Source organism: Eschrichtius robustus, chromosome 17 (genome assembly GCF_028021215.1).
Source record: "Eschrichtius robustus isolate mEscRob2 chromosome 17, mEscRob2.pri, whole genome shotgun sequence".
In the NCBI taxonomy this organism is placed as follows: domain Eukaryota; kingdom Metazoa; phylum Chordata; class Mammalia; order Artiodactyla; family Eschrichtiidae; genus Eschrichtius; species Eschrichtius robustus.
In genome coordinates this window covers 44,878,029-45,022,207 of record NC_090840.1, presented here as the reverse complement: position 1 = coordinate 45,022,207, position 144,179 = coordinate 44,878,029, and the positions used below count along the sequence as shown (strand labels likewise).

Below are 144,179 nucleotides of genomic sequence, written 5' to 3'. Positions count from 1 at the left end.
TGCTTTCACACAGTTTAAAGCCAGAAACCTACTGTTTGTACCTACTTGCCCAGCTTCATACCTCCCTTCTTTCATTCAACAAATATTTATCAAGCACTTACTTTTTGCCATTGTGCCAGGCACTGGATATGGCAGTGAATAAGTAAAGTGTGCTCTCAATATATGTCACAGTGTCCAATGTTGAGTTGAAGCATTTCCACTGGGCTATTAGTAGCAACATTTTAGAAAGAGCTTAAAAACCAGGCTCCAGTGAATGAGTGAGGATACTGTCTTGCATTTAAATAGAAGAGAACTCTGCACTATTTAAGGATTTCACATGCAATATTCCAATTGTTACTCAAATCTATTTAAAAGGGTAGGGGAAGTATTATCTTCATTTTACAGATGGGGCAAGTGAGATTTGGGTAGGTTAAATGATTCCTTCAATTCACACAGCTAGTACGCAGCTAAGTCGGCTTGGGTACCCCGCTGTTACCTCTAATTGGTTGCTTTTCTATTACCCCTTTCTGAGACAGGAAGGTCTGACTTCTTAGGGGGCAGCTGCCTCTACCTATGTGTAAACAATAAGGCAACAGAGAACTGTTAGGTTTGCTCTTTTTTTTGTTTTTAATAAATTTATTTATTTATTTTTGGCTGCATCGGGTCTTCATTGCTGCACACGGGCTTTCTCCAGTTTCGGCAAGTGGGGGCTACTCTTTGTTGTGGTGCACGAGCTTCTCATTGTGGTGGCTTCTCTTGTTGAGGAGCATGGGGTCTAGGCAGGTGGGCTTCAGTAGTTGTGGCACGCGAGCTCAGTAGTTGCGGCTTACGGGCTGTAAAGCGCAGGCAAAGTAGCTGTGGCACACAGGCTTAGCTGTTACGCGGCATATGGGATGTTCCCGGACCAGGGCTCGAACCAGTGTTCCCTGCATTGGCAGGCGGATTCTTAACCACTGTGCCACCAGGGAAGTCCCTACGTTTGCTCTTTTTTAATTTTTAATAAATCACCACTGTGCTTATTATCAATTTTATAAACAGGCAGCAGTCATGAAGCCAAGTAATGAATGCAGCAGATGGTAACATTGTGAAAATATGTTTCTGCGAGACTTGTAAGTGCACAGTTAATGAGAACAGAAATCAAATCTGTAGACTGTTAGTCTCTAGGAAAGTGCACAGTTCCTGACCCAAAGTTCTCTCCTGGAGATCTTTCTTGTTTACCTTAGTCATCAGCTTCTGTGTGAATGACTTCTAAAATCAATTCAACAAATGTTATGGGAGTGACAAAATGCCTGGTGCACTGAGAATATAAACAAGAATGAGGCCCATCCCAGCTTTCAGAGCCCCAGGTTTACATTAGGGAAGCAAATAATTAAAATACAATGTGAATACATGCTATAATGGGCAAGTGATATAATGATATGGAAATTTCCTTAATAAACAAAATTAGGAAAAAATTACTTATGTGTAGGAAACAATTACTTATACTTAAGAATAATTCTGCATCTGAAATCTTAAACCTCAGACAACCTCCAAGCTTTCCAACTTCCTTAATGAAAATAACATTTTTATTGATCAGCTATTATGTACTGGACATTATGCTAATTGCTTTACAGGTAGTGTATCTCATTTAATCCTCACAACCCTATGATTATTTTTCACTTTACAGAGGAATCTGAGGCTCAGAGAGGTTAGGTGACTTGTTCAAGGCCCCACAGCTGCTAAGGGAATAGTCAGTTTAGGCTCCCAAGCGCATCCTCTTAATCAAGACCATATAGGGCCTCTTTTCCTCCTAAGGCAACTAACTGTTCTTTGATCTTACTGAGGCCTTGGCCTCCTTTTTCTCCCCATTCTCCTGGCCATCACCCTTCCTCCCTTTACTCTCTATCCTCTAGGCCCACCAAACCACACAGGTACCCCACCAGTGTATGATCTGGCACCTCCTTTGTACACATTGTTCCCACTGCCTGGATGAACCAAATCACAAAGCTACCAAACCCACTGGAAAGCTGGCAGAGTGAAAGATAAAAGGAACCATAACAGTAGAGTATATTTGAAAAGTTAATATGTCACTCTCCTAATACTGAAAAATTTAAATTACAGAACTGGAAAATTCATGGTAGACTTTCATGTGAAAAGATATTACTGGTAGAACATGGGGAACACACTCTCCGCAAGTGTAGTTGTGAGATTCACAGAATTGTATCCTGTATTATAGGACAAAGATACAGTTAATATCTCAAGATAATATTTCTATATAGGACATTCTTAGACAATGACAAAACAAAATTTAAATATGTTTTTAGTGCAGTGTTTTTTCAAATCAATACATTCATACATGTATGTGTAATGTGTGTGTGCATATGTATATATACATATAGTCTCTTAAATAAGACCTAAGTAATAAAGCAAATCCAGATGAAAATATCAGTTTTCTTAAGAACAAAAATAAAAATGTAAGGTATAATACATATCAGATATTGTTAAGTCAGTATTTAGAAGAAAATCTCTTTGCTCTTAAATAATTTTTTTAAATATTCATAAAAAAATTTTTTAAGAAAGAAACTAATGATGAATTAAGTCTCTGCTAAAGATGATAAAAAGAAACAAAGTATCTGTTTCATTTACAACCCAGTTCAGCCATACCTTAACATTTTGACATATTTCATATAAAATTCGGGATTTGAAAAATTAGTTTTGTTAATTTTTAAAAGAACTATATTGGCTTGCTTATCAATTCTATTTTTTGCCTTTATGTAATTGATGACAAACAGTATGGCTTGGAAAAAAATTATTGAAACCACTAGCTTAATTAATAAAATAAAAGGAAAATTCAAATTAACAAAATCACGGACAGAAAAAAGTGGTATAACTCAGACATATGTTTTAATGACAGAAATGTTATTTTAAGCCACAAGCTTATAAAATGTGCTAAAGAAATGGAAGAGGATACTGCCTATGATAGTATAAGGTTAGCAAACTCAAGGTGGCCAAAGAGACTCCATGAAGATCTACACAGCACAGAAAGCAGCAGGCACTTACCAGATGATTAGTAGAACAACAACAGACAAGCCACCATTTCATGCACTGTTCCTGGGAGTGTTAAGTAGTAGAACTTTTCTGGAGTAACATTTAGAAATATCAAGATTTTTTGGGGGGGGGAGCAAATATTTGAACCTGCAATTATACTTTAAATATTTACTAAATGTTTGAATATGAATGTTCCAAGGAGAGAAAGATTGTTCATCACAAATATTTTTTAATGATAATTCAAAGGATTTTTAAAATTGAAGTATAGTTGATTTACAATAGTATCATAGATTGTTTTTTTTTAAATTAATTTATTTATTTTTGGCTGTGTTGGGTCTTCGTTTCTGTGCGAGGGCTTTCTCTAGTTGTAGCAAGCGGGGACCACTCTTCATCGCGATGCGCGGGCCTCTCACTGTCGCGGCCTCTCTTGTTGCGGAGCACAGGCTCCAGACGCGCAGGCTCAGTAATTGTGGCTCACGGGCCTAGTCGCTCCGTGGCATGTGGGATCTTCCCAGACCAGGGCTCGAGCCCGTGTCCCCTGCATTGGCAGGCAGATTCTCAACGACTGCGCCACCAGGGAAGCCCCATAGATTGTTTTTAAGAGTAAAAATTTTGGAAATTTGATGTGGTATAAAAACAGTATAATTTTCTATGTATTGACATAAGTGATGGGCAAAATCTATTGATAGAAGGAAAAAACGCAGATTACAAAGGTATATATATATAATCCAATTTGAAATTTTTCTAAAGACTGGGAGGATGAAGTGTATGAAACTGCAATAGTGTTTATCTCTAATGAATAAGATTTGAAGATTTCTCTTTTACTTAAAACATTTCTAATTGATTTTTTTACAGTGACTAAAATTGGTAAAATCAGTGAAGATATTTGGGAAAAAATGGTCACTTGTCTCAAAAGACTCTGAGAAGACTTCTCCAAACTTTTAAAAACTGTACAAACCCCATATTACATTACATATGTTAAATTACATTACAGTTTTAAAAAAGATGGGGGCTGGGAGTTCCCTGGTTGCCTAATGGTTAGGCTTCTGTGAGTTCACTGCCGTGACCTGGGTTCAATCCCTGGTGGGGACATGAGATCCTGCAAGCCGTGTCGGGCGGCCAGAAAAAAAAGATGGGGGCATGTTTTACAATTTTACTTATTTTATGAGATTAATGTGTTATTTTTTATTAAGGTATGATTGATAAATAAAAGTTGCATATATTTAAGGTGTACAACATGATGTCTTGATACACATATATACCAGGCAGACCTTGGAGATCTTGTGGATTCAGTTCCAGATCACCACAATAAAGTGAATATCGCAATATTCAAGTAGACTTTTATTAGGGCAAGCATTTCTATAACCCTAAATATCTCATTAAAACAAACAGAAGAGCATCTTTGTTAAAGTATCTTTATTAAACAGTGATCCAAAATGAAGTAAAAATTAGTAAAGTTAACTGTAAATGAAGATATAAACCAGTGAATCATCAATGATTTTTTAATACCAGGACCTAATAACATTATTTTCCAAGTAAGTAATTATGTATTTTTTTCCCCAAAGTATGGTACCTCTTTTTTTTTTTTTAATTATTTCTTTCTTTATTTTTGGCTGTGTTGGGTCTTCATTGCTAAGCGTGGGCTTTCTCTAGTTGCGGCGAGCGGGGGTACTCTTCGTTGCGGTGCCTTCTCTTGTTGCAGAGCATGGGCTCTAGGCGCGCGGGCTCCAGAGCACAGGCTCAGTAGTTGTGGCGCGCGGGCTTAGTTGCTCTGCGGCATGTGGGATCTTCCCAGACCAGGGATCGAACTCACGTCTCCCGCATTGTCAGGCGGACTCCTAACCACTGCGCCACCAGGGAAGTCCCCCAAGTAAGTAATTATTAATGTGAAAACCATAATTAATACAGACAAAACATAATTTTTTTTGGTTTCCCAGTGCATGTAGAAGTTATGTTTGCACTCTCCTGTGGTCTATTATGTATGCAATAGCATAATGTCTAAAAAAACAATGTGCATACCTTAATTTAAAAAATACTTTATTGCAGTGGTTAGGACTCTGTGCTTTTACTGCTAAGGGCCTAGGGGTCAATCCCTGGTCAGGGAAATAAGATCCCGCAAGCCACCCAGCCAAAAAAAAAAAACTTTATTACTAAAAATGCTAGCCATCATCTGAGCCTTCAGCAAGTCATAGTAATAACATCAAAGATCACTGATCACAGATCACCATAACAAAAATAATAATAATGAAAAAGTTTGAAATATTGTGAGAATTACCAGAATGTGACACAGAGGCAAATATTGTGAGAATTACCAGAAGTGAGCAAATGCTGTTGGAAAAATAATGCAGATAGACTTGCTTGATGCAAGGTTTCCACAAACCTTCAATTTGTAAAATACACAATATCTGCCAGTTGCAATAGTTGAACAAGGTATGTCTGTACATTGTGAAATGATACCACAATCAAATTTTTTAAATTGGAGTATAATTGCTTTACAGTATTGTGTTAGTTTCCGCTGTACAGTGCAGTGAATCAGCTATATGTATACCTATATTTCCTCCCTCTTGGACCTCCCTCCCACCCCCACCCCCCATCCCACCCATCTAGATCGTCACAGAGCACCAAGCTGAGCTTCCTATGCTTTATAGCTTGTTCCCACTAGCTATCTATTTTACGCATGGTAGTGTATATATGTCCATCCTAATCTCCCTATTAGTCCCACCCTCCCCTTCCCACCCTGTGTCCACATGTCTGTTCTCTATGTCTATGTCTCTATTCCTGCCCTGCAAATAGGTTCATCTGTACCATTTTTCTAGATTCCACATATATGCATTAATATACAATATTTTTCTCTTTCTGGCTTACTTCATTCTGTATGACAGACTCCAGGTCCACCCACATCTCTACAAATGACCCAATTTTGTTCTTTCTATGGCTGAGTAATATTCCATTGTATATATGTACCACATCTTCTTTATCCATTCATCTATCATTGGACATTTATGTTATTTCCATGTCCTGGCTGTTGTAAATAGTGCTGCAATTAACACTGGGGCACATGTGTCCTTTTGAATTATGGTTTTCTCAGGGGCACATGTGTCCTTTTGAATTATGGTTTTCTCAGGGTATATGCCCAGTAGTGGGATTGCTGGGTCATATGGTAGTTCTATTTTTAGTTTTTTACAGAACCTCCATACTGTTCTCCACAGTGGCTGTATCAATTTACATTCCCACCAACAGTGCAGAAAGGTTCCCTTTTCTCCACACCCTCTCCAGCATTTATTGTTTGTAGATTTTTTGATGATGGCCATTCTGACCAGTGTGAGGTAATACGTCGTTGTAATTTTTTATTTATAAATTTATTTATTTATTTATTTTTGGCTGTGTTGGGTCTTCGTTGCTGTGCGTGGACTTCCTCTCGTTGCGGCGATCGGGGGCCACTCTTTGTTGCGGTGCATGGGCTTCTCATTGCGGTGGCTTCTCTTATTGCACTGGCTTCTCTTGTTGTGGAGCATGGGCTCTAGGTTCACAGGCTTCAGTAGCTGTGGCTCGAAGGCTCTAGAGCGCAGGCTCAGTAGTGGCGCACAGGCTTAGTTGCTCCGCGGCATATGGGATCTTCCCAGACCAGGGCTCGAACCCATGTCTCCTGCATTGGCAGGCAGATTCTTAACCACTGCGTCACCAGGGAAGCACCCTCGTAATTTTGATTTACATTTCTCTAATAATTAGTGATGTTGAGCATCTTTTCATGTGTCTCTTGTCCATCTATATGTCTTCTTTGGTGAAATGTCTACTTAGGTCTTCCACCGATTTTTGGATTGGGTTGTTTGTTTTTTTGATATTGAGCTGCATGAGCTGTTTGTATATTTTGAAGATTAATCCTTAGTCTGTTGCTTCATTTGCAAATATTTTCTCCCATTCTGAGGGTTGTCTTTTCGTCTTGTTTATGGTGTCCTTTGCTGTGCAAAAGCTTTGAAGTTTCATTAGATCCCATTTGTTTATTTTTGTTTTTATTTCCATTACTCTAGGAGATGGGTCAAAAGAGATCTTGCTGTGATTTATGTCAAAGAGTGTTTTTCCTGTTTTCCTCTAAGAGTTTTATAGTGTCTGGCCTTACATTTAGGTCTTTAATCCATTTTGAGTTTATTTTTGTGTGTGGTGTTAGGGAGTGTTCTAATTTCATTCTTTTACATGTAGCTGTCCAGTTTTCCCAGCACCACTTATTGAAGAGGCTGTCTTTTCTCCATTGTATGTTCTTGCCTCCTTTGTCATAAATTAGGTGAGCATATGTGTGTGGGTTTGTCTCTGGGCTTTCTATCCTGTACCATTGATCTATATTGCTGTTTTTGTGCCAGTACCATACTGTCTTGATTACTGTAGCTTTGTAGTATAGTTTGAAGTCAGGGGAGCCTGATTCTTCCAGCTCCATTTTTCGTTCTCAAGATTGCTTTGGCTCTTCGGGGTCTTTTGTGTTTCCATACAAATTGTGAATTTTTTTGTTCTAATTCTGTGAAGAATGCCATTGGTAATTTGATAGGTGTTGCACTGAAGCTGTAGATTGCTTTGGGTAGTATAGTCATTTTCACAATATTGATTCTTCCAGTCCAAGAACATGGTATGTTTCTCCATCTGTTTATGTCATCTTTGATTTCTTTCATCAGTGTCTTATAGTTTTCAGAGTACAGGTTTTGTGTCCTTAGGTAGGTTTATTACTAAGTATTTTATTCTTTTTGTTACAATGGTAAATGGGACTGTTTCCTTAATTTCTCTTTCTGATTTTTCGTTGTTAGTGTATAGGAATGCAAGAGATTTCTGTGCACTAATTTTGTATCCTGCAAACTTACCAAATTCATTGATTAGTTCTAGTAGTTTTCTGGTGGCATCTTTAGGATTTTCTATGTACAGTATCATGTCATCTGAAAACAGTGACAGTTTTACTTCTTCTCTGTCAATTTGGATTCCTTTTATTTCTTTTTCTTTTCTGATTGCCATGGCTAGGACTTCCAATACTGTGTTGAATAAGAGTGGTGAGAGTGGTCATCCTTCTCTGTTCCTGATCTTAGAGGAAATGCTTTCAGTTTTTCATCATTGAGAATGATGTTTGCTGTGGCCTTTATTATGTTGAGGTAGGTTCCCTCTGTGCCCATTTTCTGGAGAGTTTTTATCATAAATGGGTGTTGAATTTTGTCAAAAGCTTTTTCTGCATCTATTGAGATGATCATATGGTTTTAATTCCTTAATTTGTTAATATGGTGTATCACATTGATTGATTTGCATATATTGAAGAATCCTTGCATCCCTGGGATAAATCCCACTTGATCATGGTGTATGATCCTTTTAATGTGTTGTTAGATTCTGTTTGCTAGTATTTTGTTGAGGATTTCTCCGTCTGTGTTCATCAGTGATATTGGTCTGTAATTTTCTTTTTTTGTAGTATCTTTGTCTGGTTTTGGTATCAGGGTGATGGTGGCCTCCTAGAACGAATTCGGGAGTGTTCCTCCCTCTACAAGTTTTTGGAAGAGTTTGAGAAGGATAGGTGTTAGTTCTTCTCTAAATGTTTGATAGAATTCACCTGTGAAGCCATCTGGTCCTGGACTTCTGTTTGTTGGAAGATTTTTAATTACAGTTTCAATTTCATTACTTGTGATTGGCCTGTTTATATTTTTTCTGGTCTGTGTATATTTTCTAATTCTTCCTGGTTCAGTCTTGGAAAATTGTACCTTTCCAAGAATTTGTCCATTTCTTCAAGGTTGTCCATTTTATTGGCATATAGTTGTTTGTCTCTTATAATCCTTTGTATTTCTGTGGTGTCAGTTGTGATTTTTCCTTTTTCATTTCTAATTTTATTGATTTGTGTCCTCTCCTTTTTTTGCTTGATGAGTCTGGCTAAAGGTTTATCAATTTTGTTTATCTCCTCAAAGAACCAACTTTTAGTTTTATTGATCTTTGCTATTGTTTTCTTCATTTCTATTTCATTTCTTTCTGTTCTGATCTTTATGATTTCTTTCCTTCTACTGACTTTGGGTTTCTTTGTTCTTCTTTCTCTAGTTGCTTTAGGTGTAAGTTTAAATTGTTTATCTGAGATTTTTCTTGTTTCTTGAGGTGAAATTGAATTGCTATAAACTTCCCTCTTGGAACTGCTTTTGCTGTTTCCCATAGGTTTTGGGTGGTCGTGTTTTCATTGTCATTTGTTTCTATGTATTTTTTAATTTCCTCTTTGACTTCTTCAGTGATCACTTGGTTATTTGGCAGCACACTGTTTAGCCTCCATGTATTAGTGTTTTCTATAGTTTTTTTCCCCCTGTAATTGATTTCTAATCTCATAGCATTGTGGTCAGAAAAGATGATTGATACAATTTCAATTTTCTTAAATTTTCCGAGGCTTGATTTGTGACCCAAGATGTGATCTATCCCAGAGAATGTTCTGTGTGTACTTGAGAAGAAAGTGTATTCTGCCACTTTCAGGTGGAATGTCCTATAAATATCAATTAAACCTATCTTGTCTATTGTGTCATTTAAAGCTTGTGTTTCCTTATTTATTTTCTGTTTGGATGATCTGTCCATTGGTGTAAGTGGGGTGTTAAAGTCCCCTGCTATTATTGTGTTACTGTTGATTTCCCCTTTTATGGCTGTTAGCATTTGCTTTATATATTGAGGTGTTCCTATGTTGGATGCATAAACATTTGTAATTGTTATATCTTCTTTTTGGATTGATCCCTTGATCATTATGTAGTGTCCTTCTTTATCTCTTGTAACAGTCTTTATTTTAAAGTCTATTTTATCTGATATGATTATTGCTACTCCAGCTTTCTTTTGATTTCCATTTGCATGGAATATCATTTTCCATCCCTTCACTTTCCGTCTGTATGTGTCCCTAGGTCTGAAGTGGTTCTCTTGTAGATAGCATATATATGGGTCTTGTTTTTGCATCCATTCACCCAGTCTGTGTCTTTTGGTTGGAGCATTTAATCCATTTACATTTAGGTAGTTATCGATATGTATGTTCCTATGACCATTTTCTTAATTGTTTTGGGTTTGTTATCGTAGGTCTTTTCCTTCTCTTGTGTTTCCTGCCTAGAGAAGTTCCTTTAGCATTTGTTGTAAAGCTGGTTTGATGGTGCTGAATTCTCTTAGCTTTTGCTTGTCTGTAAAGCTTTTGATTTCTCTGTCAAATCTGAATGAGATCCTTGCCGGGTAGAGTAATCTAGGTTGTAGGTTTTTCTCTTTCATCGCTTTAAGTATATCCTGCCACTCCTTTCTGGCCTGCAGAGTTTTGCTGAAAAATCAGCTGATAACCTTATGGGGATCCCCTTGTATGTTATTTTTTGCTTTTCCCTTGCTGCTTTTAATATTTTTTCTTTGAATTTAATTGTTGTTAGTTTGATTAGTATGTGTCTTGGTGTGTTTCTCCTAGGGTTTATCCTGTATGGGACTCTCTGCACTTCCTGGACTCGGGTGGCTATTTCCTTTCCCATGTTAGGGAATTTTTTGACTATAATCTCTTTGAATATTTTCTCAGACCCTTTCTTTTCCTCTTCTTCCTCTGGGACCCCTATAATTCGAATGTTGGTGCATTTAGTGTTGCCCCAGAGGTCTCTGAGATTGTCTTCAATTCTTTTCTTTCTTTTGACTTTTTCTGCTCCTTGGCAGTTATTTCCACCATTATGTCTTCTAGCTCACTTATTCGTTCTTCTGCCTCAGTTATTCTCTTATTGATTCCTTGTGTGTTTTCCATTTCAGTTATTGTGTTTTTCATCTCTGTTTGTTTGTTCTTTAGTTCTTCTAGATCTTTGTTAAACATTTCTTGTATTTTCTCAATCCATGCCTCCATTCTATTTCCGGGATTCTGGATCATCTTTACTGTCATTACTCTGAATTCTTTTTCAGGTGGGTTGCCTATTTCCACTTCATTCATTTAGTCTTGTAGGGTTTTGCCTTGCTCCTTCATCTGTGACATATTTTTTTGTTGTCTCATTGCTTTTTTTTGTTTGTTTGTTTGTTTTTGATGGGTGGAATTGTTTTCCTGTCTTACTGATTGTTTGGCCTGAGGCTTCCAGTACCGGAGTTTTTAGGCTGTTGGATGGAGCTGGGTCTTGGTGCCGAGATGAGGACCTCCAGGAGACCTCACTCCAGTGAATGTTTCCTGGGGTCTGAGGTTCTCTGATAGTCCAGTGGTTTGGACTCAGAGCTCCCACCACAGGAGCTCAGACCCGACCCCCGGCTCATGAACCAAGATCCTGCAAGCCGCATGGGGTGGCAAAAAGAAAAAAAAGAAAAAAAAAAGGAGCAGAATAATAATAAAAAGTAAAAAATAAAATCAAATATGAATAAAATAATAAAAAGTAAAAAATAAAATAAAATATGTTAGAAGAAATAAAAATATAGATGAAACAACAACTGTAAGGTAAAACAGAACCACCACAGCAAGAAAAAAATTTTTAAAAAAAAGCTGGAAAAGGCCTTGGCTGTGGTGGGAGGGGCTTAGTCAGGGGCGAGGTTTAGCGGGGGTGGGGGGGCTATCCTTAGGATCCACAGGGCTGGAAAAGGCCCTGGGGTGTTGGGGGCGGGGCTTAGGCTCAGTGCCACAGAGGGGCCCAGGAGTGCCTCTGGCTCCAGAGGGCGGAGGACCAGGTCCAGGGTCCCAGCAGGCTCCCTGGGCCTGAGTGGGCTGGGGAAGTGCTAGGCGCATTGCCCCCGATCCTCCAATCCTGGAGGGTCCCTCTCCATTGGCCCCTCCTCTTCTTCCCCCCACTCCCTCCTACACCCCTAGGACCAACGCAGCTGGGGAGGGCCCTGGAAGGCGGAAGACCTGGCCGGGGAGCCCAGCAGGCTCCTGGGACCTGAGTGGGCAGGGGAAACTAGTCGCGTCTCCCCTGATCCTCCAATCCCAGAGGGCCCCTCCCCATCCACCTCTCCTCTTCTTCCCCCCTTTCCCTCCCTCCTATGCCCCTAGGACCCAGGAGGCTGGAGGGGGCCTCAGAAGGGGGAGGACCCCGCCCAGGAGCCCAGCAGGCTTCCCAGGGCCGACTGGGTGGGGGAAACGCTAGCCGCACTCCCCCCAATCCACTGAGCCCCGGAGGGTCCCTCCAGGTGTGGGAACCCCTCCCCTTGTCACAGCCGCCCCTCAGGGGAGCCAGTCCTGTCCAGCCTCCACTTCTCCTCCTCCCACTCCCCCCCATGTCCTACCTGGTCGCTCAGGGGTTCCTCCTGTCTCCTTGTGCATCGAGGCCCCCCTCCAGCATCCTGTAGGTGCCCTAGTTGTGGGGAGACTCAAACTCTGCGTCCTCCCACTCCGCCATCCTGACACCACAATCAAATTAACATATCCATCACCTCACATGTTACCACCATGCTTGGATATGCATGGGAGTGGGACTGGGGGTGGTAAGAACAATTTGAGATCTAGTCTCTTAGCAAATTTCAAGTATAAATTATTAACTATAGTCACCATGCTGTAAATTAGGTTTCAAGAACTTACATATCTTGTAAATGAAAGTTTGTACCCTTTGAGTAACATGAGGTTAATGTGATTTTGATTGTAAAAACCTGACAAGAATAATAACCAGAAAGAAAAAACTTACATGTCGATCCTGTTTTTAATGTGGGTACAACGCAACTCTTTTACAAGAGTCAAGCCTCCCCACCCTGTCTAAGCAGGCTTGTACCACAGGCATCTCACAAGTCAAAGAGCCCTGGCGCTTAATGAGTGAAAATAAATCAGATCATTATCTCAACAGTCTCTCAGAAGACAGGCAATAACAGTCACCATTTGAAAACTTAAGCATGATGTGGCTAATTTTTTAACATGAAATGTGTTATATTTTTTAACATGAAATGTGTCTATATAAAATGTGGCAAAACATTAAGATATGACAAATGTGGGTGAGGATATTCATTATATAATATCATTAATTTTCCTGTACGCTTGAAATATTTCATAATACAAAGTTTAGGGACTTCCCTGGTGGTCCAGTGCTTAGGACTCCACGTGCCCAATGCAGGGGTCCTGGGTTCGATCCCTGGTCAGGGAACTAGATCCCGTGTGCTGCAACTAAGACCCAGCACAGCCAAATAAATAAATATTAAAAACAAAAACAAAAGCTTTCACCTACTTTAAAAAAAAAAGTTTAGGTGATTATAAATACATAAACATATTTTTAAACTATATTTTCAAATCTTCCCTCTCATTAAGAAAACCTTTTCTTGGATGCTCCTCTAGATAAAGCCTTTATTCTTTCCTGCTCTTCAGCCACTGCCTGAAAAAACTTAGTATCTTTCTCCTCTCCCTTTCCTCTGTGCCTCTTTCAACATAGCAATAATCTTCTAGCTTTAGGTCCCCACAATTTGCTGAAGCTTACTCTGGCAAAGGTCACCAACGGGAAGTTGCTAAATCCCACGGCTGCTGCTCTGTCCTTTCCTATATGGCACTTAGTCCCTTCATTTGATACATCGCTTCCTTTTGCTTGGCTGCTTTTTTTCTTATTTATTTATTTATTTATTTATTTATTTATTTTTGGCTGTGTTGGGTCTTTGTTGCTGCATGCAGGCTTTCTCTAGCTGCGGCGAGCGGGGGCTACTCTTCGTTGCGGTGCGCGGGCTTCTCATCGCGGTGGCTTCTCTTTTTGTGGAGCACCGACTCTAGGCATGTGGGTTTCAGTAGTTGCAGCACGTGGGCTCAGTAATTGTGGCTCGTGGGCTCTAGAGCACAGGCTCAGTAGTTGTGGCGCACGGACTTAGTTGCTCCGCGGCATGTGGGATCTTCCTAGACCAGGGCTCGAACCTCTGTCCCCTGCATTGGCAGGCAGATTCTTAACCACTGCACCACCAGGGAAGCCCTGCTTGGCTTTTAAGGGGAACAGTCTATCCTGGTCTTCCTCCTACCTCTCCAGCAGGGCCTTCTCGGTGGCCTTTGCAGGTTTCTCATCCTCTGAACACCTGTTTCCCTCCACCTTCTTTCTCTCCCTCATTGCCATGGCTCCAGCTCCACTCCCAAGTCTCAGGGCCTCAGGGCAAACATCTCTTCCCAGTGCAGGGACTGGGCTTCAACCCCAATTCTATTACCCACCTTAGACAATTTATTTAGCTTATTGATTAATTCTTTGTCTCATCTGAAAATGAAGTACCTCTCCAAAAGACTTGAGAAATAAGGTTTGTGAAGCACTGATCACAGTATCTATTTTGATCAGTAAATGTTAGCTACTTGATACCTCCACTCAGCTGTTCCAAACACATGAATACAACTGCATGTGTCCCCAGCTAAACTCGTTATTTTCTCTACCTGTAAACCCACTCCTCTTTCTAAACTCTCTTCTGGGAGTTAGGATCCTGCATCATGCTAGACCCTTCTTCTTCCATGTCACCCCTCATACTCAGTGTATCACAAGGCCTACAGATTCTCGTTCCTTAAAATCTCATGCCCAGCACCTCCGCTCCCTGGCTGCCTCTTCTTGCCTTGTTCAGACCCTCTGAACAGAACACTGGATCCAGGGTTGCCCTCTTAAATCCATCCTCCACCCCTTCCAGTGACCTCGCTAAACCTCTACTCAGACAAGGTCAGCCCGTGTCTAGACCCTACACTGCTGCTGAGTTAACAAGGAAACTGAACAGAGCGAAGGACCCTGCCTGGTGGTAGCTCGATAGCTTCTAACTCAGCTATCTATCTCCCCAATGAAAGGCTTTTTTATTAGCTCTAGATAGTTCCATCTAATAGTAATTCAATTTGTGATTAACTTCACACTCCCTATCAAAGTCTTTTAAATTGCAGAGGGAGGGATCATAGAGTAAACCCAGGATGCTTTTCTGTGCAGAGTTTGAGTGCCATTGTATGTGACTCCCTGAGTGGGGCCATTGAAGAACAGCTGTGCAGAGGGCAGGAGGTTTTTGTCTAGCAAGGTGTAAAGAATTTGTAAGAACGTTTCCTTTCCTGATGGGACTACCTGTTGTAAATATATTAGGACTTAGGGCAAAGGTGCCCCTTCTGCCAATTACCAGGTTAGATGTTGGACGCCCACTCGATGCCACCCACAGATCCCAGGCACTTATAACCACATCTCCCAACAACTCTGAACAACCTCACTCAACAGGTGAGGAAACCCAGGCTTAGAACCTTGTTCTGCTTCTGGAAGCAAATGCTTTGTGAATCTCTGGAGACCTAACCATGATTCCTGGGTGTGGGATTTTAAAACAAGTGCTTTTCCACCTTTCAACCCCCTCCCCACTTCCTTTAGGCTAGCTGTTCTCAGCGTGCGGTCCTCAGACCAGCAACATCACCATCACCTTGGGAATTTGTTAGAAATGCAAGTTCTCAGGCTCCACCCTTGGCATGGCTGGAGGATAGAGAGGGAAGGAAGGAAGGATGATAGCTGAGAGACTGGGAGAAACAAGAGGCCAAGGCCTGCAGTTCTCAGTACGATCAAGGAACAGTTGCATTAGGGGGAAAAGAGGGCCTACAGGGTCTTGATTAAGAAGATGCGCTTGGGAGTCCAAACTGGCTCTGTCCACTGAGCAGCTGTGGGGCCTTGAACAAGTCACCTAACCTCTCAGAGACTCAGGGACTCAGATTCCTCTTTCCCTTTTCTTTTTTTTTTTTTTTGGCCGCACCGAGCTGCGGCATGCAGAATCTTAGCTCCCTGCCCAAGGATTGAACCCACGCCGCCCCCCACAGTGGAAGCACGGAGTCTTAACCACTGGACCGCTAGGGAAGTCCCTCAGATTCCTCATGTGTAAAATGAAAAATAATCATAGGGTTTTTGTAAGGATTAAATGAGATGCACTACCTGTAAAGGAGTTAGTATAATGTCCGCACAAGATAGCTAGTCAATACAACCTCACAAAATAGCTAGTCAATCAAAATGTTATTTTCATTAAGGAAGCTGGAAAACTTGGAGGTTGTCTGAAAGATTTAAGATTTCAGATGTAGAATCTGGGGATGGGGCCCAGTAAATTGTGTTACAACACACCCTCCAGGTGATCCTGAAGCATGCTCTGAAGTCTTGAGAACCATGGGAGAATCACCTGGAGAGTCTGTAAAACTCCCAAACCCAGACTGTGCCGCAGACCTATTAAGCCAGAATCTCTGTGTGTGGAGCCAGCCCAGGCCTCGGTGTTTCCAGAGCTCCCCAGGTGATTCTGATGTGCAGCCAAGCCTGAGAACCCCTGCTTAAGCTCATGCTGATATAATTTAATAGCCATCATTTATTAAGCGTTTATAATGTGTCAAGCATTGAGCTTCTCATTACACTTATATATAATTCTCACAACAACTCTAGGACTTTAGTATTAGTATTCCCTCTTTAAAGAAATGAATGATGAGGCTTAATATAGTTTTGCATCTTGCCCACAGGCACCAAGTTAGCAGAGTCAGGATTCAAATTCAGGATTTTCTGATTCAAAATCTGGGCCACAGCTCCCTGCCCACTGCCAGATAATGCGGCATTCCTAGAGCTATCATTAGTGTATGAGCAAGTATGATCAGTGGCAAGGTGAGAAGTGACTTCAGAGTAGGTGGTGGCTCGGCAGCTGCTAAAAAGGACCTAAAAAGAAGTATCCAGCTCTCCCCGAGGAAGAGCTCAGGCTTAGGACTCAGACAAACCCAGTTTCAGTGCTGGCTCTGCCCAAGGTCCTACTTTGTGACTTGACCTCCCTGAGTGTCAGTTTCTTCTCCAATAAAATGGAGATATTTTTATTTTGTAGAACTGCTGTGAAGAATAAATGAGGTAACACTCATGAAAGTGCCTGGCACAGACTAAGAGCACAATAAACGTTTGTGTATCCCGCCCCCAATGAGCAATTTCTCCTCCACTTTGCTCCTAACCTGTGAGGGCCTAGGGGTTGGGGTTTGCTGTTGCTATGGGAATCAGCCTGGGGAATAGCCATTTCTCTTTCTTCAGTGTTTTCCACTAGTTGACTCTATTTCTGTTTTCTATTCTTCACTCAGTCCCTAAGGAGAGCCAATTCTTCCTTCTCTCTGCCACTGTTTGAATCACCCCACCCAAATTTTGCCTAGATGCATGAAATGAATCACCTCCCTTTTCTAGTTCGACAGTCATTCTGCACAGGTCAGATCCCTCCTCCTCTCCTGATGACCCACCCCCTTTCTGTGGTCCAATGCCTACAGGTCTTGCCGGCCATTAAGGCCTAAGTGTAATTACAGCGTTTGCCTGCACAGCCCTGGGTTGATGGCACATGGTTTGATCATAGCTTACTGGCTCTAGGAACACCCAGCCTCCGGGAAAGGCTCCAAATGAAGTGACCTTCTAATTTCACCTGCATCTGCCAGCCTTTTTGCAGCATTTCACCACTCCTGGCCAGAAAGGCTTGTTTCTTGAGACTCAGACAAAACTTAGAGACTTTGGAGAGGGAGTTCTGAGTGCATCCCTTTTGTTCTGTAGGTGAGGAAGCAAACTGCTCTAGGTCAAGTGGCCAGTTAGTGGTGTGGCCCAGGTGGTAACTCAGGTTTTCTTCCCCACAATGAAGCACACCTGTGTCAGGGAGCTGTTGCACAGTGGAGACCGCTCGGGACTGGAGCTGCAGTCCTGAGCTCATGGCAAGAACTGTACCAGCCTTCAACCACTCTCTTGTGATTTTTTTGGTTAATATTTTTAAATTGTGTATTAATTAAAATGTGGTCTTAGTAGAAAAATGTAGCAAAAAAAAAGAAAAAGAAAAATCAAGAGAAAGAGACAGACAAGAAGTTGCAGTGGGGAGAGGGGAGAGAAAAGCAACTAAATTTATGTGACAAGAAGAGAAGAGAAATAAAAGGGCAAATAAAATCTAAGGCATGGAACAGGCGAGCATTCTGCTCCAGCCTGTTGGTCAGACTGACCCTCAGCTTCTGGGTCTGTCACACAGATAATCACTTAGAAAGCAGCACCTTTCCCACCACCTACCCCGATTGCCGCACCCCACAGATCTAAGGCTGTATTACTATCCTCTCCTTTCTACCCTTACCACTGTCCCCTATCCATAGCTGAGCCCCCAAAGTCAGGGAAAACTCAGGATATATGTGTTGGAATAGCTAGCTCAGAAAAATTAGAATGTTGCAATGCTCGGTGTAAAATCTAACTTCTCCTGGCTCCTGGGAATTCCCTGGCAGTCCAGTGGTTAGGACTCGGCGCTTTCACAGCTGTGGCCCAGGTTCAATCCCTGGTCAGGGGACTAAGATCCTGCGAGGCGGAACCAAAACCATACTTTCAAAAAAAAAAAAAATCTAAGTTCTTCTGGATCTCAATGTAGGAAACACTCTGGGAGTTTATTTTATTTTTTTAATTAATTAATTAATTTATTTATGGCTGTGTTGGGTCTTCGTTTCTGTGCGAGGGCTTTTCTCTAGTTGCGGCAAGCGGGGGCCCCTCTTCATCGCGGTGCGCGGGCCTCTCACTATCGCGGCCTCTCTTGTTGAGGAGCACAGGCTCCAGACGCGCAGGCTCAGTAGTTGTGGCTCACGGGCCTAGTTGCTCCGCGGCATGTGGGATCTTCCCAGACCAGGGCTCGAACCCGTGTCCCCTGCATTGGCAGGCAGATTCTCAACCACTGCGCCACCAGGGAAGCCCTATTTTTTTTCTATTAAATTAATTTTTAAATTGAAGCATAGTTGATTTACAGTTTTGTGTTTGTTTCAAGTGTACAGCAAAGTGATTCCATTATACATATGTATGTTTATATCTATATTCTTTTAAAAAATTCTTATACATATGTATGTTTATATCTATATTCTTTTAAAAAATTCTTTTCCATTATAGTTTATTACAAGATATTGAATATAGTTCCCTGTGCTACACAGTAAATCCTTGTTGTTGAGTTTAATTATTTAGGGAAACTATTTCCTTGCCTGATTTAACAATCCCTTCCATGGTCAAATTTGGATATACCCCATCTCTAACTCACTCACTCCAAGGGCATTGAGTCAAACTAGGGATTCCAAGAGCAAGGCCATATCTCACTTCGTTACACTTGGGGAAGGTAAATAATGCACAGACAAGAGCCAGGAGCCAGGGACACACCCTGACTCATTTCTTTTTTTTAATTGAAGTTTTTATTGGGATACTTACAGATTCATATGCGGTTGTTAGAAATTAAACAGAAATACAGTGTACCCTTTACCTAGTTTCTCCCAATGGTAATATTTTGTAAAACCAAAGTGCAATATCATAACCAGGAGGTTGACATTGAAATAATCTATTATTCAGAATTCTCCAGTTTTACTCGTATTCATTTGTGTGTGTGTGTGTATTTAGATCTATGCACTTTTATCACACGTGCAGGTTCAGGTATCCACCACCTCAGTTTAGATGCTGACCAGGTCCATCATCACAAAGATCCCTTGTGTTGCTTTATTACAGCCACACCCACCCCCTCCTGCCCTACCTCCTTCCACCATACCTAACCCCTGGCAACCACTAGTGTGTTTCTAAATGTTCATCATTTCAAACATTTTATATAAACGGAATCATAGAGTATGTAGGCTTTGGGGCTGGCTTTTTTCACTCAGCATAATTACCTGGAGAGTCATCCAACCTGTTGGATGTATCAATAGTTTGTTCCTTGTCATTGCTGAGTTCATTCACTTTTTCACTCTGTGATTGTGAAAAAGTCCCTTAGAAGTTTGTACTTTTCTACCTAAAGGCCCCCAGAAACTGTCTTAACCCTTCTACGCCTCCATTTATTCATCTGTTTTTTCTTTTAAATGGTGGGGGGGTTGTAAAGAGCGTAGTTTCTCCCAGGATTGGTATGAAGATCAGACGAAGTAACAGACATAGTGATGCACTGGGAACTGTGAAGTGATGCACATAGACGTTATAACGGCCTCTTTGAGGGAAGCTCCTACTCTGAATTTTGTTTTTACTGCTTCTTCCAGACATATCAAATTACTCCCGTTTTGGGATTTTCTTCCAGCCGGCTGAACTCAAGGGGGTCAGGAATTGAACTTTCAGGCCTTCCTCCCTTGAGGAAATTGCTTACTTGAGCAGAGACAAGGAGAGAAAAGTGGTGATAGTGGGGTGGCGGGGTGGCGGGGGGGACACACAATGGGGGAGGAGGGAGAGAGAGAGGGAGAGAGAGATTTAGAGAAGAAAAGGGAGAGAGAGAGCATGAATAGATTTCAGGGCTCTTTTTAACAATTCTCAAACCTGTTCTGATGGCAATTTGCATAACACTGTCAAAACTGCTAAAAACAACGCCACTATTAAGTACAAAAGACAGTTTCAATGGCAGAAAAAAAATACCTCTAATTCTATGTATGCAGTATAAAATCACAGTCGTGAGCAGACATATCCATGAAAAAGAGCAGGATGCCTAAGCATGGTTACCTGTTTCTGAGTTTTTCTGTGAATATTCATTTTGTGTTTTGCTAAAGTTCATCAAAAGAAAAGTGACAGCAAGCTCTAAATGCAGAAGAAATATTTAGGGGAGATAAGCAAAATTTGAAAGTTCTACCATAATGTTTATAGGTTAATAAACCTTTTTTTTCTTCAAACCAGGAGAAAGTGTTTATCCTGTTTTGGTGGGAATATTCCTGCCTCGATCACCTTCTACTCTAATCAGCTAAATCATTCTAATCAGCTAAATCAGAATTACCCGAGGAGCTTTTAAAACAATATAGGTTCAATTAGTGAAAACTAAGTTCAAAAGTAACGATGATAAAAATAATAATTTACAAATATATTCCAATTCCCACTCCTACTAAGTCAGTAGATCTGGGAGGGGACCAGGAAACTTGTGTATATATTCTTAAGCTCCACGGGTGATTCTGACATTCAGCCAGGTTGGGAACCTCTTCTGTTTGGGATTTGCCTTCAGTGCCCCCAGTAGACTTTTTTCTGACAGTTCTGGGTATTCCTCTCTCCAGGAAGCTCTGTCCTCAAAAAGTTTTCCTTTTATCACAACCTTGTTTCCAGTGGATTTTCAACCTCGTCACTCCCTGGAACTACCCTTTTCAAGGTCATCATCACTTCTTTCTCATCTTGCTCAACAGCTCGGCAGCGTTAGACACGGCGGCACACCCTTTGGGCTTGAAACACATCCAACTCTTGATTTCCACATGTTGGGCTGTCCTACCTCTTAGATTCTTCCTTCTCAGCTCATTTGCTGTCCACCTCCCGGGCCTCATTCCTCCAGGTCCCGTGCCTGGAGCTCTGGCTGGGCTCCCTTTTCTGCCCCATCTGCACTCTTTTGCTAGGTGATCCCATTTAAGCAGATGGCTTTAAATGCCATCCAAACGCTAGCACCTCTACTCTCCATATGCTAATGGCATGTACAGTTCCACCCCGACCTTCCTCCAGAGCTGCCTACTTGACATCTCCATTGGATATCTGTTAGGCATCTCAAAATCAGCATGTCCAAAATAGAGCCCTGATCCCCCCAACCTACACCACCACTGACTGGTTCTGCAGCCTTCCTCCTTTCGTTTAACAGCACCATCACCATGCAGTTGTTCAAGCTAAACATCTAGCCATCATCCGTGCTTCTGCTGACCTCCCTCATTCACTTAGAAAATAGTCAATACCCCTCTACCCATCTCCATCCCTCGGCTTCTTCTCTAGTTCAGCCACCATCATCTCTCACTGAAATTATTGCACTTGGTCCCTAATTGGTCTCTCTGCTTCCATTCTGCCCTCCTTAGAGTTGATGTCTCACTGAGCACTATTAGAAATGTAAATGAGGCTAGACCACTCTTCCGTTTATGACTCTCCAATGACTTTTCATTGCAAGTAGAATAAAATCCAACCCCTTATTTTGGAGCTTACAAAGTCTGAACCCTTGAACTGCTGTCCCCTCTTGCCTAGAAGGTTCTTCCCACAGATCTTTGCATTGTAGACTCCTTGGTACTCCTCAGACATCACCCTTGAGACTTTTCTGAGCACCTTAACTGAAGATTCTCCCAACCTGCCTAGTCTTTCTCTTTCTCAGTATCTGATTCATTTTCTTCTTTGCCATTTCATGGTGTGAAATTTTTATGTATGTATCTGTTTACTTGTTTATTGCTGGTACAGCCCCACTAGAATGCAAGCTCTAGCCCCACAAAGCAGATGCTCAATTAACATTTGTCTAATAAATCAGTCATTAGCACAATAGTACAGATGACTGACAAGTACTCCAAGTATTCCATTTTGGGGGGGCATTGCATTTTTACCTGGGATCAAAGCTTTAAGATCAAGAAGAAGCAAGCTAGGGACTTCCCTGGGGGTGCAGTGGTTAAGAATCCGCCTGCAAATGCAGGGGACACGGGTTTGAGCCCTGGTCCGGGAAGATCCCACATGCTTCAGAGCAACTAAGCCTGTGCACCACAACTACTGAGCCTGCGCTCTAGAGCCCACGAGCCACAACTACTGAGCCCGTGTGCCGCAAGTACTGAAGCCCGCACGCCTAGAGCCCACACTCCACAACAAGAGTAGCCCCAGCAATGAGAAGCCCACGCACTGAAACGAAGAATAGCCCCTGCTCTCTGCAGCAACAAAGAGAAAGCCCTCGTGCAGCAACAAAGACCCAATGCAGCCAAAAATAAATAAATAAATTTATTATAAAAAAAAAAGAAGAAGCAAGCTAGTGAGATTTCAATCATCAATTTACTGACCGAGGAGAATTTCTTCACCACTGTCCTGAAAAATCCTACCTCGATTTTCACAGAGGCCACCCCCATTTTCTCTCTGTACTTGCTTCTGGATTCCTTCTAACTTTCCTGGGAGGTTTCCTCTGAAAACTGTTCCTCTAGTTTTCCCCCACCCCCAATATATGTTTAAGTGTCCAGGCTTACGGATTCTTGCTTGCAGTAGCTACACCTTGGTACCCCTGTCAGAGGCAATGCCAGGTTCTGGAGGTTGGTTGGGCCCTTCTCACCCTGCATCTCAGTAGTTTTCAGCAGCCTACTGCCACCTCAGCATTATGCTCCTGGTCCGTCCACACCCTCGTTCCAACCTACCAGCTCTGCTGAGCCTATGTTTCCTGTGCCTTTCCTGGCCTGTAACTTTTCTTGCTTTTTCACTGGCTAGATGCCTAATTCGGCCTCCAGCCTCTCCGTATCTGGAAACATTCCACCATTACTGCTGCTGCAATTCTGCCCCCTAGCAGCTGAAACTGAAAACACTCATTTCTGACAGCAATGACAACACTCCCTCTTTCTAAACTCCCTCCATCATCAGCTTCCGTTCCCAGAAGGACCCAGGCAGTGGAGAATCTCTCAACTCAGGGGGTTCAGGAGAACTGGCTTTCTCTGTGGGGTGGTGAAGGCCAAGGTATTTCTGTATTCAGTTACACTCTCCCCCTCAACACCTCGATGGTATGGTTCCTTTTTTCTCCATGTCCCTTATTCATGATACAGGTGGCAGTTACTCCCAGGGCTAGAATGAGAATTTGGTATCCCTTCAAATAACAGATATTTTGCAAATGTTCAACATTTATTTAGTGAGGGTGGAGAGAAACTAGTTTTCTATTAATAAAAATGACTCGGACTAAAGGATTTATAACATGTACTTTTCCAAACTTCCTGGGAAGAATAGTTTTTTGCCCTCCTGAGATAACTACTATTCTGACTTCTATTACCGTAGATTAGATTTGCCTGTTGTTGAACTTCATATAAATGGAATCAGACAATATGTGATTTTTTTTTTTTTTTTTTTTTTTTTTGGTCTGGCTTCTTTCACTCGTCACATTTTTGAGATTTACCCATGCTGTTGCATGGAATAGTTCTTTTTATTGCTGAATGCTATTCCGTTGTATGGATATAACAGATTTGTTTATCCACTCCCCTAATTTTTTTTTTCCACCGTGCCACATGGCACACGGGATCTTAGTTTTCCAACCAGGGATCAAACCCGTGCCCCCTGCAGTGGAAGCATGGAGTCCTAACCACTGGACCACCAGGGAATTCCTCCATTCCCCTATTGATGGACATTTAGACTGTTTCCAGATCTCTTCAGGCTGTTATGAATAAAGCTACTCTGAACATTTGTATACAACTCTTTTCATGGATGTATGTTTTAATTTCTTTGGGGAAGTTACTAAGAAGCAGAATTTCTGGGTCATAGGGCATATATATAAGTTTATTAGAAACTGCCAGTTTTCCAAAGTAGATGTGTCATGTTACATTTTGGGAGACATATAAAACCACTTAAATTTTTTTTTTTTAAATGGCAGTGCCACACTTTTTTTTTAAAATTAATTAATTAATTTATTTTTGACTGCATTGGGTCTTCGTTGCTGCACGTGGGCTTTCTCTAGTTGCAGCGAGCGGGGGCTACTCTTTGTTGTGGCGTGCGGGCTTCTCATTGCAGTGACTTCTCTTGTTGTGGAGCACGGGCTCTAGGCACGAGGGCTTCAGTAGTTGTGGCCCGTGGGCTCAGTAGTTGTGGCTCACAGGCTCAGTAGTTGTGGCTCATGGGCTCTAGAGCACAGGTTCAGTAGTTGTGGTGCACGGGCTTCGTTGCTTCGAAGCATGTGGGATCTTCCTGGACTAGGGCTCAAACCCGTGTCCCCTGCATTGGCAGGTGGATTCTTAACCACTGCGCCACCAAGGAAGCCCCTAAAACCATTTAAAATTTAGATAATATAATCACTTGCCCTCAGTAACTAGCCCTACACTATGCTTTATTCAGTATAATAATTTCATTTTTGTGACCACTAGACTCCAGGAAACTGTCAACTGGAAATCTTGGGGCTGGAGCCTCCTTTTTTAGTTGTATCATACAAATCATACATTCAGGTCACAAAATTAATCACCCAAGATCAGTCAAATAAACCTCAATAATAAAAAGATTCATCAATTCTAACAAGGCATGGCTTTTCATTTCTCTAAAAAAATACTGTTTATTTGTTATCAGTTCTGTGAGGATTCAGGCGGAAAAGCAAGTTAACTGGTACAATATTTCAAATTTATTCTAGTGATGTGTTTAGTTCTCCTTACAAATCATTGCTTGGAAAATTCAGGGTATATAGATGTCTTTCTGTTATTATCATTATTGTTTTAGGCGAAGGGAATGGAAACATCTTTACTGCACCATCTAAAACCTAAAATCGTCTGTAAAATCTAGTTATATCAAATATTTTAAAAAGCAAAAAATAATATGTATTTTAATAAATTGTTACAAGGCAAACACCCTGTAACCACCCAGAAGACACCTGGCCAGTCACTCCAGAAGCAATTCCTGTGCCAATCCCAGACACAAATCCTCCCCCTCTCCACAAAGAATAACCACCGTCCTGACTTCTATGTTCATTGTTACCTTCTTTTATTTGCAGTTTTATCCAACTATGAATCCCTAAACATTGCAGTTATGTGTTTGTTTTTTTTTGTTTTTTGTGAAATATGTCTTTTAGGTCTCTATAGACTCGCCTTTTTACTCTTTTTTCCCCTTGCAATTTATTTGTTGAAGAAATTGGATCATTTGTCCTAGAGGTTTCCCAGAGTCATGATTTTGTTGACTGCAACCCTATAAAACAGTTTATTTATCATTATACCCTGTCTGTCCTCTGTACTTCCCCCAAATTGATGGTTGAATCTAGAGGCTTTATCAGATTCAGGCTTGATTGGGGGGTATGGGGGGAGACTCCTTTGTAGGTAGTGTTGTCTTGTTTCTCAAGAAGCACATGGTGTCCAGGTGGCTCTTTTTGCGTTGCTAGCAGCCACTGAGGCTCAATTCATCAGGGGATGCAAAATGATGATATCGCAGTTTAAGCATCCCTGCCACGCGCATTTCTAAAAAATATTTATTTATTTATTTATTTGGTTGTGCCAGTCTTAGTTGCAACAAGCGGGTTCCTTAGTTGAGGCATGCATGTGGGATCTAGTTCCCTGACCAGGGGTGGAACCTGGGCCTCCTGCATTGGGAGCACAGAGCCTTAACCACTGTGCCACCAGAGAAGTCCCTCCACATGTAGTTTTGAAATGCTTCTATAAGGAGAAACTTCTCTTCATCAGTAATTTGGCTATCTGGTGGTATATTCATGGGAAAGGAAGATAATTCTTGAGTCTTTCGCTTTATTTAACCGTTTTCAAAATAAAGAGTTGGTTCCCAATCATCCTCCCAAGATGACTGAACTTTTCTTTTTTTTAAAGTTTTTTTTTGATGTGGACTGTTTTTAAAGTCTTTATTGAATTTGTTACAGTATTGCTTTTTTTTTTTTAACATCTTTATTGGAGTATAATTGCTTTACAATGGTGTGTTAGTTTCTGCTTTATAACAAAGTGAATCAGCTATACATATACATATATCCCCATATCTCTTCCCTCTTATTGCTTCTGTTTTATGTTTTGTTTTTTTGGCCACGAGGCATGTGGGATCTTAGCTCTCTGACGAGGGATCGAACCCACAACCCCTGCATTGGAAGGCAAAGTCTTAACCACTGGACTGCCAGGGAAGTCCCCTGAACTTTTATTATTTTATAAATTGATTATTTTAAAATTATTTTATTATTATTTATAATATATTAAAATATAACATATTTTATATTATTTTATAACATTTATTATATTATTATTAACTTATTATTATTTTTTTATTATTATGAAACACATGGATTTAAACATATTGTTATCTTTATTGATACTCAAACTGCCCCAGCTCCCAAGTCCTTGTAACATACTATCAGTTTTTTTATTTTTTATTTTTTTATTTTTGGCTGTGTTGGGTCTTCGTCTCTGTGCGAGGGCTTTCTCTAGTTGTGGCAAGCAGGGGCCACTCTTCATCGCGGTGCGCAGGCCTCTCACTATCGTGGCCTCTCCTGTTGCAGAGCACAAGCTCCAGACGTGCAGGCTCAGCAGTTTATCAGTTTTTGACAGATCTTTTTTTCTCTCTGGTATGATATGATTTTCTAGGTTCATCTTACACATTTACTACCTTAGTCCTGGAATCAGCTTTTTCTCTCGAGAAGCATTTTCAAGACCACATTTGAGTATTAGAGTTGTTAATTGCTTTTGAGTTTGTCATTATTTCTTTTCTGTTTTTTATCTCTTTCTTTCTTCCTTTCATTCTTTTTGATAAAATACTTCATGAGTCATACGGTATTTTCAATTCTAATTCAGGACTACGAGATTTTTATATAACCTTCTATATTACAACTGTGCCTTATTTTCGCCTCACCAAAAATCCTGGTTCTCAAGGACACTGGAGATAATAGAACTAGAATATCATTCTCTTGGCTTTATTTCTCTTCTTAATTAAAAAAAAAATTGAAGTATGATTGACATATAGTAAAACTCACCCATTTTAGGTGTACAATTTGATGAGTTTTGACAGATGCATGTCGATGTGTAGCCATGACTACGATCAAGATATAGAACATTGACACCTCAAACTTGATGTTAGCAGGGACTATAAAAGGGCATACATAGTGGAAGGTGTGGTTCTCTAGGGCCATATTTGGAGACTTGCTACATATCAAGCTTCCATCTGGGGCCCTCCTTCTTTCCTTCTCATTCCACATACTCTCCCAGGTAATTTCATCTACTTCCACGTCTTTAATTACTGGTTCATGATGACTCACATCCATGTATCCTGAACTCTAGACCTGACATGCAATCATAGCCTCCTGAACGTGCCACATCATCTTTTCCTAAATCTGCTCCTCCCCTGCGTGCCTTATCTTAGTTGTTACCAATTACCCAGTGATTTATCCTTTATCTTAGACCATACTATTCTCCCTCAGCTCTCCTTCAATTCCCACAGCAAATAGGTTTCAAGTCTGTCAAATACCTTTTGAAATATCTCTAGACTCAATCCTTCCCACTATAATTTTTGGACTTGAACCCTTGCCATCTCTCACCTAAATAACCTTTGTGTTTGTGTACTCTTTCTTCTTCCAGGCTAATACCTCCCTCCTCTCCATCCCACCCCTCCTACTCACACTTCACACTTCTTCCTTCTTCCCATCTCTTACCTTCTTTTAGTTTATTCTCAATACTCTGCAGAGTTATATTTCTAAATATAAATCCTGTCATATAATTCTACTGCCTACAATTTCTTGAATGATTTGTCACTGTTTATAGGATAAAATGCAAACATTTCTGCATCCTATACAAGGTCTTTTTCACATTCTAAAATATACTTGTAGTTTCCCCAAATAAGCCATGATTTTTCCTTCCTGCATAAAGTTCTCTTTTCTTGGTATGTCCTTCCACAATTCCCTATCCATAAATTCCTTCCTCTCCTTCAGCAGATAGAGTAAGAGCTTCCTTTTCTGTGTAGTCTATCTTGATTTTCCCAGACAGACGTAGGGTTGCTCTCCTTATGCTCTCATTATATCTTTTACATAACTCAAGTATGTTTCTTTTTTTTTTTAATTTTTTTTTTTCTGGCTGTGTTGGGTCTTTGTTGCTGCATGTGGGCTTTCTCTAGTTGCGGTGAGTGGGGGCTACTCTTCGTTGCAGTGCGTGGGCTTTTCACTGCAGTGGCTTCTCTTTGCTGGGGAGCACGGGCTCTAGGTGCATGGGCTTCAGTAGTTGCAGCACGCGGGCTCAGTAGTTTTGGCTCACGGGCTCTAGAGCACAGGCTCAGTAGTTGTGGCATGTGGACTTAGTTGCTCCGTGGCATGTGGGATCTTCCCAGACCTGGGATCGAACCCGTGTCCCCTGCATTAGCAGGCAGATTCTTAACCACTGCGCCACCAGGGAAGTCCCAGTTATGTTTCTTTATATAATCCTCACTACGACCCCAACCCCATTCTGGAAAATATGCTTCTTCAGAATAAGAACCACCACTTTTTTAGTTGTATATTCTCATTGCTAACATAGGGACTGGCTGTATCTGTTAAGAGTCTTCTGCTATTAACAATGGAAGCCTGACTCTAATTAACCTAAACCAAAGGGAATTTACAGGAGGGATATCAGTTCATAGAAGGGAAGGATGGAGAGCCAGATTTGGAAGTAGGAAGGGTCCAGGGCTGTTCTTAAGAAATAGGAAACAGAAGTGGACAGAACAGTCTTGTAGCTGGAGCAAACTGGATGAACTCCAACCATTTTCTGTCTCTTTGGCTGGGCAAAGTTCAAGAAAGGAATATCCAATTGTCCTAGCTATGCCCATCCCTAGCCATGAAAGCAGGGCCCCTGATGAAGTACCATATAACTGATGAACTGGGATGAGGCAATTTCTTGAAAGGAAATAAGATGATTTTGGGAAGAGAAAACGGATACCTGGTAGCTAAAAGAACAACAAACATTCATTATACTAGCACATAGTAAGCACTCAATAAATATTTTTATATGAATCAATGACTGAATACTTGAAAATTTTATTTCCTGTCCTATTAAACAGCCATTCCCTGGATGCCTCAAATAACCTCTCACTTCCCCTTCTCACATTTGCAGGGGCTGCCACCTCCATTGGGATAGTCCTTTCTCTTCTCTTCTGCCTGGAAATGTGTTTGTTCCTCCAAGATTCACCTTAAATGAAACAACCTCTTGGAAACTTTCCAAATCCCTTCTCTATTGTGTGCTCTTATAGTCTACTCTCTTCCCCTGTCATATGCTTCATTGATTATGATTCTTTACACGTCAAGCTCCCCTAGAGTTGATTCATGTTGCTTTGTAGCAAAATTATTCTTACTGATACACCAAGACAGAAACATTTCCTGCTCTCCTACATCTTACATACTAGAATATAGTATCAAAATTCAACTTCCAGTGTTGTGGGTTTGGCCACTGAACTCCCATTTTTAACAGTTTGGTCATCGAACCACCAATTTTAAAATTTTCTATGGGAAATCTTGTGCTGAGCTCCTGAAACTTAACAAACTATAGAAACATGATATTGTAAATGTGGCCCATCTGTTTATTGGATTGTGATGGATCCATGGAAGAATAAAGCCTGGTTCCTGGATAGTTTTTATTCCTATCTTCAGGAATTCACAGGTAGAGTCTATTGGGAGAGACAGATGTTTAAATAACTAATTATATCAGAAGGCAAAACGTACATTCACAAACAGGCCACACAGCTCTCGTGAAATCTTTAAAAAAAAGTCACTTCTTTTAAGGACCAAGAATAATGTTTTACCTCATTTCTGTCTCTCATGATGTCTGCTAGTGTGCTGTCCACAAAAGAGGCTCAGTAAACAGTGTGTGATTGTTTCTCTGATATAGAGGAATTGAATGACAGTATAAAAAAGGAACCTCAGCAGAAATTAAGAAAAAGAAGATAAGTTGTAAATAAATATGTTCTTGAAATGACATGTAGTAAAATAGACAAGATAATGCCTACTTGGCACCTTAAAAGGTCAGCCTGAGATTCCTGTTTATGCCTTATGTGTCATTTTAAGTATAAACAAGATTGTCTCACTGCTGACTCACGAGGAAATTTTGTTTTACTAAATCACTTATATTATGTCCCAAAGCACAGTAGGTTTTCCCTGAAGGTCTCCAAAGATGTCCAGTTAGTTGTGCCTAGAAATGAAATTAGTTTGGGAGAGTAGCATAATAGATAAGGTCCCATTTAGAATTTTTCTATTTTTCATTTAGTTTTTTCTTTTTCTATGACAAACGTTTCAAGAGAATATTTAAAATATTTTTCAGGAAGAATATTTTTCACAAGTGTTGTTTTTAATTTTAAGATTTTTTTAAAAAATCTCTTTTCAGATCACCAAGTTGCAGTGTGAAATGGAGGAAACAAGTCATTAGGAATAGGAGTCAATTATTGCAACCAAAAATATTATATATACTTTAAAATGTTTTACTCAAGGCTTAGAGATTAATCCTTTACAGTTGAAATGGAAGGCTTTCATTAAAACCAAACAGTTCTAGAAAAAAATAAGTAAAAAATTGAAAACATCTTTTAAAATATAAACTATGTTGTCAATCTTCAAAATGCTTTTGTGGGACAGGATGGTGTGAGACATGCAGGTTTGGTAATTACCTGATTGCACACACCCAGACATCTATTCTTAAAAACTGGTGAAAGGAGTCTCACTGCAGATGCCTGAATAATTTTGTGATTATGTAATGCCCAGGTTAATTTCAGAAATCACTTAATTTCTGAAATTACGAAATTTAATTGGGGTGGGGATTAAAGAAGTAACCAAAAAGGATCAAAATATAAAAGGGTCATGTCCAGATATGTTTTTTTGACACTCAAATCAGAAGCTTTGATTTTTACCCTTTTCTTTTTCCAACCTGCCAAACTGGCTTTTCTGGAGGCAGGCTTGATCCAGATGAGTGGCAGTTGGTAATATTTCTGTCTGGGTAAAATCTCCTTTAAATTTTTGGTCTCTTACTCCCTCCCCTTAACTCTTTAATCTTTCTCCTTTTTTCTTCTTTTATCTCTTTGTCGTGTGCTTTTTGTTTTTTTTAACATCTTTATTGGAGGATAATTGCTTTACAATGTTGTGTTAGTTTCTGCTTTATAACAAAGTGAATCAGCTATACATATACATACATCCCCATATCTCCTCCCTTTTGCATCTCCCTCCCACCCTTCCTATCCCACCTCCCTAGGTGGACACAGAGCACCGAGCTGATCTCCCTGTGCTGAGCTGATCTCCCTGTGCTATGCATCTGCTTCCCACTAGCTGCCCATTTTACATTTGGTAGTGTATATATATGTCCATGCCACTCTCTCACTTCGTCCCTGCTTACCCTTCCCCCTCCCTGTGTCCTCAAGTCCATTCTCTATGTCTGCATCTTTATTTCTGTCCTGCCCCTAGGTTCTTCAGAACCATTTTTTTTTTAGATTCCATGTATATGTGTTAGCATACGGTATTTGTTTTTCTCTTTCTGACTTACCTCACTCTGTATGACAGTTTCTAGGTCCATCCACCTCACTACAAATAACTCAATTTCATTTCTTTATATGGCTGAATAATATTCCATTGTATATATGTGCCACATCTTCTTTATCCATTCATCTGTTGATGGACACTTAGGTTGCTTCCATGTCCTGGCTATTGTAAATAGAGCTGCAATGAACATTGTTGTACATAACTCTTTTTGAATTATGGTTTTCTCAGGGTATATGCCCAGTAGTGGGATTGCTGGGTCATATGTTAACTCTAATTTTAGTTATTTGAGGAACCTCCATACTGTTCTCCATAGTGGCTGTATCAATTCACATTCCTACTAACAGTGCAAGAGGGTTCCCTTTTCTCCACACCCTCTCCAGCATTTATTGTTTGTAGATTTTTTAGATTTTTTTGGCCATTCTGACTGCTGTGAGGTGATACCACACAGTAGTTTTGATTCGCATTTCTCTACTGATTAGTGATGTTGAGCATCCTTTCATGTGTTTGTTGGCAATCTGTGTATCTTCTTTGGAGAAATGTCTGTTTAGGTCTTCTGCCTATTTTTGGATTGGGTTGTTTGTTTTTTTGATATTGAGCTGCATGAGCTGCTTGTATATTTTGGAGATTATTCCTTTGTCAGTTGCTTTGTTTGCAAATATTTTCACCCATTCTAAGGGTTGTCTTTTCGTCTTGTTTATGGTTTCCTTTGCTGTGCAAAAGCTTTGAAGTTGCACTAGGTCCCATTTGTTTATTTTTCTTTTTATTTCCATTTCTCTAGGAGCTGGGTCAAAAAGGATCTCGCTGTGATTTATGTCATGGAGTATTCTGCCTATGTTTTCCTCTAAGAGTTTTATAGTGTCTGGCCTTACATATAGGTCTTTAATCCACTTTGAGTTTATTTTTGTGTATGGTGTTAGGGAGTGTTCTAATTTCATTCTTTTACATGTAACTGTCCAGTTTTCTCAGCACCACTTATTGAAGAGGCTGTCTTTTCTCCGCTGTATATTCTTGCCTCCTTTATCAAAGATAAGGTGACCATATGTGCGTGGGTTTATCTCTGGGCTTTCTATCCTGTTCCGCTGATCTATATTGCTGTTTTTGTGCCAGTACCATACTGTCTTGATTACTGTAGCTTTGTAGTATAGTCTGAAGTCAGGGAGCCTGATTCCTCCAGCTCCATTTTTCGTTCTCAAGATTGCTTTGGCTATTCGGGGTCTTTTGTGTTTCCATACAAACTGTGAAATTTTTTGTTCTAGTTCTGTGAAAAATGCCATTGGTAGATTGATAGGGGTTGCATTGAATCTGTAGATTGCTTTGGGTAGTATAGTCATTTTCACAATATTGATTCTTCCAATCCGAGAACATGGTATATCTCTCCGTCTGTTTGTATCATCTTTAATTTCTTTCATCAGTGTCTTATAGTTTTCTGCATACAGGTCTTTTGTCTCCTTAGGTAGGTTTATTCCTAGATATTTTATTCTTTTTGTTGCAGTGGTAAATAGGAGTGTTTCCTTAATTTCTCTTTCAGATTTTCCATCATTATTGTATAGGAATGCAAGAGATTTCTGTGCATTAATTTTGTGTCCTGCTACTTTACCAAATTCATTGATTAGCTCTAGTAGTTTTCTGGTAGCATCTTTAGGATTCTCTATGTATAGTATCATGTCATCTGCAAACAGTGACAGCTTTACTTCTTCTTTTCCAATTTGGATTTATTTTATTTCTTTTTCTTCTGTGACTGCTGTGGCTAAAACTTCCTAAACTATGTTGAATAATAGTGGTGAGAGTGGGCAACCTTGTCTTGTTCCTGATCTTAGTGGAAATGGTTTCAGTTTTTCACCACTGAGAACGATGTTGGCTGTGGGTTTGTCATATATGGCCTTTATTATGTTGAGGTAAGTTCCCCCTATGCCTACTTTGTGGAGAGTTTTTATCATAAATGGGTGTTGAATTTAGTCAGAAGCTTTTTCTGCATCTATTGAGATGATCATATGGTTTTTCTCCTTCAATTTTTAAATATGGTGTATCACATTGATTGATTTGCATATACTGAAGAATCCTTGCATTCCTGGGATAAACCCCACTTGATCATGGTGTATGGTCCTTTTAATGTCCTGTTGGATTCTGTTTGCTAGTATTTTGTTGAGGATTTTTGCATCTATGTTCATCAGTGATATTGGCCTGTAGTTTCCTTTTTTTGTGGCATCTTTGTCTGCTTTCGGTATCAGGGTGATGGTGGCCTCGTAGAATGAGTTTGGGGCTGTTCCTCTCTCTGCTATATTTTGGAAGAGTTTGAGAAGGATAGGTGTTAGCTCTTCTCTCAATGTTTGATAGAATTCACCTGTGAATGCATCTGGTCCTGGGCTTTTGTTTGTTGGAAGATTTTTAATCACAGTTTCAATTTCAGTGCTTGTGATTGGTCTGTTTATATTTTCTATTTCTTCTTGGTTCAGTCTTGGAAGGTTGTGCTTTTCTAAGAATTTGTCCATTTCTTCCAGGTTGTCCATTTTATTGGCATACAGTTGCTTGTAGTAGTCTCTTAGGATGCTTTGTATTTCTGCAGTGTCAGTTGCTACTTCTCCTTTTTCATTTTTAACTCTATTGATTTGGGTCTTCTCCCTTTTTTTCTTGATAAGTCTGGCTAATGGTTTATCAATTTTGTTTATCTTCTCAAAGAACCAGCTTTTAGTTTTATTGATCTTTGCTATCATTTCCTTCATTTCTTTTTCATTTGTTTCTGATCTGACCTTTATGAATTCTTTCCTTCTGCTAACTTCGGGGGTTTTTTGTTCTTATTTCTCTAATTGCTTTAGGTGTAAGGTTAGGTTGTTTATTTGAGATGCTTCTTGTTTCTTGAGGTAGGATTGTATTGCTATAAACTCCCCTCTTAGAACTGCTTTTGCTGCATCCCATAGGTTTTAGATCGTCATGTTTTCATTGTCATTTGTTTCTAGGTATTTTTTGATTTCCTCTTTGATTTCTCCAGTGATCTCTTGCTTATTTAGTAGTGTATTGCTTAGCCTCCATGTGTTTGTATTTTTTACAGATTCTTTCCTGTAACTGATATCTGGTCTCATAGCGCTGTTGTCAGAAAAGATACTTCATATGATTTCATTTTTCTTAATTTTACCAAGGCTTGATTTGTGACCCAAGATATGATCTATCCTGGAGAATGTTCCTTGAGGACTTGAGAAGAAAGTGTAATCTGCTGTTTTTGGGTGGAATGTCTTATAAATATCAATTAAGTCCATCTTGTTTAATATATCATTTAAAGCTTGTGTTGCCTTATTTGTTTTCATTTTGGATGATTTGTCCATTGGTGAAAGTGGGGTGTTAAAGTCCCCTACTAGGATTGTGTTACTGTCGATTTCCCCTTTTGTGGCTGTTAGCATTTGCCTTATGTATTGAGGTGATCCAATGTTGGTTGCATAAATATTTACAATTGCTATATCTTCTTCTTGGATTGATTGCTTGATCATTATGTAGTGTCCTTCTTTGTCACTTGTAGTAGTCTTTATTTTAAAGTTTATTTTGTCTGATATGAGAATTGCTACTCCAGCTTTCTTTTGATTTCCATTTGCATGGAATATCTTTTTCCATCCCCTCACTTTCAGTCTGTATGTGTCCCTAGGTCTGAAGTGGGTCTCTTGTAGACAGCATATGTACAGGTCTTGTTTTTGTATCCATTCAGCCAGTCTATGTCTTTCGCTTGGAGCATTTAATCCATTTACATTTAAGGTAGTTATCGTTATGTATGTTCCTATTACCATTTTCTTAATTGTTTTGGGTTTGTTATTGTAGGTCTTTTCCTTCTCTTGTGTTTCCTGCCTAGATAAGTTCGTTTAGCATTTGTTGTAAAGCTGGTTTTGTGGTGCCGAATTCTCTTAACTTTTGCTTGTCTGTAAAGGTTTTAATTTCTCCGTCAAATATGAATGAGATCCTTGCTGGGTACAATAATCTTGGTTGTAGGTTTTTCCTTTTCATCACTTTAAATATGTCCTGCCACTCCCTTCTGTGTTGCAGAGTTTCTGCTTAAAGATCAGCTGTTAACCTTATGGGGATTCCTTTGTATGTTAATTGTTGCTTTTCCCTTGCTGCTTTTAATATTTTTTCTTAGTATTTAATTTTTGATAGTTTGATTAATATGTGTCTTGGCATGTTTCTTCTTGGATTTATCCTGTATGGGACTCTCTACACTTCCTGGAGTTGACTGACTATTTCCTTACCCATATTAGGGAAGTTTTCAACTATAATCTCTTCAAATATTTTCTCAGTCCCTTTTTTGTTTGTCTTCTTCTTCTGGGACCCCTATAATTCGAATGTTGGTGCGTTTTATGTTGTCCCAGATGTCTCTGAGACTGTCCTCAATTCTTTTCATTCTTTTTTCTTTATTCTGCTCTGCGGTAGTTCTTTCCACTATTTTATCTTCCAGGTCACTTATCTGTTCTTCTGCCTCAGTTATTCTGCTATTGATTCCTTCTAGAGAATTTTTAATTTCATTTATCGTGTTGTTCATCATTGTTTGTTTGCTCTTTAGTTCTTCTAGGTCTTTTTTAAACGTTTCTTATATTTTCTCCATTCTATTTCCAAGATTTTGGATATCTTTACTATCATTACTCTGAATTCTTTTTCAGGTAGACTGCCTATTTTCTCTTCATCTGTTTGGTCTGGTGGGTTTTTACCTTGCTCCTTCATTTGCTGTGTATTTCTCTGTCTTCTCATTTTGCTTAACTTACTGTGTTTGGGGTCTCCATTTCACAGGTTGCATGTTCGTAGTTCCCGTTGTTTTTGGTGTCTGCTCCCAGTGGGTAAGGTTGGTTCAGTGGGTTGTGTAGGCTTCCTGGTGGAGGAGACTAGTGCCTGTGTTCTGGTGGATGAGGCTGGATCTTGCCTTTCTGGTGGGCAGGTCTGCAACCAGTGGTGTGTTTTGGGGTGTCTGTGACCTTATTATGATTTTAGGCAGCTTCTCTGCTAATGGGTGGGTTTGTGTTCCTGTCTTTCTAGTTATTTGGCCTAGGGTGTCCAGCACTGTAGATTGCTGGTTGTTGAGTGGAGCTGGGTCTTAGCGTTGAGATGGAGATCTCTGGGCGAGCTTTCTCCGTTTGATATTACATGGAGCCCAGAGGTCTCTGGTGGACCAGTGTCCTGAACTTGGCTCTCCCACCTCAGAGGCTCAGGCCTGACACCCGGCCAGAGCACCAAGATGCTGTCAGCCACACGGCTCAGAAGAAAAGGGAGAAAAAGAAAGAAAGAAAAAATAAGTAAATAAAATACAACAAAATAAAATAATTAAAGTAGAGAAAAATTATTTTAAAAAATTAATAAGAAAATGAAAGAGAAAGAAAGAAGAGAGCAAGCAAACCAAAAAACAAATCCACCAATGATAAAAGCGCTAAAAATTATACTAAAAAACAAACAAAGAAACAAAAAAAGCAAAGTGGACAGTCAGAACCCTAGGACAAATGGCAAAAGCAAAGCTATACAGACATAATCACACAAAGAAGCATACACATACATGCTCACAAAAAGAGAAAAAGGAAAAAATATATATATATGAAATTAAAAAAGAAAGAGAGCAAGCAAATCAGTAAACAAACCTACCAATGATAATAAGCTCTAAATACTAAACTAAGATAAACATAAAACCAGAACCAAGTTAGATGCAGAAAGCAAACTCCAAGTCTACAGTTGCTCCCAAAGTCCACCTCCTCAATTTGGGATGATTCGTTGTCTAGTCAGGTATTCCACAGATGCAGGTACATCAAGTTGATTGTGGAGATTTAATCTGCTGCTCCTCAGGCTGCTGGGAGAGATTTCCCCTTCTCTTCTTTGTTCGCACAGCTCCTGGGGTTCAGCTTTGGATTTGGCCCCGCCTCTGCGTATAGGTCGCCTGAGGGCATCTGTTCCCCACCCAGACAGAAGATGGTTAAAGGAGTGGCTGATTAGGGGGCTCTGGCTCACTCAGGCTGGGGGGAGGGAGGGGTACGGATGCGGGGCGAGCCTGTGGCGCAGAGGCCAGCTTGACGTTGCACCAGCCTGAGGCGCGCTGTGTGTTCTCCCGGGGAAGTTGTCCCTGGATCATGGGACCCTGGCAGTGGCGGGCTGCACAGGGTCCTGGGAGGGGAAGTGTGGATAGTGTCCTGTGCTTGCACACAGGCTTCTTGGTGGCTGTAGCAGCAGCCTTAGCATTTCATGCCTGTCTCAGGGGTCCATGCTGATAGCAGCGGCTTGTGCCCATCTCTGGAGCTCTTTTAGGCGGTGCTCCTAATCCCCTCTCCTCCCGCACCCCAAAGCAATGGTCTCTTGCCTCTTAGGCAGGTCCAGACATTTTCCTGGACTCTGTCCCAGCTAGCTGTGGCACACTAGCCCCCTTCAGGCTGTGTTCATGCAGCCAACCCCAGTCCTCTCCCTGGGGTCTGACCTCCGAAGCCCGAGCCTCAGCTCCCAGCCCCCACCCGTCCCAGCGGGTGAGCAGACAAGCTTCTCGGGCTGGTGAGTGCTGGTCGGCTCTGATCCTCTGTGTGGGAATCTCTCTGCTTTGCCTTCTGCACCCCTGTTGCTGCGCTCTCCTCAGTGGCTCTCAAGCTTCCCCTTCATGCACTCCCATCCCTGCCAGTGAAGGGGCTTCCTAGTGTGTGGAAACTTTTCCTCCTTTACAGCTCCCTCCCAGAAGTGCAGGTCCCATCCCTATTCGTTTGTCTCTGTTTTTCCTTTTTTCTTTTGCCCTACCCAGGTACATGGGGAGTTTCTTGCCTTTGGGGAAGTCTGAGGCCTTCTGCCAGCATTCAGTAGGTGTTCTGTAGGTATTGTTCCACATGTAGATGTAGTTTTGATGTATATGTGGGGAGGCAGGTGATCTCCACGTCTTACTTCTCCACCATCTTGAAAGCGCCCCCTGCTGTGTGCTTTTGGCTTTGCTTGGTTTCCTCTGGGCTCTGGTTGCCTCTCCAGTATTTCCCACAGAAGCCCTCCTGCCCCCTCTAGTCCTGCTTTCTGGTGGCAATCTAGTCCTGTGCCTGTTTTCTGACACACTGTCCTGGAGATGGGACAGTAAACAACAAACTTTGCTTTTCAACTGTCCTGGGTCAATTATTAATTATTGTGGCAAATCTTAACAAACAAGTATAATTGTTTGTTGGTAGTATGCTTGCTAAGAATACACATGACATATAAAATGTGGGTGGTTCTCACACTCAGTGGGATAACTATGATAAAACAAAGCAAAACAAAAACAGAAAATAGCAAGTGTTGGCAAAGGTATGGAGAAATTGGAACCCTTCCTTGTGCACTTCTTGTGGGAATGTGAAATGGTGCAGCCTCTGAGGAAAACAGCTTGGCTGTTTTCCTGAAAAAGTTAAACATAGAATTACCCTATGACCCAGTAATTCTACTCCTAGAATTATTGTTATTGTATACTCCAAAGAATTAAAAGCAGGGACTTGAACAGATACTTGTACCCCAGTGTTCATAGTAACATTATTCACAATGGCCAAAAGGTGGAAACAACTCAAATGTCCCTCGACTGATGAACAGATAAACAAAATGTGGTGTATACATACAATGAAATATTATTCAGTCATAAAAAGGAATGAAATTCTGACACATGCTACAACATAGATAAACCTTGAAAACATTTGCTAAAGTGAAACAAGCTAGACACAAAAGGACAAATATTGTATGATTCCACTTACATGAAGTACCTAAAGTAGTTAAATTCATGGAGACAGAAAGTAAAAAAGGGGCTGCCAGGGGCTGGGGGTAAGGAGATATGAAGAGTTAGTGTTTAATGGGTAGAGAGTTTCAGTTTGGGATGATGAAAAAGTTCTGGAAATGGATAGTGGTTTTGACTACACAACACTGCTAATGTACTTACCTGATGTCACTGAATTGTATACTTAAAAATGATTACAATGGTAAATTTTATGTTATGTAAAAGACTAGTACTTTTTCCCAATGAGAGCCATCTTTGGGCTTTCTGACCCAGCTGTGGATCTGCTCTGACTCGTAGGACCTAGAGGAGATTGAATCTGTCTTCTCCAACCTCTGCCTGGAGTCAAATTACTGTCATTAAGTGGAGCACTTCCTAGAAAGCACTATTTAATAAGAATCAGAACTTTGGAAAAAGCCCAGAGCTGTGCATGATAACTGGCCTTGATATGGGACCTCTCTAGAGTTATATTGGAGAACATTAAATTGAAAAAAACCCAAAAAACAAAACCTCTCTCATTACCAAAATAACACCTACTTATTATAGAAAATTTTAAAAATAATGGTAACCAGGAAAAAAAAATCACCTATAATCCCATCTTCCAAAGAGAGATAACTGTAACATGTACTATACATATATCTTTTCAATTACTTGTATTTCATCTATATTATACATATAAAACTGTTTTACAATCTCCTTTTTTAAAAAATTTGACAATTAAAAAATATCTTTTGATGGGAAACATTTAGATAAAATATTTAACGGTTATTTAAATTTGTTCTATCTATTGTTTTTTTTAACTTTAAAATAAACTTTTATTTTGGAATAATTTTAGATTTACAGAAAATTTGCAAAGTACAGAGAGTTCCTGTATACCCTTCATCCAGCTTCCATCTTCCGTAACCTTGACACATTTTTAAAAATAAATTTATTTATTTATTTATTTTTGGCTGCGTTGGGTCTTTGTTACCATGTGCGGGCTTCCTCTAGTTGTGGTGAGCAGGGACTACTCTTCCTTGCCGTGTGAGGGCTTCTCACTGCGGTGGCTTCTCTTGTTGCGGAGCACGGGCTCTAGGTGCATGGGCTTCAGTAGTCGTGGCACGCGGGCTCAATAGTTGTGGCTGGAGGACTCTAGAGCGCAGGTTCAGTAGCTGTGGCGCAAGGACTTAGTTGCTCCGAAGCATGTGGGATCTTCCTGGACCAGGGCTCGAACATGTGTCCCCTGCATTGGCAGGCAGATTCTTAACCACTGCACTACCAGGGAGGTCCCGACACATTTTAAGAAATACTTATTTATTTATTTATTTATTTGGCTGCGCCGGGTCTTAGTTGCTGCACGCAGGAACTTTGTTGCCGCGTGCGGGATCTTTAGTGGCAGCATGTGGGATCTTTTAGTTTCCGCATGTGGGATCTAGTTCCTGGACCAGTGACTGAACCCAGACCCCCTGCGCTGGGAGCATGGAGTCTTAATCCCTGGACCACCATGGAAGTCCCACCTTGACATATTTGTCAGAAATAATGAATTCATCTTGGTGAATCCATATCACCTTTTCTCAGGTCTGACCATGAATCAAACTCATCTCTACAACTTTTTAAAAATTTAGATATCTGAGCCCAATTGCCCCATCTATTGAACCTAAATTTAAGAAGGCAGTGCCAATCATTTTTTGTTTGTTTGTTTGAGTCCATGTGTGATTGGAGCATTAGGAGAGAATCCAGAAGACATGGTTAAAATAATTCAATAATTCACTAAATTGAATTGACTCTATCAGTTTTTTGATAAATTTGAGCACATTCCTTTTAGTAAATTCATCCATAGAGATATAAATAGAGGCACTTTTTCATGAAATCTATTAGATGATCATTATAAAATGACCTGTCACCTCTGCATCTCTACTTCTCCCTGCTTGAATAATTCCTGCTGCCTGTCAGTGATCAAATGACTGCAATATTGTCCAGAACTTCTTTACATGAGATTATGCTCCCAGTTCCTCTTCTGTGAAGTGGCAGGGAGCACTCAGAATACATTGCACTTGTCATTTTATAGTTTAGTGCTGCTTCTAGCATGGCTAAGGCACTGTTACCCTTTCAGTATCCAGGGCCCCTTCCTTTTTTTTTCAGCCACTTTTGAGAGCTCTATCTGAAGTGTAAAAGATGCACACATCTGTGTGAAAAGCTGAGTTCGCTTTGATTTTCTGCTACATGATCTACTGGGGCATGTCTGCACGCAGTAATGGTTAGAATTTGGATCCTCATGACCTCACTTTTGCTTACAAAGCTCACTTTGTCACATGCGCCCCTTAACCATTTTGGTGGAGCAGTAAATAAATAGGAAAGGCTCCCAGGAATTATATTATATTAGGAAAACAGGGCTGAGCTGCTTTATGCAAGTTGCTTCCCTAATTTATGTACATGTTTGGGTTGGAACAAGTCAAAGGCAAAGATTACAGCTAAAGAAAAATACTGCAGAAGCTCTGGAGATAAAAGAGCTTCAACAGTTTTGTCTCCCCCTGGTGGCCATATGGAGTCAGTACAGCAACTTGCAGAATTAAACTCTGCCTTCCCTCCCTGTACTGTGTTGAAGTTCCTTAAAATAGACATTCCTACCAAAGAGTTCTTCATGACAAGAGACAATAGAGATTTTTAAAGCTTCTGTTTTTGAGTTCAAGAATTCTGTCCTAAAGTGGGAATAATGTCAGCTACAAGGATATATTGTACAACACAGGGAATATAGCCAATATTTTATAATAACTATAAACAGAGTATAACTTTTAAAAATTGTGAATCACTATATTGCACACCTATAACTTATCTAATACTGTACATCAAGCATACTTCAATTTAAAAAAGTTAAAAAAGTGGGAATAATATCAATACCTTAATTTGAAAACAGAAAGGACAATAATAAAAGACAAATTAGAGGTTCCAGTGAATAAAACATAGTTAAGAGTAGGGGCATTTAGGAACAATGACAGTATTAATCAAACATGAAATATGAAGCAAGACGGAAACAGCAGTTCTGGAAGAAAAAAAGCTACTACGACATTTTCAAATATTCAACAGATAGGTAAAACTGTACCTTTTTTATTCAGTTAAAGTGTATCTGTTTAACAGTGTCAGTGTGTGTAACAGATTCGTGGGCAGAGAACATACTAGTTGCTCTTTTAAAATAAAAGAAATACCTACTTGTCTAGAATGTTATATCCCTCTGAACTAATGCACAAGTCCAATTTCTCCCTCCTACACAGAAAAACAGACTGTTGAAAGACTCTGGCCAAACTCAAGTGCTGCAGCGTGGCAATCTGGACAGGTGAAGAATGAGAGCAAAGGTTATTTTCTAACAGCTTTCTTTGCTAGATGGCTCTAGTCAAAGGGTGTGGCTTGGGCTGTGGCCAGGTGGGGACAGAAGTTGGCCATAGGTGAATACAGTCTCACCATGGTAAGTCCTCTGTGGGGAAATGTCAGCTTTATTCAGAGAATCTGTACCTCAAGGAAGAAATCTGGGGCTGCCACAGCCTTCTCTCTCAGCACTGTCAGTGTTGGTTGCATGAAAGCATTTAGTTCGGCCTCAGAGCTTTCCCACACAGAGGCCCCTCGCTGGTAACATCTTTCCCCACTCTTCACAGCACTGGCTCCCAATCCTTCAAGCCTCAGCTTGTTACCCTCTTACACACGACTTCCCTGACCATCACACCTGCTCTCTATCAGGACCCTGTTTGTTCCCTTGCTAGCACTCTTCTTACTTTTTTATTGTATTTCTTGGTTTGCTTACTTGGTTAGTGCCTCTCTTCCTCCATAGACTTTGACCTCCACTAGGGCAGGGTCTGCATCCATTTCCATCAACATTTGTCTAGCACAACACATAACTCATAGTAAAAACTTTATAAATATATGTTGAATGATTGGACAAATTTAACATTGGCTAAAGAGAGGAATATAGGTTTTTATCTCCTGTGCTGACTCAGACCTATTGCTATGAAGTGCTTGTGTTAGGAATCTGAGACCAAGTCTGTACTCAGTAAGAATTGAAAGATTGATCATTAATGGTGGGCTGAATAATGGCTCCTCAAAAATGTCTACAGCTGAATCCCCAGAACCTGTGAATATGTTACCTGAAATGGCAAAATGGAGTTTGCAGATGTGATTAAGTTAAGGATTTAGAGATGGAAAGATTATTCTGGATTATCTAGGGGGGCTTCATGTAATCACTGGGAGGAGAAGAAGATATGCCAATAGAAGCAGAGGTCAGTAAAAGAGAGAGTAGAAGATGCTATGCTGCTGGCTTTGAAGATGGATGAAGGTAATTCCTACAGCCAAGGAAAGGAAAAGGCAATCAAACAGATTTTCCCTTAGAGTTTCCAGAAGGAATGCAGCCCTGATGACCAATGTTAGACCTGTTACTTCTAGAGCTATAAGGTAATAAATTTGTGATGCTTTAAAGCACTGAGTTTGTGGCAGTTTGTTATACCAGATACAGGAAATTAATACACTCAGCATTGTCACAATATTTTCACAATATTCCTGAATAACTTACAATAAGCTTTCATGAGCAGGTACAAGCTGACTCCAACATACCACTACAGCTAAGAATGACCAGTAACTTGGGACTTCCCTGGTGGTCCAGTGGTTAAGAATCCACCTGCCAATACAGGGGACAATGGCAGGGCCCCCTTTAGGTTTCCATATTGGGCAGTGAAGCCCTACATCTTGTTGGTCTTGAGATTGCTTCCAAATAGGAAGGATATTTAGAAGCTGGCCAACCAAAACAAACAAATGTCCACTACAGAATTTGTCCATTTCTCCTTTGAAATAGTGGTCACATTATATTTATTAAATATATTTATATTTATTTTATGTGTGTCTATTTCTCCACTAAACCATCAATTCCTTGTGGACAGTGACCTTATCTTTTCACCTCTATCTTCATAGCTCCTAGCATACTGGTTGGCACAAGATCTATATAAAAGAATATTTATTCAATTTCATAACTGTGGAAAATGTCCATATTTTGTTCTTTGTATGTCCCTCATATTTTCCCCTAGTTATTAGTTAAAATTAATTAAATAGTATCAGACCTAAACCTCTGCCATTTGCCCTTTAACATTTTGTAGGTGTCTATCCCTCGAATAAAACTTTAATATTACTTAAAAAAAAGAATATTTATTCAACAGATCACTTAACGGATATAAACTATACTCTTATTTGACAGTATGTTATATTACCTGCTCAGTGGAGTTTTAGATGTAGCTCTTCTTCTAAGCTAAAATATATTTATATATTTTAAATATGCATATACTTTCTTTTTTTATTTTTATTTTTATTTATTTATTTTTGGCTGTGTTTTGTCTTCGTTGCTGTGCGTGGGCTTTCTCTAGTTGCGGTGAGCGGGGGCTACTCTTCTTTGCGTTGCGCGGGCTTCTCATTGTGGTGGCTTCTCTTGTTGCAGAGCACGGGCTCTAGGCACGCGGGCTCAGTAGTTGTGGCGCACGGGCTTAGTTGCTCCGCGGCATGTGGGATCTTCCCGGGCCAGGGCTCGAACCCGTGTCCCCTGCATTGGCAGGCGGATTCTTAACCACTGCGACACCAGGGAAGCCCCCATATACTTTCAATTTTTAAATACTTTGACTCACAAGAAGTTGCAAAAACAGTACTACTGAGAGTTCCTATATGCATTCACCCAACTTCTCCCAATGATAATCAGTGTAACATTTTACATCCGTGGTTGAATATTTCTTGACCCTGCTGTCTCTTTAGTCACTTCTCATGTTGCCAACTGATGTGAATGCAGGGAACTCACGCTAGTAATCCGTGTTTCCTCCACCATTTATTCCCATCTTCTAATTTCCTCCTTTTTCTTTCTCTCTGCCTCTTTCTGTTTGCTTTCTATGGTTATTCTCTTTAATGCCTCCCCTTTCATTCTTCTTGTACTCACTTTAAACTATATTTAAAATGTCTTAATTCCAAAGATACTTGAGGCGTAATAAAATATGCATTAGTGTGTGTGTGTGTGTGTGCACAGGAGTTTGTCTCATGTGTCCCTCTTCTCCCTGGAGTCCATCTACCAAGTCCACAGCCATCTCCAGTCTGGGCACTCTAAGGCCCCAAAAGTTCTTCCTCTGTTTGCCATGGATTAAATATCCTCCTTGATTACAGCCACATCTTCAGCAACTCCTGTCAGAGCAAGGTGGAGTTCACTACATGGGGCAGTGTATTAGTCTGCTTGGGTGTCATAACAAAATACCATAGTTGATTGTCTTAAACAACAGAAATTCATTTCTCATAGAGAACTTACTCTTGAAATGAGTGCATATAGCTGATTCCATGTGTGGCAGGAGACAACTGTTTAACTGGAAATTCTCCCAATTCACTCCTGTCTGGGAAGCCCAAGATTAAGGTGCCCGCCAATTCGGTCTTGGTGAGAGCTCTCTTCCTGGCTTGCAGATGGATGTCTTGATATGTCCTCACATGGTCCTTCCTCGGTTTGTGCCTGCAGAGGCGGGGGGTGGGGGGAGAGAGAGAGAGAAAGTATCTTCCTCTTTTATTTCTTTTTTTTTGGCCATGCCATGTGGCTTGCAGGATCTCAGTTTCCCAACCTGGGATTGAACCCAGGCTCAGGCAGTGAAATCGCCAAGTCTTAACCACCGGACCGTCAGGGAATTCCCCGCGTCTTCCTCTTCTAATAAGGCCACCAATCCTATTAAATCAGGACTCCCACCCTTATGACCTCATTTAATCTTAATTAGCTCCTAAAAGCCCTAGCTCCAAATACAATTACATTGGGAGTTAAGGCTTCAACATACAAATTTGTGGGGGGGACACATAGTTCAGCCCATAGCAGGCAGAGTATGAGCTGGATAGTTGTGTGCTGTGCACTCCAGGGATTGTGTAGATCACATTCTCTAGCTGTATTTACTCTTTATTTCCCAACTGTTGTTCTTAAATCTTTGGTAAAGACTTTGTAGTGAATAGCAAACTTAACAACAGAGCAAACAAGTTGAAATTATGTAGGGGGTGCATTGTCTGTATTTTTAAAGCCAAAAATAAACTTTGGCTGGAGTTTTGTTATCACCATGTGCTAGTAACTCTAAACAATGTAAGCAATAACACGCTCCTCTAAAAAATCTTTTGTTGCTCTGAATTCTAAAGACTTGCTGCAGTTACTGATGAGAGTTTTAATAGCTTCAAACTGACACATTACTATTAGTTATCTTTTAATAAACATGGTATTCTACATGGAAGTGAATTGGGAGAACTCCCAGTTAAACAGTTGGTTCCTGTCATGCATACACTCAACTATATGAATTCATTTCAACAGTAAGTTCATGGGAATTCCCTGGCAGTCCAGTGGTTAGGACTCGGCTCTTCCACTGCCACAACCCTGGTATCCCACAAGCCCCTCGATGTGACCAAAGGAAAAAAAAAGAGTAAGTTCATAAAGGATCAGCATGATCTGAGCTCACTCTGAGCTTAGTTCGTGTCTCCACCCCTTGTGTTATTAGATATTTTGTGCTTAAAAAATAGATTAAAATAAATAATGATAGCACAGTAATTGTATGGATAAACAGAATTTGAATGACTTCATTTCTGCCATTCACTGTGACCCCTTGAACTTGTTATCTGTGTTTAACATTTAAAACAGTAAAACAGAGTGTAAACTGCAAGTTGTGATATTTTGGCTTGGTAATGCAAGTTTTAGTTCACATATAAAATATTTTGCCAAGTTTGAATAATATCTTTATAATTGAAATGTAGTATTCTTTTGGACTTCCCTGGTGGTCCAGTGGTTAAGGCTTCGCACACCCACTGCAGGGGGCGTGGGTTTGATCCCTGGTTGGTGAACTAAGATCCCAGGCCCCCCATGATGCAAAGCCAAAAAAAAAAAAAAAGTAGTATTCTTTTAAAATTGTTGTTTGGGACTTCCCTGGTGATGCAGTGGTTAAGAATCTGCCTGCCAATGCAGGGGACATGGGTTGGATCCCTGGTCCGGGAAGATCCCACATGCTGCGGACCAACTAAGCCCATGTGCTGCAACTACTGAAGCCCGCCTGGCTACAGCCCATGCTCCGCAACAAGAGAAGCCACCACAATGAGAAGCCCATGCACCGCAACGAAGAGTAGCCCCCACTTGCCGCAACTAGAGAAAGCCCGCGTGCAGCAACAGACCCAAAGCTGTCAAAAAAAAAAAATACTATCTATATTTAAAAAAAATAAAAATAAAAATAAGATTATTGTTTGTTTTAAACCTAGAAAAAGAATCAAGGAAACACAAAGTTGTATCAGTGGTACAATTTAGTATAGTTGTCTAAATTGTATCTTTTGCAGGTGGTTTGATTTTTTTAAAATGTATTTATTAGTTACTGGACAATTATTTACAAAAATATTATTGTATCAGGATGTAACCAAAGGGTTAAAATTAAAACTGGTAGGTAGAGCCTGAACCAAGATGGCGGAGTAGAAGGACGTGCTTTTACTCCCTCTTGTGAGAACACCAGAATCACAACTACCTGCTGGACAATCATCGACAGGAAGACACTGGAACTCACCAAAAAGGATACCCCACATCCAAAAACGAAGGAGAAGCCACAGTGAGACAGTAGGAAGGGCGCAATCATAGCAAAATCAAATCGCATAACTGCTGGGTGGGTGACTCACAGACTGGAGAACACTTATACCACAGAAGTCCACCCACTGGAGTGAAGGTTCTGAGCGCCACATCAGGCTTCCCAACCTGGGGGTCCGGCAACGGGAGGAGGAATTCCTAGAGAATCAGACTTTGAAGGCTAGTGGGATTTGATTGCAGGACTTCGACAGGACTGGGGGAAACAGAGACTCCACTCTTGGAGGGCACAAACAAAGTAGTGTGTGCATTGGGACCCAATGGGAAGGAGCAGTGAACCCAGGGGAGACTGTACCAGACCTACCTGCTAGTGTTGGAGGGTCTCCTGCAGAGGTGGGGGTGGCTGTGGCTCACCGTGGGGACAAGGACACTGGCAGCAGAAGTTCTGGGAAGTACTCCTTGCCATGAGCCCTCCCAGAGTCTGCCATTAGCCCCACCAAAGAGCCCAGGTAGGCTGCACTGTTGGGTTGCCTCAGGCCACACAACCAACAGGGAGGGAACCCAGCCCCACACATCAGCAGTCAAGTGGATTAAAGTTTTACTGAGCTCTGCCCACCAGAGCAGCACCCAGCTCTACCCACCACCAGTCCCTCCCATCAGGAAACCTGCACAAGCCTCTTAGATAGCCTCATCCACCAGAGAGCAGACAGCAGAAGCAAGAAGAACTACAATCCTGCAGCCTGTGGAACAAAAACCACATTCACTGAAAGATAGACAAGACGAAAAGGCAGAGGGCTATATACCAGATGAAGGAACAAGATAAAACCCCAGAAAAACAACTAAATGAAGTGGAGATATGCAACCTTCCAGAAAAAGAATTCAGAATAATGATAGTGAAGATGATCCAGGACCTCGGAAAAACAATGGAGGCAAAGATCGAGAAGATGCAAGAAATGTTTAACAAATACTTAGAAGAATTAAAAAACAAACAAACAATGATGACCAATACAATAACTGAAATGAAAACTACACTAGAAGGAATCAATAGCAGAATAACTGAGGCAGAAGAATGGATAAGTAACCTGGAAGACAGAATGGTGGAATTCACTGCTGCAGAACAGACTAAAGAAAAAAACAATGAAAAGAAATGAAGGCAGCCTAAGAGACCTCTGGGACAACATTAAACACAACAACATTCGCATTATAGGGGTCCCAGAAGGAGAAGAGAGAGAGAAAGGACCAGAGAAAATATTTGAAGAGATTATAGTCGAAAAGTTCCCTAACATGGGAAAGGAAATAGCCACCCAAGTTCAGGAAGCACAGTGAGTCCCATACAGGATAAACCCAAGGACAAACAAGCCAAGACACATAGTAATCAAATTGGCAAAAATTAAAGACAAAGAAAAATTATTGAAAGCAGCAAGGGAAAAACGATAAATAACGTACAAGGGAACTCCCATAAGGTTAACAGCTGATTTCTCAGCAGAAACTCTACAGGCCAAGGGAGTGGCATGATATACTTAAAGTGATGAAAGGGAAGAACCTACAACCAAGATTACTCTACCCAGCAAGGATCTCATTTAGATTTGATGGAGAAATCAAAAGCTTTACAGACAAGCAAAAGCTAAGAGAATTCAGCACCACCAAACCAGCTCTACAACAAATGCTAAAGGAACTTCTCTAAGTGGCGAACACAAGAGAAGAAAAGGACCTACAAAATCAAACCCAAAACAATTAAGAAAATGGTCATAGGAACATACATATTGATAATTACCTTAAACGTGAATGGATTAAATGCTCCAACCAAAAGACACAGGCTTGCTGAATGGATACAAAAACAAGACCCATCTATATGCTGTCTACAAGAGACCCACTTCAGACCTAGTGACACGTACAGACTGAAAGTGAGGGGATAGAAAAAGATATTCCATGCAAATGGAAATCAAAAGAAAGCTGGAGTAGCTATACTCATATCAGATAAAATAGACTTTAAAATAAAGAATGTTACAAGAGACAAGGAAGGACACTACATAATGATCAAGGGATCAATCCAAGAAGAAGATATAACAATTATAAATATATATGCACCCAACATAGGAGCACCTCAATACATAAGGCAACTGCTAACAGCTTTAAAACAGGAAATCGACAGTAACACAATAATAGTGGGGGACTTTAACACCTCACTTACACCAACGGACAGATCATCCAAAATGAAAATAAATAAGGAAACAGAAGCTTTAAATGACACAATAGACCAGATAGATTTAATTGATATTTATAGGACATTCCATCCAAAAGCAGCAGATTACACTTTCTTCTCAAGTGCACATGGAACATTCTCCAGGATAGATCACATCTTGGGTCACAAATGAAGCCTCAGTAAATTTAAGAAAATTGAGATGATATCAAGCATCTTTTCTGATCACAACGCTAGGAGATTAGAAATGAATTACAGGGGAAAAAACGTAAAAACCACAAACACATGGAGGCTAAACACTACGTTACTAAATAACCAAGAGCTCACTGAAGAAATCAAAGAGGAAATCAAAAAATACCTAGAGACAAATGACAATGAAAACACGACAATTCAAAACCTATGGGATGCAGCAAAAGCACTTCTAAGAGGGAAGTTTATAGCTATACAAGCCTACCTCAAGAAACAAGAAAAATCTCAAATAAATAATCTAACCTTACACCTAAAGGAACTAGAGAAGAAGAACAAACAAAACCCAAAGTTAGCAGAAGGAAAGAAATCATAAAGATCAGAGCAGAAATAAATGAAATAGAAACAAAGAAAACAATAGCAAAGATCAATAAAACTAAAAGCTGGTTCTTTGAGAAGATAAACAAAATTGATAAACCATTAGCCAGACTCATCAAGAAAAAGAGGGAGAGGACTCAAATCAATAAAATTAGAAATGAAAAAGGAGAAGTTACAACAGACACTGCAGAAATAAAAAGCATCCTAAGAGACTACTACAAACAACTTTATGCCAATAAAACGGACAACCTGGAAGAAATGGACAAATTCTTAGAAAGGTATAACCTTCCAAGACTGAACCAGGAAGAAATAGAAAATATGAAGAGACCAATCACAAGTAATGAAATTGAAACTGTGATTAAAAATCTTCCAACAAACAAAAGTCCAGGACTAGATGGCTTCACAGGTAAATTCTATCAAACATTTAGAGAAGAGCTAACACCCATCCTTCTCAAACTGTTCCAAAAAATTGCAGAGGAAGGAACACTCCCAAACTCATTCTATGAGGCCACCATCACCCTGATACCAAAACCAGACAAAGATACTACAAAAAAAGAAAATTACAGACCAATATCACTGATGAATATAGATGCAAAAATCCTCAACAAAATACTAGCAAACAGAATCCAGCAACACATTAAAAGGATCATACACCATGATCAAGTGGGATTTATCCCAGGGATGCAAGGATTCTTCAATATATGCAAATCAATCAATGTGATACACCATATTAACAAATTGAAGAATAAAAACCATATGATCATCTCAATAGACGCAGAAAAAGCTTTTGACAAAATTCAACACCCATTTATGATAAAAACTCTCCAGAAAGTGGGCATAGAGGGAGCCTACCTCAACATAATAAAGGCCATATATGACAAACCCACAGCAAACATCATTCTCAATGGTGAAAAACTGAAAGCATTTCCTCTAAGATCAGGAACAAGACAAGGATGTCCACTCTCACCACTATTATTTGACATAGTTTTGGAACTCCTAGCCTTGGCAATCAGAGAAGAAAAAGAAATAAAAGGAATATAAATTGGAAAAGAAGAAGTAAAGCTGTCACTGTTTGCAGATGACATGATACTATACATAGAGAATCCTAAAGATGCTACCAGAAAACTACTAGAGCTAATCAATGAATTTGGTAAAGTAGCAGGACACAAAATTAATGCACAGAAATCTCTTGCATCCCTATACACTAATGATGAAAAATCTGAAAGAGAAATTAAGGAAACACTCCCATTTACCATTGCAACAAAAAGAATGAAATACCTAGGAATAAACCTACCTAAGGAGACAAAAGACCTGTATGCAGAAAACTATAAGACACTGATGAAAGAAATTAAAGATGATACCAACAGATGGAGAGATATACCATGTTCTTGGATTGGAAGAATCAATATTGTGAAAATGACTCTACTACCCAAAGCAATCTACAGATTCAATGCAATCCCTATCAAATTACCAATGGCATTTTTTATGGAACTAGAACAAAAAATCTTAAAATTTGTATGGAGACACAAAAGACCCCAGATAGCCAATGCAGTCTTCTGGGAAAAACATGGAGCTGGAGATATCAGATTCCCTGACTTCAGACTATACTACTAAGTTACAGTAATCAAGACAATATGGTACTGGCACAAAAACAGAAACATAGATCAATGGAACAAGATAGAAAGCCCAGAGGTAAACCCATGCACCTATGGTCAACTAATCTATGACAAAGGAGGCAAGGATATACAATGGAGAAAAGACAGTCTCTTCAATAAGTGGTGCTGGGAAAACTGGACAGCTACATGTAAAAGAATGAAATTAGAACACTCCCTAACACCATACACAAAAATAAACTCAAAATGGATTAAAGACCTAAATGTAAGACCAGACACTATAAAACTCTTAGAGGAAAACATAGGAAGAACACTCTGACATAAATCACAGCAAGATCCTTTTTGATCCACCTCCTAGAGTAATGGAAATAAAAAGAAAAATAAACAAATGGGACCTCATGAAACTTAAAAGCTTTTGCACAGCAAAGGAAACCATAAACAAGACGAAAAGACTACCCTCAGAATGGGAGAAAATATTTGCAAACGAATCAACTGACAAAGGATTAATGTCCAAAATATATAAACAGCTCATGCAGCTCAATATTAAAGAAACAAACAACCTAATCCAAAACTGGGCAGAAGACCTAAATAGACATTTCTCCAAAGAAGACATACAGATGGCCAAGAAACACATGGAAAGCTAGTCAACATCACTAATTATTAGAGAAATGCAAATTGAAACTACAATGAGCTATCACCTCACACCAGTTAGAATGGGCATCATCAGAAAATCTACAAACAACAAATGCTGGAGAGGGTGTGGAGAAAAGGGAACCCTCTTGCACTGTTGGTGGGAATGTAAACTGATAACAGCCACTGTGGAGAACAGTATGGAGGTTCCTTAAAAAACTAAAAATAGAATTACCATATGATCCAGCAATCCCACTACTGGGCATATACCCAGAGAAAACCACAATTCAAAAAGACACATGCACCCCAATGTTCATTGCAGCACTATTTACAATAACCAGGTCATGGAAGCAACCTAAATGCCCATTGACAGACGAATGGATAAAGAAGGTGTGGTACATATATACAATGGAATATTACTCAGCCATAAAAAAGAACGAAATTGAGTCATTTGTTGAGACGTGGATGGATCTAGAGACTGTCATACAGAGAGAAGTAAGTGAGAAAGAGAAAAACAAATATCATATATTACCACGTATATGTGGAACCTAGAAAAATGGTACAGGTGAATTGGTTTGCAGGGCAGAAATTGAGACACAGATGTAGAGAACAAACGTATGGACACCAAGCAGGGAAAGCCGCGGGGGGGTGGTCGTGGTGGTGTGATGAATTGGGCAATTGGGATTGACATGTATACACTTATGTGTATAAAATTGATGACTAATAAGAGCCTGCTGTATAAAAAAAAAATAGAAAAAACCTGTTTAGTAGGTTTATAGACCTGTGTGCAATTAAAAAAAAAAAAACAAACACTACTGTTACCTTGGGGAAAAAAAAAACCGGTAGGTACTTTATTACTATTATTACGTTATTATTTAATTAATTATTATTATTATTTTTTAACTGACAGACACACACATATAAAGTTCAGTAGAAGAAATTTTTCATTGTCTCTATTTCTCTTCTGGTCATTGCTGTCATTCATTTAATTTCTTTCTTTTTTCTTTTTCCTTTTTTACTTACAGTAAATGCAGCAGTAAATCAGCAGTTGAATTCCATTGCAATTGTTATGTTGGAAGAGGAAGAAAGGGGGAAAAAGTCAAATGCTTTCTTAGTAGAAACACACACACACACACACACACACCCAAAAAAAAAAAAAAAACTGAGCAGAAGAAAGAAAATGAAGAGCTGGGAAATAAACACTGAGATTCCTCAAGCCCAACAGAGCTCACCGGAAAGCAGAAGAGCTGGTAGGGAGCAGAAGGAAGGCAGCAGGGCTTCCCTGGTGGCGTAGTGGTTAATAATGTGCCTGCCAATGCAAGGGACATGGGTTCGAGCCCTGGCCTGGGAAGATCCTACATGCCGTGGAACAACTAAGCCCGTGCGCTACAACTACTGAGCCTGAGCTCTAGAGCCCGTGAGCCACAACTACTGAAGCCTGCGCGCCTAGAGCCCATGCTCCACAACAAGAGAAGCCACGACAATGAGAAGCCCGTGCACCGCAACGAAGAGTAGCCGCCACTCACCACAACTAAAGAAAGCTAGTGCACAGCAACGAAGACCCAACACAGCCAAAAATAAATAAATTTATAAAAAAAAAAAAAAAAGAAAAAGAAGGAAGGCAGCAGATAGGTCCAGAAGCTAAGGCCAATCCTGTTCCTAAGGGGGGTGGGGGAGGGGACGAGAAGCCTGGAGAAATGGTTTCCCAGTCCCAAGGCAATGAAACATCTTTGCTCCTGCTCCACGGAGAAAGCAGCACAGAGAAAAACTTCATTTTTACGAAATTTGAGAGCTATCCTAGTTCTTCCACTTGTAAGGATGCACTCTGGGTGCCAGGAAAGGAAGGGGGAAATGTATGTGTGTTTCAGGGCCACGGGCACTAAGGCTGCCCCTGGAAAGGAAAGGAATTGAAGGCCTAAGTGGGGGAACCTAAGCTGGGTCCTTCAGAAGTTCAGGTTTATGGCTTGCTCAGCTGCTCTGGGACAGAAGGCAGTCTGTAGGCCAAGAAGGCAGAAAAGTTCCATCCTAAGTCACTGTGGTCCCTCCTATCTACTTCCCACAATTTTCTCAAAACTCTGGGCTGGAACAAAAGGAGTTGAGAGTTCTCTTTTGCCTTGATGGCTTCCCAAAGACATCCTAAAATACCTGATGAGGGATGTGAAGAGAGGCTAGAGATTTAGAAATCTCTAAATCTGCTGCTGTGAGACAGCTGTTGGGGACCTTCAGTGCCAGTTGTTCCCTGCCCACAGGAACACGTGTTATGATATAAGGGGCCACAAGTAAGCTTCTGTGGTGCTACCCGCAGTGGTACAAGGATTAAACCACTGGTTGCATGGTGGGTGGGTTTAGGCGTAAGCCTGGAGGGACCAAACTAAAATTACTAACAAAGGAGGAAAGAAATAGGGCTCATGGGAGGTGGGGGACAGAACAGACTGTACAGTGGAACTGAAGATCATACCTATTTACAGGGAAGTAGAAAAAGCTTGGTAATCAGTGGATCAAACTGAATGTGAACCCTGGGAAAGGATAGGAAACCCCTCCCTCTTGCCTGACTCCTCTTCATTCCCCTACTGTGGTCTACACTATCCTGAGATCCCTCTCCAGTTGCTCAGTTAATTCCCCAGGAAAGGCAAACCTCTACCCAAGAGCTGGGTTGGCAAGAATATAGGTGAAGTAAGAATCAGAATTAGAGGAAGCTGACAGTGGAGACTGGGTTGGAGTAGCTGCCGCCCGTACTGTTTTCTACAGCCCCTCCCCAAACCTCAAATACACCTTGGATTCCATTTAATTAAAAAGGTAAGAAGGCAGGTAAATCAATCAGAACCCTCATAAAACAACTATCACAACTGAACTACCATTAAAGAACAAAGTGCAGGGGGATTTAGTGACTGGGGCTAAGGCCATCTGCAGGCCAGAGGGGAAAAAATGCTTATGTATAAATCAGAGTATGGGTATCAGAAACTTGTCCCTCCTCCAATTAGATCACAGCAGCACCCAAGATTCAGGCAACCAGTGAAGATTCTTTGGAGGACTCTGGGGTCCAGAGTCTCCCCCACTATGGGGGAAAAGCTATCTAAGAGGTTGGGTGAGGGGAAACTAGGTCTTGGAAGAGATCCAGAGGCACAGATGACACTGCATCTCCACCTCTTCCACCTCTGCCCAGTTACTAACAACATGACTCCCACCTGGTGCCCAAGATTTTTCTTCCCATTCTCGCCTCTACTTAGAAACACCCTCCACATGGCCAGCTCATGAATACTGCAGTGTTTTCAAAGATGAGAAACTCCAACCAAATAAAAACAAAAACTCCCTCTTGCTCTGAGCTTTACCTTCCGCCAGGGCCTTTAATGTCATTGAACAGAAAACCTCCTTCCTCAGTTCCTGGGTTCACCACCTTCTCCATCCTGGGGAGAGGAGGAAAAGGGGATGCAGATTGACCAAAAGCAGGATGGGAAGGGGCAGGAGACAAAAAGTGTTTTCTGAAAAAATGGGGAGGAGGAGGAAAGATAAGTAGGTCACTGTCTTGTACCTATAATGCAAAGTAAAGAAAGTTTGTTTTAGAGGGTGAGTCTTGGGGGATCTGACCCCCACGCCCCGGGGTAGGGGCTGGAGGCCAGTGGTAACAGCTGCCTGATGTTGGTTGCTAGAGTGGTAAAAAGTGCCATGATGGAGCTGTTAGGAGGCAGCCCTTGGGAGCCAGGGCTTAGTGTGCTTCTACCGTGGGGGCTGTGTGCTGAGCGGTGGGGATGGAGGTTATTTCTTAGTTCTCATGCTAGCTCTACACTTGTTTGCTGCTAGCCACCTGCTCAGTTGCTACAACACTGGCTCTTATTCTGCTGGGACTGTTCTTGGAGATCCATACCCAGGCTTTGGCCCGAGGCGCCCCCAGATTCTAGGGTTCATTCTGGCAGCTTCTTAGCTGTTGCCAGGAAGGAATAATTCACGTTCGTAGCTGTCTTGGCTGAAGTCTCCATAAACAATAAGCTGTTTTCATCTTCATACACCTGGGCCTCTCCATATTCTACCCTGTGCTTGCTGCCTGGGTCAGCTTTGGTCCCTGACAGGGCAATAACCATGCTAGGACTGGCCTGTCACTGTAGTTCCTTTATTCATAGTCCAGTGAAATATAAAGACAAACGTATGGAGTGGCACTCAGTAATTCAGGACAGATTTGTCATTTGTGGGTTTTATATGCTGGTAAGATAAAAATTTCAGTCTTAGGGAATTCCCTGGCCGTACAGTGGTTAGGACACAACACTTTCACTGCTGGGGCCCAGGTTCAATCCCTGGTTGGGGAATTAAGATCCTGCAAGCTGTGTGATGCGACCAAAATCAAAAAATAAAACAAACAAAAAATATACATATATATATTTCAGCCTTAATAACCTTCTCAATTTTAAGACCATTTGTATAGAGATAAATATTCTGTGAACTTTTCTGGCCAAAATAGCCTGTTATCCTGGTGAAGACACAGCCATATCAGAAAAAAAAAAAAAAAAGTAATAATTTAATTTTTAAAAAGTCATGTTCTGGTTTTACTTGTAAATCAAAAAGAAAAAAGATTAGGACATGTTAATACATGTTTTGGAAGATATAGCTACTTTCATTCAGTTTGATAAGTCACTAAAAAATTCTTTAAAATTTGTAGTTTTAATCTTTCTTTGGATTTTCTGGGTTATTTAAAAACAATTGGTGAATTTTTTAATTAACCAGAATTAATTATAGTTATTATACAAATTTATGCTTATGACACAAATGATAGTGACTGAGATGTATGCTGAGAGATTGTGTGCTTAAAAAAAAACTAAATGAATTAAATAATCAAAATTTTAGTATCTGAAACTGTTCACTAACTGATAAATAAGCCAGTATTTTTCAAGCCTTTATATGTGTTCAAAATGTCAAATAGGTGGCAGGACTTTCTAGGCGTGTTAAACTTGTGATTGAAGTTATAAAATATTGTTAAAGGTGTTTTGTTTACAGTTATAAAATGCTTTAGAATGTTGTTATGGTTATTAAGTGTAGAAGGTTGGTTGTGTGTACAGTTATAAAATGTTGTAGAAGGTTGTTTTGCTGACTATATCGTTATTGGAAATAGTCTACTTTAAAAATACTCGAGGTTATTATATTAGACAAAACTCTTTTTGTTGCAAGTCATAGCAACTCAGTTTGATAGCCATTGACCTTCTTAGTTTCATGTGCTTGCAGCTTCTCTGCATCATAGGAGTGGGTAGTCATGGGAAGGGCTGTGGCTCTCCCAGGTTGAGTTGTGGACTCAGCTCTGAAGCAGTCACTGTTGCCATGTGGACAGGTTAATCCAAAGGTATCCTTTAGGGCATGGGGTTCAATGATTGCACTCCCACCTGGACCATAAAGAGTGAGGAATGGGTGGTTCCCAAAGGAAGGCATATTGGGCAGATAAGTCACATCTGTCCACTCAGGTTTCCTTTCAAAATGATTCTTATCTGTGAACAGCCTTGTGGGGCCTAAGTTTGGATTGTCTTCATTTGGGAAATGACAATACTGCTGGATTTACTCATTATTTTTATGAAATCATAAAAAGAATAAAGTTGTAATTTGCATCGTTATGGATCTCAGGGTTTGCGGTGAAACTGAGGAGACTTTCTTACAGGATAACATTTATGTTTGGTAGGAAAGGTATCTCCAAAATTAATTATGTTCATTATCTTATTATTTAGAAATAGCATATCTGACTTTTTATTTTTTATTTATTTTATTTTTGGCTGTGTCGGGTCTTAGTTGCGGCACGCAGGATCTTCACTGTGGCACGTGGGATCTTTCGTTGTGGCACTCGGGCTCAGTAGTTGTGGTGCATGGGCTCCAGAGCACGTGCACTCTGTAGTTGCGGCATGTGGGCTCTCTAACTGTGGCTCGTGTGCTCAGTAGTTGCAGCACATGGGCTAAGTTGCCCCATGGCATGTGGGATCTTAGTTGTCTGACCAGGGATCGAACCTGCATCCCCTGCATTGGAAGGCAGATTCTTAACCATTGGACCACCAGGGAAGTCCCTTAACAGAAGAAAACCATAGTGAATTTATATAATGCTCCACTGTTTAAAAATTCTTCTCTAGAGTTTGGTAGGTTGTGTTAGTTTGTATAAAAACTTACTTGCAAAATTTAATTTCATTTAGCAAATGTAAAATTTAAAACTTAAGATGATCAATTCAGTTGTATTTTATTCAATAAACAATAGTTGAGGGTAGACTACAGGCCAGGGACTGTGCTGAAAGCTGGGAGTACAAAGATGAACCAGGGCACAGGGCAGAGCCAGGGCACAGTTTTTGCCATCAAGGAGCCAATTGTGAGAGGGAAGAAACATACACATAATTTTAATATAATATGCAGGGTGCCATGTTAGAAGATTGCCCAGACATAGGGGAGAACTTAGAGTACCCAGCACATTCAGGAAAGGCTTCATGGAGGAAATGAGCTGAACCTTGAAGAAAGAACAAAATTGAGCTGGAAGAAGACGCTGAGAAAGGCAAGCCTGGCAGAGGCTCAGGCCCCGAGCAACGGCTCAGAGGTGTAAATTAATGTGGCACATGCGCAGAAAGCTCAAGGAGCTGGATACAGTTAGAACATAAATGTCAAGGTGAAGAGTGACAGGAGACAGAGAGAGGAGTGTCTTGACATTCTTGGCTATGATGCTAGAGAACTTGCGCTTAATGCAGGTTAGAGTTACATTTCAGATGGGCTACTGTGCTGCAGTGTAGCCGAAGGCTTAAAGAGGGGTAAGCCTGGAGGGAGGGAGTCTAGTCAAAATACTAACGTGACAGTCCGGTGAAAAGATGACGAGGGATTGAACTGGGTGAGACAAAAAATATTTTTTATTCATCTTCGAATCTCTAGTGCCTGGTATAATTCTTGGTACATGGAATGAACTCAAATAATATTTACAAGTTTAGCTACATTTATTTTTTCTCTTCTGCATTCCAATGAAATCTCCACCTTTTGGCTTTAGAACCACATTTCTAGTGACTATCATAATACAAACTGGAGTTCTAGAAGCTAACTCTACAAATACATCATGCAATATACAGCAAGAATATATATGCTGCTGAAGAAAATCTGCTTAACATGACCATAATTCATTCCACAAACATCACACTTCCCTTTGCTTTTCCTGGACCACAGGGTTGTGGATAAGAATATAGATTTAGAAGGATTGTTTAAATGATCATTGCAATAAAAAAAACTAAAGCCAAATGGCCTATCGACTAAGCAATGATTTGTGCAGAAATAAGCAAATCTGCAGCTGTGTTGCCTATAAAATACCATATACCTTGCTGGGCACTTGATTGATTTGTTGGAATATGTTTTAAAAAGTCTCTGAAACCAGAGTTTAGTCTGAAATTGGGCATTTCATATAAATATATTACCGAAGACTGAGGTGTCAAGATGAGGAGAACTAAACAAAGCTAGTGGGTGAGGGCAGGAAAGGAGTAAAGAATCCTATGAGGCCCCAAGCAGGTTAGATTATTAACCACTGGGAATCTGACACCATTCAAGCCCTTCACTGGATATCAAAGGGAATTTCATCTGTGCCCACATTTCTTTTACTTTTTGATAAAGAATCATAGTTTTCACATTTCTTTTACATTACTCACTTTTGGACTTTTTTTCTCCAATGCCCTCTAAATCCGTGAGATATTTTGGGAGAAAATTTACTAATGGTAATGGCATATTTAGCATCTACCTTTTTTTTAATAAAGGGAACATTCTCACAAGATATTTTACCAAGACATGTGTGAGATCTCTTCACTTTGTGAAATAGGGATGGGAGTGGAACAAGGACAGTTTTTTTTTTTTTTTTTTTAACATCTTTATTGGAGTATAACACACACAATGGTGTGTTAATTTCTGCTTTATAACAAAGTGAATCAGTTACACATATACATATGTTCCCATATCTCTTCCCTCTTGCGTCTCCCTCCCTCCCACCCTCCCTATCCCACCCCTCTAGGTGGTCACAAAGCACTGAACTGATCTCCCTGTGCTATGCGGCTGCTTCCCACTAGCTATCTATTTTACGTTTGGTAGTGTATATATGTCCATGCCACTGTCTCACTTTGTCACAGCTTAGCATTCCCCCTCCCCATATCCTCAAGTCCATTCTCTAGTAGGTCTGTGTCTTTATTCCTGTCTTGCCCCTAGGTTCTTCATGACAATTAAGGACAGTTTTTAACAGGGAACATTTTCTGGGAATATTGGAAAGTCTGGGTGTCATTTTCTTGTAAAGCTCTTGTGATTTTAGAGTCTACAATTTACCCTGTGACAGTGTCCTTAAAAGTTTGCCATTCCCAGAGATACCTATTTAATACTGTTTCATTTCTTTCTAACCACGGTGTCACAAACGAGATAGTAAAGATTAAGCATGGCAATTATTGGCAGACAAAAGGCTCGTGAAATTGTTGCACAATAATCTCATATTGCTAAAAAAATTGTGAAACAGCATTAAATCTTCTGGTTGCAAAACCACTCCTGGCTCTGTAATTTCTGTAATTGTTGGTTTGTTTTTATAGATTTATTTATTTATTTATTTTTGGCTGCGTTGGGTCTTCGTTTCTGCGTGCGGGCTTTCTCTAGTTGTGGTGAGCGGGGGCTGCTCTTCATTGTGGTGCGTGGGCTTCGCATTGCAGTGCTTGTTGCAGAGCACGGGCTCTAGGTGCACAGGCTTCAGTAGTTGTGGCACACGGGCTCAGTAGTTGTGGCTCGCAGGCTCTAGAGCACAGGCTCAGTAGTTGTGGCGCACGGGCTTAGTTGCTCCGTGGCCTGTGGGATCTTCCCGGACCAGGGCTCGAACCCGTGTCCCCTGCATTGGCAGACGGATTCTTAACCGCTGCACCACCAGGGAAGCCCTCTGTAATTGTTGAGTTGGTGACTAAGTAGAAAGAAGTTGCTGCCACCAAAGACAGAGCCGAGTCTGAAGACGTCAGACTTCTGCAATGACACAGTCTTTTTCAAAACATGTTCCATTGTTCCATGGCTGTTATTAGGTGTTGCTCAAAAAGAGGTTCCTTCAGTCAAAGAAGCTTGTGAAACAGTTGACTAAACAAAGTTCATCGGCCTCTCCGCCAAAGCATTTCTCAAAGCCTTCGCTAAACTAGTGAGCAAAGGGAACCTCTAAGAGGGGGTTACAGTATATGTTATTTGCCAGCTTTGTTTGATCAGAGGACTTTTTCTTTGAGGAGCATCCCACTGGACTAATATTAAGTATAACTGAGTTTGGGCTTTAGACCATAAACGTGAGGTGGATTTTAAAATGTAGCTTTAAGATAGTTTATGTCGTTGACTTTTGTCAGTTGCCTTCCCAGCAGTATTCTCATCCTCTCCTTTCCTCCAATCCTCAGTTTCCTTTTTGGAATCCCAAGGTTCTGGGAAGACTGATTCTATCCTGAACCCAGGGATGAAACATGACCTAGGCTAAGCCTGGGAGTGTTCCGTCCAATAGGCTACAGTGCTTGGTTGGGGGTAGGCAGTTGACAGAACCAGTCCAATCAGAATTTTTCCTGAAAATGCTGATGGGAGAACTGTGTTGGCTTCCTCCTGCTGGATGTGAGAAAGCAAGCTATCCCAGGAACTTTACAGAAAAGGCAGTGTACAAACAGCAAGAAACTGGTCCTCAGGGTTAGGCTTGGAGTTAGCCCTACCTTTGGGCATTTTGTATGTAAATTCCCTTTACTGTTAAACCAATTGAGTTTGGTTTTCTATTATTTGCGACAAAATTCCTGCTTCCTGGTAGAGTTTGCTTACTGTAGTAAGACATATACTATAAGGGGTTACCACTTCTTTTAAGAAACCAAATATTGATTTAACCATAAAAAAATTTACTCCTTTGTCCCTCCAGTTGAATTTGAGTCTCACTTTCCTTTGTGATCTGTAATTGTTTACTGTTGCTATGACAAGGATGTTCCAAAAAAAGTGTATTGTTCCCATTTTTACACTCCTACACAAGTGTAATCAAAACCTCCTGCTCTAATTTCATCAAATCAGCATTTCTAGAACCCACTATGTACCAGGCTAAAAGGGTTCAAAGATATGACAGTTCTTGACTTTCAAGAAACTCACAGCCTAAGATAGTTTCCCAAACTTTACAAATAATTTTACTTGAAATTGTGGGAAATAAACGTAGAAACTAGAAGCATTATAAACAGTCTGTTTTACAAAGAAGTTTCCACATTTAGCACAGGTAATCTCTTCCCATTCTGCTTGCCCTTTTGAGATATTTTCAATCTAGCTCCAAAGAGTTGGCCCAAAGTAGACTGTCTGGGTCCCTCACCTCCTGGCTCTCCCTTTTCTCTCCATGGAAGAAGCCATCTTCATTTAATACCCAGAAGTAGCTTCCTAGGCATCTTGGTTTTATTTATTTTATTACTTTATTTTTTGAGGTAAAATTCAAATAACATAAAATTAATCATTTTAAAGTGAACAATTCAGTGACTTTTAGTTCATTTACAATGTTGTACAACCACTACATTTTCATCACCTCAAAACATTTTCATCATCCCCTACCTAGTTCCAAAACATTTTCATCACACCTCAAAAAACTCTGTACCTGGGAATTCCCTGGTGGTCCAGTGGTTAGGACCCCTCTCTTCCACTGCAGGAGTCACAGGTTCGATCCCTGTTCGGGGAACCAAGATCCCACAAGCCAAGTGGTGTGGCCAAAAAAAGCAAAAAATCCGGAAAACACTCTGTACCCATTAAGCGGTCATTCCCCCTTCTCCCCTACCCTCAGTCCTTGGCAACTACCAGTCTGCTTTCTAACTCTGTGGATTTATCTACTCTGGATAGTTAATATAAATGGAATCATGTGAGGTCTTTTGTATGTGGCTTCTTTCACTTAGCATAATGTTGTCAGGATTCATTCATGTTGTGGCATGTAGTAGTACTTCATTCCTTTTTATGGCTGAGTCATATTCCCTTGTATATATATACCATAATTTTTTTTTTGGCCATGCTGCGCAGCTTGCGGGATCTCAGTTCCCTGACCAGGGATTGAACCCAGGCCACTGCAGTGAAAACGCAGAATCCTAACCACTAGACCACCAGGGAACTCCCCATAATTTGTTTATCAATACATCAATTGATAGATATTTGGATTGTTTCCACTTTTGAGCTATTGTAAACAGGGCTGCTATGATCATGTGTACACAAGTATTTGTGTCTCTGTTTTCATTTCTTTGGGTATATACCTAGGAGTGGAATTTCTGGGTCATATGGCAATTCAGTGTTTAACTTTTCGAGGAATTGCCAAACTGTTTTCCACAGCAGATGCACCATTTTATATTCTTACCAGCAACATATAAAGGTTCTAATTTCTCCACATCCTCACTTCATCTTACACTTATTTTTGTTTTTTTGATTATAGACATATTATTGAGTACAAAGTGGTATTTCGTTGTCGTTTTATTTGCATTTCTTAAGGATCAGTGATGTTGAGTATGTTTTCATGTGCCTGTTGACCATTTGCAGATCTCCAAAGAAATGCCTTTGAAGTCTTTTGCTCACATTTTAATTGAACTGTTTGTTTTATGTTGTTGTTGTTGAGCTTTAAAAGTTCTTTACATATTCTGGATAGTAGACGCATATCAGATATATGATTTGCAAATTACTTTCTCCCATTCTGTAGGCTGCCCTTTCACTTTCTTGATGGTGTCCTTTGGTTTCTAGGCATTTGACCCTTCATTCAGCAAAACCACATTAACTGTTTATCTTGGACTGCCCTCTTTGCTTCAAGCTTCTGACTGAAAAACAGACTTCTTTCTTCAGTATCTGACATCAGAAATGACCTCACCCTTCCTGGGAGACCTGCAAGAATGTAGCTTCATCCCTATAGTCTGATACTATCTTAATATAAGAAAGCACAATAATCATTCACATAAGAGGGAATTGCACATATATGGTAACAGAGAGGTACTTTTGTTTCTTGCAGACATCCTCAGGGAATAGCCATAGGGGGTTGCGGGAAACTATTGACCTGGAATTCTGTCACCTTAAAGCTAGAAATCTTGAAAACTGTAGTGGGTCATGAGGTGATATTGTATTAATATAAGTTTCTAACACTTGGTGAAGGGTTTAGATAAGGGAAGTTAGAGAAAAATTGGTCATTGTGGACCTAGCCCTGCCTGGGGAATATGGTGTGCTAACCGACTGACAACAATGTTATTACACCTGTTAAGATGTTTCAGTTCCAAATAACAGAAAACCTATCTCAGAAGGACTTAAACAAAAGGGATACCATAGTGTCTTATAAAACAAGAAGTCTGGAAGAATAGCTGTACCAAGGATCATTAATTCAGGGACTTAAGCCTATCATCAAGAGCCCAGGTTCTGTCTTTATGCTCTGCTCCCCTCAGAGTATTGTGTAGTCTGCTCATGGTTGCAAGATGGTTACTGAAACTCCAGCAGCTCCAGGCATCACTCCACATTAAAAACTGGAGTTAGAAAAGGAACTGTTTCATTCTTGGGTCTCTCTCTTTTTAAAAATTGTGGCAAAATATATATAACATAAAATTCACCATCTTAACCACTTTTTTGAAGTACACTCACATTTTGTGCAACCATCATTACCATTCATCTCCAGAACTTTTTCATCTTGCAAAACTGAAACTCTGTACCCATTAAACAGTAACTCCTCGCTCCCCACTCCCCCGAGTCCCTGGCAACCACCATTCTACTTTCTGTCTCTTCTTTTTTACACTATCCATCCTAATGAATGTGAGGTGATATCTCATTGTGATTTCAATTTGCATTTCTGTGATGATTAGTGGTATTGAGCATCTTTTCATGTGCTTATTGGCCATATTGTCTTTGGAGAAATGTCTAAAGCCCTTTCCGCATTTTTTGGTTTTGTTTTGCTTTTTAAAAATATTTTTAAAATTGAGATATAGCTGCTGTACAACATTATATAAGTTTCAGGAGGCTTCCCTGGTGGCACAGTGGTTAAGAACCCGCCTGCCAATGCAGGGGACACGGATTCAAGCCCTGGTCCAGGAGGATCCCACATGTGGCGGAGCAACTAAGCCCGTGCACCACAACTACTGAGCCTGCGCTCTAGAGCCCACGAGCCACAGCTACTGAAGCCCGCGCGCCTGCAACCCATGCTCTGAAACAAGAGAAGCCACCGCAATAAGTCTGCACTCCGCAACAAAGAGTAGCCCCCGCTCGCCGCAACTGGAGAAAGCCCATGCGCAGCAACAAAGACCCAACACAGCATAAATAAATAGATAAATAAATAAATAAATAAATAAATAAATAAATAAATAAATTTAACAACAACAACAAAAAAGTTTCAGGTATACAACATAGTTATAATTTTTACAGGCTATATTCCATTTAGTTATTATAAAATATTGGCTATATTCCCTGTACTGTACAATATATCCTTGTAGCTTATTTATTTTATACATAGTAGTTTGGACTTCTTGATCCCCTACTCCTATATTGCCCTTCCCCTCTTCCCACTGGTAACCAGTAGATTATTCTCCTATATGTGTGTCCTTTTTGTTGTTGTTATACTCACTAGTTTGTTTTATTTTTATTTTTTTATATAAATTTATTTATTTATTTATTTATTTGTTTATTTAATTTTGGCTGCGTTAGGTCTTCGTTGCTGCGCGCGGGCTTTCTCTAGTTGTGGCGAGCGGGGGCTACTCTTCGTTAGGGTGCGCGGGCTTCTCATTGTCGTGGCTTCTCTTGTTGCGGAGCACGGAGTCTAGGTGCGCAGGCTTCAGTACCTGTGGCATGTGGGCTCAGTAGCTGTGGCTTGCGGGCTCTAGAGCTCAGACTCAGTAGTGGTGGCGCACGGACTTAGTTGCTCCGTGGCATGTGGGATCTTCCCGGACTAGGGCTCGAACCTGTGTCCCTTGCATTGGCAGGCAGATTCTTAATCACTGCGCCACCACGGAAGCCCTGTTTTATTTTTTAGATTCCACGTATAAGTGATATCATATCTCTATCTGACTTATTTCACTAAGCATAATACCCTTCAAGTCCATCCATGTTGTTGCAAATGGCAAAATTTCATTCTTTGTTATGGTTGAGTAGTAGTCCATTGTATACATATATGTCACATTCTTCTTTATCCATTAATCTGTTGATGGACACTTAAGTTGCTTCCACATCTTGGCTATTTTAGGTAATGCTGCTACGAAGATTGGGGTGCATATATCTTTTTGAATTAGTGTTTTCATTTTCTTCGGATGTATATCCAAGAGTGGAATTGCTGGATCATATGGTAGTTCTATTTTTAGTTTTTTGAGGCACCTCCAGGCTGTTTTCCACAGTGGCTGCACCAATTTACATTTCCACCAACAGTGTATGAGGGTTCCCTTTTCTCCACATCCCCACCAACATTTGTTACCTGTAGTCTTTTTTGTTCTAATTTATTTTATTTTAAATGATTTTTTATTACATAATTCTTTTTTCTTTTTTGGCCATGCCATGTGGCATGTGGGATCTTAGTTCCCTGGCCAGGGATGGAACCCATGCCCCCTGCAGTGGAAGCGCAGAGTCTTAACCACTGGATCACCATTGTGGTCTTTTTGATGATAGCCATTCTGACAGGTATGAAGTGTTATCTCATTGTGGTTTTAATTTGCATTTCTCTGATAATTAACAACGTTGAGCATCTTTTTTTTTTTTAATTTTAATTTTATTATTTATTTATTTATGGCTGTGTTGGGTCTTCGTTGTTGCAGGCGTGCTTTCTTTAGTTGCGGTGAGCGGGGGCTACTCTTTGTTGTGGTGTGAGGCTTCTTATTGTCGTGGCTTCTCTTGTTGTGGAGCATGGGCTCTAGGCATGAGGGCTTCAGTAGTTGTGGCTCGCGGGCTCTAGAGCACAGACTCAGTAGTTGTGGTGCACGGGCTTAGTTGCTCCACAGCACGTGGGATCTTCCCAGACCAGGGCTCAAACTCTTGTCCCCTGAATTGGCAGGCGGATTCTTAACCACTGTGCCACCAGGGAAGCCCTGCCTATTTTTAAATTGTGGTTTTGGTGTTGTTGTTGTTGTTCTTGAATTATATGTAGTTCCTTATATATTCTGGATATTAACTCCCTATCGGACATATTGATACACAGAAATTTTAAATTTTGACAGTCCAATTTATCTGGTTTTTTTCTTTTGTTGCTTCTGCTTTGGTGTTTTATCCTAGAAATTCTTGCCAAATTCAACATCATGAAGCTTTCCCCCCATGTTTTCTTCTAGGAGTTTTATAATTTTAGATTTAAGATCTAAGAAAGCCCACTTAGTCAACTTCCCCGAATGTCTCATTGGCCTAAGTGGAACCACATGCTTCTCCCTAAATCAATCACTAGCGTGAAGAATGTAGTAGCCAAAGAAAAAAAAAAAGAATGTAGTAGCCATGAAAAGAAATTAGGCCAAACAAGATTCGTTCTCTCAGTCTAGAACTGATGCCAGCTTTCCTAAAATTCATGGTTTTAGGGGAATGAGGAATGTGTATCCTAAACAAATTAGAATTCTCAGCATAAGAAGAAGCAATCATGGGAATTCCCTGGCGGTCCAGTGGTTAGGACTCTGTGATTCCACTGCAGGGGGCATGGGTTCGATCCCTGATTGGGGAACTAAGATCTCAAAAGCCACACAGCATGATCAAAAAAAAAGAGAAGAAGCAATCATCTATTTCTACTACAGTTGTCATCTCCCTTATTAGATATATCCCAACAGAGGGAAAGGGCATTTGGAGCTAGCTCATTCATACTGGGCTTTGGAGTTTCCTGAGTCCATTAATCACTCCTACAACTGTGATTCCATAAGGTCTATCACAGTGAGTTAACATATGTTCTGGATTTTCAATGAAAATTAAAAAATCGAAATTTGTTTGTAAGTTTATTTGTGTGATTTATTTTTAACTTAAATTAAAAAATTTTTTTTTAATTTATTTTTTTGGCTGCGTTGGGTCTTCGTTGCTGCGCGAGGGCTTTCTCTAGTTGCGGCAAGCGGGGGCTACTCTTTGTTGTGGTGCGTGGGCTTCTCATTGTGGTGGCTTCTCTTGTTGCGGAGCACAGGCTCTAGGCGCGCGGGCTTCAGTAGTTGCAGCACGCGGGCTCTGTAGTTGTGGCTCTCGGGCTCTAGAGCACAGGCTCGGTAGTTGTGGTGCATGGGCTTAGTTGCTCCATGACATGTGGGGTTGAACCCGTGTCCCCTGCATTGGCAGGCAGATTCTTAACCACTGGACCACCAGGGAAGTCTCCTGTGAGTGTGATTAAAATGGCTCTATTCTGATCACTCCTGAGGAAACCAGTTAACAAGAGTTTCTAATCCTATGGGGTCAAAGACAAACTCCTAATTGCAGATAAGTACCTAGACAGTGATCATGCTAAGATGCTGCACCTCACCATGACTCTTGCCTCAGTCAGTCAGCCACACCTATTTACATTCTTATGGATTCATGGCTAATATTCTGACACAGATTCAGAATACATGGTCTCATTTGGGAATATCAAATAATGAAAAGATGAAAATATTCCATAAATTAGTAAGAATAAAAATATAAAGCAATACACATAATCTCTCACCACTCCCAGGAGTGGTTAGGTAGAAGAAAGAAATGAATACTTATAGAATACGTAATATTTGTTAGGCACCCATATGGGATTTTAGTAATTCACCACGGAGAATGGTGGATTAGAATATAATAATAATTTTTTAAAATGTTATGTGTATTTTGGGACTTCCCTGGTGGTCCAGTGGTAAAGAATCTGCGTTACAATGCAGGGGACGAGGGTTCCATCCCTGGTAGGGGAACTAAGATCCCACATGCCTCGGGGCAACTAAGTCCGCGTGCCACAACTACTGAGCTCATGTGCCTCAAAGAGAGAGCCCACGTGCAGCAACAAGAGAGCCCCCGTGCCCTGTAGCCCTCGCGCCACAACTAGAGAGAGAAAACCCGCATGCCACAACTAGAGAGAAAGCTGAGCACTGCAACGAAAGATCCCACGTGCCTCAACAACCTGACGCAGCCAAAAAAAGTTATGTGTATTTTAACACAATAAAAAAAAGAAAAGAAAATGATATTCATAGTCAAATAACTCTGACCCTTGGTATATTGCTTTCTAGTTTTTTTATATGCATGAATTCTTAAAATTTTATTTTGTTTTATATACAATAGTTGCAACCATAACACGCATTTTTCCAAATAAAATATTTTTCACATGTAATTCTAAGTTATTTATGAATATCATTTTGATGGCTGTAAAATATTTTGTTTTATGATTATAGCACTGTTTACAATTACTATTTTATTGAACATTTACATTATTTCCAATTTCTTTTTATTATAAATGATGCAATACAAATTTTGTAAATGAAGCTATTTCACCGTTTTGTGATTGCTTTCTTAAGTTTCCAAAATGAAAAGTATTGGATCAAAGGGCATGACTATTTTAAGGATACGTGTATGGATCCAGCATTATCAACACTAACATATCAATATTCATTTAAATGTAGTATCCCTCTACTAGATTTTAAAACATATTACTACAACATGGCGAAAATAAAAATGTTACGGTATTGAACAAAAATTAAAAAATAATCAATTTGTAGAACAAAACTGATGCCTGGTACAAAAAAGAGTATCTTTACCTTTCAACATGTTTTTTCTCCATTCTTTCTTTCAATAACCTTGTAAAAGCAACCAGAAAAGCTTCACCATTTCAAATCTTAGAAGTGAGGAAACTGTAAACCTAAGTAAATCCTAAACACAACATTGTAAATCAACTATACTCCAATAAAAATTAATTTAAAAAAAAACAACTAAGGAAATCCTACAACCACTCAGTAATAGGGGTAAAATTAAAATGGGATAAGATACCAAGCTTGATCAGCCATTAGCAGGTTCCCAGGGTCTCTTGATCTGGTAGTGATACAGCAATTAGAGCATACAATAAAGAATAGAAACCCTTATACCATCTAGCTGCTTGACATTTCGATGACTGTATAACGTTAACCGTGACTTAAGTTTGTAGATTTGCAATTAGGAGATTATAGTCACTTCTCCTCTGCCAGCAGGTGGCAGTAGATATTGTAACAGCTCCTTGGAGTCCAAAATGTAAAATCTTTGCCTGAGATTTAAATTTTCCACATGGCTTTTTAAATTTAAGTAATAACAATAATAAACTTTATTAAAACAGCTGAATTTATTAACTCATTGTTTTGTACCATCTTTATTTCTGTCGTTAGTACTGACTAGAATTTTAGTGTCGAATAATCAGTAAATATTGAGTTCCATGCATTTATGCTACTCATTAAAGACCATTATTTTAACAAATTTTTATAATTTCTTTTTTTATATTTATTTATTTATTTATTTTTTGGCTGTGTCGGGTCCTAGTTGAGGCACGCGGGATTTTTGTCGCAGTGTGAGGCTCTTCCTTACGGTGCGCAGGCTCCAGACCTCATGGGCTCTGTAGTTGTGGCACGTGGGCTTAGTTACCCCGTAACATATGGCATCTTAGTTCCCTGACCAGGGATCAAACCCCCGTCCCCTGCATTGCAAGATCAATTCTTAACCACTGGACCACCATGGAAGTCCCTATAACTTATTTCTTTTTAATGTTTCTTCTCATTCGTTTCCTTTCCATATCCACTGCAAACAATCCAAATCCAGACTTTTAACCCCCTCACATGAATTATTTTAAGAATTTTCTTAATGACCATTTTGCTTCTAGTCTTTTATTTCAATTCATTGTAAACATCCCAGGAAGAGTAATCTTCCCGACACATTATTATATAATTTCATTCTTCTTTCAGAAAGATCAAGGCTCAACCTCAACTCCTCAGTTCACTCCCAGTTTACAAAACAAATTCCAATGTGGAATTCATGGCAATCCTCCATTGGACCTCAACTGACCTCTCCCATCTTTAGCTCCTACATTCAAACTCATCTACTCACTAATCACACTGGTCTTTCTGCCTCCACTCAATTTGTTAAACCAACCAGAAACTCTCTCCCCTCCTCTTTGGCCATCTCAATTTTATCTATTCTTCAGAAACCATATAGCTCAAATTCCATTTCCATAAAGACTTAGCTGACCATCCCAATTCTCATTTATTTAACAACTCATTCAACTATATATAGAGGGTATATATATATATATATATATATATATATATATATATATATATGTGTGTGTATATATGTATATACATGGTACTAATTGTGTTCAGGTACTATAGGCAAGGAAATACAACCACAAAAATTGTGTAGTTCCTTCCTTCAAGGGGTTTGCAGTTTCTAAAAGGAAGTTTAATTACAATGCAGGAATAAGTGATGTAATAAAGTGTACAGTAAGAGCATTTAGGAGCCCCCTGCTTTTAGTGGGTGTGGTGGTCAGACAAATTTCCCCAAGTTCTAAAAAATGAATAGGGAGTTAGCTGGCAAAGAAGGGGCATGGGCATTTCAAACAGAGGAAAAGAGCATGATTAGAAGCATAAGAAAACATTTATAACCTGAGGACCAAAACCAAAACAAAACGAAACCACTCGAGCATTCTAAACACTTAAGTAGTTTTAAATGCTCACTCTCAAATTCTGTACTTAAGCTAGGAAATCAGTCGGCCAAATCTGTATTTTAAAAGATCCCTCAGGGGACTTCCCTGGCGGTCCAGTGCTTAAGACTTCGCCTTCCAATACAGGGGGTGCAGGTTCGTTCCCTGTTCGGGGAGCTAAGATCCCACATGCCTAGGGGGCCAAAAAACCAAAACATAAAAAAAAAGAAGCAATATTGTAACAAATTCAATAAAGACTTTAAAAATAGTCCACATCAAAAAAAAGTCTTAAAAAAAATAAATAAAAGATCCCTCAGGTGTCATTCTGGAGGATGCATTGGAGGAGAGCAAGACCAGTCAGAAGGCTGCTGCAGTACAATGGACAAAGGCAGAGGAGCTCAGCTCAGGGAGGGCAGTAAGGATGGAGAGGAGGGGCCACGTGTGAATGTCATTATGGAGGTGAGATGCTCAGGACTGACTGGATGGGACCTGAATGACTGCCAGGTCTCTGGCTTAAGCAAGTGAATGAAGAGTGGTGGAATAAGTGGATGGTGGTCTAAGGATCCCCATTTTATGGGATGGGGGGAACTGAAGATCACTGAGACTAAGTAACTCTCCCAAGATCACACAGCGAATGAGTGTCACAGCCCAGAGCACAGCTAATTCTGTTTGCTCCACCAGATCCACTTCCTGTCCTTCTCTGCCCTGCTCCATGACCTGGTTGGCTGTACACTGTATCACCTGGGCCTTTCTGCCGTCTGGCTTCTAATTGGGTTTGGCCCCAGGGAGAAACAGAGGTCAGAGTGTGGGAGGAAGGAGAGACTGAGGAATGCATTTTCCCTAGCTCTCTCCTGAAGCGAGGTAAAGCTGAAGTTTTATCAGAGGTTGAATTCCTCCAGACCAGTGTTTCTCAAACTATCAGTGGTGAATGATTGTTTTTAAAAATTACCACCCACTCGGTGGTTAAGAATCTGGCTGCCAATACAGGGAACACGGGTTCAAGCCCTGGTCTGAGAAGATCCCACATGCCACAGAGCAACTAAGCCCGTGCGCCACAACTACTGACCCTGTGCTCTAGAGCCCGCGAGCCACAACTACTGAGCCCGCGCACCACAACTACTGAAGCCTGTGCGCTTAGAGCCTGTGCTCGGCAACAAGAGAAGCCACCGGATTGAGAAGCCCACGCACCACAACAAAGAGTAGTCCTCACTCGCTGCAACTAGAGAAAGCCTGAGCACAACAACGAAGACCCAACACAGCCAAATAAATAAATAAAATAAAATAAAATAGACAGGATCCCAGAGTGTTATGCCTTTATGAGGTTGGAAAAGAGTTGTAAAATAGCTAGGGTCATTGAATCTTTCTGAACAACTGGCACTAATGGGTGTGCTTATTTCGAGATAGTTTGTGTAGATAATAGTTTACAATCTCTGCTTCTCAAATCTTTAGGTAATCTCCAGACTACGTTCTGAAGAATGATGTGGAAGTTTCACAGCAAGCCCTTGGCTTGTAGGGAATTATCATAATAAAGTCTCATGGAGAAAGGGGACAGCTGTTACTTTTAATCAGTGTGCTCAGAGACAGAGGAAAATGAAGGCCCTTTGTGTTCCCACTGGTGGATGGGTGTTGTGCAGTTGGCAGTTTGCCAGACTCCCAACTCAGTTGTTCTTGATGTACTTGCTCTCTGGAGAGGCTGAAATGCTTGGCAGTTCACTCCAACCCTCCTCCCGCTCTGTGTACTGATGTGCATGTCAGTCACCTTGGAAAAGAGCTCATCTGTTACCAAACGAATGCAACATGGACTTATTGTGGGCTGCTTAGCTCTCTCCCACCACTTCTGCCTTTTTGTCACGTTGACCCTGGCAAGTGTTCAGATTTGCATAAGTTGCTTTTCACATTAGAGGCAATTCTTGTTTTTCTTCAAATGGCTCTTTTCACTGCAGGGTGGTGAAAATCAAAGAAGGAAAGACACTGCAGCTGGTAAAACAGCAATAGCTACTATGGGCTGTTTACAGAGCACTGTTACGGGGGAGTTTCTAATCTGATGAGCAAAAGAGACAGAAATGAAAGAAAAAGAATAGTACAATCCAAGCATTTGATATATAAAACATGCATAATACATAATTCTGTATCTGATTTGAAATAGTGAAAAAGAAATCAATTCATTCAATAAATATTTTTGAGTATTTAGCGTGTGCCAGGAACAGGGTATTATCACTACTTTGGAAGCAGCTCATAGGCTAGAAGGGGGACACTAACCTATGAAGAAATGGCAAAAGCTAGTTGGGCACTAGACCTTAATCTGTTGAATATACTCCAAAGTACAGATAAAAAAATATCAAATCTGAGGAGTCAGGGAGCCGTGTGGTACAGGAAGTATATATACATCACATTTTGTTTATCCATTTATTCATGGATGGATATTTGGCTTCTTTCCACCTTTTGGCCATTGTGAATAGTGCTGCTATGAGCATTCATATACAAGTATTTGAGTACTTTTTTCAGTTCTTTTGGTATATGCCTAGCAGTGGTAATATGGTAATTCTATGTCATATGGTAATTCTATACTTTTTTTCAGAAACTGCCAAACTGCTTTCCACAGTGACTGTACCAGTATACATTCCTAATGTACAAGGGTTCCAATTTCTTTACATCCTCACCAACTCTGATTTAAAAACAAAAAACAAAAAACCTGTAGCCATTCTAATGGGTGTGAAGTATCTTACTGTGGTTTTGAGTCGTCTTTCCCTAATGACTTAAGACGTTGAGCATCTTTTCATGTATGTATTGGTCATTTGAACTTCTTTGGAGAAATGTCTATTCAAGTTCTCTGCCCATTTTTTCATTGGGTGGTTTGTCTTTTCGTTGTTGAGTTGTAGAGTTTGTTATATATTCTGGAGAATAGACCATTATTATACATATAATATGCAAATATTTTCTCACATTTTATAGATTGTCTTTTCAGTCTCTTGATAGTGTCATTTGATGCACAAAAGTTTTTAATTTTGATTAAGTCCAATTTATTTTTCTTCTGCTCAAGTTTTTTGTGTCCTAAGAACCCATTGTCAAATCCCAGGAAATATAGATTTACCGATATGTTTTCTTCTAAGACTTCTATGGTTTTAGTTTTTATATTCAGGTTCTTGGTCCACTTTGAGTTCATTTTTGTATACGGTATGAGTTAAGGGTCCAATTTCACTTTTTTTCATATAGACATCCAGTTATCCCAGCACCATTTGTTGCAGAGATTATTCTTTCCTCCATTGAATGGCCTTGGCACCCTTGTTGAAAATCAATTTACCATATATGTAAAGGTTTATTTCTGACTCATTTAAAAAACTTTATTGAAGTATAGCTGATTTACAATGTTGTGTTAATTTCTGCTGCACAGCAAAGCGACTCAGTTATATATACTTATATTCTTTTTCATATTCTTTTCCATTATGGTTGGTCACAGGATATTGAATATAGTTCCTCGTGCTATACAGTAGGACCTTGTTGTTTATCCACACTATATATAAAGGTTTGGGAATTCCCTCGTGGTCCAGTGGTTAGGACTCTGCAATCTCACTGCCGATGGCCTGGGTTCAATCCCTTGTTGGGGAACTAAGATCCCACAAGCTGCGTGGCGTGGCCAAAAAAAAGTGCATTAATTAAAAAAATTAAAAAATACAAGTTTGCCTCTGCTAATCTCAAACTCCCAATCCTTTCCTCCCCTACCTCCCCCTTGGCAACCACAAGTCTTTTCTCTATAAGTGAGTCTGTTTTTGTTTTGTAGATATGTTGATTTGTGTCGTATTTTAGATTCCACATATAAGTGATATCATATGATATTTTTCTCTTTCTGACTTACCTCACTTAGTATGATAATCTCTAAGTCCATCCATGTTGCTGCAAATGGCATAATTTCATTCTTTTTTCATGGCTGAGTAATATTCCATTGTATATATGTACCACATCTTCTTTATCCATTCATTGGTCGATGGACATTCAGGTTGTTTCCATGTCTTGGCTATTGTAAATAGTGCTGCTATGAACATAGGGGTGAATGTATCTTTTTGCATTATAGTTTTGTCTGGGTATATGCCCAGGAGTGGGATTGCTGGATCATATGGCAACTCTATTTTTAGCTTTTTGAGGAACCTCCATACTGTTTTCTATAGCGGCTGCACCAATTTACATTCCCACAAACAGTGTAAGAGGGTTCCCTTATCTCCACACCCGCTCCAACGTTTGTTATTTGTAGACTTTTTAATCATGGCCATTCTGACCAGTGTGAGGTGGTACCTCATTGTAGTTTTGATTTGCATTTCTTTAATAATTAGTGATGTTGAGAATCTTTTTATTTCCGACTCACTTCTATTCTGTTGGTCTATATGTTTATCCTTATGCCATTACCACAGCTTTAGTTACTGTAGTTTTGTAGTAAGTTTTGAAATAAGGAAGTGTGTATCCTCCAAATTTGTCCTTTTTTTCAAGATTGTTTTGGCTATTTGTGGCCCCTTGCCCATATGAATTTGAGGGGCAAATTTTCCATTTCAGGAAAAAAATAAAGGCTGTTAGACTTTTGATAGGGATTGCATTGAATTTGTAGATTGCTTTGGATAATGTTGTCATCTTAACAATATTAAGTCTTCCAATTCATGAACATGGAATGTCTTTCCATTTATTTAAGACTTCTTTAATTTTTTCAGCAATATTTTGTAGTTTTCAGTGTATAAGCTATTCACCTCATTGGTTAAACTCATTCTGTCATTCTTTAGGTATTTCATTCTTTTGGATACTATTGTAACTGTACGTAGGTTTTTGAAAGCCATATTGAGGGAGTCATATTCAAAGTAGAGGAAACCATGTAAGCAAGGGCACAGAGATGTGAAATACCTCTGGATTAAGGGAGCCATCTCTAAATGGGAATCGCTGAATCATCAGAGTGGGAAGAGGTGAAAGAGTGAGCAAGGAGAAGTGAATTTGGGGCTCTACACACTGTGAGAGGTGATGGATAGCCAATCAGGGATTCTGAGCTCTCCCAGAAGTCTGGCTAATACATCTCTCTTTTTTGACCTCCTCTACATCTTTCTGCCCTCTCAATCATAGCTGATGATCGCACAGAGACAATAGAAACCATCAAAAAGGAACTCCCTTATTTCCACATAATAAATCATTACTCCCACCTGCTGTGTACCCATGGACTCCTTCTTGCCACTGGTTACTAGGCAGCCGGTGTTCTAGCAAAGGTCACTTTCTACTTGTCTACCAGATACCATCCCTCCCTCCACTCAATACATTGCTTCTTGAAATATCCCCCCTCTTTCTTCATCATCACTGTTTCTCCATTGCTTTATTCCCAGCAGTCTACATGCTCTATTACCCTCCATCTTAAAAATACTCTTTGATTCCATTTCCCCTCCAACGATTACCTCATTTCTTTTCTTTTTTTTAAACATCTTTATTGGAGCATAATTGTTTTACAATGGTGTGTTAGTTTCTGCTTTATAACAAAGTGAATCAGTTATACATATACATATGTCCCCATATCTCTTCCCTCTTGCATCTCCCCCCCTCCCACCCTCCCTCTCCCACCCCTTTAGGTGGTCACAAAGCACCGAGCTGATCTCCCTGTGCTATGTGGCTGCTTCCCACTAGCTATCTATTTTATGTTTGGTAGTGTATATATGTCCATGCCACTGTCTCACTTTGTCCCAGCTTACCCTTCCCCCTCCCCGTATCTCAAGTCCATTCTCTAGTAGGTCTGTGTCTTTATTCCCTCTTGCCCCTGGGTTCTTCATGACCATTTTTCTTTTTTTTTTTTTTAGATTCCATATATATGTGTTAGCATATGGTATTTGTTTTTCTCTTTCTGACTTACTTCACTCTGTATGACAGACTCTAGGTCCATCCACCTCACTACAAATAACTCAATTTCATTTCTTTTTATGGCTGAGTAATATTCCATTGTATATATGTACCACATCTTCTTTATCCATTCATCTGTGGATGGACACTTAGGTTGCTGCCATGTCATGGCTATTGTAAATAGAGCTGCAATGAACATTTTGGTACATGACTCTTTTTGACTTATGGTTTTCTCAGGGTATATGCTCAGTAGTGGGATTGCTGGGTCATATGGTAGTTCTATTTTTAGTTTTTTAAGGAACCTCCATACTATTCTCCATAGTGGCTGTATCAATTTACATTCCCACCAACTGTACAAGAGGGTTCCCTTTTCTCCACACCCTCTCCAGCATTTATTGTTTGTAGATTTTTTTTTTTTTTGAGAATGATGTTCATTTTAATAACAAGTATTTTGAACACAAATATAAACAATCCTGGGTAGGATCTGCTTTACATTTCTAGTTCCTTCTCACTAAGGAACAGTCTATATCTCTACCACTCACATGAAGGGAATCCCTTCCACTCACTCTTTTCTTCCCCCTCTGTGTTGGCTGTTCTTAGCTCACACTGCTCTGTGCTGGGTTCCTTTTCTTGTGTCAAAATACTTACTATCATTTTCACATTACTTTCAGTCTTTACTAAAAGACCCCATGTTTACGTTAAGGACTCCCTGTTATTTGGTTTGAAGACTAGTGCACTGTACCACTCCCAGGTAACAGCACATGGAAAAGCAGTAACCAAGGGCTGTTACTGTTTAACTATCACTTGCTGTTTTATGGACAATGCTTTGCTGGTCTTCTCCCAAGCAACCAACCCAAAGATCAGCAATCTATAGCCAGCAGGCAAAATCCAGCCAACAGCCTGTTTTTGTAGGATGCCAGTAACTAGGGATGATTTTTACAGGAAAACATTTTGTTTGTAGATTTTTTGATGATGGCCATTCTGACCGGTGTGAGATGATATCTCATTGTAGTGTTGTTTTTTTAAAAAATTATTAGCACCTTTAATTAATTAATTAATTAATTAATTAATTAATTATTTGGCTGTGTTGGGTCTTCGTTTCTGTGCGAGGGCTTCCTCTAGTTGCGGCAAGCGGGGGCCACTCTTCATCGCGGTGTGCGGGCCTCTCACTATTGTGGCCTCTCTTGTTGCGGAGCACAGGCTCCAGACGCGCAGGCTCAGTAGTTGTGGCTCATGGGCCTAGTTGCTCCACGGCATGTGGGATCTTCCCAGACCAGGGCTCGAACCCGTGTCCCCTGCATTAGCAGGCAGATTCTCAACCACTGCGCCACCAGGGAAGCCCCCTCATTGTAGTTTTGATTTGCATTTCTCTAATGATTAATGATGTTGAGCATTCTTTCAACACTCCCTAACACCATACACAAAAATAAACTCAAAATGGATTAAAGACCTAACTGTAAGGCCAGACACTATAAAACTCTTAGGGGAAAACATAGGCAGAACACTCTATGACATAAATCACAGCAAGATCCTTTTTGACCCACCTCCTAGAGAAATGGAAATAAAAACAAAAACAAACAAATGGGACCTAATGAAACTTCAAAGCTTTTGCACAGCAAAGGAAACCATAAACAAGATGAGAAGACAACCCTCAGAATGGGAGAAAATATTTGCAAATGAAGCAACTGACAAAGGATTAATCTCCAAAATTTACAAGCAGCTCATGCAGCTCAATATCAAAAAAACAAACAACCCAGTCCAAAAATGGGCAGAAGACCTAAATAGACATTTCTCCAAAGAAGATATACAGATTGCCAACAAACACATGAAAGAATACCTCATTTCTTTGTTCTATGCAACAAAAGTTCTCGAAAGAGTTGTTTATACACGTTTTTTATACTCAATTCTTATTCATCTTAAAAAGTTTTATTTTTTATTAGGTAATACATGTACATGGAAATAAATTCTATTTCTGTACCTTAGCCATCAAGCTCCCATCACTGGAGGCAAAAATAACAATCAGTTTCTTGCACAATTATTTCAGAGATAGATAGTCTATAAATTCAAATACACACATGGTATGTATGTGCAACACAAAGAGTGAAGCCCAATGTAATATATGGACTTTAATTAATAATAATGTATCAATACTGGCTCATCAATTGTAATAAATGTACCATCCTGGGAAATCCCTGGCAGTCCAGTGGTTAGGAATTGGCACTTTCACTGCTGTGGCAGCCCGGGTCCAACCCCTGGTTGGAAAACTAAGAGCGGCGCAGTGCGGCCAAAAAATAAATAAATAAATAGATAAAATAAATGTACCCCCCTAAATAACGCAAAATAATAATAATAGGGGAATCCTTGATAGAAAAAAGGGGATATATAGATAGGAACTCTGTACTATCTGCTCAATTTCCCATAAAACTAAAGCTGCTCTAAAAAATAGTTTATTATTACTATTATTAGGCCAAGCCTCTTGCGGGATCTTAGTTTCCCCACCAGGGATTGAACCCGCACCCTCGTCAGTGAAAGCCTGGAGTCCTAACCACTGGACTGCCAGGGAATTCCCCCAATATTATTATTTTTTTAAATCTACCTCACACTACTCTTAGGTCAAAAAGAAAATCAAAGATAAGAAAATCAGACTATGTAAAAAAATACCAATAATAAACGCACTACATGGTATACTAGTTTCAGTTAAAGCAGAGTTTACGGAAGAGTTGGTAGACATAAATATACAGTAATAAATAAGAATATAAGTAACTTAAGTATCACCATAGAAATTAAAGAACAGCATATAAGCCTAGAGAGCAGAAAGAAGGAATTAGCAAATTCAAAAGCAGAAACTAAAGAATCAGAAAACAGAAAAATGATAAAAGTAATAAATATAAATGCAAGAAGTGGTTCTTTGAAAAAAACAAATAGCAAAAGAGATAAACACCTAATAGAGGAAAGTGGATGGGAGATTTACTTTAAAAATTAAAAATTAATTTATTATTAAATATTTCAGACATACCAAAAGGTACAAACAATAATGTTAGGCACACCTGTGAAACAACCACCAACCTAAAAAATAAAACATTACCAAAGCATTTGAAGCCCATGTGCACTTCTCAATTACATCTCCCTCTGGTTCACCACTATCTTGAAATTTCAGTGTTTATCATTCCAGTGCATTTCTTTTTAATTTTATAACATATATGTTCCTAAAAATTTGTTATTTTATATCTTTTGAACTATTTAAATGCTATATACTCTTCAATGTGTGAAGAATAAGTGTTTGCTTAACCATTTGTTAGATTATCCATGTTAGTAGATATAGCACTGGTTCATTCTTTCTACATGTTTTATACTAGTGCATTGCATAAATATACCAGAGTTTACTGATTATTTCTTATTAATGACAATTAAGTTTACAGCTTTTTAAAACTATAAAGTGTTGCCATGAATATTCTTGTATCTGTAGGTATTTCTTTGGGCACATGTGCAAGAATTTTCCTAGAAGTGGGGTAGGCATATGTAATTTTACTAGATAATTCCTAATTGCTCTCCCAAGCACTTGTGCCAATGTAGACTACGAAATAATTCCAATTGCTGCAATGTTCATCAACAGGGAGCCAGGGAGGCTTACTTTTCACTCGACATTTTAACTCTTCATGGCATTTCACGTTTTACAATTTTTTGAATTTTATTTAAATAAATTTTCACAATAAGCCTGTGGATTAGGTATTATTATTGACAATGCACCGTTTCCAGATGAGGAAACAAAAAATCTCTTCGTTTTGAGACAGTTTCCTTTCTTTTTTTAAAAAAAAGTCTTACTTTCCAACCTCGCTGACTGCACCTTTTTCCTGCCAGCCCTGTAAAGGTTGCTTTTTGGCCGGTTCACTGGGCTGGGAGTCCTGAGTTGGCTGCGTTCCCCACCCCTCCTCCGCCTCTCCTAAGCCTGCTCCACACTCCGCGCCCCCCCCCCCCCCGCCCGCGGCTGTCGTGGCTCTAAAACGCGGTAGAACGACGCGGTTTGAACCACTGGAGACGCCGTAGTCCCTCCCCTTCTTCCTCTTCCCCTCTCGGCGCTCTGAGGGCGCCCTCCGCCGCGCTGGAGAAGGCTGGGCCGGCGACTTCCGGAGGCGCGACGCGTCGCGATAGGTTCAGGCGTGCGGCGCCAGCGCTCTGGTCAACGGAAGTACCGCCGTCTCTCCCTCTCCTGAGCCGCTGTCGCCGAGCTTGGAGGGCTGCCCCGGAAGTCCTCCCCTTTCCCCGGCCCGCGGCAAACATGGCGGTGGACTCGGCGATGGAGCTGCTATTTTTAGACACTTTTAAACACCCGAGCGCTGAGGTAAGCTTTCGCGACTTGATTCCGACCCTTTTTCTCGAACTGGGGACTCTCACAAAAAATCGTTAGGCGTGTCTCGACTGTTCCTCGTGCCGATTGCTGCTTTAATTCCTCACACACACCCTCCCTTCTCCTAGGTTGGGTGTGGGCGCCGCGTCTGGGGGGGTGGGTGGCGGTTGCCACCCCCAACCCCCTACATTTCCCTGCAGTAGTTTCGGCCCCGCGTCGTCTTTGGTTGAGTTGGCTGCTCTACTTGCTTTGGTCCCCCACCCACCTCCCCAACCCCCTGGGTCCGCTTTGGGCCTTGAAAAGGATCATGGTTCTCAGGTTTACCTCAGGTGATGTTTTGGAAGTGGTCTCGGACACCTTGTGTTTGACAGTAGTGTTAGTGACCGAGCGGGTCACGTTGGCTTCCTGGTTCCCAAATCCTTTTCCGAGGTCTCTTTTCTAACGGGAGTTATGCCACCCAGATGTGACACTGATTCGGTTTAGGATTGCGGTGTTCTCCAGTTTGTCCTGAAACTTTAATAGAACTTATCTCTTGGAAAGATTTCACACGTTAGGACAAGAAGAACTTACACAGAACGTCCTTTGTGTGCAGCATACTTGTGAAGAGGAGAGAATTGTAGTCAAACTGTAAAGGACAATTGTGTTGTCGTTTTGAGGGGCGAGAGTGGGCTGTTGTAGAGTAATCGTTCTGTATGAACTTGAGCGCCCCTGAATGCATGACTGTTTCTGCCATATGTAAATTGAATAGTCAACCGGCCAAGAACGTACAGCAATGAAGTTCATAGAGAAATTCAAAGAAACCCCAGAGCTCACATTTCTCTTTCAGTGTAAACTTAATTTAGAGAACTTTTTGTTGTTGATGTTTAAATTTGGCTGCGCCGGGTCCGGGATCTTGTTTGCCGCGTGCGGGGTCCTTTTTTAGTTGCGGCATGCGGGATCTAGTTCCCTGACCAGGGATCGAACCCGGGCCCCCCGCATTGGGAGCGCGGAGCCTCAACCACTGTACCACCAGGGAAGTCCTCTAGAGAACTTTTTTTAAAAAATTGAGGTATAGTTGATTTACAATATTAGTTTCAAGTGTACAACATGGTGATTCACAATTTTTATAGATTATACTCCATTTAAAGTTATTATAAAATATTGGTTGCATTCCCTGTGCTGTACAATATATCCTTGTAGCTTATTTGTTCTATACATACAGTAGTTTGTACCTTAAGAGAGAACTTTTCTGTCTTCAAAGGTAGGGATGGTAGTGGGTAGCAGTTGTACTTTGGTACTTGTTAAATAAAAAGTTTGACAACCTTGGTCTTCTGATTATTTTAACAAATGGTTTATAGGTGTATAAAAATCAAATATTTGGAAACTTTAGCGTATCTTACTAACAGTGAATTACCTTGTGGTCTCTCATTTCATGTGGGTCAATTAGCTCTGTTTGTTCAGTGACCATACTTTTCTGACTGCAGTTCCAGCTAGGCTTTAGAAAACTCACAGTGGAGGCAGTAGTTGGATAAGAACAAACCTATCATGCGTACAGAAATAGAGAACAGTTAAAAATGAAAAAAAAGCATATGATGAATTAGTTTAGTAGTTTACTAGATCAGGAAAGTTAGCATTGATTCACTTACCATATATTTAGAAATCTAGTATTCATTCATTCTTAAGCAAGCATTGAGGACTATGGAGAGGATAGGACCGGTAGTAAATACCTTCTGGCATTGATGGAGGAAGGCTTAGTAGAGATCATATTTGAACTGAGTCTTGAAGTAGGAGTAGGGGTTTTTTGGGGATATGGAAGATTGGGATGTTTGTTCTCAAGGAGTTTATAACTAGTATTGGACATGAGGTCCGCAAAATTATGATTCAAGTTAGATTATGATGAGTGCATAGAGACAGAGTAGAAATTTCTTGAGGTTTGTCTCCTTTATTTCCAAAAAGCTTATGAGTGTCTGATATATTAGGACCCCAGTCAATATTTATTTAGCTCCCTTTGGTGGTACAAAAAAAGGCTACGTGATTTCAGAGGAGGGACAGATCACTTTTCATTTGAGAGTATCAGGGAAGACTTCATCAAGGAAGGTGGCATATGAACTTGGTCTTTGGTGGAAGAGAATATGTTCCACAGTTATATATAGGAAAGGAGGGCATTCTCCTGGAGTAGTCAGTCCTTTGGAAGGGTATGCTGAAGTAGTAGTGTGAAGTGGCACCTGATAGGCAGTTTGAAGCCAAATCACAGAGTTCCTTAAATGGTCAGCAAAGGCGTATGGGCTTTATTTTGTAAGAAATAAGTAGTTTTTGAGCAGGCAAATGCTATGATTAGTAAAATTAAGGTAGGTTAGTACACCAGTACATTGGTACATCAGTAATGCCTAAAATGGTTCAGAATAATTAGAGGTGGCAAATTGAGAAGAAAAGGTGAGACATAATGAAAACTTGAGTTAGCAGATGGGCAGTAATCATTGATAGCATTTATTTTTTAATTTTTTATTTTTTTTTAATTTTTAAAAAATGTTTTGGCTGCGTTGGGTCTTCGTTGCTGTGCGTGGGCTTTCTCTGGTTGTGGCGAGCGGGGGCTACTCTTCGTTGTGGTGCGCGGGCCTCTCATTGCAGTGGCTTCTCTTGTTGCGGAGCACGGGCTCTAAGTGCGCGGGCTTCAGTAGTTGTGGCTTGCGGGCTCTAGAGCGCAGGCTCAGTAGTTGTGGCGCATGGGCTTCGTTGCTCCGCGGCATGTGGGATCTTCCCGGGCCAGGGCTTGAACCCGTGCCCCCCGCATTGGCAGGCAGATTCTTAACCACTGCGCCACCAGGGAAGCCCAATAGCATTTATTGAATGCTTATTTTGTGCAAGACGCAGTGCTTTGGTAATTTAAATACATTATCTCTAATTCATGAATCAATTTTGAAAGATAGTTATCCCCATTTGATAGATAAGGAACTGAGCATGAGAAGTTAGGTGACTTTCCTAAAGTGGCATAGCTGAATTAAGACATACCAATGCACATTTCCTGGCTCTAAACCTGTGCAGTGCTGTGTCCCAGTGGGATTAAGGAGGAGGGAATAGGTACAATATAAATTCTGGTTGTAGAATTGACAGGATGGCAACTGATTGTGTGAGAGTAGTTAAAAATGATAGAATTCTAGTTATAGAGAACTGATGGAACTAGAGAACTAGTGGGGCCATTGTTAGTCATAGAAGAGTCTGGAAGTGGGTTTGAAGTGGCTTTGATGGGAACAAGATATTTTAGTTTTTGATTTGTTTAGTCAGACACCAGATAGGTTCTCACAGTAGGAAGTTGGGAATCTGTTTAACAATTATTTATGAAAAACACTTTTGAAGGTGAGGCATAGCTCTAGGAGGGGCAATACAGGTAGCAAAAAAACCCAAAATTTACTGCACTTGCTTTCAAAGGAATTTGTAACCTGGTAGGGAAGACAGGCATTTATTCAAGTTTCACAAGGGGAATATGTAAAGGGGTTTGAGTAGTGCTAAATGAATTACAAATTGTGTTGTGGTTTGTATGCCACTTTTAAAAAAATAAAAAATATGTTATTTTAGTAAATTTTAATTTTATTATAGAATAATTAGAATTTACAGAAAAGCAAAGGCTTTCATAGTTCCATCTTTCGTAGTCTCATCTATCATTAACAACTTTCTTAAATTTTTCACAAGTCCTCTAGTAATTAAAAAAATATATATATACATACACACGTACACTTAAATGTATACACCAACCACACACGTTAAGGTACTGATGACTATAATACTGTTTTCTGGTTTCTCTTCTCACCTAACAATGTGTTGTGCATCTTTATAAATGAAGAAGTACACCTGTACAACATTTTAAAAGTAAGCTTCATTTTCAAACATTCTCTCTCTTTTTTGACTAGGTAACACACGTATGAGGTACCAATTCAAAAGTGTGTACAGTAAAAAGTAAATCTTTTATCCCTGTCCCAAGCCATCCTGTTTTCTTCCCAAGATATTCTGTATAATATCTTTTTTATTGGTTGTGTAATAGTTCTTTAAGTGGTAATGCTATTATTTATATATTAAATTCTCATACATTTAGGCTTCTGACTTTTTACAGTGATATGATATTCTTGAGGCTAAATTGTTTTGTATGTCTTTAATTAGTCCTTTATTACTTTCCAGAGTGAAATTGCCGGCTTAAAATTCAGTCTTACGAGGGTGATTGATGTTAGAAAGTCCTACTTCATTTTAGAGTTTAGGAAGCCAATTTGGAACTCATGCAAACAGCAGTGATAATGGAAGTGGCAGGCATAGATGACATAGCCTTAGTTTACCCTTAGGAGAGGATAGGGAAGAGAAGATAGTTGCAGGAATAGGAAAGTAAGGAGAGACAGCTATAATGTGACCTTTAAACACACAATGACTTCTTCCTTAGATAGATGTGGCTGAGTCATGGAACCTGACCAATCTGTCCTTCACTTTACAGGTACCTCTCTAATCATAAACCTTCCATTCCATGGTTTCCCACTGTCAACCTGTCTTCCTAGGTTTAGGTACTCTAGATATTTTAAGCCCCTGCTTCATTGTAATATTTTTAACTTTGAGAACACAATTCAGTCAGCTCTTATTAAGCACCTGTTAAAAGTCTTTCAGGCTTCCCTGGTGGCGCAGTGGTTAAGAATCCGCCTGCCAATGCAGGGGACACGGGTTCGAGCCCTGCTCCGGGAAGATCCCACATGCCGGCAGGGCAACTAAGCCCATGTGCCACAACTACTGAGCCTGCGCTCTAGAGCCCGTGAGCCACAACTACTGAAGCCCGCGCGCCTAGAACCCGTGCTCTGCAACAAAGAGAAGCCACCACAGTGAGAAGCCCGTGCACCACAATGAAGAGGAGCCCCTGCTTGCTGCAACTAGAGAAAGCCCACGTGCAGCAAGGAAGACCCAACGCAGCCAAAAATAAATAAATAAGTAGATAGATAGATAAATAAATAAATAATTAAAAAAAGTTAAAAAAGTCTTTCATTCATTAAATGAATATGCTCAGCACTATGAATATAACAGTAAACTGAGACTTGGTTCTTGTCTTCTTGAAATACCACTCCAACAGGAGAGTTAAAAGAAGCAATTAGAATTTAGTTTGATAAGCACTCATCTAGACTTGATCTGACTTAGCTTTTAAGAGAAAGTTGACATCTGAAAGGAGTTGGGAGAGGAGCGTGGAAGGGTTCTAAGCAGAGACAGTAGCATGAGTGACGGCATAAAGATGAGGAAAACCAGGGTATGTTGGGGCTATAAATTTGGAGTGGTGAGAAGAGACCATACTTGTTTATAAGAGCAAGGAATTTGGCCTAGTGTCTAGAACTAGAGGAGTGACAGCGGAAGTGGAGGGAAATGCACAGATCTGAGAGCTGTTTAGAGGTTTAATCAATAGGACTTGATGTTTGGGTGAAGGAATTATTTAGGTGAGAGAGAATGAGAAAGAATCCAAGGATGATAATGTTTTCTCTCTTGGCCATTGTCTGGATCGTGGTGCCATCACTGATGTAGGACAGTTTAGTTTTGGACTTGTTGAGTTTTTGGTGCCAGAGGGACATTCAAATGGAGATGTCTAGTTGACAGTTGGATATAGTGGTCTGGGGCTCAGGAGAGAGGTCCTAAATGGCAATACAAATTTTTGGAGTTGACTTCTGGCAGTGAATGAAAAACTTATTTCTTGTAATTCTATTGATTGTGTTTAGCTACTCTGCCCTATTTTCCTCCCACATTTTGCCCTCTAGGCTTGGTGAACTATGCTTGTAATTTCTTGAACCTTCCAAGTTCTTGTTTGCATTCCTTTTGCACATGCTTCTCCCTTTGCCTAGAAAGCTCTTTCTCCCTCTGTTCCACTGATTCTTGTTTTCCTTAAACACTTACTTAGATCAGGTGCTACTTCTTTTGGGAAGCCTTCCCTGACACTCTTCTTTTCTCCCCACAAATATTTGCCCACAGTCTGATTTAGGTAAGTACGCTTTTGAATTTTCATAGTTTCCTGTGTGAGTCTGTATCATAGCAATTTATCTATTCATCTGCTACAGTAGATTGTACCTTAATGGCAGGGATTATGTTTTGTCTTTATATTCTCAGGACCTAGCATACCTTGGAACATTATAGACATTTAGTAAGTGTTTCAAAATAAATGTTGAATAAAAGTGGTAGCAACTAATATAAAAACTCTTCTACTTACAAACAAAATAGATTTTGAAAGGCTATTTGTAAAACCTCAAGTTCATTTTTTTAGGTCCACAGTGACTACACCCTAACTACTACTAATACCATTCATTAATTAGCAGGGGGCAGGGTGGAAGGAGGTTAGAATAAATAAAGTTTTGTTGTAAGTTTCCTTTGTAAATATTAATGAGAATTTTTAACCATATAAGCAAAGGAGCTTCTGTATAGTAGACTTTTTAAGTAGAGGAGTTCTTTACAGGACGGAAACAGAACCAAAGTTTGAGGCAGAATGCTTATTTCTTTTATATAAATCTACTGTAATATTTATTGAATACCTATAGTATGTTTGTAATAATTAGGATACAATTTCAGCTGCTTTCATAAAGTCAGGATAACAGTGGGTTAGATAAAATAGGGTTTTCTCTTTCAATCTGGTTTTAAGTATTCTAGGGCTAATGTGACAGCTCTGCATTGTCAGAGACAGGTTCCTCTCCCATTCTTAGGGAATTGCCTGCATTGTCCAAGACAGCTTACCATAACATGTGTTCTAGAAAGGCAGCAGAGTATAGAAGAAGAGGTGGCAGGAGTTTCTGAAGTCTGAATCTTCCCTTTAAGGACATGACCCAGAGTTGCCTACATCATTTCCATTTACATCCCATTGATCAGAATCTAGCAATCACATGTTCACACTGGCTTCCCAGGATATGGGAAATTCAGTTTTTAGTTTACTTTTGCCCAACTCAAACTTCTCTAGAAGAAGAGTTGTATTGGAAAACAAACAGCAATCAGCCACACTTTGCATTCATCCTGTTTCTTTTATATCTTTGAGAGTATAAAGTACACTTGAATAGTTAACATTATGTTAAGATTTCTATACCTATATATTTAATTATATTTAATCTCTGAGCTTAAAATGCAAAATTGGAAAGTCATCCTCTGTCACATTTTAGGAAAGACTCATTTGACTAGTCTTTTGGTCTGTTGATAGGCACAGTATTCTTTGCAGCTTCAAGAGGCACTTAGGACTCAGTCTTTCTAGATGCAAATAATATGAACCATTCTTATTCTAAACTTTGACCACTAGGTAATGATGTTTAGCTGAACTGCTAGGAAAAGTTGATATAAAACAGTCGTCCAAAAACAATGTAAAAAATTTCTTTTAAAATTATTGATCGCAAGAACTACATTTGTCTGATCTTGTATCAAATGATACATAGAAATAAATGTACACTAAATTTATGCTATCCATTTATGTTATTATAATAAATTCTTAGTTTGTGGATTTTTTTTCCTTTTTTAAATTTGAGAGGGTTTACCTTAACTGTTCGGTGCCTAAATGGCTTCCCTTGATCTCTTGATATTAGTACGTAAGTTTGGTAAATTAAGCTAATTTAAGTAGAGAGTCACAATCTCTCATCTATAATTCAGAAATTCAAAAATGGCAGAAAAGTCTGCCCTAAATACATCTGGCCACATGCTCTGATTTGAACTGATATGATGCTAGTTATAATCTTTATTTAGTATGACTGTTTATACATGTTGCTGCAGAAGTATTAATGTTTTGGTTACAAGGTACTGCCCCAGAAGCCACTGGGGGTGTTAAGTAATATGTAGTGTTTGTATCATTTGCTTTCTAAAAATCTGAAAAGTCAGGATTCTGTTTTGTCTTTGGCTGGCGCTGCCTGGTGTGCGGGATCTTAATGCCCTGACCAGGGATCAAGCCCGTGCCCCTTGCAGTGGAAGCGCGTAGTACTCATCACTGGACCACCAAGGAATTCCAAAAGTCAGGATTCTGAACGGTGTCTGGCTCCAGAGGTTTCCAGTAAAGGATTGTAGGTCTATATTGGCCTAAGCAAAACATCAGCAGGGAAGCAGATGCAGGAAATGTTGTTATACAAATGGAGAAATTTAACTAGGTACATTTGATTGTCAGATATTTTTAAGAGTGATTTTTAATACCATTATAAATAATGTAATAGCACTGTTTCAATGATGTGGTGTTTATTTTAAAATTATTTGTGGCATTCTGAATGAAACAAATTGAAGTGAATAAATTTTGAATAGACAAAGTGTTTTGCTTACAGTATATTCCTCTCCCCCTTTTTCTTAAAGCAAAGTTCTCATATAGACGTGGTTCGTTTTCCATGTGTGGTTTATATCAATGAAGTCCGAGTCATACCCCCAGGAGTAAGAGCCCATAGCAGCTTGCCTGACAGTAGAGCATATGGGTAAGTCAGTTTTCTTTTTTAAAAGTACTTTTGACTAAAGTTGATCTAGAAACATACTCTTAAATGCAAAAATTTAAGGTAATATTTTGTAAGTAGAAAACAAAAAACCTAAAACTTTATTCAGTTATGGTTATGCTATGTTGCATTGTAATTGACTTTAGGTTTTCTGTATAATCCATATATTATTATAAACTTGAAAAGAGTCATTATTTGACCTGAGTACTAGATTAAGTTTTTCTTTCTTCATTTCTTTTTTTTTAATTGGTGGAAATAGGTTTATGTTTTCCAAACCATTCTAGGGTGGCACAGTATAGTAGAAGAAGTATTTTTAACGTGACTTTTTCCTTGAAAGTAAATAAAAATGAGTCTGAATATTTAGAAATATATCTTTTATTATGTTGCTACATTTTTTATTATATTATTTTATAGTATCAGTTTTCATGACTTATTGGTGATCTCCTTAGCCTGATATGTGTGTCTTTTTATAAATATGTAGCTTCACATTAGCCATTAGTTGTACTGAGCACGTAGTTATTTGAGCATCATTTCTCTTTCTTAGGCTCTTTGTGAAATAAACCAAATGTAAGACATGGTTCCTGATGTAGAGTTGTTTTTTTTTTTTTTTTTTAATCTTTTTTTAATTTTTATTTTTTGGCCATGCAGTACGGCTTGTGGGATCTTAGTTTCCTGACCAGGGATTGAACCTGGGCCATGGCAGAGAAAGCACCAAGTCCTAACCACTGGACCTCCAGGGAATTCCCTATTGTGGAGTTGTTGATAATTTTAACAACTGACATAAAACAGAGGAATTTGATCTTTGTTGTAACATGAATAATCATCTTCTTCTGATTTTAATTACATGAATTGGAGATGAAAGCTAAATTTTGGTTATAGAAACATGAATATGTATAATAAATATATCTGTGGGTTTTTAGCTTATGGCCTAGGTGTTACTCTTATGTATCAGTGCCACATTTTGTTATGTCCATGCTGCGATAGCTCAGTTTCTATTACCTGAAAGAGTTAAGCCAGCTACAGGGGTGACTGTTAATGGTACAGATTCAAAGTTAAGGGCTCATTTCTTCATAATTGTGAAAAGTAGTTGGTTATTCGTAGAGGTAGATATACAAATCTTCAAATGTTTTCAGGTCAATCAAAGGTAAAACAAATACAAAACAAAACAGTAAGAATGATTAGTATTTGTAATGACAAATCATTGTAATTGACTTCATATCTTTTTTGCCATGTGTAAGGAAATAAAAACTCCTGTGTTCCTGTATTTCTTTCTACTTTTCCTATGTGTGTAGAATGAGAAAGATGGAGTAATGATAGTGTATCCAGCAGTCTTCTCTAACTGTACTGCTTTTGGTCAAGAAAGGTCTATTAGTTATCTGTTGCTGTATAACAAACTGTAGCAAATTTAGCAACCTAATCCCCCCCTATTTCTGAGGGTCAGGAACCTGGGAGCTGCTTGATTGGCTCAAGTTCCCTCATAAGGTTATAACTAAGATATAGGCTTTGGGTTGCAGTCTCAGATTTGACTGAGGCTGGGGAATTTTAGAAGCCTGTTCACATGACTGTTGGCAGATCTTCAGTTCTTTGCCAGGAGATCCTTTCTATGGGTTGCTTATGTCACAGCATGTATTTTTGCAGGGTGAGTGATCCAAGAATGAAAGTGAGAGAGCATGCCCAAGAAGGAAGCCACAGTTGCTGTATTTTATAACTTAATATCAGAAATGGCATACTGTGACATACTTCAATATACTGCTTTTACTATATTCTGTTGATTACATATTCTGCTGGTACAGTGTGGGAGGGAACTACACAGGGGTGTGAATACCAGGAAGCAGGGGTCTTTGGGGGCCATTTTGGAGGCTGGCTACCACAGCAGGCAATATGAATCTCTGCCATTAGCTGCAGTGGGTAAGAGTATTTGTTACATTTCCGCTCTTCTTATCTCTCTCCTTTTTCTTAGCTGGGCGTGAATGGCTGTTCATGTTTTAATAGTTCCAAATATGAAATTATTATCAGAAACAACTTGATACACAGTATGTTGTAGAACAGTAAAATAAGGTATTGATTCAGTAATACAAATATGTAAGATGTTGGGAAGCCTGAAATCTCAAGGTTGAAAGTAATGTTAGAGATGATATATTTGTACAGCACACTTTATGATAGTATTTTTTCTCATTATGAAATTCAGAACTATGTCAGGTAAAATTAAAACCCCTGTTACCCCTCCATTCTGAGAGAATCTTAACATTTGAGGCCATGTGTTTTTAAATTTATATGTGTGCGTTTGTATATATATTTTGTTTTTTGTGTTTTGTAAATGTGGTATCTTATGTGAGGTTAGGTTTTAGAGTCAACAAGTTTTAAGATGAAAGTCTAGTGGAGTCAAATTACCATTGATTCTTTTTTTTTTTTTTTTTTTTTTTTTTTTTTTTTATTTATTTATTTTTTTTTTAAACATCTTTATTGAAGTATAATTGCCTTACACCATTGATTCTTTAAATCGCTTTTCAGTGACCAGGACCTGAGTCTTTGGTGCTTCCAGAGGAAAGAATTTGCATTTCAGTCCTTTTTCCTTTCCTTGAGATGTTGGAGGCCAGGGTCTGGTTTGAAGAGGAAGGATAGGACAGAGAGACTAGAGCTGTTGAGCACATATAGTTGAATTTGTGTAAGATAAAATGTATGATTCTGCTCTGATCCCACTGCATGCTATTCTGTGTATTCCTTTATTTCATTTAACATTATGTCAGGAGTACTTCACATCATTTAAATTTATTTGAAAATATGATTTCTAATTACTGCATAATCTAACAAATCAATGTACTCTTATTTATTTGGCTAGTTCTTAAAGTGGAGACCATTAGATGGTTTTTAGTTTTCAAATTATTAGTATAATGCACCTCCTCTTGAAAAAAAGTCTTTGTATATTAGTGTTTCCATAGAAACACTTTGTAGAGAAAAGTATTTTTGGATCAAATGGTGTGAACATTTTCTCAGTCTCCTGAATTTTATTGCCATATTGTCTTTCAGAATGATTGTACCTGTTTGTAATTCTACCAGAAATACATAAGGGAATCTCTTTCAGAGTACTCTGGGCATTACACTTTTTACCATTTGGATTTTTTATAAATAAACAACAAAGCATGCATTGTTTAAAAATCAAGATTTTAGTTGAGCCTAAGGAATTTCAGCAAGCGTGTAGCAAGGTTTCATTCTAATGCAAATTAAATAGGCTTTATCTTGATTATAGAAGTCTATAGAAAAATCAAAATATTTATGTAAATTAGTGCTATATACAAATTTCAGTCTGGGCTTTAAGTCACAATTTAGGACTCTGATGCTCAAATTATTATTATAGTCCTGTATGAATGTGGGTTAAATTGAAATTAAATGGTAATTATTATTTACAACTTAAAGTTAGTTAACTCCTGATTCTTTTTGCTAATAGAATAATGATATAAGGAATTATAAAACTAGATATCATGATTAATTAGCATTTGCATTAAAATACATTAAAAAATTTAAATATCTTTGTGTTTTAAAATGGTCCAAGTAGCAGGCGAAAGATATTTTATGGCTAAAAATTTTTCAGTAATACTCAAAGTGAATAGTTGACTACTTGAGAATTGGATGTGAATAAAATTACAGGAAATATTGCAGTTAACTCCGTGTTTTTGTTATTTACATATTAGGAATATTTTATCTTAATTCTAGAATTGCTCTTAAATTTGTACTTACTTTGTTTTTTGTTTTAATTTAGGAACTGATTATTGTAAAGGCTGACGTTTCAACTTTGTTTCATTCACAGGGAGACATCACCGCACACATTTCAATTAGACTTATTCTTTAACAATGTAAGCAAACCAAGTGCCCCAGTTTTCGATAGGTTGGGAAGGTATGTACTTACTAGGTAATTTCACCAGAAACTCATAAGTTAGTAAGCAAAACCTTTTTATTCTTTAGATAGAAGAAAAGGCTATGTATGGTGGTAGACCCAAGAACTCAGGGTTTAATTTTCTCAATTGACAATATTAAGGAAATGTCAAGCTCCTAAGAACATGTTGAGTTTATTTATAAAATAAAATTTTAAATGTGTGAAACATTAACCATCTTTTGTTTGCTTTTTATTGATGTATGCATTATACATATCACATGATTTGATAATACCCTTCTAATTTGGAAAAGATTACTTTTTGATTCTTAAAAAAACCTATATAAACACATTGAGATTTTGTCTATGTTTTTTACATCACACTACTACATAATTTAAAATTCCATAGTCACATTTTTGTAAAATGAGAATTTTGTTAATAGTTACTCCTATTTTGAATTACGTGATACATGCTAGATATGACTAACACTAGTTGTTTTGATGTCTACAAATGAATTAACCGTCAGATGGGTTTACTCATTTATAAAAACTCATTTATAAAAAAAAAATTTTTTAAAGGCAGCTTAAAAATGGAATATTTTCTGTCCCTGTCAGGAATTAAGTTTTCTAGATTTTGCTTATTCTTTTATTGATTCTCCACTCATTTATTATTAAATTATATTGATAATTTAACCTCTTTTTAAAATGAAGGGAACCTAGGTAATCTGAAGCAGCTAATTTTTAATATTATAGAATGTTATTCTTATGTCAGTACCTGATAAAAATAGGTGCTTTTTAAAAATTTTGGTCCCAGTATACATTTTTTTTGAAGACTATAATGCTATGGGTCTCTACTCTGGCTGTACATTAGAATTACCTGGGATGCTTTTAAACAAACATTGATTCTCACACACACCTCAAAGCAATTGGACCAGAATCTCTGGGGGGTTTGTTTTATACTTTTTCTTGATATCATTTTGTGGAGAGTAAATTAAACCCAAACTTTGTAGTTCATTAAAACACAAATCTAGCATTTGATTGAAATATATGAATCTAGAAAAACTTCTTCATGAACTGTGATGTTCAGTGTTTGAGCATATATATTTATTCCTACTCTTTTGGCAGCCTGGAATATGATGAGAATACTTCCATCATCTTTAGACCCAACTCAAAGGTAATTGTAGAAGTCAGTTTTCAACTTGTTACTACCGTTGTTCTCACCTCCATTCAGAGTTTTTGATCCAGATAAACCAGTGATGCAGAATGTCAACTTACTTGGTTCTAGTTCTGCAGAATATCATCATTTCTTGTCTGATTCCTCTTGTATTCCAGAAGCTATTTTAAAATGGAGCAAAGATGTTGTAATGCTATTATCTACCCATATAGCCCTTTATTCTAATTTTATACTTGGGTCAGGAAGAAGCCAGCATCTGTGCTTTTCCTTCTTTTCATTTAGGTGGGCAAATTCAGAAGATGACAGGCAGGTAAATTATTATTAAACACCATTGTACCTTAATTAAGTTTTCTTTAAAAATTCATATTTCATACTTCTTCCTTGCGTATCAAAAGTGTCTTTTTCTTGATACCAAATGCCATTCTAAAAGCATCTAAAAGATCTGAATCATGGAAGAGCCAAAATCCAAAAATAATGGTGATCTAATATGGGACTACTCAGCCTGCTGTTTGTTTTTGGTGGGGGATGGGTATTTAATCCTCTGCACCTTGTTTAGACTAAAAATTGTATTCTTTATCTATTTATCTTCCTTCCAGTGGTATTTCTGTTTAGAGTTTGTCAATCCATGGGCATAGTCTTTGAGCCTTTCTTCTGGTCCCCGATTTCCCTTTGCTAGAGTTTGCTAAGGTTAGCAAGGAGAATAATAATTTTTTTCTTCCTCTAGAACCCTCTAGGGTTCCATTACCACTTATTATTTCATCTTTACCCAACACTGTAGAGTGGGAGGAGAACTCAGAAGTCAGGGGCTTTGGTTTCTAGCCAAATTTTTCTACTGACGCTCTCATTTTCTTATTTGTTGATAATGTTTTCTCTGATTACCTCTCATAGTTATTGTGAAGATAGAGTGATTAATAGATAAGCTCTGAAAAACATAAAGTTATTTTATAAGGAAATATTGAGGGTTAATGGCATTGATAAAATCTTTGATCTTTTTAGGATAAAGTTTCTTAGCAAAAACAATTTGTTTAATGCCTCTGGTTACCCTTACTTTTTAAGTACAATGTAGATACATAGAATATACCTGCATGTCATGTAAAAAGAATGCTGTATAATTTTATAGGCTTTGTAGTTCTTGAGACTGGGCACAATTTGTACTTTTGTGTATCTCCATGACCCCTGTAACTATTTGGGTTTAATTTATGAATTGGCAGTAGCTCCCTCGTAATTTCCTTCTCATTTTTCTTTTCTTGGTTGGGAATCTGGTTATGCTTTTTGAATAGGATTGGCCTAAAGTATAGAACTGGGGAGATGTAGTCCTGAGACAGTTTTAGGTATGGTAACTCTGGAGGGCCATGCAAAAGTTGTGCCTCTGGGTGAATTTCCACCAGTATTGACCTTTGCATTTCAGCATACTTTTATACTTTAGTTGAACCACAAACTAATTTGATATCAGTTTACTTCTGACATAGTAAAACATTCATTTGAAAGATATCTCTTCCCCTCCCCCTCCCCCCAAATCAGGTGAATACTGATGGTTTGGTGCTAAGAGGCTGGTACAACTGTCTGACACTGGCAATATATGGATCAGTGGATAGAGTCATAAGTCATGACAGAGACTCTCCACCACCTCCACCTCCACCTCCACCACCTCCCCAGCCACAGCCAAGTTTGAAAAGGAATCCAAAACATGGTGAGAATTTAATTTAATTTAATTTTTATTATTTACTTTTGGCTGTTTTGGGTCTTCGTTGCTGTGCACAGGCTTTCTTTAGTTGTGGCGAGCAGGGGCTATTCTTTGTTGCAGTGTGCGGGCTTCTCATTGCGGTGGCTTCTCTTGTTGCAGAGCATGGGCTCTAGGCGCGTGGGCTTCAGTAGTTGTGGTGCATGGGCCCAGTAGTTGTGGTGCATGGGCTCTAGGGCACATGGGTTTCAGTAGTTGTGGCACACTGGCTCAGTAGTTGTGGCTCATGGGCTTAGTTGCTCCACGGCATGTGGGACCTTCCAGGACTGGGGATCGAACCCATGTCCCCCTGCATTGGCAGGTGGACTCTTAACCACTGCGCCACCAGGGATGTCCCCTTGGTGAGAATTTTAAATTTGCTTTTATCAGTGACACTTATGTTCATTATAGTAGGAAAAGGTAACTCAAAGGACTCTTATACTTTTTGAACCTTGTTTAAGGCTTGACAAGTTATCTGTCAGTCTCCCATTCTTTCCTATAAGAGTGTCTTTTATGTTGAAGTGGTTGCATTTTATTTTCTTCCTCTACTTTGCAAGAATGCTTTTTTAATTGACCCAAGGTGTTTTTTTTTCATTTAAAATATGTATATGATATATAATCCATGGTTATTCATGGTTTACTATGAAAATTGTCTTTCAAAGAATTGAAGAATAGGTAGTAAAGTTGGTAGGTGTTTTTGGAATACTCATGTTAATGGCATTTGTTTTATCAGGACTGCATTTCAAATTTCCTTAGATGTCTAAATCTTAGCTAAGGCAGATTTTCCTGCTTTTGAGAACCTTTTGCTTATTAACTCAAGACAAGAAAAATAAAAACTCTAGGGACTTCCCTGGTGGTCCAGTGGTTAAGACTCCCGCTTCCAATGCACGGGGCATGGGTTCATTCCCTGGTCAGTGAACTAAGATTCCATGTGCCTCATGGCGGGGAGAAAAAAAATAAAACAAACAGGGGCTTCCCTGGTGGTTCAGTGGGTAAGACCCTGCGCTCCCAATGCAGGGGGCCTGGGTTCAATCCCTGGTCGGGAAACTGATCCCTCATGCATGCCGCAACTAAGGGTTCATGTGCCACAACTGAGAGTCCACATGCCACAACTAAGAGTCCACGTGCTGCAGCTAAGACCTGGCGCAGCCTAAATAAATAAATAAATATTAAAAAAATAAAAATAAAGCACAAGCAACTTTATAAAAAAACAAACAAAAAACCTCTAATAAACTTTAGTGACTTTCATTTTATAGACTCATGTTTTCCAGGGTCTCTTTTCCTCACTCTAGTATTACTCGAAAGCTGTTGAACTAAGGAGATTTGGGAATAAATTTTGAAATTATCGTTGAGGTCATAGGGGAAAATATTTTGCTTTACAATTAGTATTTTATGAGCACAAATAAAATGACCATTGTTTCTCTTAAATCCTTATATAATAGTGTGGTGTGAGATCTTTGCTCTGATGGTGGTCACACACTGTAGTTTAATCTTTTTTCTTATATCTTACCTGCTAAGCACAGGTAAATTAATTGACCATATATGCATGGATTTATTTCTGGGCTCTCTGTTCTGTTCCATTGACCTTTGTGTCTCTTTTTATGCCAATACCATACTGTTTAAAGTACTACTGCTCTGTAACGTTGTTTGTAACGTTGTGTGATACCTCCAGCTTTATTCTTCTTTCTCAAGATTGCTTTGGCTCTTTGGGGTCTTTGATGGTTCTATACAAGTTTTAGGATTGTTGTTCTATTTCTGTGAAAAATGCCATTGGAATTTTGGTAGGGATTGCATTGAATTTGTATATTGCTTAGGGGAGTATGGACTTTTTTTTTTTTGGCCACGCTGTGCGGCTTGCGGGATCTTGGTTCCCTGACCAGGGATTGAACCCGGACCCCCTGCAGTGGAAGTGTGGAATTCTAACCACTGGACCGCCAGGGAAGTCCCCCTAGTATGGACATTTTAACAGTATTAATTCTTCCAATCCATGGGCACAGAATATCTTTTCATTTATTTGTGTCTCCTTCAGTCTCTTTCATCAATATCTTGTAGTTTTCAACATACATGTATTTCATGTCCTTGGTTAAATTTATTCCTAAGTGTTTTATACTTTTGGATACAATTGTAAATGGGATTTTCTTAATTTCTCTTTCTCGTAGTTCATTATTAGTGTATAGAAATGCAACCTATTTTTGGGTATTGATCTTGTGTCCTACAGATTTACTGTATTTGTTTATTAGTTCTAATAGGTTTTTAAAAATTTTTTATCTATTTTTATTTTTGGCTGCATTGGGTTTTTGTTTTGGCATGTGGGATCTTCATTGCAGCATGCGGGATCTTTCATTGCAGCATGCGGGATCTTCGTTGCAGTGCATGGGCTTCTCTCTAGTTGTGGCAGGCGGGTTTTTCTCTCTCTAGTTGTGGTGCGTGGTCTCCAGAGAACGTGGGTTCTGTAGTTTGCAGCACGCGGCTCTCTAGTTGAGGCGCACGGGCTCAGTAGTTGTGGTGCATGGGCTTAGTTGCCCCGCGGCATGTGGGATCTTAGTTCCCCGACCAGGGAATCAAACCAATGTCCCCTGCGTTAGAAGGTGGATTCTTTACCACTGGACCACCAGGGAAGCCCCTCTAATAGGTTTTTAATGGAGTCTTTAGGGTTTTCTTTATATTATACAGGTTTCCCCTGCTGTCTGAAATAGAGTGTTCCTATGAAACCTTTCATACACCAAAATGGTATAAAACGAAGAAACAATCACCTTAGGACACATCTTGCTAATGGACGCACAAAATAAATTGAGATAAAGCCCAGATGCTCACAGACATAGTTCAAAGCTATGGTGGCTAAATGCTGAGATGCTGAGTGTAGTTGCCAGGGAAGGAGCTTGGCAGTGCCACTCTCACTCTTTGGGGTTATGTTGCCTCTATAACAGCTCAGTGCAAAACAAATGCTTAACACTTATTTTCTCTTTTCACATTTTTTTGTAAAAGTGAAAATCCACTTTGGATTTCTTTTGGTTAGTGAAAACAGGTACTAAGATAGGTCTTTTGTAAAAGTGAAATGGCATAAAATGAACTTCCAAAAAGCAGGGTATACCTGTATCAGGTTATCTGCAAAGAGCGGCAGTTTTACTTCTTCCTTTCCAATTTGGTTGCCTTTTATTTCTTTTTCTTGCCTAATTGCACTGGCTAGGACTTCCAACACTATGTTGAATAAAAGTGGCAAGAGGTGGGTATCCTTGTTCTGTTCTTGATCTTAGAGGAAAAGCTTTCAGTTTTTTACCATTGAGAATGATGTTAAAGCTATGGGCTTGTCACATATGGCCTGTTATGGTGTGGTACATTCCCTCTATACCTGTTTTGTTGAGAGTGTTTATCATAAATGATTTTGAATTTTGAAAAATGATTTTACTGTATCTGTTGAGATGATCATATGATTTTTAGCCTTCATTTTGTTAATGTATCACATTGACTAATGTGCAGATGCAGAACCACTCTTGCATCCCTGGAATAAATGCCACTTGATCATGATGTATGATCCTTTTAATGTATTATAGAATTTGTCTTGCTAATATTTTGTTGAGGATTTTTGCATGTATGTTCATCAGGGATATTGGCCTGTAACTTTCTTTTCTTGAGGCATCCTTGTCTACTTTTGGTATTAGGGTAATGCTGGCCTTGTAAACGAGTTTGGAAGACTTTGAGAAAGAAGGACTGGTATTAATTCTTCTTGGAATATTTGGTAGAATTCATCAGTAAAGACGTATGGTCCTGGACTTTTGTTTTTGGGAGGTTTTTGATTACTGATTCAATCTCCTTATAGTAGTTGGTCTGTTCAGATGTTCTATTTAATCATGATTCAGTCTTGGTAGGTTGTATGTTTCTAGGGCTGTATCCATTTCTTCTAGGTTGTCCAGTTTGTTGGTGTATAATTATTCATAGTAGCTTGGTATGATCCTTTGTTTTGGTGGTATCAGTTGTAGTATCTCCTCTTTCATTTCTGATTTCGAGTCCTCTTTTTTTCTCGGTAAGTCTAGCTAAAGGTTTGTTAATTTTATCTTTTCTAAGCTTGTAGTTTCATTGATCTTTTCTATTGTCTGTAGCCTTATCACAGCATCTGACAAAGTCTCCATTTCTCTGGGATAATGCCCAAGAGTTACATACATTATATTTTGGTATATGGGACATCAGAAATTCTAACTTTCCCATTATAAACTAATTAGCAAAATTTCTGTTACATGTCAGGAAGGAAAAAGTTAATAAATTCTGAAGATGAAAACTCAAATGAGGAATAGCATTTTTGTCGTGCATTTATTTCGCTATACTTAAGTCATTTGAAAGTTCTTTTTCTTTTTCTAATAAAATTAGCTGATGGGGAGAAAGAAGATCAGTTTAATGGAAGCCCTCCGAGACCACAGCCAAGGGGACCAAGAACTCCACCAGGACCCCCTCCACCTGATGATGATGAGGATGATCCCATGCCATTGCCAGGTAGAAATAATATCAGTGATAGTTTTTTTTCCCCCTCTTGATTAATGTTAATAGTACTTTTTGATTAAAGAAAAAAAATTAGATGCTGGTAATCAAATCTTGATGAATATCCTCTGCCCCCATTCTGTGCAGTGTTTTCTTGTGTTTTTTTGTTGGCAAGTGAATTTGTTAAAAGAAAAAAAATCAGTTAATTAATTCGAAGCTGAAGCAACATTACTTTGAAAATAAAATGTTAATGTGCTATAGTGGTACGTACAGAACAGCACCAGTAAAAATAAACAGTAGGTATCGGAAGAGATAAAAATCTGTATAGTTACTTAATAGCTAAAAAAGAAGAGGATTATTGTATTAGAACATAACATAGCATACTTTATTAATTCTCACTGTATAAAGTTGTGTACTGTATACTCAATATTTTTTAAAAGCAAGTAATTCTACCACTTTTTCTTTTAAGGGTGTTATGAGCTAAATCATCCAGAATGTCATTAAGTAGTTGCAGTATCCAGTCCTTCTGCCTCATGTTATTTAAAAAGTCAAAATAATCTGTGCCTTAAACCTCAATTTTTCAGTGTCTGGTGACAAGGAAGAGGATGCTCCTCATAGAGAAGATTACTTTGAGCCCATTTCTCCTGATCGGAATTCTGTTCCCCAGGAAGGTCAATATTCTGATGAAGGAGAAGTAGAAGAGGAACAACAAGAAGAAGGAGAAGACGATGAAGATGATGTGGATGTCGAGGAAGAAGAGGATGAGGATGAGGATGATCGCCATACAGTAGATAGTATCCCTGAGGAGGAAGAGGAAGATGAAGAGGAAGAAGGTGAAGAAGATGAAGAAGGTGAAGGTGGGTTAAATTAGCTAGGACTTTTTGGTTTTAAGTGCTAGAAACTAGCTTGATTTAGCTTTTAGTAATGCAAAAGAATTTGTAGCAGAGATAAATGGCTTTCAAGAAACCTAAGAGTCAGACTGTAGCTGGGCCTTAAGACTCGACTAGAGCTGGGATTTCCATCTTTTCTTTGTTTTGTGTTTCTAATTTATATTCTGTTAACTAACTGTTATATCTCTATTCACCCCACATGTTTAATCTCTCTTTAACCAGCCAGTCTAAACTACCTGGCTGTGTCTCAGATCCAGATCCAGTTGTCTGGGAGAGAGATGCTGTTTGGCTTGCTGTGGTATCAGCTGCCCCTTGATACCATCAGCTTTGTCCAGGGAAGCAGGGATATGCAGCAAATACATGGTGATTAGGGATTTGGTGATATGTTTTGAGAGTAAAGGAGTGGTGTTTTTAAGCTGGGTGGAATTGCTAAAGATGTCTGCCACCTAGATATTTTGGCAAAATGCTACATTATTTTTAGAAATTCAGAAGGAAAAATCTCAATTACTCAGGGACATATGGCAGCATTATGCAGTCCTTTAGTTAGGCTTTATTTTTCCTTTGAAAGCAAAAAGAGATATTTAAGCTAATTGGCTCTTAATTTCTCCAATAAATGGAATGTAGTGTTAAAGTATTTATGTAAAATGACAGATTATCTGCCTTGTTCTTTTATAAGATAGTAAGGGTGAGCGTCGTTCTACATGAGAGAGAGGACCATTCTAGTATCACAGGGGCCCTTTTACAAAATATAAATAATTGGGTTATTGAGTGATAACCTTTTTAGCTTAACCCCATTTCCATATTACCACAAAATCCTTTTTAGATTTATTGTATTTGACTGGCAAGTAGTAGTTAGATTTCATGCAGGCTTTGTTAATCAGATGACATTTTTATAGAGAAGGTGAGAGAATGAGGCTGGTTAATTTGATTTTTACCAGAAGACATCTGGTGGTTGTTCCAGAGTCAAGTCTCTATAGGCCCTTCCTTTTCAAATATGAGTGTATTGCTATGGCTAAATTGTTTTGAGCTAAAGAATGTCAAAAGAGGGCTGTTACTCGAGGAATACTGTGGAACCATTTCCTTTTCTTTCTTAGGCTGTAATTGCACATCTCTGTTTTACCACAGCCAGGTACTAGTAGTGTTAAAAAGTAAAACCAACAAGTTTTCCGTCTCTAGTCCTGTATTACTTCTAGTCCTGTATTAATAAATAGAGGAAAAAGCTGCACGTGTCATAATATGAAAACTCTTTGTTTTGGCAAAGCTGAGCACTTTATATGAACAAATTTTCCCTAAAAACATAATACAGAACTGGGGAAACTGTGTGACAGGTAAATACAGAGAAGTGAAAGTGAAGGAATATGAAATTCGTGTTATAAAAAGAACATAGAATGTTCTTCCTGGAAATATTTGGTGTAGCTTGGTATTTATGGTACTAATTCTTAGTTAATTTAATAATTTTGGCCCATCAATTTATTTTTTCCATATTAAAAATACTCTCTCATGAGGGCAAGCTTAATTTCTTTCCTCCTGAGAGAGGTATTTTTGGTTTGTTTTTTGAGGCATTTCTAATTTAATTTTGTGAGGAAAAGATCTGTAGCAGAGTTAGTTGTAAAGCTGAACAGATATAATAGAAGACTTCACTTATGAAGTTTCTCCATAATTATTCTATTAGAAACTATAAAATGTTAGTAATTGTTGATAAGATATTGGGGCAGAAATTAATTTTGTCGAGGAAATCATTAATTTTTATTTTTTGCCACACTATTAAATGATTTTTTTGACAAACCAGATTGTTCTGCATTAAACAACAATGATGTAACAACTAAATATTATTCAAACTGATTTTCAGGGGATGATGGTTATGAACAAATTTCCAGTGATGAAGACGGAATTGCTGACTTGGAACGTGAAACATTTAAGTATCCAAACTTTGATGTCGAATACACTGCTGAAGACTTAGCTTCAGTTCCTCCTATGACGTATGATCCATATGACAGGGAGCTTGTACCACTTTTATACTTCAGCTGTCCATACAAGACTACTTTTGAAATTGAAATCAGTAGAATGAAGGATCAAGGTCCAGATAAAGAAAATTCAGGGGCAGTAGAAGCCTCAGTGAAGTTAACTGAACTGTTGGATTTGTATCAAGAAGATAGAGGTGCAAAATGGGTAACAGCTTTAGAAGAAATTCCAAGTTTAATAATAAAAGGATTAAGTTATTTGCAATTGAAAAACACAAAACAAGACGCCCTTGGCCAGTTGATAGACTGGACCATGCAAGCTTTAAATTTACAAGTAGCCCTTCGCCAACCCATTGCCTTAAATGTCCGACAGCTCAAAGCTGGGACCAAATTAGTATCCTCACTAGCAGAATGTGGGGCCCAAGGAGTCATGGGACTGCTGCAAGCAGGAGTGATCAGTGGATTATTTGAGCTCCTGTTTGCTGACCATGTCTCATCTTCCCTTAAGTTAAATGCATTTAAAGCTTTGGACAGTGTCATTAGTATGACAGAAGGAATGGAAGCATTTTTAAGAAGTAGGCAGAGTGAAAAAAGTGGCTATCAAAAACTGCTGGAGCTCATACTTTTAGATCAGACTGTGAGGGTTGTCACTGCTGGTTCAGCTATTCTTCAGAAATGCCATTTCTATGAAATTTTGTCAGAGATTAAAAGACTTGGTGACCATTTAGCAGAGAAGACTTCTTCTGTTCCTAACCACAGTGAACCTGATCATGATACAGATACTGGACTTGAGAGAACAAACCCAGAATATGAAAATGAGGTAGAGGCTTCATTGGATTTGGATCTTTTGGAATCCTCAAATATAAGTGAAGGGGAAATAGAAAAGCTTATTAACCTCTTAGAGGAAGTTTTTCATTTAATGGAAACTGCACCTCATACAATGATCCAACCTCCTGTTAAGTCTTTCCCAACGATGGCACGTATTACTGGACCACCAGAGAGGGATGATCCGTACCCTGTTCTCTTTAGGTAAGACATTTTTGGCTTTGGGAAATATATTTTACCAGTCATTAGAGGCAATTTTATGTGGTTGGTTTTTTTTTTTTACTCTGTCTGTAGGTCAAGGATACTTGATATTTTAAAATAAGTAGTAGTGGAACTGAGAAGTATGTTACTATGGGTGAGCTATATTTAGTTAATACGTAAAGTTGTAATAGCAACTTAAGTTAAAGATAGTAATAATCAACAACAGTGCTTATGTAAGCATGTCTGTGAGCAAGAATAAATGAGAAACCGCTGAGTGGCTTCTGGGAAGGTGGTACAAAGAGCATGGAACAGGAAGGAGAGAGCTTTTCAGTGTAAACCTCTTTGTACCTTATCACTGTAATACATTGTAGATTACCTGGTTAAAGATATATTAAAGGTTTAATTACCACTTGTTTCTGCCATCTAACTCTCTAGTTATCTATTGGTACAGTTTTGCCATTATTAGGTACCCACAGTAGATTTTTTAAATTTTGTTTTAATTTTTGAGTTTCTTTTTTGGCATTTTGCCTGTAAATAATTTTTTAACTAAATGCAAAAATTGCATTTTTATTATTTTATTCCTTATTTCTGTGAGTATTTTTTGCCTTGCTTTGGAACATAGTGCGTTAACAGAAAATCAGTACTTGTCCATTCTAAAATCTGTACCTATCCATTCCTATTTTTAGCTGAAAATATCAGATCTTGCCTTAGTTTGAGTTCTTACAGGAGTGTAAGATGGTAATTGCTAAAGCAAGGTCTGGTAGGAGATGAGGTCAAGAGTACAAAGTAGGAGTTTGGCTTTGAACAAGAGAAAGGAAACCTTATATGTATACAAATACAGATATCTTTGTAGTGTGGAGACAGTAGAGGAGACAAGGCACTTCTCACTGATCCTATTTTTTTTTTTTTTTAAAGAAATTCACGTTCTTTTATTTATTTATTTATTTATTTATGACTGTGTTGAGTCTTCGTTTCTGTGCGAGGGCTTTCTCTAGTTGCGGCAAGTGGGGACCACTCTTCATTGCGGTGCACGGGCCTCTCACCATCGCGGCCTCTCTTGTTGCGGAGCACAGGCTCCAGACGCGCAGGCTCAGTAATTGTGGCTCACGGGCCCAGTTGCTCCGTGGCATGTGGGATCTTCCCAGACCAGGGCTCGAACCCGTGTCCCCTGCATTGGCAGGCAGATTCTCAACCACTGCGCCACCAGGGAAGCCCTGATCCTATTTTTGATAAAGTAGGAATTGAAGTCATGCACTGAGGGTGACTGAGTGTCGGAAAAGGGTGATGCTCTCAAATAGTCATTGAGGGGAAACTAGTAATTAATGGCCTACTAAGTCTTGTTTTTCTCCCCATAATTGGAGGAGGTATGTTTGGGTATCAGACTTTAGGAAATAAAGGGCTTTGAATGCTGTGCACTAAGGAATTTGGATTTTTTTTTTTTAATTTATTTGTTTTGGCTGCACTGCGTAGACTGTGGGATCTTAGTTCCCTGACCAGGGATCAAACCCGGGCCCCTGGCAGTGAGAGCACCGAGTCCTAATCACTGGACTGCCAGGGAATTCCCAGGGATTTTGTTTTTAGAATGTGGGAAGATCTCAGATATTTTGGAGTAGCAGATCTGGTATGATCAAAGTAGTGTTCTAAGATTATATTATAGTTACAAGATATATTGCAGTGGAAGAGAAATTGGAGTTATTAGGTAGATAAGCCTGTCTGAAGATTCTAGGTGGTAGGTGTTGTGCTAAGTACTTGGCCTGATATAGTGGCATTTACAGAAAATGGGAAGACAAATATTGTGCTAATATTGAGAGTTTGTGAAAAAGCATTACTAGGGGGCTTCCCTGGTGGCGCAGTGGTTGAGAGTCTGCCTGCCAATGCAGGGGACACGGGTTCGAACCCTGGTCTGGGAAGATCCCACATGCCGCAGAGCGGCGAGGCCCGTGAGCCACGACTACTGAGCCTGCGCGTCTGGAGCCCGTGCTCCGCAACAAGAGAGGCCGCGACAGTGAGAGACCCGCGCACCGCGATGAAGAGTGGACCCCGCTCGCTGGAACTGGAGAAAGCCCTCGCACAGAAACAAAGACCCAACACACCCAAAAATAAATAAATAAATAAATTAAAAGGAAAGGAGGGGGGAAATTGATAAAAAAAAAAAAAGCATTACTAGGACTTGGCAACTGAACCTAGTAGGAGAAAGTAAGAAGGAGCTTTGATGTTTCTAGCCAAGGTAACTATTGGAACTGTGGTTTTATGGACAGAAACTGGTAAATTAGGAGGGAGAGTGAATTTTGAAAGGAGAAATAATTACATTTTGGAAGGATTAGTTTGAAGTGACGGCAAGGCTCTAATGTCCCATGTTGGGGTCTTCAAGATAACCCCCGAGATTTGCTAGATGGAGTCACAGGACTGTGTTGTAATCACGACCACGATTTATTATATCAAAAGGATACAAAACACGATCAGCAAAGGGAAGGGGTACATGGGACGAAGCCTGGGGAAACGAGTCATAAACTTCCGGAGTCCTTTCCTCATTTAGGCACACAGGACCCGCTTAAGTCCCTCAGCAACAAATTGTGACACGTGTGAAATGTTACGTACTGAGGAAGCTCATTGGAATCTCAGCATCCAAGCTTATTATTGGGGGATAGCCACGTAGGCACCCAGTACCTAGCATGTATCAGAATTCCAGACTCCCAGAAGGAAAGCAGGTGTTCAGCGTAAACCATATTATTTGCATAAACAGTTTAGGTGCAATGAGTATTCTTTCCAGTTGGTGGGCGGAAACCCTCCCAAAATCCAAGTCCCCAGAGGCCAGCCAAGGGCCAACCTTGCCAGCAGGCCTTTCTAAGAATAAACATTCTGAGGCCTGCCATGTTAACTATTTTCTGAACGTTCCATGAGGTGCTTAAGGATGCTCTTAGAGCATAATAATGTTTACTTTTGTGGTAAGAAGTTAGTGGAGGTGTTTTTATCATGATACAGAAGCCTGAGTTTAAGCAGAAGTATGATTGAAGAGGCAATTTTATGCTATGTGATTACAACTATATGACATTCTGGAAAAGGCATAACTGTGGAGACAGTGATTGCCAGGGATTGGGAGGGAGGGATGAATAGATGGAGCACAGAGTATTTTTAGGACAGTGAAAGTACTCTATCAGTAGCAGTTGGGTCTATTTAGGGGTGTTAGGTAAATTCAGACTTTTTCTACTAAAACTACGTGTACTAAAAAATGGTTCTTGGATTTGATTAAAGAGTCTATTGTATTAAATACTGAATATTGATAATTTGAGTTTTTTTTCCCCTAGAGGTACTAATTCAGATATACTACCTATAGTAAATCTGAATATACTATAAGTTTTTTATAGTATATGTACTATATTCTCCCTAGATATACTAATTCAGATATACTGATATGCCATGGGTCGAGTAGGACCATGGTTAAAAGGAAGGAGCATTTGATAAGTGGCCTGGAAGGAAGTCCCAGATCTTAAAGTCGTGGTTGATTCTGGAAAGAGAAAACTTGTCACAGTTACTTATTAAACATCCTTTGAATGCTAGGAAAAAGCCTTACAGAACTTTCACTTCTGTTTGGCCTAGTGTATAGAAGACTTGCTACTTACAGTACTATTTTAGTTAAAGCAGTATATTGCTGAAGATAAGGATTATTGCCATTAAAGTTTTTACCTCTCTCCTGTCTAATGAATACTGAATAAATGAAGAATGTTTTACACTGACTTAACATATATTTTATTACTTCTTCTACAGGTATCTTCACAGTCATCACTTCTTGGAGTTGGTTACCTTGCTTTTGTCAATTCCAGTAATAAGTGCACACCCTGGTGTGCTGCAAGCCACAAAAGATGTTTTAAAGTTTCTTGCACAGTCACAAAAGGGTCTTCTTTTTTTTATGTCAGAATATGAAGCAACAAATTTGTTGATCCGAGCTCTGTGTCACCTTTATGATCAAGATGAAGAAGACGGTCTCCAGTCTGATGGTGTTATTGATGATGCATTTGCCTTGTGGCTACAGGACTCAACACAAACTTTGCAGTGTATTACAGAACTGTTCAGCCATTTTCAGCGTTGTACAGCCAGTGAAGAAACTGACCATTCAGATCTCTTGGGAACTCTTCACAATCTTTACTTGATTACTTTTAATCCTGTGGGAAGATCAGCTGTTGGCCATGTTTTCAGTCTTGAGAAAAATCTCCAAAGTCTTATTACTCTAATGGAGTACTATTCCAAAGAAGCCTTAGGGTAATTTTATGCTTAATCCTTAAATTTTCTATTTTATTGGAAAACTACATCACTAATGGGGTAGTTTCTTGAAAGAATGTGTTTTGAAAATAAAAACTATAATTTTTTGACATAACACATAACTTCTTAATTAAGGATTAGAATGATGAAATCTCTAAGATGTGGCTATAAAGAAATGAAATAGCAGCTTCTTCCAGTTTCCCCACGGTGTTAAGAAAGATTGCAGCTGTAGTACTCCTGCTAATTTTTGTGGAGGGAAATCCTAAGGTACAGGAATATACGTATACCTTAAGAGTCATGAGGACTATCTTGCTGTCTTCTGCCCTCACCTTCTAAGCTATTCATGGTGCTCGGATTTCAGAAGTGTTTTGACTGGATGAGGGGGATTGAGAATGACAGTAGTTTTCAAGAACTTGCCCTATAGGGCAGAGGGTTTTAGTGTATGAGAAGAGAAACATGCTCTTCCTGGTTCATGCCATACAAAGCAGTGGCATCCTTTGCATCGGGGTCCTGATATGACTCCTTGAGTGATGGATCTTTTGGGGGGACCTATAAAAGGCAAACAACAGTGACTTCTATGCCTAGCTGTATATTAACAGCACTGTAGTGGAAGTCTGAATAATCATGGTGGTAGGTTGATTCATCACACTTGTTCCTATTTATCCAGAGTGAACAACCATTTTAAAGGAGACCGATGAAGTGTACTTCCTAATCTTTCATTGCTAACGAAGTACACTTATTAATATTTCATTGTTCTGATCTTATTTCTTAATAGAATTTCACTTTCCATTTTGATGCATGCGCTTTGTTATTACATACTTTTAAGTAGTGGTGTCAGGTGAATTGAAAGTGAAACTTTAAAATGCGATTTCCCGTTTTCAGGAAGTCAGTCATGTTTCATTGTGAAATTCCTTGATCCCTTTAAAACCAAGTAGAAAAAAATGTTAAAAATTGTTCCTAAAAATTTATTTTCATTTCAAAAACTTTAAAACCTTATTTTGTTTCAGTGATTCCAAGTCTAAGAAGTCAGTAGCTTATAATTATGCATGCATACTTATTTTGGTGGTGGTTCAGTCTTCCAGTGATGTCCAAATGCTAGAACAGCATGCAGCATCTCTCTTGAAGCTTTGTAAAGCAGATGAAAATAATGCTAAATTGCAAGGTATGGTACTTGAAGTTATTTTAAGCATTTATGATATGTGAAGAAAAAAAGCCTTTGAATATCTGTTGTTAGTACTTTATCATGTTTTGATTATATACCTGGTAATACCCTGTTTTAACTTTCTGAAAGTTAAGATACCTTTTATGGAGGTATTTTATATGGTGTTCTTAAAAAGATTTTTAGGAAATTGTTCAAAGTACCTTTTTCTGAAAAGCCATGGAAATTTGTGGGTGGTTGAAGTTCCTAATCAAAGTAGAATTAAAGATGAACTCAGAAGTTCAGTTTTGTGTATAGTTTGCATGTGTGTGTGTTTTCTACATAAGTATTTCTAAGTACAACACTGTTCTAAGTACAACTTAGAAATCCATTTTTATGGTAAACCTTATGTGGGCAGTCTTGAAAAGTTTAAGGTGTTTAATTACAATTTTTTATTATTTTATTTTGGTTCTTGGCTTTCTGACCTTGCCAAGTAGAAAATTTGATAACATTGAGTAAATGTTATGATAGCATGTGGCCTCTTTTCTTTCCTTCTTTTTTGTTTTGGCCACACTGCATGGCATGCGGGATCTTAGTTCCCCAACCAGGGATTGAACCTGTGCCCCCTGCAGTGGAAGTGCAGAGTTTTAACCACTGGCCCTGGACCGCCAGGGAAGTCCCAGGCCTCTTTTCTTTTTAATCCTAAATTTTATGTGCGATACCACCAGTAAAAGTTGGGTACTGCACTCAACTTTCTATATTGAAAATAGATTTTTTTCCCCCTGAAGTATGCCTTTATAAAAGGAGGGTATGCAGCGTCTTCAAAGGTATTATTAATGCTTTACTACATTTTCTGTGTGATGGGTACACTAGTATTTGTTTTATTATTCCTTATATCTTTCATTTGAGCACTGTATATTCTACATATATGAAAGAGTTAATTTAAAAATGCGTAGGAAAATACTCAGATGTAAACAGTTGTAATGCTCAGGATTGTAGTACCAAGGAAGGGTGACTACTATTTGCAGTTTCCTTCAGTCATTCCTATAAAGTGTCTAGAACTTATTACGTGAGAATGCTTTTCTAAAAACATTTTTGGTGATAAAGTATAGGTTTTATGGCATAGCTTCTAGGAGAGTTTTGAGTTCGGTTGCAGTAAATGGTATATTTCATGTGTTTCTTTTATAAACAAAGCTTGCTGTTATTAGTTTTGGGGCGATAGTGATTACTTTTAACTTTGTAAAGGCAAATTAGGAAATTGATAAAATTTAAAATTCATGATAAGGGAAAAGGCACTCAGCAAATGTCCCCCCATGGGTTTGATCCTGTTAGAAATGAATACATTTTGTGTATGCTTTTTTGGGGGTGTGGGAATCAGTGGCAGCATTAGGTGAATAAACATTATGTTATTATATTGGTTTATGAATGGTCAATTTTATAATTCTTTTTTAATATAAGTTGATTGCTGCAAAAATATTCAGTGTAGTTAGATGGTTTAACCATGTAAACGTTTAAGTTTTCAGAAACCAAAAAACTAAGGGCGGTAACCTCTTTTTTTTTTTTTATATATATATATATTTTTTTTAACATCTTTATTGGAGTATAATTGCTTTACAATGGTGTGTTAGTTTCTGCTTTATAACAAAGTGAATCAGTTATACATATACACATGTCCCCATATCTCTTCCCTCTTGCGTCTCCCTCCCTCCCACCCTCCCTATCCCACCCCTCTAGGTGGTCACAAAGCACCGAGCTGATCTCCCTGTGCTATGCGGCTGCTTCCCACTAGCTATCTGTTTTACGTTTGGTAGTGTATATATGTCCATGCCACTGTCTCACTTTGTCCCAGCTTACCCTTCCCCCTCCCTGTATCCTCAAGTCCATTCTCTAGTAGGTCTGTGTCTTTATTCCTGTCTTGCCCCTAGGTTCTTCATGACCATTTTTTTTTTTTTTTAGATTCCATATATATGTGTTAGCATACGGTATTTGTTTTTCTCTTTCTGACTTACTTCACCCTGTATGACAGACTCTAGGCCCATCCACCTCACTACAAATAACTCAATGTCATTTCTTTTTATGGCTGAGTAATATTCCATTGTATGTATGTGCCACATCTTCTTTATCCATTCATCTGTTGATGGACACTTAGGTTGCTTCCATGTCCTGGCTATTGTAAATAGAGCTGCAATGAACATTGTGGTACATGACTCTTTTTGAATTATGGTTTTCTCAGGGTATATGCCCAGTAGTGGGATTGCTGGGTCATATGGTAGTTCTATTTTTAGGTTTTTAAGGAACCTCCATACTGTTCTCTATAGTGGCTGTATCAATTTACATTCCCACCAACAGTGCAAGAGGATTCCCTTTTCTCCACACCCTCTCCAGCATTTATTGTTTGTAGACTTTTTGATGCTGGCCATTCTGACTGGTGTGAGGTGATACCTCATTGTAGTTTTGATTTGCATGTCTCTACTGATTAGTGATGTTGAGCATCCTTTCATGTGTTTGTTGGCAATCTGTGTATCTTCTTTGGAGAAATGTCTGTTTAGGTCTTCTGCCCATTTTTGGATTGGGTTGTTTTATTTCTAAGCCATTATAGTAGGACATTGCATTTCATTTTGAAGCTTGTTTAAATAATTAGACATAAGTTCATTCCTGTATAAAATTTAGTTTATTGAAATGAACATGGATCTGATAATCTAAAACCATGGTTTTTCTCAGGAAAAGAATACCTTTACCTCCCTTGTTTTAAAGGCTTTGTTATAAAGGCTTTTATTTTAAAATATTATATTATGAATTACTGTTTTTGTTTTTAAGAACTTGGCAAGTGGCTTGAACCTCTGAAAAACCTTAGATTTGAGATTAACTGCATCCCAAACCTAATTGAATATGTTAAACAGGTAAGTAAAACTTAAAAGTGCCTTGATTTTATAGAACTGTGTGGTAGTATTTAGTAATACTGTTTTAAATCACTTGTATAGGTAATGCAGTTAAGTGTACTTGATTGATTTACTAGTCTTGTGGGTATAGATTGGTACTGGGTATAGATGGGTATGTAATTGTGTGTATACATGAACACAGATGCACACAACCTTATTGCTTTCTATTACCAGCTTCTGTCCTACCTTTTTCCCTCTCAAATAGGAATAATATCACCTACCATTTTGATCACATTTACAAAGTGTTTTAAAGTTAAATGCTATGATAATGTAACATATAATTATAGTTAAACTTTAGTGGAAAAGAATTTCCCTCAAAATTTGTACTTGAAAATTGGTAGAGTCAGTACCAGATAATTGCAATGGGGACTAGTTCTATTAATTTGGTATGGTTAAATCTGCAATTGAAGTAATTAATGAGAGTTGAAAATCATATAATTCATAATATTATAGTTGAAAAATTCATATACACTTCAAGTAATTCATAATGAAAAAATTCATTAAAATCATTGCATTGTTAGTTTTGGAAGTTTGAAAAGTTTTCTTTGCTCCTTAGCTGATCCAATGTGTATCATAGGAAGAAGGGCTAAAAGTGCTCATAGATGCATAAAAAGTTTTAAACTAGAGGGGCAGAATGGACCTTGAATTATCTCCTTTTTCATTTAACAGATGAGCTATATGTGTTGTGTATGTGTGTGTGTGTCTGTGTGTGTAAACCACCTTGGTCTTGGAGCTGCAGTGTGTTATTGAAGTAATGTACGTGTATTATCTAATCTGTTGCTGTCTTGACCCACCAACAAAGAGCTATTTGGGTTTTATCTGCTTCAGATTTTTCTTCACTAACTTGTCTCTCTTCTCTTTTTCCTCCATCTCCCCTAAGAGTACTTTTTCCTCCTATAATACCATCATATTCTTCTGCTCTTTATGCCTCAGATGATATCTAGAGTTTTTCATTATGTTCGGTCTTTTATTTAGCAGAAGTACAGTAGTGTCCTGTAAATTTAGATGGTCAGGTATTTAGGGTACTTGTGCATGGTTAGGAGAATATATAAAGTATCCCATAAATATCAGATGGTTTCACTTAAAGTATTTAACCAATAAAAAGTTCAGTACTAGAAATTTGAATTACATGCTGTAATTAAGAGTTTTAATTTTTATGTAAATCCTTGTCCCATTAATTATGGTTATTATAAATGACTCTCATTCTAAGATGTACTAAAGACTGTTGATCTAAGACTGAAACTTCACTCTGTGGCTCCCTGCTGCCTTATGTAATTTGTGAATTATTGAAAGGCAGCAAGGAAGAAATTAGAGGAAAAGATAACCTAAGATGGGAAACATATGAGGAAAAGGATTTTCTTATTTTTAGGTTTCTCCTCTGAGGTTTAGAAGCTGAAATAGTAACATTTTAAAGTGCTATTTCTTTTAAGTTTTTTTAACCATCTGTATGCTGCTCCTTGGAAACTACAAAAATAAAGCAACTTAAACATAACTATTTGTTGCCAGGAAGCATAGCGTGGGCAGGTGCTAAGGACATAGGCAACTGTATTTCTTTTTCCTCTAGCCATGCCCCAAATGGCCATCATAACTAGATTCTTGTGGTATCTGCATTTTTTAAAATGTGTGTTATGTAGTGTTAAAACATTCCGTCATGCTTCCTCAGTTTTCAAAGAGCTTTAGTACCCACAGGGCTTTGTAAAATCAGAGTCATTTCTTCCTTTTTGGGAAAGAGGATGTATAGTAAGAGTATCCAAAAAGGAGCTATTTTAAATTCTTAATCCAGAGAGTTTCATACATAATCTGTATGTAGCCTTTGTTTTAGTCAGTACTTTTTAATATACTTGTGTTTGCAATTACTCATTTTATGTTCAAAATGTCATATATGGTACAACATATGCCAAAGATTATATAACCTTTATAAACTTCATTAGCCTTATTCATGTTTTAAATTTAGTTAAGAAGTTTAAAATGATGTAAGCACTTAACTTGAAACTCATATTTTTAACTAATACCTTCTCTGGGCCTGATAGGTACCAAGAAATTAAACTTTCTGTTCATTTTTATTTTTGAAGAATATTGATAACTTGATGACCCCAGAAGGAGTTGGCCTTACAACTGCCTTGCGTGTTCTCTGTAATGTGGCATGTCCACCACCTCCTGTTGAAGGTAATGTGGCTACTATACTTAAAAACTACTATTTTTTAGGCCTAGTATAAATATCATTTATTAAATAAAATATTCAAAATCTTAACCAATGATTAATATGTAAGTAATTAGAGGTGTTTTTTTTTTCTCCCTTATTTATATAAAGGTCAACAGAAAGACCTGAAATGGAATCTTGCTGTCATTCAGCTTTTTTCTGCTGAAGGAATGGACACCTTTATTCGGGTGCTGCAAAAATTGAACAGTATTCTGACTCAGCCTTGGAGACTCCATGTCAACATGGGGACTACCCTTCACAGAGTTACTACTATTTCAATGGCTCGCTGCACACTTACTCTTCTTAAAACTATGTTAACGGAACTCCTGAGAGGTGGATCCTTTGAGTTTAAGGACATGCGTGTCCCTTCAGCACTTGTGACTTTACACATGCTCCTGTGCTCTATCCCTCTCTCAGGTCGTTTGGATAGTGATGAACAGAAAATTCAGAATGATATCATTGATATATTACTGACTTTTACACAAGGAGTTAATGAAAAGCTCACAATCTCAGAAGAGACTCTGGCCAACAATACTTGGTCTTTAATGTTAAAAGAAGTTCTTTCTTCGATCTTGAAGGTTCCTGAAGGATTTTTTTCTGGACTCATACTCCTTTCAGAGCTGCTGCCTCTACCATTACCCATGCAAACAACTCAGGTATCACTTCCATATAACATGCATCTTATAAATGACTGCAATAACACTTTTTAAAAAGCCAGTGATTTTGTTTAAAAAACCCTCATCTCCTTCCCCTAAGAAAGACATAAGATAACTGGATGAGGGTGAGATAAAACTGAAGCAAGTTGGTCATTAAGGAAATATGGGAGTAACATTTTAAATAAATTTCTGTTAATGTGAATTTTATTATGCTGTTATGTATACTTGTACTTTTGTTATTTTTAAATCCTTTCCCCCCACCTTTATCATGTGTTAGAATTTGCCGTTAACTAGTTGCTTCACCGATGGACTCTGCTCTACTGACTGCTAACCTGAGAACAATAAGATTTTTTAGATGCATTGAATTCAAGCAAATGTTTAATTGTATAACAGAAAATTAAATGTTTTAAGCATGCAGTAAAGATGTTCTTTTCATAACAGTTCTTCCTGAACAGTTTTTGTGACTATAAATAAATATTTTAAAAAATCTATGTACACACACATTATACTTTTTTAACAGGTTATTGAGTCACATGATATATCAGTGGCACTCAACACCCGAAAATTGTGGAGCATGCACCTTCATGTTCAAGCAAAGTTGCTCCAAGAAATAGTTCGCTCTTTCTCTGGCACAACCTGCCAGCCCATTCAACATATGTTACGGCGTATTTGTGTTCAATTGTGTGACCTTGCCTCACCAACTGCACTTCTGATTATGAGAACTGTGTTGGATTTGATTGTAGAAGACTTGCAAAGGTATTTTCATTTTGCATTAAAAATTTTTTTCCTCAAGTTATTTTTGACACATTCATTTTTTTTTTAACTTAGAATTTGGAAACCAGGGTTTAGTGTGCTCAGATAATATGTGTACATATAAATATACACATATACATATATACAGACACACAGACACATGAATATATATAGATTAATTTTAATTAGGAAACTTTATTTCATTATTTCATGTGCAAGATATCTTGAAGTGTTTCAAGATTTGGGGTGTTTGAAAGGTGAGCTATGAAGTACTCTGATTTAAGAAAATACATTATTAAAAACCTGAAAAAAACAAAACAAAAAAAAAAAAACCTGAATTTACAAAATTTTATAGTAATTGTAAAATTCCAGAGAAGTTGTCATACCCAAGGAATGAAGTTTTTTTATATAAGATTTGTGTAAGTTGATATGTGTTGAAAAACAAATTATTAAATAATGCCTTAAAATCAAGAATTTTGTTTACTAAATGTGTTGATTTTATTTCAGCACTTCAGAAGATAAAGAAAAACAGTATACTAGCCAAACCACCAGGTTGCTTGCTCTTCTTGATGCTCTGGCTTCACACAAAGCTTGTAAATTAGCTATTTTGCATCTAATTAATGGAACTATTAAAGGTGATGAAAGATATGCAGAAATATTCCAGGATCTGTTGGCTTTGGTGCGGTCTCCTGGAGACAGTGTTATTCGCCAACAGTGTGTTGAATTTATCACATCCATTTTGCAGTCTCTCTGTGATCAGGTATTTATAGTTATTTTTATAAATTCTTTGTGTGTGTATGTGTTTTTTAAAAGCTTCTCTTGATGTAAATCTTGGCTGTTAACAAAGAGATCACATCTGTTTCATTACTCTTACTGTTGTTTAGGGAGATAAATTTGACCAGTGAACCAACAATAAAATGGTTTGGTGCTATATAACTTTCTTTGACTTTGTACTTCACAGGTTTCTCTGAATAGCTCTTTTCGTTTTCTTTATGAGACACTGTCTTTGGATATTTACTTTACGTGCCCTTGTATTCTTTGGGGTTGGTTATGTCTAGTATGTTCATTTTCCTTCTAATTATATTATACACCAATTCACTCTTCAATATTGTAGTTTTGTGATTGGTCGAATTAATACCATGATTTCTTGTTTGGACAATTTTTTAAAAAATCTTTTTTGGGTGCACCCCACGGCATGTGGGATCTTAGTTCCCTGACCAGGGATCAAACCCGTGCCCCCTGCATTGGAAGCATGGAGTCTTAACCACTGGACCGCCAGGGAAGTCCCTGGACAACTTTTGAAGGCGTCACAGGCTGCTACTACATTTTGGTGTGTTTCAGACTACTGTGCTATAAACATCTATAAAGACGTTGACTAAAAGTAGCAGTATTTCTTCCTGCTGTTTATATTATTGACTTCCAGTTTATAGTTCCATGAGTTAATGAGAATTGTTTTAACTTTTAGAGCCCATTGTTATTGCGATATTTGGAGATTTCTATGTCTAATGGCATTTTAGCTTGTCAAAGTGCTCCTACTATCTAAATCAATCAAATGTGATTTTTCCAGGCAGAATATTTTTAATAGGATCCCATCATGGAAGATTACCTTTTTCTAGCTAACCAAAATCCAGTTTGGTTACATTTGACATTCAAGAAGGAACATTTTTGGTGTGACTTGTTTTCACAAAAAGGAGATCTGGTAGAAAATAGTTTTGGACCTGGTAAAAAGCCTTATTTTAAGTCTTTATACCTCAGAATATGCAGTCAACTGGTGTTTGTTAATATAATTCACGGTGGGTTGTATGACTGTGATGAGTTACGCTTTAGCATCCTAGCTGCCCTGATCACTTAAACCTCATTCTTGGCTGGCCTCACCTTATTATATTTCCATTTTGTTCAAGCTTTGTTTTATAGTTCTAACCCAAGTTGAATACTTGTTTCCAGTGTGTTGAAGTGATTAAAGGTGATAACACATACTTAAAAATGTTTCTGTAATGTCTGCTTTACTTCTATAAAAAGAGTAGTGTGAGTTTTTAGTTATTTTTAGGTAAACTTGCTGACATTGAAAAACTTGAATTTTAAACATATATGAAAACTACAGGAAAATATTGGAAGACTGTGCCTGAATGTTTTTTTTTGCTCCATCCATTTCTTTTTGTGATGTTTTAAATTCAAATATGGATATATTTATTAAAATTTATTTCTCTGATGCTTTCTTTATAAATTTAAAAATATTCAAATGAATGAATAATACAGTAATTTAAAATATTTTAGTACCAAAAGTACTAACCTAACCATCTGAAGATAGAAATTACACTCAGTGTAATCCAGAAGGAAAAATTTTTCAAAGAGATGTTCTTTTAAAATAAGAATACTGTGAGTCAGGCGCAGTTGCCAAGTGGTAAGGCATCGGTCTCATAAAGTAAAAATACTGTGAAACAACATATTTGTCTTTATTTCTTTAGGTGTGTATCCTTGTATTAACCTTTATAGAAGGACAAAACAACTCCTTTGTTCTTAATGTGTTTGAATCTATGTTTGGGATGGGACAGTAACCATAGTATTTTGATAATTACTAATTGCTGTGTATTTCAGAAATAAAAACGCTAAGTGATAGTGACAATCATTTAAAAAAATTGTTTTTTCCCAACTCCCCTCCTCCCTCACAGGACATTGCACTAATTTTGCCAAACTCTTCTGAAGGTTCTATTTCTGAACTGGAGCAGCTCTCCAATTCTCTACCAAACAAAGAATTGATGGCCTCAATCTGTGACTGTCTCCTGGCTGTGCTAGCTAACTCTGAGAGTAGTTACAACTGTTTACTGACATGTGTCAGAACAATGATGTTTCTTGCAGAGCATGATTATGGATTATTTCACTTAAAAAGGTAATGCTTTATCTAATTTTATATACTCTTGTATTTAAATCCCCCCATATTAATTCATAGCTGTTGTAGAAGGTTGAAGGTATGATTTCTTTCATGTGCAGAAATTTCTTATTTATGGAAAAGATTCATTAGCAATGAAAAGTGCTAGTAATAAAATCTTTAGGATTAAAAATATAAATTGAATAGATAGACATATTAATGTGGGCATCTTGCAGTATTTAACAAGGAAATCTTATTGTTCCAGGGTCATTAATTCATGCTCTAAGATATTTGTTTTGTTGGTATATTCACTTGTAGTTCTTCAAAGATGACAGTAGTGTGATATTATGGACCCTAAAGCTGAAAGTGCTGATTCTGTGTTTTTTATTCTCTAGAGGAATGGCTGAGATGAAATTTGTTTGAAATGATGTAAATCTCATGCTGCTCAGTCTCTCCAGTGTAATTTCTGCTCCCGTCTCTCTGTCCATGCCCTCATCTTTTTCTTCACTAGGGAGATAGCTGGCTACTACATAGTTTTCCTTGGAATTTGTAGAAGTATGTAGAATTATGAGATAGAAAGGATTAGGAAACATGTATTTGTACCTCTCATTAATTCTTATAACATTGGTTGAAAACTTATGTTCCAGCTACTGTGCTTGGTGCTGGCTGCTACCTTTTCCACCTGCTTAGTCTGTCTATTCTCCTGTATTCTCTCTCAGTTGATGGCACCTCCTGAACATCCAAGTTCTCCCCCCCACCACCTCCCAGTCTCTCACCAAAAACTCTTTAAATTTTACTTCTTGAATGTCCTTTTTCCTATTGCCTGGATATTTACTCTATATCCTTTACGACTCATACATTACACATACAAGAAAACCAAAAAGCTTTCCTTGATTCCTCCATTCCTAGCTGGGTTAGGTGCTCTCACAAATACCCTTTGCATACCTCTGCCGTAGCATGATATGTGATGTCGTTGGCTCTGCTAGATTCATGTAAGTCACCATAACCTATTCCCGTTTCTTTCTTTAGCTCTGATCTTTCTGCTAAGCTCCAAGTAACCCATGTATCTGTTTGACATCTCTACTTGGCTATCTAATGGGCATCCAAACTGAACCTAAAGCAGAGCTCTTGATATTCTTGCTTCAGACATGGGTCTGTCCTGCTTGTCCTGGTAAATGTTAAACTTCAAGATTCTTGATTCTTCTCTTTTCCTCACTCCCTACATCCAGTCCATCAGTAAGTCCGGTTCATTATGTTTCCAAAATACCTGCTGAATCTGATGACCCTTCTGCACCTCCATAGTTACCACCCCTATCCAGTCCACTCTTTTCTTTCATGACCCATTGCAGTAGTCTCCAATCTTCTCTTCTTACTTCAACTATTGTCCCCCTAAAATACATTTTCTTAGCACTCAGACTGATCTTTTTAAACTTAAAACAGTATACGTGTCATTGTTTTGCTTAAATCCTTCTTAGGGCTTCCTGTTGCACTGCAAATAAAATTCAAACTCTATAATGATCTTTAAGCCTCTATACAGTCTGACCCTTGCTTATCTCTTTGACTTATCTCATAGCTCTTTTATCCTCAGTTTTGCTCCCTTTCAGGCTCGTTCCTACCTCCAGACTTTTTTTTTTCCTAAATGCTTTTCCCCTAGATTCTTCTAGGACTTATTTCCTCACTTCACTCAGGTATCTGTATCAATATATTTCCTGTCTAAATGCCTGTCTAAAATAGCCTATCCTTTGTGTCCCCATTCCTTATTCCCCTTATATTTTTCACTGTATTTATACTGTTTGACATTACATTATGTAGACTTATTGCTTATTTGGTTGTCTCCCTCACTAGAATGTAAGCTGCACAAGGACAGGGACTGTTTTCTTGACTGTACTCCCACCAGCACCTAGAACCTGGTTCATAGTAGACATTATGAAGGAATACAAGTCATTTAGTCCACAAATATTTATTGAATGCCCTCTTCTCTGGGCCAGACACTGTTCTAGGTGCTGGGGATTTAATTAAAAAGAAAAAAAAATCCCTGTCTTCTTGATGCTTTCGTTCTATTAGAGGTAGACAGATGCTAAACATGTAAATAAAATACATAGTATGTTACAGAAAAACATAAAGTAGGGCAGAGGGATAGTGAGTGCCAAAGTGAGGGTGAGAGTTGTCATTTGAAGTATGGGGAGGTGATCAGGGAAGTCCTCACAGAGAAGGTAGCCCTTGAACAAAGAACTGAGGGAGGTGAGTGAAACATGTTAATATCCTGGGGGAGAGCAATTGCAAATAGCATGCCTAACTTGTCTGAGAAAAGGCCTTGAGGCCATGGTGGTTGCTCCTAAAGTGAGTAAGCAAGGAGAAAAATGATAGGGCCTAGGGTCAGAGAAGTAATGGGTGGGTGTGTGGAGGGCAGATCATCAAGGGCCTCTAGAGTTATTTATAAGGGCCATTGTAAGGTTTTGAGCAGAGGTGTAGTATGATCTGGCTTTTTAAATAAACAGATCACTATATACTTTTCATCTAGTCCTGAAGAAGGCCCCACTCAGGAAAAAAAATTTTTTGAGATAATTTTAGACGTTAAGAAGAATTACAAAAATAATAGTACAGAGTTCAGATATACCCTTCATCCAACTTACCCTTATGTTGATGTCTTATATAACCATTGAATATTTACCAAAACTAAGAAACTAAGCTTGGCATAATACTATTAACTAAAATACAGAATTTATTTAGGTTTTACCAGTTTTTCTAGTAATGTTCTTTTTCTGTTTCAGGATCCAAGATAGGATCCTACATTGCTTTTAGTTTTAATGTATCCTTTGTCTCCTGTATCCTCATTTTTCATGACCTTGACATTTTTGGAGAGCGCTTGTAGAATGTCCCTCAATTTAGTTTTGTCTGATGTTTTCTCATAATTAGATTGAGATTATGCTTTATTGAGAAGGATACTACAGAGGCAATGTACCTTTCTGAGTACATCATATCAGGAAATACGTCATGTATTAGTGACAATATTAACCTCGATCACTTGACTGAGGTGCTGTCTGCCAGGATTCTGCACAGTAAACTTACTAATTTTCCGTTTTTAAGTACTAAACATTTTGAAGAATATACTTTGAGACTATGTAAATGTCCTATGTCTACTTAAAACTTTCGTCCACTCATTTTACTATCCATCAGTGAATCTTGGCATGTGGCAGTTATTACTGTGGTGTTCTAATAGTGATTTCCTATTTTTCTCATTCCTTTCTCATTTAATTGTCCTTCTGTAAGAAAGAATTCATCACTTTTCCCTCATTTATTTACTTATTTGGGTATGTCAGTATGGATTCGTGGACTATTTTTTCTTGTATAATTGAACACTATTGTTATTTTATTTTGTTGTTCAACTTAGTGTTACTGATTTTGGTTCTTCTCGTTGGCTAGAGCTGGGAAATATATATGTGTCCTAAATCATGTGTATACACAAATCTACGTTTATTTTTTCATCTACTTATTTTATGTATGTACTTTTTAAAAATATCTTTCCATTTATCTATCTGTCTGTCTGTCTGTCTGTCTGTCTTTCTGCCTGCCTGCCTGCCTGCCTGCCTGCCTGCCTGCGCTGGGTCTTAGTTGCAGCATCTTTAGTTGCGGTATCTTTAGTTGCGGCATGTGGAATCTTTTAGTTGAGGCATGTGGAGTCTAGTTGTGGGATTCGGGGTCTTTAGTTGCGGCATGTGAACTCTTAGTTGCAGTGTGTGGGATCTAGTTCCCTGACCAGGGATCGAACCTGGGCCCCCTGCATTGGGAGCATGGAATCTTAGCCACTGGACCACCAGGGAAGTCCCTGTATGTATGTATTTTTTAAAATGAGTCCATACAGATACTTTGATTCTAATACAGTATCAGAAGGTTGATTCTAGCTTTCCCCCTTTCTTTGTAACCTCACCCATGTTTTATGATATACAGTTCTGTGGATTTTGACAAATGTGTAGAGTCATGTGTCTAGCATCTCATTTCCATGCAGAGCTATCTCCATCACCCCAGCAGTCCAGTGTGCTACCCTTTTATAGACAACTTCTCTGTAAGTTGAGCAACAAAATGCCAGATTTTGGTATTGCTAGTTTTTTTTTTTTTATTGTAGACATTCTAAAAGGTGTGTAGTGGACCCCAGTTTTTGATAGACCGTCTAAGTAAGGTTCACTTTCTTAAGGTTATAAGTAGAGGCTAGTAATTGGTGTAGTCCAATTTTGAACCTTTGCTTTTTCCATTAATTGTTATTATCTCTGTATTTAATCTCATTCCTGTTGGTTGTGCCTTGTCCATTTCATTATTTTATAAAGTTCTCAAGAGCACGAGTCTTCTTTCTCTCTTTTGTATTGCTTTACCCAAGTCTTGAAATTTTCTTTTGATCAACTATGAACTGTGTAAATGCATAGGATAATTTTAGCAGGACTGTATATTGTCATGATTTTGAATACATATCATGATTGTTTCTTATGCTGAAATCTCTTTATATCAGGGGTTGGTAAATTGTGGGCCACAGGCCAAATCCAGCCTTTCTTGGAACATAGCCAGTATTTATGTGTTGTCTGCAGCTGCTTTCCCACTACATCAGCAGTTGAGTAGTTGTGACTGAGACTGATGTTTTGTGTAGAGAGAAACAGATTGAGTTGTGTATAACCCCGTAAAGCCTAGAATATTTATCATCAGGCTCTTTACATAGAAAGTTTGCTGACGCCTACTCTGTACCCTTGATTTCTTTCTGTCAGATTACAATGTCATAAAGATAATTATTCTTTGTAGTTACATAAGTTAGGTTTTCTGGTCAGGCTTTTGAGACAGCTATAACCTCACGTTAGAGAAATCCTCAGGTTATAAAAAGTGTAGAAAAGGGAACCTGCAAGTTTATTTTGCTAAGTTTTATAGCTTTATTATTGGGGGAAATTTTTTCTTTCAGTGCTTTTGAAGTTTATCTTCTTTAAAAGGAGATATCAACTATAAAAAATGCTTTGTTAAATGGTTTGTGTGACAGATACACCAAAGTACTTTTTTACATTCTTGAAATGTAAAATTTTAATTTTACTAAATTTTAGGCTGTCTGAACTGATATAGTTCATTTTTTAAAAATTAATTAATTAATTTACTGTTTATTTTTGGCTGCATTGGGTCTTTGTTGCTGTGCGTGGACTTTCTCTAGTTGCGGCAAATGGTGGCTACTCTGTTGCAGTGCACGAGCTTCTCATTGCGGTGGCTTCTCTTGTTGCGGAGCATGGGCTCTAGGTGTGCGGGCTTCAGTAGTTGTGGCACACGGGCTCAGTAGTTGTGGCTCACGGGCTCTAGAGCGCAGACTCAGTAGTTGTGGCACACGAGCTCAGCTGCTCGATGGCATGTGGGATCTTCCCAGACCAGGGCTCGAACCCGCATTCCCTGCACTGGCAGGTGGATTCTTAACCACTGTGCCACCAGGGAAGTCCCGAGATAGTTCATTTCTTATACTAGATTTATATGCTCAAATTTTAAGAAATTGCCTATTTTCTTTATTTACAGTGCTTTAAGGAAAAACAGTAATGCTCTGCATAGTTTACTGAAACGAGTGGTCAGCACATTTAGTAAAGACACAGGTGAACTTGCATCTTCATTTTTGGAATTTATGAGACAAATTCTTAATTCTGATACAATGGTAAGTATATATATGTATTTGGTATTTCTTATAAACTTTTACATATGTTAAAAAAATCGCTTGGGTTCAAAAATATCTTGGAATAACGTTTTTTGGAACTTGGAACTAACAGTACTGTTTTTTTCTATGTCCTCACCCAACTATAAGTACGGGGTTTTGATTTATCAAAAAAGTAGATGTTTAAGAGTAGAATTTATTGAACTCTAATTTATTAGGCATCATTATTAATTTGTGAATACTCTATGATTTGCATTTTCTTAAAAGAGTGAAAAATACTACCTATAGTGCATTTATTTTTTTACCTAATTCTTTACATTGAGTTACCTTGCTAGGGTCACTCAGAATAGTCAAGTTTTATCAGTCTCTTAATCAAGTATTTACTTACTGTCACTTAATTGTACATTTACTGGCTCTGTTTTGGATGTTGTGATTTTTGGGGTGAATGTAAAGTTTATTATACTGGAGTATTTTGGATCCATCATAGATACGAATTAAAGATTATTTCCCCAGCTTTAAAATCTTACTGTTAAAATCTAATTAAAAATTTCTCTCATTAGTATTTATCAAAATTGTGGTATATATTGTGGACACAATTCTAGAAGCCACTTAATAGGCCTGCCTTTAAAAAGTGTCAGATAAGTTTGGAAATGTCTCCCCAGATGGAGCTCAACTGCACAGTAGTATATTAAAAGCTCTAAAAGGCCCTGGATGAATAGAAACTTGCTTTACTGCAATTTAATCCAGTTTTGTCCAAATGTATTGCCTGCAGAATACTTGTGCATCTGTGTATGTGTGTGTGTGTGTGTGGCTGTTAACATCCTATGGGTTTGATACTCTGTCAACATTGATTTAAGAAATGCAGCTCATAATTAAGATTTCTGTTTAGAAAGAGTTATAGAGGACCTGTTTAGTACAGTATAACCAAAATAAATGTATGTGATGATTTCATAAGAAAAAATTAAATTTACTGTTTAGTATATTTCTCTTAGGCATACAATTTATATTGAGAATATTTCCTCCAGTAAGCCCTTCTTGGCTGCCTGTTGTGTTTGTAGTTATTGTTGTGCCAATTTTATTGGCAAATTATTGTTTGTTCTGTGTCATATGTAGTTTATTAAAGTGGTTAAATTTACCAGATGCTTTGATTCTGAAAGATTGGTGTACTTAACAGTAGGACTGTAGCTGCTCTAAAGAGATTTTAGTGTCTTACTTGATGGAAGGCCACTTATTAGTTTTACCAGATGCTAAGTGACATGTTGTTAATAAATCAGTTTGACAGATTTTTTTTTTCTTTTTCTTTTTTTCATCCAACAAGAAGCCATAACTTTATTAATGATAAAAACAGTACAGATTTCCAACCCAGCGGCAGTTACTCTTTTGAAACACCAAAAAAAGGCCCTCTTTTCAGATGGTTACATTGTTAATTTCATAATAGCATTTACAGTATCATTACTGTTGTTCTTCAGGGCTCGGACTGCCTTTGCTCTTGACACATTTGCTTGTGACATGACCAATTCTGTGTCCTTAACTTCCGCACCTGTTTCATCAGTCTCTTCCTCTTCACTCTCCTCTTGTACAGTTGGAGTCTGTGTGTTTTCTTGAATGTTTGAGACAGCTTCACCTTGAACTTTGAATTTCTCAGCAGCTGCTAACTGTGCTTGCTGAGGTAAATCCTCGATCTTGGCTTCCCCCAAAACTATGTAGGTATCTGAAGCTGGGCTCTTGTATACTTCTGGTTTTGTGATGACAAAAAGGATATTCTTAGATTTCCGGATAGTGACTCTAGTAACCCCTGTAACCTGTCGAAGATTCAGTTTGGACATATCCTTCTGTGCCTTCTTTTCACTCTGGCTCTGTTTTGCTTTACTGACTGGTTCGTCATTGATTTCAGCTGCTGCTGCCAGCTGGGCTTGTTGTGTGGTTGCCTGTGTAGAATCCTGTTCCTCAAGCTCTGGTACTGATTCATCACTATCAGATTCTGTTCCAGACCCTGTCTCACCCTGGGACTGTGGCAACTCTGCTCTGTAGCAGGGATGGTTTCTGTGGCTTCACCAGGCATTTTGTGCGGGGAACGTGGAGCCAAGATGGTGGCAGAAAGAGAGCCAGTGAGAGTGTGACCCATGCCTGTTGCAGGACAGTTTTCTTAAACATGTCATCAGTTAAACAGTTTCTAATCAGAAACCACTAACCAGTGTTCATTCATGCTGTCCAGGTTCTTCTGGGCCCTCAGGACTGCTAATTAATGCTTTTATTCATCCCTCATCAATGCATTTGCTTTTCTTACTTCCTTCATTGAGAAGATCAATGCCACCCTGTTTAATTTCTAAATTCTTTCCCTCTCCCTTAGGTTCTTTCCCTGTTCTTTCTGCTCTGTTGTGTTCTTCCTTAATCAGAGGAAAATGTACCCCTGTATCACTTCATTTCTATCTATGAGGTAGATCTTACCCCTTTTAATAACCTCCCTGATTCCTTTTCCCTCTTCTGTGTTTCCCTCTCCTGTCTACCCTTGCGTTCTAGTGGTTAGAATCTCTGAATATCAAAAATCAAATTTGTTACCTTTCCCCGTGAACTTGGTTCATCTTTCATGTGCCCTGCTTTTATACCATTGATCTTTCCTGACCTTCAAGTTAGAAACCATGAACACTGGCTAGCTTTCCCCCTTTTGTTCACCATCTTCAGCAGCTGCTCATTCTTGTCAGTTTCATTCACAAAACCTTTCATACTTCATTCCTTATGTTGTATTTCACTGCTGTTACCTTGGTTTCTCCTTTTTGCTCCTTTTTGCATAACATTTTCATAACATCCCATAAAATTCACCCTTTTAAACAATTTGGTGGTTTTTAGTATACTCATAGAATTGTGCAGCCATCACCACTATCTAATTTCAGAATGTTTTCATAACTCCACAAAGAAACTCTGTGTGCCCATTAACAGAAACTCTCCATTCCTTCTTTCCCCTAGCTCCTGGCAACCACTAATCTCCTTTTCCATCTCTATGTCAATTTCTGCAAAAAGACTGCTGGGATTTTGATAGGGATTGTATTGAGTCTGTAGGTCAATTTTGGAAATATAACTGTCTTAGTACTATTAAGTTTTCATATTCATGAACATGGCATGGCTTTCCATTTATTTAGGTTGTCTATATTTCTGTGATGTTTCGTAATTTTCAATGTATAAGTCTTGTACCTCTTTTGTTAAGTTTATGCCTCTAATTAAATTGGGAATTTAAAAAATGCTGTTGTAAATGGAATTGTTCCTTAATTTCATTTCTGAATGTTCTTTGCTAGTGTTTAGAAATGCAATTGATTTCCATATATTGATATTGTGTCCTGAAACCTTGCTGAACTTGTTTATTAGTTCTGAAAGTGTTTTTAGTGGTTTCCTTAGACTTTTCTAAATACAAGGATGTCATCTACAAATAGCCATAGTCTAACTTCTTCCTTTCCAATTTGGATACCTTTTATTTCTTTTTCTTGCTTTATTGTCCTAGCAAGAACCTCCATTGCATGTTGAATAAAAGTAGCAAGAGTTGACCTCTTTGTCTTGTTCCTAATCTTAGGGGGAAGGCTTTCAATCTTTCACCATTAAATACGATGTTAGCTATGGTTACTCATAGATATCCTTTATCAGGTCAAAGAAATTCCCTTCTATTCCTAGTTCACTGAGTGTTTTTATCATGAAAGGATGTTGGATATTAAATACTTTCTCTGTGTCTATTGAAATAAATGATCATGTTGTTTTTCTCTGTATTATATTTTACATTGATTGCCTTTTACATGTTGAACTGACCTTGTATTGCTGGAATAAATACCACTTGTTCGTTGTGTACTATCTTTTTGATATGTTGCTAGATTCAGTTTGCTTTGCTTTATTGAGGAATTTGGGGTCTATATTCAATAGGGATATAGGTATGTAGCTTTCTTGTGATATCTTTGGCCTATGTAGAGTGAGATAGGAAGTATTCTCTCCTCTTTTATTTTTTGGAAGTTTGTGAAGGATTGTTGTTAATTCTTTAAACATTTGGTAGAAATCATCAATAAAGCCACCTGAGCTTTTCTTTGTGGAAAGTGTTTTTGATACTAATTAAATAGCTTTACTTATAAATCTGTTCAGATTTTCTGTATCTTCTTGAGTCAGTTTCAGTAGTTTGTGTCTTTTTAAGAATTTGTTTCTCTTCATTCAACTACATGACTAACTTGATGGTACACAAATGTTTATAGTATTTCCTTATAAACTTTTTTTATGTCTGTAAGGTTGTTAATGATGGCACTTTTTTCATTCTTGATTTTAATAATTTAAGTCTTCTCTCCTTTTTTCTCCCCTTTTGTTAGTCTAGCTGAAAGTTTGTCAGTTTTGTTGATCTTTCTAAATAACCACATTTTGATTTCTTTGGTTTTCTTCTATTTTCTAGTCTCTATTTTATTTATTTCTGCTTTAATCTTTATTGTTTCCTTCCTTTTACTTGCTTTGGGGTTAGTTTACTCTTCTTTTGCTAGTTTCTTAACTTGGAAGGTTAGGTTATTGATTTGAGATCTTTCTTCATTATTAATATAAGTATTTACAGCTATAAATTTCCCTCTGTGCACTGCCTTTGGTATGTCATGTTTTTGGTTTTGTTCATCTCCAAATATTTTCTAATTTTTCTTCTTCTTTGGCCCCTTCGTTATTTAAGAGTGTGTTTAATTTCCACATAATTGTGAATTTCCCAAATTTCCTTCTGTAATTGACTTCTGGTTTTATTTCGTTGTGGCCAAAGACCATACTTTGTATGATTTCAATCCATTTAAATTTATTGAGGCTACTTTTACAACCTAGGGGTATTTTCTATCCTGGAGAATGTTTCATGTGCATTTGAGAGGAAGGTGTCTTCTGCTGCCATTTGGAGGAATGTTCTATACAGGTCTGTTAGGAGTATTGGTTTATAGTTGTTAAAGCCTTCTGTTTCCTTGTTGCTTTTCTGTCTAGTTGTCCTATCCACTGCTGAAAGTGAGGTACTGAAGTCTCCAACTATTGTTGAATTGTCTCTTTCTCCTTTTACTTCTGTCAGTTTTTGTTTCATGCATCTCCGGGCTCTATTGTCAGGTGCATATATGTTCATAATTGTTATATCTTCCTGATGGATCAACCCTTTTGTTGTTATAAAATGTCCTTCTTTGTCTCTAGTAATAGCTTTCGTCTAAACATTTATTTTGTATTATTGGTATAGCCACTCTAGCTTTATTTTGGTTATTGTTTGTATGGTATATTTTTTCATGCCCTTTTACGTACAGCCTATTTGTATTTTATAATCTAAAGTGTGTCTCTTATAGACAGCATAGTTGGATCATGTTTTGTTTTGTTTTTTTACATTCTGCCAATTTTTCCCTTTTGATTGGTATATTCAAACCATTTATGTTTAATTATTGATAGGTAGGATTTATGTTGCTGTTTTGCTCTTTACTTCCTACATATCTTTTTGTTTTTCTTTATCTCTTTTTTTTTGCTTTAAACAGATGTTTTCTACTGTGCTGTTTTAATTTCCTTTTTCTCTTACCTTTTTTAAAAAAGTTATTTTCTTAGTGGTTGCCCTGGATACTACATTTAACACCTTAATTTAATAGTCTCTTTCTGATTAATCCCAACATAATTTCAGTAGTGTACAAAAACTGCTACAATATAGCTTTGTTCCCTTCCCTTGTGCTCTTATCATACTAATTAACATTTTTATACATTGTGAGCCCATCTTCACGGTTTTATTATTATTGCTTTATTCTGTTGTCTTTTAATTCAGATAGGAGAAGAAGAGAGTTACAAACAAAAATACATTTATACTGCCTTTTACCTAGCCTTTACTGACACACTGTTTCTTCATGTGGGTTCAGGTTACTGTCTAATGTCCTTTCACGTCACTGAGCAGGACTCCCTTTAGTATTTTTTGTAGAGTAGGTTTGCTAGTCACGGATTCTCTCTCACTTAAAAAAAAGAATTGAGAATGTCTTTATTTCTCCCTCATTTTTGAAGGATAGTTTTGTCAGTTATAGAATTCTTTGTTGATAGTGTTTTTCTTTCAGCACTTTGAATATGTTTTCCTATTGCATTCTGCCTTCCGTGGTTTCTGACAATAAATCAGTTGTTAATATTTTATTAGTTGAGACACCTCTCTCTTACTGCTTTCAAGATTCTCTCTTTTTTTTTTTTGGCTTTTGACAGTTTGATTATGATGTGTCTAAGAGTGGATCTCTTTGAGTTCATTCTACTTGGAGTTTGTTGATCCTCTTGAAAGTGTAATGTTTTCATCATATTTGGGTAGTTTTCAGTCATTATTTCTTTTGATATTTTTTTCTGACTCTTTCTTTCTTCTTCTTCTGAGACTCTTTATTATGTGTGTGTTGGTGCTCTTGATGGTACCTCACAAGTCTCTGAGGCTATGCTTGTTCTTCATTCTTTTTTCTTTCTGTTCCTTAAAATGGATAATCTTAGTTGACCCTATTCAAGTTCGCTGATTCTTTTTTTTTTTGCCAGCGCAAATCTGCTGTTGAGCCCCTCTAGTGTATTTTTTTTTTTTTAAGATTTTTTTTGGGGAAGGCACATCCTTGGTGGTCCAGTGGCTAAGACCCCATGCTCCCAGTGCAGGGGGCCAGAGTCTGATCCCTAGTCAGGGAACTAGATTCCACATGCTGCAACTCAGAGTTTGCATGCCGCAGCTAAAGATCTTGACACAGCCAAATAAATAAATAAATAAACGAATGAATGAATGAATGTATATTTTTAAAAAGATTTGTTTTTGACGTGGACCAGTTTTCAAGTCTTTTTTGAATTTGTTACAATAATGCTTCTGTTTTATGTTTTGGTTGTTTGGCCAAGAGGCATGTGGGATCTTAGCTCCCTAACCAGGGATTGAACCCACACCCCCTGCATTGGAAGGCAAAGTCTTAACCACTGAATTGCCAGGGAAGTCCCTCTAGTGAATTTTTTGTTTCATTCATTGTACTTTTCCACTCCAGAATTTATATTCAGTTTTTGTATAACTCTTAGCTGTTTATTGATATTTTCTTGCAGAGTACTGTATCAGCCTTCTCTCCAGTTTCCTTCCAAACATTTACTTCTTTGGTACATTCTGAATAGTTCTGTGTGAGTTCATAACTTCCTAAAGCAGACATCAGATCATATCACTCTGCCCTACAATACCTTTTCATATCTGTAGAATAAATTCCAAACTTTTTAGCATGGCATTCAAGACTATTCACTGTATGGCCAAAAAGCTACCTTTGCAAACACTTCTCCCTTACTGGGAGCCATTGTCCGTAAGTCTCATCTACTATATGTATCTCCTTGGCCATGCTTCTCTTAGTTTGTTGTTCTCTCTCTCTCTCTCTCTCTCTCCCTCCCTCTCTCCCCGCCCCCCTCCTTCTCCCTCTCCCTCTCCCTCTCCCTCTCTTCCTCCCTCCCTCCCTCCCTCCCTGGTCAAACTATGCCTATTTATAGTGCCTATTTGTAGTGCCTATTTTAATGCATCCCAATTTGTGAAGCCTTTTGATATTACTTTTCTTTCTGTACACTTCACAGCATGTTATTGAATGATTTCTTTTTATAGATCATTTGTATGCCTATTTACCATTTCCTACTCCACTATCTGACTGTTAGGTCACTTAGGTCAGAGACCATGTCTTACTAGCTTTTTCCCAGTGTAATTGTACAGTGTCTTGTATGGTTTAATAGTTGAAGCGTTTAACAAATGATTAAGGAGATTTGAAATGGTATCACAAACAAATTTGATAGAATTTTCATTTTTCTGAAATAACTTTGTAGCTTAAAAAATCTCCTTAAAAATTCTTTTATTACTTCTCACAGTAATGTATATATAGAAAACATCAAATTGTGCTAAATTTGACCTTAGATTTTCTAAGACTACTTTTAATAGCAAGTAGGTAGATTAGAATTTAAAATGCGTTTTATGTTGTTTAAAACTGTTTTCTGTGTATAATAATGAAAAAGCAAGGTAGTAGAGAGAGATGAAAATTTTACATCATTCCAAATATTTTAATTAGTTTATAGTTTTTCCCCTCTCTTTTAAAAAACTGATTATTTTCTTCTGTTTTCCCTGACCTTTAAAAATAATAATCATTATAATACTTTCTGATTCAGCTAAACTGAACTTCCCACCTCTGGTTAAAGTGGTAAGAATAACTAAGAGTGAGGAAAGAAGTCAGATAGATGCCTTGATAATTTGTATCCTGGTTAATATACTTATTTCTATAAAATAAATTTAGTCTGTAATTCATACATTTTAACAACATGTAGAGGACAGGTCCTTTAAAGATAACTCTTCACAGTCTGTTAGTGCATTTTGATTGCTTTTAACCCATTTAACTTAATTTTTTAAAAATAAAACATGAAGTAGACCATCGTCAACCTAGTCTTCATTGCTACCTCTAAACAGAGCAGTTAAAACCCTTGTAGACATAATGGCTTATTGAATTTCTTATTAAAACTGTATGTCCTCTTCCTTAGTACAATGTAAATGACTTCCTCAGTCTAGTGTTTTCTGAAAGGAACAAGTGTGCTTCAAGCACAGTATCAGTTTGAGTGGGAATCTGTGAAGAACAATTTTCATTTAGTTTTCACCAAAATGTGTCCAGTTATAGGACAAATGGTAGGAGTTACAAACAAATTTTAATTGTTACTGTTAATTTAAAAATACTGACTCTTACGTCTGTATTGGTAGGACCAATATTCATGTTGAGCCATTTAAAACAGGGCTGTGTTCTGAAGATTTGAAACTAAAGTGTTCTTTCATATGTGACAATATGGATGGATTTATTGTCATGAACTGAGATTTGTTTTGCCTGGTGAATTTTTTTCACCATTCCCATATTCATTTTATTATGTGGCATACTTTTTAAAGCAGAAAATGTTAACTTTCTGTATGACTGCACATAGTCTTAAATATGATAGTTACTGTTTTCTTTAGTTGTTTGCCTTATCTCCAGAAAAAAACAAATTCAGCTTCCATTAGTTCTGTTATAGCAGGCATTTTATTAACTTGAGTATCAATTAATGTATTAAGTTTCCTGCAAGTGCCAGTGTATTTGTCATTGGATATTTTTGTTGAGAAATCTTGGTGCCAGTAATTTGAATACAAGTGTTTACCTATTTATTTTGTGAGTCTTAACTCAAAGAAAACTTGTTTCAGCCTTGAGCTGGCATTCTTAAAACTAGCCATTCATACTGATGTAAAAACAAAACATTGAGGGGAAGATTGCAGCAGTCTTAAATATCTGAGTAAGTTTGGAAGCATTTTGCAAATTTCTCTGCTCTCAAATTTAACTTGTGTGTGACATTTACAGGGATGTTGTGGAGATGATAGTGGTCTCATGGAAGTAGAGGGAGCTCATCCATCACGGACGATGAGTATTAATGCTGCAGAGTTAAAACAGCTTCTACAAAGCAAAGAAGAAAGTCCAGAAAATTTGTTCCTTGAACTAGAGAAGCTTGTTTTGGTAAAAAAACAAAACAAAACAAAATAAGAAGAGCTCATTCCCAAGACATATTTTCTTCTCAGTTTGACTTGTACAAGTTTTCTTAGTGACTTTTTAAAATAGTGAACTCTCAGTTGGGTATTTATACTCTGAATTAATAATTTGTAGTGAAGTCTTCCATACTATTATGAATTTTTTTAAAAATTTTGTTATGTTTTATTTTTGGCTGCATTGGGTCTTCGTTGCTGTGCGCGGGCTTTCTCTAGTTGCGGCGAGCGGGGGCTACTCTTCGTTGTGGTGCGTGGGCTTCTCATTGTGGTGGTTTCTCTTGTTGGGGAGCACGGGCTCTAGGCACGCGGGCTTCAGTAGTTGCGGCGCATGGGCTCAGTAGTTGGTGGCACGTGGGCTTAGTTGCTCCACGGCATGTGGGATCTTCCCAGACCAGGGATTGAATCCGTGTTCCTTGCATTGGCAGGCGGATTCTTAACCACTGTGCCACCAGGGAAGTCCCCATACTATTATGAATTTTAAGGAGTACATGAAGGCAGTACTTTTTGAATTATCTATTGTTTGAATGCAGGGTGCCCCCTGCTACCACTCTTTAGAAATAACAACAATCGTTTTTGGTGTTTGTTTTATTTTAATATGTTTAATGTTAAGTTGATAATTTCTTGATGGTGTTCCAAATTTCTTAGTAGCGAAATAATACCACCTTTTCTACTAAAGAGTCAGTAGATGATGGGCATAAATGTTCAGGTTTTACCTCCACCTTCTTATTCTGCTTTTGTTTGTATCTAGGAGCATTCAAAAGATGATGACAATCTGGATTCTTTGTTGGACAATGTGGTTGGACTTAAGCAGATGCTGGAGTCATCAGGTGATCCTTTACCTCTTGGTGACCAGGATGTAGAACCAGTACTTTCAGCTCCAGAATCTCTCCAGAATCTATTTAACAATAGGTAAAACAAGCAATGTTTTGTGGTTGAATAGATACTGTATATTTAATGGCTGGGATCTAGAGAGGGCCAGCAACTTATTTTTCTCTAAGGGCTAGATAATAAAAAATCTAGACTTTGCAGGCCACATTCAGTCTCCGTTGCATATAGTTCTATAGCTTTTTGCTTGTTTCTTTTGTTTTTTTAAAAAAGCTTTAAAAATGTGCAAACCATTCCTAGCTTGCAGGCTGTACAAAAACAGGCTGGCAGAATGGGGGTCATAGTTTACTGATCCCTGGCCTAGAGGATATGCCTCTTGATCTTTGGAGCACTGTCCTTTTAGAGCAGAATGAATATTTAGTATGATGGAATTATTCTCTAAATTTAGAAAAATTGCACATCGGTACAGTGTTATATAAACTTGGCTTTTTGGGAATAAAGCCAGGGCTCTGTTTTATTTTATTGAAAGATCAAAATTTGTCACAACAGGATTAATTTCCAAGTTACTGATTTTTAAGGATACTTAATTCTTTTTTTTTTTTTTTTTTTTTTTAAAGGAATTCCTTATTTTTATTATTTATTTATTTATCCATTTATTTTTGGCTGTGTTGGGTCTTAGTTTCTGTGCGAGGGCTTTCTCTAGTTGCGGCAAGTGGGGGCCACTCTTCATCGCGGTGCGGGGGCCTCTCACTGTCACGGCCTCTCTTGTCGTGGAGCACAGGCTCCAGACGCGCAGGCTCAGTAGTTGTGGCTCACGGGCCTAGTTGCTCTGCGGCATGTGGGATCCTCCCAGACCAGGGCTCAAACCCGTGTCCCCTGCATTGGCAGGCAGATTCTCAACCACTGCGCCACCAGGGAAGCCCAGGATACTTAATTCTTAGATAGCTTCTCGAAGGAGTCTTTTTAAGTGCTAATCTTACTAATACTTTTAGAGGGTAATATTTTTAATTGTGCTGTTCACATGTTTTACTTACAAGTTAAGCTAAAATATTTAATTTTGGAATTCTGCTTTTTAAAAAATACTTTCTCTATTCTAGAACTGCATATGTGCTAGCTGATGTCATGGATGATCAGTTGAAATCTATGTGGTTCACTCCATTTCAGGCTGAAGAGATTGATACAGATCTGGATTTGGTATAAGTAATTTTATTACTAAATATTTAGGAAAAAATTCTGCTGATTTTTTTGTTTCTTTGCATATTGTTAGGACTAAAATAGATTACATATTATATGACTGTTAAAAGTCTGTCTCGGGACTAGTACTGCATTATTTTTACGTCAGTTGCCCACTTAATGGTGTCCAGGACTCTTCGTTTTTTTATGCTACCTATTTTGCCTCTTTCTAGTTAGTGATCTGTATATTTGAGAATGAGTGGAAAATCACATTTTTGCATAAGTACTCTGAAGCACTTTGGTTTCTTATATTTGTAGGGTATAGAATAGTATCCCACAAAATTATAATTAATTCCTATATTTGGGTTTAAGGGGAGGAATCTGCTCTGTTGTGGTATCTGCTCTTAATTTGGGGAAATGTAAAAAATACATTTGTTAAAATAATATAGTATGAATCCAAATTGACGTTCTTTAACGTAATACTGAATAGGTAAAAGTATAGTTAAAGATTTTAATGCAGTCTGTTTAATGATTCTCATAGGGAGGATGATTTCAGTCACATCTTATTGTACCATATATTGTTTTTTCTTGATTTAAAAAAATATATATATTTTTTGATAACATCAGATTTATTTGTAAATCAAGAGGAAGGGTACTCCAGAAGAAGAGTGGTTACTCCAAGAAAGAAATATATTTGGATATTCCCTGGTCCAAAAAATGCTAGTATTCATTATGTACAATAAAGCTAAAAGAATGATTTGCTTCACATTTAAGGTGTATTTGGTGTATTGAGGACTCCTTTTCCTTCTTTAAAATATCACATGCAATTGAATTAAAATTGCATTAAACAAGTTTTTTTCTTTAGTGTAAGTTGTTCAGTGATTCTTTAGAACTGTAGTGAGAGAAATGTTCTGTAATCTGCCCTGTCCAGTTAGCCACTAGCCCCATGTGACTTTTGAGCAATGAAATAAATGTTGCTAATGTGACTAAGGAACTGAATTTTATTTTGATTTAATTAATTTAAATTTAAGTAGGCACTCGTAATTAGTGGCTACCATATTTGGCATCACAGGTTGAAAATATTTGTGTTCTAACTATGTTGAATCACAGCTGTCTTGAGATGATGGTTATGACCTTTTGGGGTTTAGGGAAATTTTTGGTCTTTTAGGTTTGATTAATTTGAATAACACTTAAACATAATTTTCATTCTTCTGAAAGTTGACTTAGGTTGGAACCTCATTAAATTCATAAAACTAGGCGATCTGTGGCACAGAATCCTTTTATAATATGTAGTGACTATACAAGGCTTGTGGAGTATGTTATTTTCAGATTATTTTGGAAAAGTTCTGGAGATACTCCATTGTTACTTTATATAGAGAAATGCTGAGATCCTTGTCAGGCAGCAGAGGTCTCCCAGACTAATAGCCCTTCTGTGAGGAGGAGTGCTACCCACCCCACCCCCAAGTGAAAGCAGCTGAATTCCTAAGGTATTTTTTTAAAAACTACCAATGGTGTTGCTTTTTGAAACGATGAAGGACCTATAATTTATTTTATTATGAGACTCAAATATAGTTTATAGGAGATAAGAATCCCTGTAATCAAATGATATATTAATAGTACATTTAAAGTGTAATGTCACATTAACAGTTACATTTAAGATATATCTTTCATTTTGTTTCATTTTTATGACTGCAGGTAAAGGTTGACTTGATTGAGCTCTCTGAAAAATGTTGTAGTGACTTTGACTTGCACTCGGAATTAGAGCGCTCGTTTTTGTCGGAACCATCATCTCCAGGAAGAACCAAGACTACTAAAGGGTTCAAACTTGGGAAGCACAAGAATGAGACCTTTATAACTTCAAGGTAAAATTTCTTTTAATAAAGATCTTGGTTGGGGTCGAGTAAGCTTACTTATTTTAATGTGTTTTCATAGACACATGACTATTAAAGGAGAAAGGAAGCTGACATAATACTTGAGTCATGAATATTGTTTTGAGTTTTTTAAAAGATAGTAATTTGGCCAGGACATACCTGGTACACTTATTATATTGTTGTACTTAATGAGAGTTCAGAAGGTTTGAAAAAGAGCAAACTGGATTATTTAAAAAAAATTGTTAGTCATATCAATAAAATGTGAGTACCATTCTTAGCTAGTTTTGTTGTATTTCCCTGGAAAGTCATAGAGATATTTGCAAATTTAACAAAATTGGGATAAGAAATAATTGATATGTAGTTTTCAGTATTGCAAAGATTGGCTTATATTTTCACTGGAAATGTGTAAAGGAGAAAGTTTTCATGCAGTATTTTTGTTTTCATAGTGGAAAATCTGAATACATTGAACCTGCCAAACGAGCCCATGTTGTGCCACCACCAAGAGGAAGGGGCAGAGGAGGATTTGGACAGGGTATACGACCCCATGATATTTTTCGTCAGAGAAAACAGAACACAAGCAGACCACCATCTATGCATGTGGATGACTTTGTTGCAGCCGAAAGTAAAGAAGTGGTCCCTCAAGATGGAATACCCCCACCAAAACGGCCACTCAAAGTATCTCAGAAGATTTCTTCTCGGGGTGGATTTTCAGGCAATCGGGGAGGACGGGGTGCTTTTCACAGTCAGAATAGGTTTTTTACACCACCTGCTTCAAAAGGTAATGAATTATGTATGTTTTCTAATGAATTATTCTAATATTAGAATATTGAATAGACGTGATTTGAATAGAAGCAATTCAGATAAAGTATTTTTCTGTTACTAGTGTTAATCTGGCTCTAGGCCAATGGTACTATTTGCAAAGTCCTTTATTGTATAGGAAAAAAATCATTTTTTAATTTAACTTTTGATTAATTGCATATTTAGTGATGATTTTAAAAGAAGTATTGGCTAATTATTTTCCTTTTTACGTTGAGAATTGTGTTTATCCTTTCTGAATAATATGCATACTCCATACATTATTTTCACAGTTGTATTTATCAACAGTTCCCTTAGGATTGTTCTGTGTAGTTCACCATTGATTCTCTTATCTACTTGCTTCCTAATGTTATATTTAATCTGTTTTAAATTTTTCAAGATTTTAGAATCTGAGTTCTAAAATATAAACTTACAGAAATTATATTTTACTAGTGGATTGATCACATGTTTTCATGCTTCTGAGTTAAGAGGGTGGGAGCAAAAGAGAAAAGGTGTTTACATTAATAATAAACACACAACTTTGTTAGGAACTGTTTTAAGCACTTTGCATGTAATACTCTTATCAACCCCATGAGATAGGTTCTTTTAGTAGCCCCACTTAACAGAAGAGAAAACTTGTCAGTTACCTGACCAGGACACATAAAATTTAAGTGGCAGAACCAGTATTTGAACCCTGGCAGTCTGGCTCCAGAGCCTCTGCTTCTGACTACATACGATGCTGCCCCTCTACCTTTATTCCATGTACAAAATTTCATAGTTTCTCTTCCGTTGCTTTTGAAAATTAAGAAGAACATGTCATATCTTCCTTAATCCAGTTGAAGTTGTGGAAAAAGTAGATTTTGATCATGTTGCCTATGTTTAGGAAACTACAGTCGTCGGGAGGGAACAAGAGGCTCCAGTTGGAGTGCTCAGAATACTCCCCGAGGAACTTACAATGAAAGTCGTGGAGGCCAGAGCAATTTTAACAGGGGCCCTCTTCCACCATTACGACCACTTAGTTCTACAGGTACACGTTCTTACTTGATAATTCTGAGAGGGAGATTGTTGAATGTCATATATTCTCATTTTGGGAGAGAATATTTTAGAATGTAGACATATAATTCTAAAGTCAATTTAATTTTATTTCTGTGAGTGAGTGCCCAGTGTACATCTTCTGTATAAATACTCAGAATTTTAGATTCTGAACAGTGTGTGTATAATGAGTAGTTCCATGTTGATGTGCTGTTTTTTTATAGTTCAATAAAGAAGGAAAATCATTCCTTAAGGTACCTTTTTGACCAAAGTAAACCGAGATGTCTTCATAGAGTATACAAGTTGACTCTTGAACAATGAAGGTGTGAACTGCAAGGGTTGTCCACTTATATGGGGATATTTTTAACAATAAATAGGATCCACGGTTGGTTGAAATCGAGGTTGCAGAGGAACCTCTGGATATGAGGGCCAATTATAAATTATACTTGGATTAACCCTTGAGTTGTTCAAGGGTCCACTGTATTCTGTTTTTGTTTACAGTATTGTCTTGTGTATGTAAGCATATAACCTTTTTTCCCCCCCCTAAAACATTCCTGTGTCAAGTCCAAAATTCTGGTCAGATGTAGCTTTTGGTTTCAAATGCAAATTTTTTGTTTTTTTTGGCTGCACCACACACCATGCGGGATCTTAGTTCCCCTACCGGGGATCAAACCTGTGCCCCTGCAGTGAAAGTGCAGATTCTTAACCATTGGACTACCAGGGAAGTCCCAAATGGACATTTTTAAAATAACAGCTTTATTTGAGATGTAATTCTTATGTTTAGACAATTTACCTATTTAAAGTGGACAACCCAGTGGTCTTCAGCACATTCACAGAACTTGCACTTGGGTTTTAAAGGAGCAAACAGTAATCCCTGTCTTGGTTTGAGCTCGGTGGTGTAGATTAGTATTTATGTAATGGGAAAGGAAAGGATGTTGCAACTGAAAATTATATTCTTTTCTTTTATAGGCTATCGCCCAAGTCCTCGTGACCGTGCTTCCAGAGGTCGTGGGGGACTGGGGCCTTCCTGGGCAAGTGCAAATAGTGGCAGTGGAGGCTCAAGAGGAAAGTTTGTTAGTGGAGGCAGTGGTAGAGGTCGTCATGTACGGTCCTTTACACGATAAAAATTTTTTGGGGAACATCCTAAGTGTATATGAACATTTCATGAGGACAGTAAAAATAAAACAAGACATTGGAGGACCAATTTAGACTTAGCAGTTATCTGGATACATCTGAGAGAATATTTTTATCTGAAGAAAGCAAATTTTGTTTGATACCTAACACAAGATTTCAATAAAAATCGAAACTTTGTATGTTTGTATATATTTTTTCCCCTTCTTACATGACTATTTAGAAAATCTCTTAGGTAGAAAATGAACAGTGAAATAACGTTTTTGTTTTAGTGTATTTCTTGCGTATACCACAGACGTCCCCAATACTTTCTCAGCTCATGTTGCCCTTTACTGTTTCAGTAGTCTTTTCACAATACACCTAGGCCAAAAGAAATGCCTAATGATTCCATTTATTAAGCAATTAGGTCCAAGCAACTTAATAAGAATTTAACAAGTAATGGTGGTTGCTGCACAACTTCTCAGACCTTGGAATCAGCTTGAACACTGCCAGTATTCCTGTTCCACTATGCTTTTTGCATAGTACTTACTTCAACTGCTGAAAATCCAGTTTTGCAAAGATACACTGCCATGGGAAGGAATATAATGCTATCTAATACTGAAAATGTAAACTACCTCGAGCTAGCATTTTGTGTTGTGTCCAACAGATGTGTTCTCCTCAAAAATTTAAAATGTCATATGACACTCGTGTTAATTTACTAGGGTGACCTAGTGCACAATTTTGGGAACCTTTTAGCTGTTCAGAAAGAAACATGACACTCTTCTCCTTTATGCTAGAAAGAAATACCTACGTGCTTTGTGCTTTAGCTTTATACCTACTTACACTATTTTATTATGCAGTTTTTTAAAGCCTAAAATGAGGCATATCCTAATACTGTTATTTTGGAAATCAGAAACATCTAATAAAATCTGTACTTTATATGCAGAAATGAAGTTTATACTTTGAGAAAATAGTCATGTTTTCCCCAAGAGATATCTTAACACACTGAGCCTATATAGAGTTCTCTTAAACAACAAAGGAGTATATGAGTCTCATTCCATCCCTTTATAATGCTGTTTTGTTGAACTGTTTGTGAGTGAATAGAAAGTTTGTTTGCTAGGAAAACCTTGAAGAAAAGCTCAGTTCTAAAGATTCTGGTATTTAAC

At 38.5% G+C, this 144,179-nt stretch overlaps 1 protein-coding gene and 1 pseudogene across 2 annotated transcripts; one reads left to right on the top strand and one right to left on the bottom strand.

Moving 5' to 3' along the window:
* Window positions 1-82,589: 82,589 nt before the first annotated feature.
* VIRMA (vir like m6A methyltransferase associated) lies at window positions 82,590-143,214 on the top strand. Of its 2 annotated transcripts, XM_068525417.1 has the most exons (24): window positions 82,590-82,696; window positions 90,989-91,104; window positions 94,925-95,011; window positions 96,113-96,161; window positions 97,683-97,851; window positions 102,244-102,366; window positions 102,936-103,208; window positions 105,091-106,231; window positions 109,994-110,485; window positions 111,493-111,647; window positions 114,441-114,523; window positions 116,635-116,728; window positions 116,874-117,418; window positions 117,939-118,174; window positions 118,679-118,931; window positions 120,841-121,058; window positions 126,567-126,699; window positions 136,026-136,178; window positions 136,956-137,116; window positions 138,130-138,226; window positions 139,901-140,067; window positions 140,523-140,854; window positions 141,755-141,898; window positions 142,873-143,214. In XM_068525417.1, exons 1-24 carry the CDS (start codon window positions 82,634-82,636, stop codon window positions 143,025-143,027), a joined length of 5,439 nt encoding a protein of 1,812 aa, XP_068381518.1. In that variant the 5' UTR covers window positions 82,590-82,633; the 3' UTR covers window positions 143,028-143,214. The 2 variants fall into 2 exon arrangements, with proteins under 2 accessions (XP_068381518.1, XP_068381519.1); XM_068525418.1 differs by lacking the exon at window positions 136,026-136,178.
* On the bottom strand, window positions 128,107-128,758 carry LOC137751233 (nascent polypeptide-associated complex subunit alpha pseudogene; annotated as a pseudogene).
* Window positions 143,215-144,179: the final 965 nt, after the last annotated feature.

Excerpts from the sequence above, each read along its gene's own strand:
- VIRMA (XM_068525417.1), top strand. The coding sequence starts at position 82,634 with ATGGCGGTGGACTCGGCGATGGAGCTGCTATTTTTAGACACTTTTAAA. Across the intron at positions 91,105-94,924 it reads CCTGACAGTAGAGCATATGG|GGAGACATCACCGCACACAT; the intron begins GTAAGTCAGTTT and ends TTTCATTCACAG. Across the intron at positions 97,852-102,243 it reads GAAAAGGAATCCAAAACATG|CTGATGGGGAGAAAGAAGAT; the intron begins GTGAGAATTTAA and ends TAATAAAATTAG.